At 43.1% G+C, this 121,896-nt stretch overlaps 2 protein-coding genes across 4 annotated transcripts; one reads left to right on the top strand and one right to left on the bottom strand.

Moving 5' to 3' along the window:
- Positions 1-871: 871 nt before the first annotated feature.
- XRN2 (5'-3' exoribonuclease 2) lies at positions 872-104,360 on the top strand. 3 transcript variants are annotated; one of them, XM_006277350.4, is made up of 30 exons: positions 873-1,040; positions 17,469-17,596; positions 17,675-17,786; positions 23,074-23,185; positions 25,838-25,896; positions 25,978-26,067; positions 27,252-27,324; positions 27,440-27,490; positions 27,893-28,050; positions 28,579-28,653; positions 28,747-28,880; positions 29,005-29,062; positions 29,175-29,282; positions 30,230-30,274; positions 33,251-33,379; positions 37,214-37,332; positions 41,671-41,806; positions 57,693-57,800; positions 57,879-57,968; positions 58,518-58,590; positions 65,961-66,044; positions 68,877-68,974; positions 69,074-69,153; positions 72,113-72,169; positions 80,251-80,319; positions 80,405-80,539; positions 81,995-82,128; positions 90,346-90,415; positions 96,832-96,976; positions 103,778-104,360. In XM_006277350.4, exons 1-30 carry the CDS (start codon positions 966-968, stop codon positions 103,838-103,840), a joined length of 2,868 nt encoding a protein of 955 aa, XP_006277412.1. In that variant the 5' UTR covers positions 873-965; the 3' UTR covers positions 103,841-104,360. The 3 variants fall into 3 exon arrangements, with proteins under 3 accessions (XP_019346563.1, XP_059576229.1, XP_006277412.1); XM_019491018.2 differs by lacking the exon at positions 80,251-80,319 and having other exon boundaries at positions 872-1,040; positions 80,384-80,539; XM_059720246.1 differs by lacking the exons at positions 57,693-57,800; positions 57,879-57,968 and having other exon boundaries at positions 872-1,040.
- Positions 104,361-109,635: 5,275 nt separating this feature from the next.
- NKX2-4 (NK2 homeobox 4) lies at positions 109,636-111,340 on the bottom strand. Its single transcript, XM_059726260.1, has 2 exons — positions 110,989-111,340; positions 109,636-110,370 (listed from the first exon to the last, which is right to left on the bottom strand). Exons 1-2 carry the CDS (start codon positions 111,338-111,340, stop codon positions 109,679-109,681), a joined length of 1,044 nt encoding a protein of 347 aa, XP_059582243.1. The 3' UTR covers positions 109,636-109,678.
- Between the last annotated feature and the right edge of the window lie 10,556 nt (positions 111,341-121,896).

Genomic DNA, 121,896 nt, shown 5'->3' with positions numbered 1-121,896 from the left:
TTGCCGGCTGGAGCCATGACAGCCTGCGACAGCATTTTGCAAAAGCAGAGAATCCGCAGATTTCTCTGCTTAAAGGGGAAACCTGCGTCTTCTCCGATAAAAATAGGGAACCCGTGGTTTTCTCCATTTTTCTGTGGGAAACAGAAAACCCGGGTCCCTGGTCATGAGTCAGCCGCCTCAAAAAAATAATGAGATCAGCTTAACATTGATGAGATTTTAAAAATAAGAAATAACATTTGTATAGGAAATGACTTGTGTATAAGAATTAATTGCAAAAAGGAGTCACAGGGGCCTTGCACGTGAAAGAAAATGACAGACCATCTGCCATTATTTTTTCCATCTTCAGACAACCTTGAAGTCCCTGCGTGGCATGTCACGTGTGTGGACGTGTGTGTTGCACCAACGACTATGTGGAATTGGCTTGGAGGATTCAAATTTTCAGAGGTGAGGGGCAGGGAGCTGGTCCAAAACTTGGCTCTATACCTCGCCCTATCCAATCGTTTATGTTACAAAGAGCGAAAAAGGGATCTCTCTGCATCTCCTGGACTGTCTGCAAAGTGCAAGCAAATTGTTGCATAAATACTATGTTTGCGGAGGCCCCCAAAGGGTATTTCTACTTAACAAACCTCACAGCTGTGCCACCTCCCAGCCAGGGGCAAGGCGAGCGGGTCACCCTGTGGGAGCAACCCAAGCTTTCAGAGTCCCGCAGCCGGCACCCACGTGACCTTCGTCCACAAGCTTGGGCAGGACTAGCCCCGCCCCCGCTGGCCCGGGCAAGGGCACTGCGCATGCGTGTGCCCGGCACAAAAATGGCAGCGTGGAACGTGTCACGTGCTTTCCCCCGCATGCCCTCACTTCCTTTCCCAGCTGTCCCCGCGCCGCTCGTTGCCCCGGAAGTCTGGTTTGCCGCCGCTGCCTTCTTTGGACTTCCCTGTTTCCAGCTGCGCGGTCGCTGTTGCTGGACCATGGGAGTCCCGGCCTTCTTCCGCTGGCTCAGCCGCAAGTACCCCTCCATCATCGTCAACTGCGTGGAGGAAAGGGTGAGGCCAGCGCCGCCCCTCCCCCAGTCGGGCCCGTGAGCCCCTTACGTAACCCTCCGCCCCCGCGCAACTCCGTGGCCGGGGGGGGTCTCGCGTGACGGTGCCTCCGTTGCTGGGGCAACGGGGGAACTGACTACCTCGGCTCCCCTCCCCGTCCCACCCCACCCCGTCCTGGCGTGCGGGCCCGGCTTGTGCCGCGGCTCTCCTCGCCCCGGGTTGGCTGCGGCCGGTTGACGCTGCCTCCGTCACAGTGGAGGCGGTTGGAATGCAACCCCCACCAGCTGTTTACTCCTTTGTTGGGGTATAAGCACCCGCCCCTCTCTGAGCAATAAAAGGCAAACGTGTTTGAGGCCACTGCTTTGGGCAGCAGTGAAGCTGACCAGCACTTGCCTTAAATGAAGGGCATCAGCATAGTTTAAAAAAATGTATAAATAATTAATATAAAACCAAATTATTATTCAAACAAAGTAAGGGAGTTTGTGCCCTGAAAACTTGCAAATAACTTTTTCCAGCTATCTAGTTGGTCTGATAAAAGAGATCCTGTCTACCCAAAGAAGCTTCCCTGTCTCAAATAAGCTAACAGACTTCCTAGTAAGCTATAAGGTGGCTTCGTAGCTCTCAAATATGAAAAAACAATGGTGGAGAACTGGGGGAAAATATTCCTGTTGCTTTGAAGGCTGCAATTCATCTTAAAAAGTTGCAGTTAAGTTTGTAAATGTGGCTTGTTAAGGGGAACCTATCCTTTTGTTGCAGTTGAAGAGTGGAAGTTATTCAGCCTTTCTCTCAAAGAAGGCTGCCTGCTTTTTCTCTTAAAAGATCTTCCCTTTCCTTGCTGTCTCCAGAAGGCTCTGGAGAAGGAGTGAGTTTGGAAGCAGAGATTTAAAACTAGTGTGCTTGAGAGGGTAAAAGGTTCATTTTAAATGTTCTTGTTCTTCTCACATTCTTGTTCTTCTTGGTTCTTGTTTGAAACTTTTTAAAAATTTTTTGTTTGTGTGTATTTACATCAAATTGGCAAAGGACACTTCACAAGGAAAGCTGCCTTTGTTTTGGCTGGGCTCTTAAAAGGTTCCTACTTTAGGTTCAAGGAGTGCTTCACCACACACAGGCATTTTAGTCTTCCCCGCCCCTCCAAAAACAGAAATATTGAACAACCAGCTTCCATTTTTGTTGGCACTGTTTACAGATTGTCAGTGTCAAGTCCTGCCTTTTTATTTGAAGGCAGATGCTGTGGGTGATGCTTTTAACATCCTGGTATGTGTATTGGATTACTGACCACTGAACATGTATATGCTTAATCTACGTGTTGGGTAGGGACTCTTTCTCCTATTGGAAACTGGTTCCCTTCCTGCAGGAGCTTTTGAGGGTAAGGAAGGGACGCAGTTGCTGGAGTTGGAGAAATCAGTTGAGTGCTGAGAGAGAAGGGCAGTAGCAGTAAAGAGAGTTTTACACCTAAAAGTACTGTGGGAGAAGTGTTTCACTGAACTGACTCGTACTGCCACATGTAGCCACTTTCCTCATGTTCGGTTTCTGGAATTCATAGAAATGATTGCCAAAAAAAAAGGGACTGGTAGAAATAAGTACTAAGAGCTAAAAAAGAAAGTGTGCACGACCATTTGGAGATTATGGTAATGGGAGCTGAGGAAGTGGTGTGAGGCTTGTCTGCACAGCAAAGTTATGGAGTGAGGTAAGGTGTGAATTAACAGTGTCGTAGTGTCCATACATTTGGTGTTGCAGTGAGCACAAGCTTCCTTGTGTGGACCAAAACCCTAAAATGTGGGAGAGTGGAGAGTTAACTGAAAAGCTGAGAAAGAGAAGGGGTTGCTTGGTTGTCATTATTTATATTTACTTACTGTACCTTTTGGTTTCTCACTATCAGCTATCATATTTAAGTTGGAATTTGAAGGATAACTTTCCTATATATTAAAACGTGTCCCTAGTTTGGATTAGCCTCAATCACTTAATTTTTTTCTGATACTTTAACACAAACTGCTAAAGACTAGGTTGTCTAATGCAATGATTTTGCCAGTCAAAGCAATATTAGGGACCTGCTTTTTATGGGTACACCAATAGAGATTTTTGCGGATGATATTGATAGCCGATTTTTAAGGAGGCATACTGGCCAATGCTGATCCTATTTCCGATACCAACCCTGCAGCATGGAGAGCTGCCTCCAGCTGGTAAGTCTTGTGTGGGGGGGAGGGAAGGGGCTAGGGGGCAGATCAAGGCACCCAGGGGGCTGGGACTGGGACAGGCCATCCAGCCGGGATGGGCATGGGACGGTGCCACGGCTCATCTGTGGGGGTGGAGAGGATGGCTCCTGCTGCTTGTGTGGGACCTGCTGGTCTGGTGACTCCCGCTGCTGCTTCCGCTGCTCGTCTGGGAGGGCAGCAGGGGGGGTAGTGCCCCCAGGTCTGTGCGGGGTGAGCTGGGGCCAGGGCTGCGCCAAGCTCTGCCTGGCTGCAGCCTCCCCCGTAGCCCCATTCCCAGTGCAGCCCTGCCCAGCCCTGCCAGGAAGAGCTTGGCGCAGATCCGGGGACACATGCCTACCCCCTACCCTCCCAGATGAGCAGTGGGAGATGCCAGATGAGCAGGCGAGGGCTGGACGAAGTCGTCAGACTAGAGGCTCCCACAGGAGCGGCACATGATGGCGACCCTCCCCCCAACCAGCTGCTGCTCCGTTCCGTGCCTTCCCTGCCCTGGCTGGGTAGCACCTGCCCCAGCCCCATGCCTTCCTCCCCATGGGGGCCTTGATCTGCCCCACAGTCCCTTCCCACTCCCTCCATACCAGTCTTACCAGCTGGAGGCAGCTCTCCACACTGCGGGACTATGCTCCTCACTCCTGTGCTGCATTGTGGCTGCGCGCATGCACGGGCCATTTGTCAGCCAAATTATCGGGCTGATATGGCCGATTTCTGATATATTAAATTTTCGTTATATAGGCACTTCTACAGCTTTTGGTTGATAAACACTTTTGCCTTACTTTTACAAACCAGAAAATGGTGAGGTTTAATTCACTATTGGCATCTAATTCTTGTTCCAGAAATAAGGAGTAGAAATTCCAGGCTTTATTGCTCTTAAGATTTATGTAGTAAAAATCATGTGATGGATTTAGATCAGTGGTTTTCAGCCTGTGGTCCTTGGACCGTCTATGAACCCCCAGGGGTCCAAGGGGTCCGTTGAAGGTGATATGATTAACCAAAAGTATGTGAATACCCACACTTAGAGTTTAAAGGGGTCTGCACCTCTGTTCACATTTTTTTAGAGGCCCGCAAATGAAAAAAGGTTGAAAACCACGGGTTTAGATTAAGCCAATATTGTATGTTTTTATTCAAACATGGTGGTTTATAGCTTCTGTTTGAGTTCTACTGTGTGATGGGTGAACTTCTGTACTGTACCTGTAAGCACTGAAGTGCAATTTGGAGCCTAACCATTTAGATAGGGGCTGACCCCCTTATCTATATGGGAAAGCTATTCAAGAATAAGATTGTGAAGCTGAAGCCCATTAGTGGTTTTGGAATAATTCCCTACATGAAGATTTATTCTGGAGTAACTGTTTTCATGAGGAGCTATTGCAAATAATAGTAGGTGTTTTGGTTAGTTTTCCCCAAATAGACAAGCTCTAGAAATAGCTTTAGTGCACTTGTATCTTGTTAATTGTGGGCTCTTCCAGGAACCCCATGGCAATCAGCATAGATTATCCCTGGGAAGGTTGTAGAATGATGAGTCTGTGGTAGGAGTACTTCACTTGTAAAGCAGTATTGATTTACTATAACATAAAGGTATTTCTGGGGTAGATTCAGCCAAAGGAATTGCCCTTTGGCTCCATCTGCAGTATTTCAAGGTTCCCATAAGCCAAAGGTGCCAAATTTATGTTGTGCCCTGAACCAGATTCAAACCTTGTGGGTTGGTTCCAGCCTGGAGTATGTGGTGTCAGTAGCTCCAGCATGGAGGCTTATAGCACAGCTCAAGCCCCCACCACATGCAGTGGGCTGGGGCTGCTGTTGCATGCCCATACAGCAGCTGTAGCTCTAGGACAGGGTATGCATTGGCAGTGAGGGCAGCAGCCAAGGAATTAGGTCTAACACAGCAGCGACAGATGAAGTGACTAGAAGGCAACCTGGGATGTATCAGCCCTTTCTTGTCATCTTGCCACTGGTAGCTGTATGCACTAGGGCCCATGGGCCCCAGATTCTGCAGCAGGTCACCTGCCACATACGCCCAAGTTCTGGGGCTCTAGCTGTAATCCATTGGGCCAGATAAAGCAACTCTGTTGGTCGGATCTTGCCCAGGGGCCATATGTTTGACCTCTCTGCTTTAGACCATTCCAACCCTAATGTGTTATGAAGGGACAAGAGAGGTGTGGGTGAATGTGCCCATTATCTATGAATGCCTGCCTGCTGTCCAATTTCCAAATGCTTTAAAAATCATCCAGAAGTTGATTATTAGACATTTCCTAAAAATGTTCATGTAAATAAATTTGAGACATGCTTCCCCCATACCCCCGGAAGGTTACTTTATTCCAATGGGAAGAAGCAAATAGACTTGACAAAATATGAACTATTTGCCTTATAGTTACTAAAAATCTAGCCTTTAATTTTGCTTTCTAAACTGTAGCTTGAGTTTTGGGGAAAGGTCAGTGCAGTTAAAAACATTCACAACTTTAGCAGTAACTACATTGACTGTTCATAACAATGTCTAACTAGAATTATAATGAAATCTTGTAGAGTATTTGCTTTTAAATATAAAAGTCTAGTTTAGAATCATAGAAATTAGGGTGGGAGGGAGCTCAGAAGGTCATCTAGTCCAACCCCCTACTCAAAGCAGGACCATCCCCCACTATATCACCCCAGCCAAGGCTTTGTTTAGCAGGGTCTTAAAAAACCTCCAAGGATGGAGATTCCACAGCCTCTCTGGGTAACCTATTCCAGTGTTTTATTACCCTCCTAGTAAGAGAGATTTTCCTAATATCTAACTTAAACTTTCCTTGCTGCAACTTGAGACCATTGCTCTGTGTTCTGTCATCTGCCACCGCTGAGAACAGTCTAGCTCCGTCCTCTTTGGACCCACCCTTTAGGTAGTTGAAGGCTGTTATTAAATCCCCCCTCGGTCTTCTCTTCTGCAGACTAAATAAGCCCGGTTCACTCAGCCTGTCCTCATCTTTCATGTGTCCCAGCCCCCTCACCATTTTCACTGCCCTCTGGTGGACTCTCCAATTTGTCCACATCCTTTCTGTAGTGGGGGGTCCAAAACTGAATACAGTACTCCAGATTTAGCCTCAACAGTGCCAAATGGAGAGGAAGAATCACTTCCCTTGATCTGCTGGCAGTGCTCTTACTAGTGCAGCCCAGTAGGCTGTTAGCTGCCTTCACACCAAGGGCACACTGTTGGCTCATATTCAGCTTCTTGTCTACTGTAACCCCCAGGTCCTTTTACGCAGAGCTGCTGCTTAGCCAATCAGCCCCCAGCTTGTACTGGTGCATGGGATTGTTTGGCCTAAGTGCAGGACTTTGTACTTCTCCTTACTGAACCTTATAAGAGGTTTCCTGTGGTCCAGTCCTCCAGTTTGTCTAGTTCTCCCTGTACCCTAGCCCTACACACCAGCGTATCTACTCTTCCAGCTTGATGTCATCTGCAAACTTGCTGAGGGTGCACTCTATGCCATCTTCCAGGTAACTGAACATATTGAACAAAACCAGCCCTGGGACCGACCCTTGGGTAACTCCACTTGATACCAGCTGCCATCTAGACATTGATTACTAACCTTTGAGCCTGATGATCCAGCCAATTTTCTATCCACCTTACAGTCCATTCATCCAACCCGTACTTCCTTAGCTTGCTTATGAGAATGTTGTGGTAGGCTAACAGGGTCCTGCTCCAGGAGTGGCCCCTGGAGCCCCCTCAGCCCTTATCACCTTTGCTGACTCTGTGGGCAATCTTGTCTCCTTGCCTGCTATTCCTTGATGAAATTATACTTTTAGAAAAGGGAGGCTTCCCAAGTCAGATCTCCTCATGAGTGCTTATGTCACTGTTCATCGCATTACGGGCTAATTTCATAGGCTCTGTCTTCTCCAGCATCCACTCCCATGCCTTGCAGATGTTAGTTCCCCCTCCCCCTCCCCTTCCCCCTCTCTTCTCTCCTCTCTCTCTCTCTGTCTCCTCCCCCACTCTGGGCTTCAGTCCCCATCCCTCCTGGGCTATAGACCATATCAAAAGCCTTGCTATAGCACGTCCACTGTTCTCCCCGTGTCCACAGAGCCAGTCATCTCATAGAAGGCAGTCAGTTTGGTCAGGCATGACTTGCCCTTGGTGAATCCATGCTGACTGTGCCTGATTGCTTTTTTCTCGCAGTGTATTGCTTGAGGACGTGCTCCATGATTTTTCCATGGACTCGAGTGAGACTGACCAGTCCATAGTTATCCAGATCCTCCTTCTCCCTTTCTTAAAGATGCTCACTATGTTTGCCCTTTCTCAGTCATCCAAGACCTCTCCCAGCCACCATGAGTTTTCAGAGGTAATGGCCAGCATCTCTGGAGTCACACATTTGTCTAAATAGTCCCTGCTCCAGCAGTGGGCCGTTATTTTGGCTGCAGGGCCACTTAACGAGTTTGGATGAGCTGTTGAGAGTCACATGGGTAGCCCTGCTCTCTGACAGGTGCCCTGCTCCCTGGTTGCCATCTTGGGACTGGAAGTCCCGCCCCCAAGCCCCTTGACCTTTGCCACCAGAAGTCCCTCCCCTTGCCCCTGGAAGTACTCCTTTTGACAAGGGTGTTGCTGTCTTGGAACCAGAAAAAAGCCAAAATTATATTCTAAAAATCAAACATCTACTACAATGTACATTAATTTGTTTTCAAAAAATATTTTTGTTCTGATTTGCATGTGTTTGTATAGCGTACATAGAGGTGATTGTATGATAGCTTAAAATGAAGTCTTACTTTTGTATATTGTGGGGGAGGAGTGTGAGGGATGCGGGTGGGTACAGAGCTTGTGTGGGGACTGTGGGTATGTGTGAGGGGATGTGTGTGTGGGGGGTATGGGGAAAGGTTGGGGTTTTGTGGAGGGTGGATAGGTGTGGGGGGCTTGGGGTGGGTGTGTGTGTATGTGGGGTGGGGGTGGGTATGGGGTTTGTGGGGGGTTGTGACTCAGGGGGATGGGCTATGGGGGTGTCAGGTGCAGGATGGTTTTGTGGGGTGTACAGTGTGAAAGGATGGTAGTTGCAGTGTAGTGCTGAGCGTGTTGGGCCCCAGGACCATAGTGTTGGCCTTCTTGAAGATGATGCAAACTACCACTGCTGCTTCCCCCTTACCCGCACACCCGCTGCTCTGGCATGACCTAGTTCCCAGCTGGGTCCTGCTGCACTGTGCAGTCCTGGCCAAGCAGCTGGGAACTGTATGGTACTGGAGCCAGCCTGGCCTGGCCGGCACTGTACAGAGCCAGCTTGGAATTGCAGGGGTGGGCTGGCTCCTGCTGCGTTGGCGGGGAGGGGAGGTAGCTGGCCTGGCTCCATAGAGCCCCTGCCAGCCTGGGCTCAGTGCTCCTGCTGCCCCACCCTGGGCCCCCACCAGCACGGGCCCCATGCTCCAGCCCAACTGTTGCTGTGCTCCTGCCTGCTGCTCACTATTACTCCCCACCCCCTCACCTGCTGCCGTTGCCATTTCCCCACCTTCTGCCTCTGCTTCTTCTCTCCCCCCCTCAGCCTGCCTGCCTGCCGCTCCAGCAGCGTGTGGTTCCTGGCTGTGTGATCGGGACTTCAGAACGCAGCAGGAGCCAGCCCAGCCCCTGTGGACTAGGGCCATCACCAGTGGTCCTCCCCTCCCCCTTTTTTTATCTGACTGCAATTTCAGCAGAGGGAGGTGGGGAACAACCCCAGGGTTGCCAGGCCAGAAGCCTCTGCTAGCTTACTGTCCACTGTAACCCTCAGGTCCTTTTCTGCAGAGCTACTGCCCAGCCAGTCAGTCCCCAGCCTATTCCGGCGCATGGGATTGTTCTGTCCTAAGTGCAGAGCTTTGCACTTGTCCTTGTTTTGTTGAACCTCGTGAGACTTGTTTTGGCCCAATCTTCCAACTTGTCTAGGTCACTCTGAAGCCTAGCCATACCCTGGAGCTTATCTATTACTCCCCCCAGCTTGGTGTCATGTGCAAAATTGAGACTTAAGATCACTTGCCCACACCCAGACTTGAACTGCCAACATTTTGGTTCCCAGCTTACTACTCAGGCCCTTCAGCCACAAAAGAGGGCTGCGTTTTGGCAATTGGATCGTTATTGGCTGATATGGCTAGTTAATAATAGGCCATGGGTATTGGCTAAAAAAATCTTTATCAGTGCATCCCTAATGAGAAGGCCTTCCCTGTTGCTCCTTCCTGCTTGTGCTTCCTTCAGATCACCTGCTTCCCCACTTACCTCAGGACTTTGTTCTCCATCCCCTGGTGAACCTAGTTTAAAGCCCTTCTCACTAGGTTAGTGTGCTTGTCTGCAAAGAACCTGTTCTGTCTGTCTGGTGGATCCCATCTCTTCCTAGCAGTCCTTGGAACAGCATCCCATGGTCAAAGAAGCCAGAGCTTCTTAATGTATCTTTTGATCACACATGATCTCTGCCCTTTTTAAGAGTAAAATTATTAATGCATAAAGTCTCTGATCCCATTTCTATCCTTATTATATAACATCTTCATATCCTGGCATAAAGCTGACTCATTCTTTTGAGGTTAAATATAACCTTAAGTGACTAACATGTAGGACCATGCTTTTCCATTTTCAAAGAGGATTTGCTGTTAGGGGAATAAATAAAACTTCTTAGAGAAACAGGTTAGATTTACTATAAATTCAGGTTTGATTCTTTTCCAACATGAATAAGGATTCATATTGAATGACACTATGTTTCATAAATAAATAATGATTACAGTGGGACTGCTTGGGAATAACTTGCATTCATTATGACTGTTGATATTCAAATCTGGCCATTAAATCTGAAAGTGAATAGGATAGTAGTAAGAAGCTTACTGATGCAAAGAAATTCAAAGTTTCTTCACAATGTAATCAATTCTGTATGTATTTTGGGATTGCTTATAAATCTTCCTAATCAGAAATGTTATATCCCCTGATAATGTATCTCCTTGAAATATTAACAAATTGATCCTTCTTCTCTTATCTTGCAAGATTATTTCTTTTTTTTTAATCTGATTAATCTTTTTCTCAAACCAAGCTGAAAGAATGAGAGAGAGATCTTGAAGATAATAAAAAATCTTGGGGAGAATATTCTTAATCAAATTCACATGAACTAATAAAGTGACAGCTAAAGTATTCTATTTGAAGATTTATTTTCAATGGTTTCAAAAGAGGTTGTAGATTAAAAGTGAACAGTTTAGTTATATCGCAAGAGATATCACTTCCAGATACTTAAACCCATTATAGGACTGTTTTTACATTGAAAATGTGATGGAGGTACTTTGGGGGTATGAGCATGTAAGGGTAAAGTTGCTGACTTAGTGCTCTGCAGTTTGGAACTGAACAGCTTCCCCAAGTCTTTTAAAAGAGATTGAAAATAAGTATAATCTTGGAGGTAAAGCGAAGAGGGCAATTTTCTTTTCTGTATCACATAGTTATAAGCCTTTGATATTCTCTGAATCACAGTCAGCTATAGCAAGAGGTTTGATTGAAAGATCAAATAAAATACAAGACAATTTTGTCTTGTCCTGTTATCTAATAGAAGCCAGAATGAATACATTTTTTTTAAAGAGTAGCTCTTAGCTGACTTAGAATAATTTTATAAGAATATTAAGCTTTGGTCCAAAGTATAGAAGGTAGTTGCAGCTAGTAGGCTTTGTCATTGTATCTGCTGTTAAAATAAAAATATTTTTTATTTCAGTCTCTGTATATTGCATAACATTTAATGTTCTTATTATATAATTAGTCAGATAATGAGAGATTGATTTTTGGCTGTTTGGGATGCATTGTAGAAAGGAGCACCTACAGGAGAACAGAGTGATCGAGAATAGCTTGTATGAATTCATCAAGAGCAAATCATGCCTGTCCAACTTGATTTCCTTTTAGCATATGTTGACAGGCTCTATAAATAGAGGTGCACCAGTACATTGGTCCAATATCGGATTGGTACCAATATAAAGAAAATTTGCTGTATTTGGCTCATAAATGCTTGTGTTGCACGCAGTACAGCACTCGGGCAGCCAGAAGCAGAGCCAGCTGCATGGAGAGCTGCCTCCAGCTGCCTTGGTTGTGGTGAAAGGGGAGGAGGGAGGGAGAGGGGTGGGGGGCAGATCAACCCTCCCTGCAGTGAGGGAAGGGGCAGGCACTGTTTGGGCAGGGTGGGCATGGAGGGGGGGGTGCGGCTCCTGCCCTTGCATCGGGGTGGGGGGGGTGTTAGTGTACCCTCAGATCTGCGTAGGGAAGGGCGGGCTGCAGATGGGGCTGCGTGGGGCTCTTCTCAGCAGGGGCTGGGCTCAGAGCGGGTGCTGGGAGGATTTTGCATCCACCCCAAATTTCGCTGCAGCTCAGCTCCCACTGTTGCTGCTGCCAGCCACCCAGCACAGCCCCGGCTCTTCCCGGCATGTGGGTGGAGGTGGGGTGTTAAGCCAGAGCAGCACCAGGTGGCTGGCAGTGGCAGCCCTGGGAGCTGAGCTCTAGCGAAATTTGTAGTGGATGCAGCATCCTCCCGGTGACTCTGAGCCCAGCCCACACCGAGAAGAGCCTCGGCTGCAGCCTAGCCGGCCTTGCCCTTCTCCACGCAGATCCAGGGGCACACACCTCCACCCTCCCAGGGTGAAACCAGCAGCAGGAGCTGCCTCCTGCCCCCACTCCATGGCTCCACCCTCCCCCGCTGGGCCTGGGCAGTGCCTGCACTTGCCCCCTCTCTCACCCCAGGGGGTGTTGATCTGCCCGCCCCAGGCCCTTTCCCTCCCTCCTCCCCTTCCACCACAATGGACTGACTAGCTGGAGGCAGGTGTATTGGAAATTGGATCAGTATTGACCGATAGGCCTCCTTAAATGTCAACTATTGGTATTGGCCCCCAGCATCTCTATCAGTGCACTCCATATATAAATGCAGAGAGCAGTGGATATGATGGATTGTATTTTCACACGTACCAGATGTCCCCAGATGAGACACGCACTTTGTTTTTTGGGAAAGCAGAATGAAGGAAAAGATTTTTCTGTAGTTCGGCCGCATAGAGCAGGGACAGAGCCTGGCCTCAGCTTACTCACCCTCCTTTTTCTGTCATGCAAGTTAGTTGTATAACCCTTTCATAGCTGACTTGTCAGCAGCTCTGCCAAAAGCTGAAATTGTAGCTGCTAATAAAGACTGGGCAGATCTAGGACTTTGAAATAGCTAAAATAGTTTTCAGATCTGTGAAATGGGGGAAGAAATAGCAAGAGCAACTAAATTGCAAATGCTTCATCAGCACTGTACAGAAAGGAATAGCTTGAGCAGTGGAGCATCAAGACAATTAAAAAGGAGCATAGGTCATTAACAGCTGTTGAGTAAAGAGCAATTAGCAGGAATCTGGTAGAATCTAATGAACCATGAAGTCAATTGGCTCCCTCAGCTGCCTGATTAGAAATGCCACTGCTGGTACTCTGAGCCCAAAATTAGCTTCCCTGCTTAAGACATGAATCCCAATTTTAGAAAACTAATTTTGGGAGAAAGGGTAGGTGTGCTATCTGAGTAAATGTGGTACCTTGATTTTTAACAAAGCTTTTGATCTTGTGTCAATGACACTTTCATTAATCAGTTAAGGAAATACAGACTAGGCAAAAGTACTTTAATAGGGATGCATAACTTGTTGGATCATTCTGCTCAATGAATAGTCATCAGTGATTCAATGTCTAGTTAAGAGGGCACGAAGGAGGACCTGGATAACTAGGCCAATCAACCTAACTTCCATCCTAGGGAAAATCATAGAAAAGTTCATCAAGGAGTCTATCTGTGATAAGCTTGCAGAAGGTAAGATTCTGAATGACAGCCAGCATGGCTTTGTTGCCAGCATGTCTTTCCTTATCAACCTCATCTACTTCTATGACCAGGTAACTCGCCACCTGGACATGAGAGAGTAGGTTGACATTATATACCTAGACTTACAAAAGGCCTTTGATCTAGTATCCCATAATGTCCTCATGAGAAAATTGGAGGATTGTGAGCTGAATTCCGAGACAGTCGGGGGTGAGAAACTGGCTGCAGGATAGGACCCAGAGAGTCATAGTGAATGGATGTGTCATCCTAGCGAGAAGTGGGTGGCAGTGTCCTGCAGGGGTCAGTGCTTGGTCCAGTACTTTTCAACATCTTTATTAATGATTTGGCTGTGGAGGTGAAGAGCTTACTGGCCAAGTTTGCAGACAACGCCAAGTTATGGGGAAATGTGGTCACGCTTGAAGACAGGCTACAGTTACAGGTGGACTGAGACAGACTAGCAAATTGGGTGGATTGGAACCAGATGAAGTTCAATATTGAGAAATGTAAAGTGTTCCACCTGGGGATGAGTGACCTCCAACACATCTACAGGCTTGGTGGCACCAAACTGACTAGCAACACAAATGAAAGGGACCTGAGGGTAATAATAGACGACAATATGAATATGAACCGGCAGCGTGATGCTGTAGCCAGTAGGGCAAATAATACTCTGGCATGCATCAATTGATGCATCTCCAGTAAAGTCAAGGAGGTGATTCTTCCGCTCTACTCAGTGCTGGTGAGACCGCAGCTGGAGTACTGCGTCCAGTTCTGGACGCCACACTTTAACAAGAACGTGGACAAGCTTGAGAGAGTCCAAAGAAGAACCACCCGTATGATCAGAGTTTTAAAAGGCAAGCCATACAAAGGAAGGCTGATGTATCTGAGACTCTTCAGTCTGAGGAAAAGAAGGCTGAGAGGGGACCTGGTAGCTATACTAGGGGAGTACATGAAGAGCTTGGTGAGCAGCTGTTCACCAGAGCACCCAAGGGGAAAACCAGGAGTAATAGACAGAAACTCCTGGAAGATCAATTCAGGCTCAACATTAGGAAAAACTTCTTCACAGTCAGGGTGTTCAGACTGTGGCATAAGCTCCTTCTAGAGATGGTGAATTCACCTACCCTGGAAATCTTCAAGAGGAGACTGGACAGTTACCTTGCTGGGGTCACCTGACCCCAGTTATCTTGCCTGCTTGGTGCAGGGGGCTGGCCCCAATGATCTTCTGAGGTCCCTTCCAGCCTTACTTTCCTGTAATCTTATATATCAGACAGAGACCATTAGCTAAAACTGTATAATTTGATCAGATGGCAAAAATCAAATGGCAAAATTTACAATTTTCAGTATTTTATTTTTAAAAATCATATTTGCTTAACAAGAGAACATGGGCAGATAACTTTGTGTTCATAAACATTAGAATCTCTGTAGCACCTTCTGAACATGGTACTTGACCTGTTGGATGATCTTTTGTAATACCTCCACAGTTGTTTTCTTCTTTAATCTGACCATTTGAGGACTGTCAAATCTTACCTAAAATCTTTGAAGTCTGGGCTGGGGTAGGCACTGCACAGTTTGGCAGAGTGCAGTACAGAGCCGCAAGCAGCTCATCTGGGGTGGAGTCGGGAAGTGGCTCCTTCTGTTGCATTTATGGGTGTGGGGGGACATGTGCCCCCGAATCTGTGTATGGAGCAAGGGAGGGCTGCAGGCTGCTGTGGGCTGGGGTCAAGGCAGCACTGGGCTGTTCCTGGCGGGGGTGTTGTGCTAGGCTGGGCAAAGGGAGAGGAGCACAGTGGGGGGGGACTATAGCAAATTCTGGAGTGGCTGCAGCCCCTCCCATAGCCCCACTCCCAGCCCTGCCACCAGCTGCCCCTCCTGTAGCCCAGCCCAGGCCCTGCAGGAAAGAGCCCAGCGCAGCCCCGGCGCCAGACTGCCCCATGTGCAGAACTGGGAGCACATGCCCCTCATGCCCTCCCAGGGTGCATGTGGTAGCAGAAGCCTCCCCCATGCCCCCCAGGTGAGCTGCTCTGTCTGGCTGTGCAGCCCCTGCCCCAGACCCACTCCCTACCTCACTGTGGGGGTCTATGGGAGCAGGGCTCTGGGAGGGGCTGCAGCCACTCCAGAATTCGTCGTAGCCCCCTTCTCCCAGCACCACTACCACCCGCCCTGAGCACAGCCTGGTCCAGCCCCTGCTGGGAAGAGCCCAGTACTGCCCCATCCCTAGCCCACAGCCACAGCCTGCCCTGCGTCGCATGCAGATCCAGGGGCGCGTGCGCTCATGCCTTCCTGGGGCCATGCATAGTGATGGAAGCTGCCCCCCACCCCCTCTACACACAGCTCAGTCCCCTGCCCCAGCTGTGTGGCCCCTGCCTTAGCCCCAGCCCCACTCCCTCCCCTGCCGCTGGGGCAGCCCACCCTGCCCCATGCAGATCCGGGAGCACACAGCCCCCATGCTCCTGGGGTACATGTAGTGGCAGGAGTCACCCCCACTCCCCACCCTTCCCTAACGAGCCACTTCTGGCTCCATCCCATGCCCTGCTCTGTCTGTGCAGTGCCTGCCCCAGCGCTAGCCCCACTCCCTTACCACAGGGGCCTCAATCTGCTCCTCCCCCTCCCCCCCCCGTGCTTAAAAACAAGAAAAAAATATGAAGGGGTATAGGAGCTGAAACAGAGTCAGAAGGGGTACGCTTATTTTAAAAAGTTGAAAACCCCCTGGGCCAAATCATTGGCCGTGTTGGGCCAATTTCTAATGCAGTCAATTTTTTTATATCGGTGCCAATCCGATATTGGACCGATGTATTGGTGCACCTCTATAGGTAACCGTAGTAGGATTACTGCCTCTTCTCCTACACGCATTAGAGAATTAAGACCAAAGGATGAGTGAGAGTGAGGCATGTAAATTATTATTTTCTGCGTGTTCCAGTGATGGCAAAATCCCGAAGCAAAGACAGCAGGGTAGAGAGCCCCAACCCACAGCAGGCAGCCTTCATCTGCCCTCCCTCCACTTGGCTCTGCTCTAGTTCAAAGTGTCCCTGCACTTAAAAATGGTGGTTGCAGTACTTGAACTAAAGCTCACTTGACAAGCTTTAGTTCAAGCACCCCTACCGCCATTTTTAAGTGCTGGGACACGGATCCCCTGGACAAGCGTCCCATGGCTCTGTCTCACTCCCAGCCTTGGCCCTGGGGTCCCATTCACCATCCTGGCTGGGCAGTGTCCCAGCCCCTGTCCTACTCCCTCCCTCACTGCTGGGGCCTCGATCTAACCCCACCCTCCCCACCCCTTCCCTCCTCTTCCCACTGCTTTCCATCCACAGACTTACCTACAGGATACTGCTCTCCAAGGTTATCAGATCAGTATTGGCTGATACGCCTGGAGAATAATCGGCTATCAGTATCAGTAGAGAAAATCTAGCACCAGGATGAAATTAACAAGTTTAGTTATAGAAGCTAGAAACTACTCTGTAATGAATAATGGAATTTGAGTACTAGAGTTCATCTACAAGGCACTGTGACTAATAATTAAAGTCTAGAGTGGTGGATACTTGTGGATGGACTCCTCAGCTGAGGTGGTTGTATTCAAAGGTTGTATGGTATCCATAAAGCATAATGCCACACATCTCTCCTCCTTTTCCCTAGAAAGGGGTAAGTTGGAGGGTGGAGGATGCTATCTGTCTCTGTTCAAGAACAAGATAAAGCTTGCTTCTTAAGGCTGTTCCTGGTCTCTTTTCACTACCTGGACTACTATTTTATTTTCTCTGCTTTGGGAACCTAGTCTTCTGTTGTCCCTTCTGAGTTACTGGATATTTAGCATTATGAATATAAGTGATCTACTGTGCCCCAGAATCTAATAAGATAAAGCAAAATATGGCACTTTTTTACTTTGACTACTATAAAGAATGAGGGTGAGCAAAAATGTGCTGCAAGTCAAATATTTAACATCAGTAAGTAGATATTACATCGATTTGTTTAAATGTGGTGGTTCATCCCTAGCATAAAAAAATAGAACAAAAATCACAAAATCTGGTGATTGTAAGCAGCTTGTAGTGTGTTTATAAGAAGCAGCAGTTGATAAGCTTTAAGATCTTATAGTTAATTAAATTTAGAGGGCTTATATAAAGTCTTGCCATCACTACAAAATTTCCTTTTGCTTTTGTAGACAGGAGAAATAAGACTGTTTTAGAGAGCAGTGTTTTAATTCTGGCGAACTATGGTAAAGCTTTTATTTCTTATCTGGGGGAACATATAACCACACAGAGTAGTGCTTGCTGGAAACCATTTTTAAATAATGCTATTTTTATAATGTAGGCATGGTTTGTATATAATTAAATTGTAAGGGGACTTTAACAATTGCACCTTATTTTGCTCTCTACCCTTAAAAACCCTCACATCCTCTGGGTCACATGCATGTCTCAAAGCCTTGTTGTCTTATTTGTACCATTTATATTTGAATAATGAAAGCTTAATTTTTTCTGTGTTCACAGCCTAAAGAATGCAATGGAGTCAAAATTCCAGTTGATACTAGTAAACCTAATCCCAATGAGGTGGAGTTTGATAACCTGTATTTGGATATGAATGGCATTATTCACCCTTGTACACATCCTGAAGATAAGTAAGTGACTTTCATATTTCAAAAACCATTTGTATTTTTCATGACTTGGGACACTAACCAAGGTGCCTTAAATTATAGACCAGCACCCAAAAATGAAGATGAAATGATGGTTGCAATTTTTGAGTACATCGACAGACTTTTTAACATCATAAGACCAAGACGACTTCTCTATATGGCAATAGATGGGGTGGTAAGTACTGACTTATTTATTTTCTTCTAGTAGATGACTGAAAGCTAAGGTTGATTTTTTCCTGGTTTCATAAACTTTGTTGGGTAAATTGTTCAAGTATATATAGTTCAGTTTATCGTTTAATGATATACTCATCATCAAACATTGGGTTTAGCAGTCGACACAGTTCATCTTGGAGAATGGCAAAGAAACGTTAGCAAAGGTGGCTTTATTCCCCAGTGTGTTTATATCAGGACTTTCTATTTTAGCCTCAACAGCTATTAAATTAGTTTACACAATGTACTACTAGGAAAAAAATCAGAAAACTACAGAAATGCATTCATTTACACCTTAGCAACTAACTTAATAGTTTAGTGAAAGATTTCAAGTACTCATACATGAGTGTTACTTGATAGCTTCATCCCAAATTGGCTGTACTTTAAAGGAGATTGTTGTGCCTGAATGCTTAAAACAGAAGCATTGAAACAGTGCAACAGGAAATCGGCCTGGGTGGACACCAGTCTCTTCAATGAGTTGGGAACTCAGAAAATCCTACAAAAAGTGCAAACTTGGTCATATTTCTAGGGAAGAGTATGAGATTGCATGGATGTGCAGAAAGAAAATTAGAAAGGCTGAGACATGATTTGAGAGGCAACTGGCAAGTGATGTAAGGCAATAGGAAGGGATTTTACAAGTATGTAAAAAGGAAGATCAAAGAAACCATAGCTCCCTTACAGAATGTGGAAGGCAATCTAGTCATGGACGATGCAGAGAAGGCTGAAGTATTTAATTCCTTTTTTTTACTTCAGCCTTCACAAATAGGGATAGCATCCAGATGATGAGTGCATTTGGCTGCAAAGATGGAGAAGGAGACAAAAAGCCTACAATAGTAGAAGAACTGGTTGGGGACTGCTTAAAAAAGCTAGATGTTTTCAGATCAGCGGGACTGAGTGGGATGCACCTTAGCATGCAAAAGGAGTGACTGAAGTAATTTCAGAACTGTTGGCTATAGAGGTGCTCCGATACATCGATCCAATATCAGATTGGCACCAATATAAAGAAAATCAATTGGATCGGAAATCGGCCTGATGTGGCTGATAATTTGGCCGATAAATGCCCATGCATACATGCAGCTGCAGTGCAGCACGCAGGCAGCAAGGAGCACAGCTCAGCAGCTTGGAGAGCTGCGTGCAACTGGTATGTCTGTTGTGGTGGAAGGGAAGGGGTGTAGGGGGGCATATCAGCGTCCCCTGCAGTAAGGGAGGAACTAGGGCTGGGTCAGGTGCTGCCTGGGCGGGGTGCAGGATGGAGCTGTGGCTCATCTGGGGGACGGCTCTCACCGCTGTGCATACTCCAGGAGGGCATGGAGGGGGTGCACATGGATTTGCATGGGGGGGCGGAGGGGGCTGGGGCTGTGCCAGGCTCTTCCCGCCAAGTTGCGGGGTGGGGGAGGATTGGGCCGGGGCTATACTTGGGGCAGGCAGCAGGGTGGCTGCAGGGGGCCTACAGCAAAATTTGGGGTGGCTACAGCCCCCCCCCATAGCCCTCCTCACAGCACTACTGCCTCCTGCCCCAAGCACAGTCCAGCTCCTGCCGGGAAGAGCCCAGCACAGCCTCAACCCATAGTTGCAACCTGCTCTACCCCATCCCGTGCAGATCTGTGAGGCACGCAGCCCCCCCGGATGAGTCGTGGCTCCGTCCCATGCCCCGCCCCGGCTGGGCAGTGCCTACCCTAGCCCCACTCCCTCCCTCACCACAGAGACCTTGATTACCCCCCAACACCGCTTCCCTTCCCCTTCCACCACAACAGACTTACTAGCTGCATGCAGCTGTATCAGAAATCGCATTGGTATTAGCCAGTATGCCTCCTCAAAAATCAGCTATCGGTATCAGCCCCCAAAATCTCTATCAGTGCTCCCCTAGTTGGCTATCTTTGAGAACTTGTGGAGGTTGGGTGAGGTCCTAGATCATTGGAAAAGGGCAAACATAGGGCTCCTAGACACGTTACATTTGCAGAGCCTGCTCTAATGTGCTGGAAATCAAGTAATTTAATAAAAAATAAAACACATTCAATGAGCTTTAGGTCAGAGTGCCCTGCTGCCATTTTTCAGAGCAGGACACTGATATACGTGATACATGAATGCTTTTAATTAGCATGGCTTGCTAATTAAAGTGCCCAGCATGGCGTCCCACCGCACATGTAAAAATGCTCATAATGTCCATCTTCAAGAAGTGGGGAAAAGGAGGATCCAGGAAATTATAGACTAGTCAGGCTTACCTTGATACCTGGAAGGATCATGGAACAGGTTCTGAAGTAATCCATTGTGAAGCACCTACAAGGGAAAACAAGAGGAACAGCCAGCTTGGATTTACTGGAAGCAAGTCATGTCTGACCAACTTGATTTACTTCTATGATGAGGTGACAGGCTTTGTGGCTGGGTAGAGAACAGTGTGTGTGATATACCTTGCCTTTAGCAAAACTTTGGCATTGTCTTCTATGACACTATCATTAGCTGCCTAAGGAAATGCAGGAAGAAATACAGACAAGATGAATATATAATTGGTTGGATCATCATGCTCAATGAGCATTCATCAATTGCTCAATATCCAGTTGGGAAGAGGTATCAAGTGGGTTTCCCTCAAGGTTTGCCCTCGGTTCCGAAACCATGTTGCTCCAAATCTTCATTAATGATTTGCAAGATGGGATTGAGTGCATGTTTAGCAAATCTGCAGATGACACCAAGTTGAGTGGAGTTGCTGGCATTCTGGAGGGCAGAGCTAGGATCCAGAAGGACCTGGATAGACTGGAGAAATGGTCCACATTCAACCAGATGAGGTTCACCAAGGATAAATGCAAAGTCCTGTAGTTGGGACAGAATAACTGCATGTACAAATACAGACTGAGCAATGACTGGCTAGGCTACAGTAGTGCAGAGGAGGAGCTGGCGCTTACTGCTGAATATGAGCCAGCATTGTGTTCTTGTTAAACACGCATGCACGCCAACAGCATATTATGAAGTTGTATTAACAGCATTGTCACTTGCAAATCAGGGGAAGTGATTCTTCTGTTCTGTTCAGCTCGGGTGAGGCCTCACCTGGAGCACTGCATTCAGTTTTGAGCCCTGCACTTTGGGAAGGATGTGGACAATTTGGAAAGAGTCTGGTGGAGAGTGAAAAAGTTATTAGAAGCCTGGGAGGCATGATTTATGAGAAAAGGCTGAAAACACCAGTAGTATTTAGTCTGGAGAAGAGACGACTGAGGGGGATTTCATAATAGTGTTCAGATACCTTAAAGGTAATTACAGAGAGGATGGAGATGGTCATAGGGCACAGGACAAGAGCAGTGGCCTCAAGCGGCAGGAGAGGAAATTAGGTTGGAGATAAGGAAATTACGGACTATGAAGGAGGTGAAGGATTGGACCAGGTTACCTACACAGTTGTGGAATCTCTGTGACAGGAAATTTTCCAGGATAAACTAGACAGTCACTTTGTCCTTTCCAGCCTTACTCTTGCATACACGACTCTGACTCCCCTGCCCAAATGACCACGTACCATTTACTTCTGGATCAGTTGGGGCCTGTCTCCTCGTACCAGTCCAGAGCAAGGCTTAAGCTCCTACCTCTGGAGCCATAGTCAGATGCCTTCACTGCTCTGTCTCCATGTCCCAAGAGTTGGTAGAAAGGCATGAAGTTTGGTTTTTGGTTTGGAACATGCTCAAAGTGGACATTTTCCATGTTTACCTCACACCTTGAAGATCTTGAATTGGGGTGTTTCTCTGACTAGAAGGTGATGAGCTACTGCTGCCTCTAGACTATTGGTTCCCAACCTTGGGGTGTGATGCAAATCAGGGTCACGGGGGGTGGTGCTTAGTAGGGTCGCAAAGGGCCCACACGTACACTCAGGTATGTGCCCTGGGAGCAGTGTGTGGGCAGGGCTGTTGTGTACACGGGGGAATGGCAGCTCCCCTGCCTCCGGGCCGCCACTGCCGCCGCACTCCGTTCCCAGTAGCCCCTGCGGCGCCATGTTGGGAGGTCCTGTTGGTGGCCAATTTAGGGCCACAGCAAAAGAAAAAAGGTTGGGAAACACTGCTCTAGACAGTTGGCAAAGACTGAGTGGGACTGAAACAAGGATTAGTGGGGATGAATGGAGTCTGCTTGATGCAAGGCTATCCATTGTTTCTAGGTCATTTCAGACTGTAAAATTCTCATTCTAACAGCAAGACCTCAGTGTTCAGAATCTGTAAGTTTACTGGATGTAGATTTGAATATATGTGCCTAAAAGACAAACATAGACTAACCCTGTGATTCTGTGGTTCTAGTCAGTGCAACAGGTAGATGCACTATGTTTCTGACATTTTAGTAAGAGGCATAATTATTTTCTTTAAAATGTTGAACGAAACACCTCCATGAATGTGTTCATGCTTTTCTCGGGAATTAAAAAAGGATTCCTTTCTTAGTTGCTTTGTCATCATGACAGATGCTCCTAAAAAGATGGAGGAAACTGAAAGATAAAAATTATGGTTTTCATTGGAAAAGGAGAGTAAGTCTCTTCAGTTTTGTAGATTGTGTAAAAATACCTTCTTTGTCAAAAGGAGAAGGGGACAGAGGTCCAGAAAAGGGTGGAAATGCAGTTCTGAGTGTTTAAGGTAATATTGGATAGGAGCTTCCTGATTGTTAAGTGCTGTTTGAGAATAAGTGGAAAAAATGAACATATTGGGGAGTACATGGGAGGGAATGTTGGCTTTACTAGTTTCTCTTCTTGGCACTTCATGACCTGAAACCAGTGCAAATAAGAATTCTAGGACTGGTATCAATATCAGCATTCTTCTGTGGGTAGATGTTTTAGAGTTGGCTTTTCCTTTCTTGAAGAAATGGTGACATCTCTCATTTATTTAAGTCCAAGATGAGAATTATTCCTTATTTATCATGGTGCGGGTGGAAAACCCCTTGGATATGAATACAAGGCTGGGGGGCAGGCAGCAGCTGTACCTCTGGCCCTGATCCCAACCCAGGCCTGAGGTTGGAGTTGGAGTCACAGCCACTGTCCCTTCTCCCCCACCTTGCTGCCTTTGACCTAGTGTAGGCTTTCAAGGGTTGTACAACTATAGGAACTCATTTTGGAGGAGAATACATGTGAAAGAAAAAGAATAACTAAGGAGGTGAAACTAAGAAGGTGAAACTTTTTACATCGTTGCCGCTAGCCTGATGCACTTCCTTGACTAGAGAACCCTTTAAGCTTATTGGGTGTTAGTGGCACAAAACTGTATTTTAATGCAAAGTTGAATAAAATCCTGTAATGTGTATTTTAGGCTCCCCGTGCAAAAATGAATCAACAGAGATCCAGAAGATTCAGAGCATCAAAGGAGGGAGTGGAAGCTACAGAAGAGAAGCAAAGAGTAAGACAAGAGATACTGGCAAAAGGTAGAGATATGTTCATCACATTAGGCACTGTTGGTAACTGATGCTTTTAACAGTGATAGCTATATTGTGTTTATTCTAGATCATAGTTTTATTTATACAATGCCAGACGAGTGGATCGTATAATCTATAATAATTATAAAAATAAAGATCTTTGTTTTCAATCCAAAGCAGATGATCATGGCTGTGTTTTTCTCCCCTCTGTCTCTGTCCAAAGCCTACGGAAGACTGATATCATTCTGAGCAATTTTTTTAAAAGAAGTTTGGATATTAGAGCAGGAATAATGGAAAGCTAATCAAAAGTATTGTGATGGTTGCATGCATGAGGCACAACAGTGCAAGTGAGGGGGAAGAGAGAGCGAGAGCAACAAAATGAGAGATGGGACTGCTGGGTAGGAGTAAAAAACAGTAGATATAAGTAGTACCTTGAAAATGAAGGTTGATTTGAGCTTGAACTCATGACTATGACATGTCTTGAATGTAAGGAACACTGCTTTAGCTGAAGCATACAAGTCGAGTTGAAGAAATGAGTTAGGAAAGCTGGGTAAAGGGAAGTTTTACGACTTGATTGCCTTTTATGATCAAGTAACTAAATCCTTGGATGATGGTGTTGCCGTGAACGTAGTCTTTCTAGACTTTAAGAAGGCCTTTGACACTGTCTCTCACCCCATCCTCATCAATAAATTAGGCGACTGTGGCATTGATGCCTACACAGTTGGATGGGTAAAAAATTGGCTGATGGGGCGCACCCAGAGAGTAGTGGTGGACAGGTTGTACTCAACCTGGCAAGATGTAAGCAGTGGGGTACCCCAGGACTCGGTCTGCAGGCCCGCACTGTATAACATCTTCATCAGCGACTTGGACAAGGGGATTGAAAGCATCTTGTCCAAGTTTGCTGATGACACTAAGATGTGGGGTGAGGTGGACACACTTGAAGGGAGAGAGAAGCTGCAACTAGATTTAGACAGACTACAAAAGTGGGCAGACAAGAATAGAATGGGGTTCAATGTAGACAAATGCAGGGTGCTGCACCTTGGGAGAAGGAATCCACAGCATACATACAGGCTGGGGAGTTCCCCTCTTGAAAGCACAGAGGCGGAAAGGGATTTTGGAGTCATTATTGACTCCAAGATGAACATGAGCCGCCAATGCCAGACTGCAGCCAGCAAGGCCAGCCATACCTTTTCATGCATCCAAAGGTGCATCTCAAGCTGGTCCAGAGCGGTGATACTTCCCCTCTATGCGACATTGGTCAGGCCACAGTCGGAGTACTGCGTCCAGTACTGGGCGCCTCACTTTAAAAAGGATGTGGCCAGCCTGGAGAGGGTTCAGAGGAGGGCCACCCTCTTGGTGAGAGGGCAGCAGGACAGGCCCTATGAGGAGAGACTGAGGGACCTGAACCTATTCAGCCTCGGCAAGGGGAGGCTGAGGGGGGACCTGGTGACTGCCTACAAACTCATCAGGGAAGATCATCAGCAAATAGGAAGAGCCCTTTTCTCCCCAGCACCACCTGGAGTGATGAGGAACAATGGTAATAAGTTGATGGATAATAGGTTTAGGTTAGAGATCAGAAGGCAGTATTTTACAGTTAGGGTGGCCAGACTCTGGAACCAACTTCCTAGGGAAGTGGTCCTCACCCCTACCTTGGGCAAATTCAAGAGGAGATTGGATGATCACCTGTCTGGGGTCTTGTGAACCCAGCATTCATTCCTGCCTGTGGCAGGGGGTCAGGCTAGATGATCTGATCAAGTCCCTCCTTACCCTAGCTACTATGAAACTATGAAGTTGCAGCAGTTCAGGTGAGAGCATCAAGGTGCAAGCTGTTGTCAAATGGAAGGGGAAGACTAGAAGTGTCAGAGGGAGAAATAATAAAACTTCCATGAGAACCTGTATTATGAGACTGGAGAAAGGGAGAGGTCAAATAGCTTTGCCGACTCAGGATCCTGAATGACCAAATGAGTAGCAGTGTGTGAACAATGAAAGTGTAAGGGAGATTGTATAGGATGTAAGTTATTTCTTAATGTTTGACCTATTTTAGGGTATGGATGGATGAACAAACTATGCTGAGTTAAAGGAGAGGGGGGGATGGAGAAGAACTAACCATGTGTTAGCTGCTCCACTGAATCTGTAGTTGTTTGGCAGCAAGTTAAAGTAAACTGCAGTTACTTAGCCTTGTCACTTACCCCTGTAAGCTGCCCTTTTAAACTAGTTATAATTTGTTTGTTTCTGCATATGCTTAGAGTTCAAATGTTGGTGTAGCTATGATGGTCCAGGAAATATGCAATTTGCTTTTTCTCCACACCTGAATAATGGCACATGGTGTCTGAAAGCTTGTTTTAACATCTTTTCCAACTATACAGCTAGTCCAGTAAGTTTCCACCAGAAAAACATTGCTTCATTACACTTCAAGGAAGGCTCTTCCTGATAATCTAGTTCATGAATATTATTTAATTATAGTATCTTGCTAATTATCTTGTTCAGGTATAACATAATGGTAAGAGCAGCTTGCTGTTGAAAAAAGTCAAAAGTAGCCCTTAATAAAAGAGTACTGAGCAACCCATATTTTGTTTCTTAATTATCCATGCAAAAATATTGCTATTTTCCCATATTAGTTTATTTTAATGTGGGTTTTTAAAATTATTTTTGTTTCTGTAGGTGGCATTCTTCCTGCAGAGGAAGTGAAAGAGAGATTTGATAGCAATTGTATTACCCCAGTAAGTAGTCTTTTACTTTACCCAGCTATTGCTAGCACCAGAATGATGGGCTAATTTATTTTTTTTTCTATCACTTTTTAGGGAACTGAGTTTATGGACAATCTAGCTAAATGCCTTCGCTATTACATTGCTGATCGTTTAAACAATGACCCAGGATGGAAAAATTTGACAGTAAGTTTCACGCTTTGATACTTCAAGAAAATTAGTGTGATTCTATTAGTCTGGACTGTGGTGTGATTGAACAGTGTAAATTTTAACAGCAGATTAGACTTGCCATCTGGCACTTTGATGTTTCTGGAGATGGACTGGCTTGCACATCTGATCTGAGCATCCCTTGTCACAACTTAAGGCTTTTCACTGAAGAGATACATTTCATTCTAATAACACTATCCAGCAGAGCTATTTGTTTTGAATTTATATAACACTTTTTTTAAAAGGCAATAATGGTTTTTTATATTGGGGTGAAGTAGGACACCCTAGAATCCTTCCTTCTTTGAGAAATCCTTCTTTTAAGATACAGAATTGCTTGGCACATTTTATCCCCTTGTTTGTGACGTGTATTTTAAAACTTGTGTTTTCATTTAAGTGACAAGCATTAGGCCTGGGTTCTTTATCTTATTTATTGGAAGTGATGGTGAGACCCATAGTGACACACAAGAAAATGACTTGTATCACTTGTTTTCTTGACTTTCTGGACTTGCTTTTTCTGTTAAGTTTCTTCCTGTTAACTGATAACCTTGTATTTACCCTGTGTTAAAAGCTGAATTATTCGACTTCAGATGCTGCGGCCTGTTTTGTTTTCCATAGATTGTCGTTTTAATTATGTTCTAATTAAGCAGGGTCAACTGCCCTATAGTTCCCTTTCTGGAAAAAAGTGAATTTATAAACTCCAGTGTTGAAGTACTTTATGGCTCCATTGCTGTGGTATTTGTGTCTGGGGTTTCAAATTTTTAAGGGGTCTAAGTGATTACTCCAATACATCCTTACATTGCTGGTTGACTTAACCATTTACTTGGAAACTTCAGTTATATTAGCAAGATCTTGATAACTTTTCTGAGTATTCTAATCGGATTAACATTTTAACTTCAACATAAAATTGTTTGAAATCTGTTTGAATACAGTTATTTGTGAGATCCTAAATAGGAAATGACTCATGTTATACTGAAATTACACACGTGTACTGCATTCTGAGTTAAAATAGATTAGATGAAGTTACTAAATAGGATTTTGAGTGGTCAGAAATCAGATAGTTAGGAACACAAATGCATTAAACATTTGTTTGTTTGTTTGTTTGTATGTTTTTATTGTTTCCTGTTGCCATTACATGATTTGACATTGCTGTAAATATTTTATAGGTTATTTTATCAGATGCTAGTGCTCCTGGTGAAGGTGAACACAAAATAATGGATTACATTAGAAGGCAAAGAGGTAAAAGCTACCTAAAATGTGTGCATTTTTATTGCACTTCTTTAGGTATGTTCAGAAATATCAGTTCAATTGCACACACAAGTATGATTTGAATGATGGTATTTTTTTTGTTTAGCTCAACCAAACCATGATCCAAACACTCATCATTGTTTATGTGGGGCTGATGGTAAGTCCTTTACTAAGATTATATTGGTAATTAAGCTTTCTAACATTGGTAGTTTCTAGATTGTTAGCTGAATGCTCAGCATGATGCATACATTGGAAATGTCCAGGCATTTGGTTAAAATACCTATTTTCAGAAGCACAGTTTATTTTACTGGCGGTGGGGGAGGGAAGAGGATTGAATGTTATCCATATTCAGTATTTTTCATAGTTGAAGGAATATATTTAATTTACACCTGTAGTATCAAATGCCAATTTTCTTAAGATCATTCAAAATGTACTTTAAAGCACACCTGCCTCTTAGTTAACACTTATTTAAAATTGAGTGATTTGGTTCTTTGACTCTTAAAGCAGCTTTAATAATTTCTTCCTTTTGTTACCTCTTCTTTCTCTCTTCTGCTGGTAGCTGATTTGATTATGCTTGGGCTAGCCACGCATGAGCCAAACTTCACTATAATCAGAGAAGAGTTTAAACCAAATAAACCCAGACCCTGTGCTCTTTGTAACCAGTTGGGACATGAAGTTAAAGATTGCCAAGGTTTGCCAAGAGAAAAACAAGGCGAGGTAAGAGCTTAAACAGCTTGTAGAAATCTTTTTCTATGTCAGCTTAGTTGTTGTCTGTTTAATGTCCACAGAGATTATTTGTGTTAAGGTTCAGTAGTATCAGTGCAAGTAGCTGGCTCTTCTTAGATAAAAGGAAAATATGGATGTCACTGTTCTGACATCCTAAAATCATGGTGCAAATCTGAAATCCTCACTAAACCTCTGTGGTTTAGTAGGGTAAAGCTACTAATAAAGTCTATATGTATTTTGATTTTTTTCCCCTCCGTAACCATAAGGGTTTGAGAATCTGTACATGTAACAATTGTATGGGTATTGAATGATACTGGTATAAGCTATTGCTGTATAACTCTTATATCTGCACCTTAGTGTAACAGCTGATTTTTTTTCCTGCTCCCACCCCCACTTCCCAAAGCTGTCCTCTTCCATTTTAAAAACTGTACGTAGGCTAGATCTAACTCTAAAACTGAGCTAGAATATTTTTAAGATGGACCAACATATCAATAGTACCTTCTTTGTTTTACATTTTAGCATGACCAGTTTGCTGATTGTCCTCTTACCTCTGAACAAGAGTTCATCTTTATCCGATTAAATGTTCTCCGAGAGGTATGCCAAAGTAATTATCCAGGCTGTTTTATGTAAGGAACATTTTGGGTAACATCTGTAAGTGTTTCCAATATCTGCTTTCTTGTACTGTAGTATTTGGAAAAAGAACTCACCATGGCCAGTTTGCCTTTTACTTTTGATTTTGAGAGAAGCATTGATGACTGGGTCTTCATGTGTTTCTTCGTTGGAAATGACTTTCTTCCTCATCTGCCATCACTGGAGATCAGGTACAGCTGCTGTACATTCAGGAATATATTAGCTTACAGTTTTCCCACCTATAAATAAGATTATTTTAGTTAAGTGGTGCATGGCATAGAATTTAACTTTTTTTGTTTTTGGTTTTATTCACAGGGAGGGAGCAATCGATCGCCTGGTTAACATATACAAAAATGTGGTGCACAAAACTGGGGTAAAAACATATTAAACTTTTTGCCGCGGTTTAAAAAAAAAAGTGTGTGTTTATGTATATAAAATAAATAAATAAATATGATTCAGAACTTTCTCTTCTGTTTTTCTTACAGGGGTACCTCACAGAGAGTGGCTTTGTCAACCTACAGCGAGTACAGATGATTATGTTAGCAGTTGGAGAAGTTGAAGATAACATTTTTAAAAAAAGGAAAGATGATGAGGTAATGTGTTTGCAGTATTTTGGGAGTTCACCCTAAATGGCTGATAGTGTTTAGAAGAATGTAGCTTTCTTTTCAGACTTTATCTTACATTATGATCATAATCTTTATAAAGAACTCAGAGGAGCCTGAAAATAAGACTTAATTTTTTTGCCCATGCCTGCTTCCCACCTCCTCATTACATTAGGTTATCCTTCATAGCAATGAACTGTATAACCTGTCTTTTGAGCTGCTAATAGCTCTCCCAAGCAGGGATAAAGTGAAAATGATATGATTTTTGTTAATTTCCGTGATGCCCACAGCATAATAAAAGGCTGCTAGAAAACTGATGAGGCTGATTTTTTTTTTTTTCCTTACCCTCCTGCAACCTGGGAAAGTTGTGAATTCCAGTGGGGGCCCTGGACTGGTTTGAGAGAAGACTGAAGAAGACTAGTTTTATTTTTGGTTTGTTGTCAGTTGCCTTTTCAGCTCTTACAAATATAATCCATGTAATATTAAATTCAAACTCTGCAGTAGCCAGTAGTATTGTTCCCTTACTTTGCCAGGGAAAACTTCCTACTTGCCAGTAGCAAGTAGGTGAGTGCAGTTTTAAAACCTTGCATATTTAATTCTCTGCTGCAGTACAGGCAATATGCTAGGCGCACCATACATAATAGTCACACAGCAGTAAGTGCTCTGAGACAAGGACTGAAAGTCAGCTGAGTGACCTTTTATTTTTCTGCTCTTCTCAAACCTATTCTGACTTTGATCTATTTTTATACTTTTAAAAGCTCACTTGCTCAGCCCTTTTGGCTGTGCAACTTGTCTAAAATGCTTTTAAAAGCTAGTTTTATCTTGGGACAGGGGACAAGTAATCTACTAGGTGAAAATCTTCCCTTTCCGGTTGATTTGTGAAGAGAGTAATTTTTTCATTGTAAAGTTTAACTTAATCATCTTTATTTTTGATTCAGGAGAACTTCAAAAGACGACAAAAAGAAAAGAGAAAAAGGATGAAGGTAAATTTAAGTGTTCAGTTGTTTGTCATGATGTAACAAACCCCAGTGTTACCAACAAAAGTGTTAGTTCATTTTCAGTAAGTGGTTTAATCAAAGCTGCAGCAATAAAAGTAAGAAATAATAATTTGCTTTGTGTCCATCCTGTGAATATAAAGTTACTGTTGATGTGTTAAAAGAATTGAAGATTCCAAATGATAAGCACACTTTCTCCATGAGTCCCATGGAAAGGAGACTAAGTGATTTGCTTAAGTTCACACAAGAAGCTAGTGACAGGGCAGGGAGTTGAACCTGAGTTTCTGGGCCCATGCTTTTAGTTTAGCTGTCTGTCCATGCTCTCCCATAAAACAGTAATTGCTCAGCCTTTTGTCATACTCCAAGCTGTTTTTAAAAAGTTTTTTTCTACTACTTTTGGGAACTGCAGCTTTGAATAAAGAATTTACACTGATGAATCCTAAGTGAATCGACATTTTTTTTTTTTTTTTTTTACACCATTCTGAACTTTTAAGTGTTAAAGGATAATTATAAATTGGGCCTTCCTTGGCATTGGCGATGCGTAGGGGGTGCACTTGCACACCCTGAGGTCGGCCATGCACCCCTTAGAAGGACCAGCTGTGAAACTGGAAGTGCCAGCAGAAGTGCACTTCTGGTTTGGCTGCTGGCTCAGCAATTGGCCACGGGGGGACCCGACAACCCCCCCACGCCCTCCTTCATCACCCCCACATCAGTGATCTGGTGCCCTCCCCCCAGATTTGGGAGGCACCAGTCGCCCATGCTTCTTGGCATGCAAGTACATTTGCATCATATAACCAATGTATCAACTGTACCAGTTCTAGGGGGGGGGGCTGTGCAGTTGGGTCAGCAGTATACAGAAGTCAGATGATGTGAAAGTTTCTTTCCTGTTCTCTAGCCCAGGACCACAGCAATTAGCCATCCAGGTCCAGGGAAGTGATCCTCCCCCTCTATGCAGCAATGGTCAGACTGCAGCTGGAGTACTATGTCCAGCTCTGGATGCTGCAGTTCAAGCAGGATGCAGACAACCTGGAGAGGGTCCAAAGAAGAGCCACTTGCCTGATTAGAGGCCTGCAGGGAAGGCCCCATGGGGAAAGGCTAAGGGACCTTAACCTCTTCAGCCTCTCCAAGAGAAGGCTGAGGGGGGACCTTGTGGCGGTGTACAAATTCATAAGGGGAGAGCAACATATGAAGTAGGCAATGATCTGTTTACCAGGGTACCCCCTAGAATGACAAGGAACAATGACCATAAGCTACTACAGAGAAGGTTTAGGCTGGACATTAGGAAAAAGTTCTTCACAGTCAGGGTTGCCAGAATCTGGAATGGGCTCCCAAGGGGGAGGTGGTGCTCACCCCATCCTTGAGGGTCTTCAAGAAGAGATTGGATGGCACCTGGCTGGGATCACATGACCCCAGGGTTGGTGACTCTTTTCTTGCCTGGCAGAGGGTCGGACTAGATGGCCCACTGAGGTCCCTTCCAACTGTATGAATCCTCTTATCCTATCCACAGCTCCACAAGTGTCCTATGTCACACACTGTGTTCAAGATGTCCTCTGCATCGTGAAGATGCTACTTCTGCTTGCGTCTACCATGCTCTGCAACCTCTCTGGCATCTGTATTTATCTGCTGGGAGCTGTCCAGCACAACAACTCTTTGGCTGGAAGCTCTATTTTTCTGGGTGCTTTGTCCTCTTTGGCCAGATGGTAGCTGCTTCTTTTGGCTTGCCAGCAGTTATATTCCCTGATATGAACAAAGCTGGAAGTGGGCTGGCCTTAAAGCACTAAAGCCCAGCACTAATCTAGCACCTTAGCAGTGGGGAAGAGAGAGAGGCATGATATAACATGCCTCTTAACCAAACACTAAGTGCAGTGAAATATTATATTAGACTAATTAAAAAGAAAGCAAGCTGTTATACATGCATTTTGCCCATAAACTTGTGAATTCATAGCAACATAAAATAACCCAGGCTGAAAGGAGAAGCAGTGATTGTTGTGGGAACCTTAACTTGCCTTTTTCCCTCTGTATGTTGAATTCTTATCCTTAAACTTATATTAACTTAAAGATACTTGGAGCAAAAAACTTAACTTGGCTTTAAAAAAAGAGTGGTTGTGTGGGGTTTTTTGTTTGTTTTTGTTTTTTTCTTTCCTGGCTTGTTCATTTGATAACTGCAAAGCTTTCCAGGTTCAAACAAACATGTTACAGGATAACAAATAATTGTAACTTTTTGAGAGTGAGTAATCTGATTACTAATTATGTCAGGTTCCCAAAGCACTTGGAAACTTAGCTTCAAGTGCCCTAGTCTATTCAGTATATCATTAAAAAAAAAAAAAAAAGTCTAGAGGGAACCTCATGAGGTCAGCTGGTCCAGTCCCTTGCTTAGGGCAGGATCATCCTTGATTAAACTATGCTGTAGGATATCCCAGTGTTTTCCCAATTTTTTTTTTTTTCTTCCCCATGTATCTGTGTACTTCCCTGAAACCTGGGGACTATAGATAGAGTGGAAGTGTCATAGGATCATCATTCATTGCTTAGCTGGCTTTGCAAACATGATGGAACATGTTTTCACTAAGTCCTCTGCGCATGTAAGATTTAAGACTTGCCTGACATGCTATGCCTGTATGTAAATAAGATTTTGTAAGTCCCATGTTTCATGGTAATAGCTATGGAGTTTCTGTCCCTCCAAAAGATGTTGTCTCCTTTCTGTGAAAGAGGATTTAATACATTTTATGAATGTAGGGGGTCTCAATTGCCATTTTATCTATGTGTAATAAACCCTTAGGGAAGATCTTATTAAACATGCCCATTAGATGAACTAAGTGAATAATTGATTAAGTTAAGCTTGTTTTATAATAATTGGAAAAGTATAAAGTAATATCAAATATATGAATTTTATTTTTGTGATTTCTGATATTAGACTCATTTTAGCATATGTATAATTGTTTTTTCTCTCTTTTTTTTTTTTTTAAGAGGGATCAGCCTTCTTTTATCCCTGGTGGACAGTTTTCCCCTCAAGCATTGGGCAGTGGAAATAGGTCTAATCCTCAGACAATCAGTAACCCCAGACAAGCAGCCTTCGAAATGAGAATGCAGAACTCAGTAAGTGAATGATTCAATTTATTATAAACTTAAGGAAAAAGTAATAAATATACAAGAAACTGAAGTGTTGCAATTTACTTTTAGGTACTTAATAGCTCCACTTCCATTCTTTTATGAAGAACCACTCAGCTAGTTAGGTTTTTAATAATGACTTTTACAAAGCTCCTGAAATCAAGTTTTATTCCTTATTTTAATATTTCAAATCACTTTGCTGATTAGAGATATCTGAAAATGTAAATATAAAATAAAGCATGATTTCCTAATTAAATGCTTTTAAACAAGCTTTTTTCTGTTATCAATATTTATGGTGTTGATTTGCTGTGAGTGGGGGGGGTTAAGAATTTGTTTCAAAAGCAATGCAGGAAAAATAAAATTAACCACCTGAAATGGGTTTTTTACATGTTGTCACCCACATTAGTTTTACATTTGGTCTGCAATTTATCTATCCACTTCATAAACCAATTCAAATTCCAAACTCACTAGGTACTTCCTGTCTCTAATTTGGTGCTTCTCAACCTTTTATGACTTGAGGCACCAGAATAGACCAGAGGAACCCTGGATGGACTCAAAGCACCAATTGGAAAATGCCTGCACTTAGTTTTCAGTCTTTTATTTTTTGACTATAGGAAAAATAATAGAGCAATTTTTGTCGTAAAAAAACTCAGGAAGGCCATAACTTGGTATTTCTATTTGCAATCTCTGGGTTTATCTTGTGAATGTTTATATACCTAACAATGTTAACATTATGTGGTACCTTGCTGCACCCTTGAAAATGTCTGATGGTATCCTGGATGAGAATCACTGCTTTAGACGGTACTATAGTATTGTGAGTTTGTAGAATATCCCTACCACAATCTTTCAAGCTACTGTGATTGTATTGATCATAGAACTGCAAAAGCCCAGTTTTCTGGGAAGGCCAAGTGATATGTGTTGTGTCCCTTTTTTAAACAAACTCTTTTCCATCTAAAATTTTTCAGTCAGTAAGCTGGCAGCTAGTGCTTCTAAAATGGATCAAAAAAGTGGGGTTTTGGTAAGATTGTACTGACTTGTTGGTACTTTTTCCTTGTAATTCCAAAGTTGCTGGCATCTCTTAAAAGAAAGTAAGTTACACCCTAAATTGTTGCACTGACTAAACCTCTGCTTTTGTGGAAGTCCTAAGCTCTGCAGGAAGGCTTGTTTCCTTTTCTGCAGCTGGCTTCTACAGAGCTGAAAAGCTTCTTGTTGATCCTCTCTCCCTCTGCCTCTCTTGATCTGGTGCAGCTTTCAAAAAGCCACAGTGTTTTGTTTTGTTTTTTTATAAGGGGAGAGAGAGAGGTCATTACATGTACTGTCAGTTTTCTAATGATATCTGGTATCTTCCAAGATGTAAGCAAACTTGGGCTCCCAGTGTAACAATTTTGTTTTGTGTTTTTGTTCCAAATGCATTTTTTCACCTGGTTTTGGAGTAGCCTTCATTTTTACTTGGCATTAGTTTTCTTTATTTCTAAAGGAGAGGGAGACAGAGAAATAACATTTTTTTTTGTAGTTAGCCCAAGATAGGACTTCCCCTAATTTAGCTCTTCCCTTCATTTAATTAGGGGAGACAGGAGAAGCCCCTTGTCTTGGGTTTGAGTATAGGGTAGTGCAGCTCTGGCTCGACTCCAGTCCTGAACTGGGTTGGAGCTGCTGCCCTCCTTTTGTGTTTTGCCCCCACATGCTGCCCCTTCCTTCTGCTTATCTTCCCACTTCTGCCCAGACCATAGAGCATGTGGTTGCTCTGGCCCCTGCCTGCCCTGGTAGCAGGGGCCATGTGCTGGGAGAGGTAAAGGGGAGGGACAAGTAGTAGGAGGTCTGGTAGTATAGGGGGAAAATGTGCTAGGGCGCACAGGCACGGGAGGGGGGGGGGGGGGTAGTGTTGGGGAAAGGTAGTCGGCTGCTTGACTTACCTGTTACTTGCCCTACCACCTGTCTCCTACCACTACTTTCCCTGCTGCAGTCGTGGGGAGATGAATATAACATAACCCAGCAATAATTAGATTCTATGTATGGAAAGTTATTACAAATGTATAGATTCTAATTATTAGGCAGTTGTCTTAAATTGAAAGTCATCTTGGATTTGAGTAAATACAGCATATCCAGGTTTCAATACAGTACAGGCAGGAAGAATAAAGAAAATCCTTAACCTCCTACCTCTATGAAATGTCTATCAAAGCTGAATGTATTCAAGTCTTTTCCTGTCTCTACCATATGAAGATCACATTCAGGGTAGCTGACAAATAGCATTTAGTGTTTCTTAGAACAGATCTGCTAACTATCTGGTAGGATTACTTGTTTTTAGAGTGGTGTGTTCCTCAACAGAGAGCGTTTTACTATATTCCTTATGTTCTTTATAATAGTTCAAAAATCCACAATTTAAACAGGAAAGTGGTACACAATTCAGTCATAGTAGTTCAAAGTGTATTTAAACAGTACAATCTTTTTAACTGTTTTTGCTAGGATGTGGTGTTACTCATTGAATGAATCTTGCATATGCATAAGCTGCTTTAGCTCTGCTTTATTCAGTGCCTCTTAAAAGAAGTCGATGTTTACTAAGTAGCCAAATGAAGCTGCACTGTGCTATGTGCAGTGATCTTCTTCCTTAGAGCACTGGTAGTGAGTGAGTGGGGGGGTTTTTTGTGTTTTTTTTGGGAGGGGGGTTGTTCTATTTTTTCCAGTGCTTGTAACTCAGCTGAGTTCCAACCTATTTAATGCTAAAAATATATTTTTGTTTGTGGTAAGGTAGGGAAGTATCTTTCCCATTACATCAAATATGTGTGAAGTGACTAAATAGTTCTTAGTTCCTTTCCAAAAATTTTCAGCCATGGGAGACTCTTCAACATCTGAACACCTGAAAAGTAGAGGGTGTCATGGGAATGCTTAACTACATTTGATCACATAACTGTCACCAATGCAATCTATGATAAGGTTTTCTTGGGGATCATATGTACCTATCCAGCAATGGATGTATGTTAAAATAAGAGCGTCTTCACTAAAAAGTACCTTTTTTTCCCTCTAAGCCAGGGTAAATACCAATTTCTATCTTTAACTTGTATCATTTCTGTTCACTTTAATTCTGAAATGTACTTGAACTGAAGAAAACTGACTCGCGTAGTATTTTTGTATAGAAACATAACAATCCATATGTTTTGAGGCTCTTTCTTTGAAGTTTTACCCTCCCAGATCTTAGCTTATTACAGCCTTTAATGTTTTAACAGTTTTATCTCAATTTTTTTTTTTAAACTCTACTCTGCAGAAATGACATTTCCTACAACTACTGTACTTGATTCTTCTATGGTTAAATACTTAAATTTAAAGAGGTTTCACTTTTAATTTGCAGTAATATTCTAAATTTGGTGACCACTTCTGAATTCTAAATAGTCTGTAAGCAGTAGCGTACGTGTGGCACATTTTGCTGCCGTCATAAGGAGAAATCATAAAATAAACTGTAGGAATAAAAAGACCATAACTGTACACACAGGCTTATATTAAACTGTGGAATATACCAAACATTCTGTATTTTATCAAAAATAATTTTATACTTCCTCATTCATATTTATTTTACCATGATCTTTCTCAAATTTCATTGACTTCTGTTTTATGTTACATTTCAGTGCCTGGTTCCTTGCATAAAAACAACCCAGTTTTATTCTGGTGGATTCACTAACAATTTTAGATGTTGTAGCATGTGGCTTGAATTTTTGGAGCGAAGAATATCATAGATTTTTCATTACCACAAAACTATGAATTTTAACTTGAATTTGAAATGTATAGTAAATCCCTTTTTCCTGTGTTTATGTATAATAATTATATCCCTAGACTCCTTCAGCATCTCCTAATACTAGTTTCACTTCTGATGGCACCCCATCCCCAGCAGGAGGAATTAAACGAAAAGCTGAAGACAGTGACAGTGAACCTGAGCCAGAGGATAATATCAGGTGAAGCCATTTTTTGTAGCACTTTGTTAGCAAATTGCTGAAATAGATGCAGTCTAATTAATGCCATTTAGCTTAGAGCAGCAGTGCCTTCGGATGCTTTTCTATGATCTTTTTATCCACCAGTAATTAATGTGGAGGGTTAGAATATTCAGTAAATTCCAGTGAGATGCGTAAGCTATAACTGTTAAATCTAAGTATCTAGATTAGTATGCGTGCAGGTTTTCATCCTCCAAGCCACTACTCCCTTTGAGACCAAGCACTAGATTGGCTAGACATTCAGTGTTTAGCTTTGATTATGTGAGCTGAATGCCACTGTTTTGCAATCTAATTTTTGAGCTGTTTAACCCATAAAGTTCAGTTACACTAGGCTGTGTAGTATTATTTATATTGATTAACAAAATAAGTCTTTTTTCAATATTGGTTTATACTGGTTAAATTTATAACTATTAGGGAAATTCCCTTTTGCTGACAGTTTTTTTAGAACAGCTGCCACTTCTAAAACATCAGGGTAGGAGTAGGATAAATTATCTTTTGCTTATAACCCAGAATTTGAACCAATGACCTGGGAAAGTGAGAGGCCAAGTTAGTTCACTGTCATCTCCTCATAGATTTACATGTTGACTGTATGAAATGTAGGTAGATATATGGGAAACAAAATGTTAAATATTAGTTGCAAAGTCTTGGTGGCATTCATAATTATCATGCATTTCATGTTTGATCTGTGTCATTTGATCTTCTCATGTCAAAGTATTCTAGCTCCCATTTTCTTTTTCCTATGCATACATACCAGAATGAATTGATTTAAATCAAAGTGATGTAAAGCACAGATTTTAATCATGATGTAAATCAGCAAGCAGGAAACTGATTTAAATCAAACAGTTTAAATCTTTTTTGCATTTGGATTTTAGTTACCTGCCTAAAGAGAGGTTTTAATAGCAATACAAAGGAGTGAGAATGAACATGTTGGTTTGAAATTGAATTCAGTTTTTACATAAATGTATCACTGTTCCTCACCAAGAGGAAATGGTATATTTGTGTACAATTATTTAAACAATTGTATACCTCAGCATGTATTTCTAGAAGTTCCTATTTTTTTTACTTCTTGTTGAGTGAAAAAACAGTGATTAATTGAGCTGTTTCTTGGTTTTTATTTTTTTTTATTTTTTTTTTTAAATTCATGATTTGTCAAACTGCATTTGGAATGAACTGGAATTATGTAAAGTGAAACAGCATTTCAAAATGAGTCTTATTTAACTAATAAATAATTTTAAATTTGTTGCATACATATGTTTATCAAAATAAATTTTGCTGTTAAACCTGATTATGAAACAAAGAAAATACTAACTGTAATTAGTGAATTGACTGATCAATCTGGGCCAGATTTTTTCAGATTTGTAGGTGCCTATTACCAGTTGAAATCAGAGAAAGTGAGGCACTTACCTAGTTTTAAGGATTCTAAAAACCTTACGTAGTATTCATCTGCATCTTGAGACACCTAAATGTTTTGGAAAATCTAACCCCTTTTGAATTAGTATATTTCATCTTCACCGTACTTATTTCATAGGGTGAAAGAGAAATTCACATTCCTGTATTTTTCTGTGCCTGTTTTAGTTCTTGCAATTATTCCAAATTGAAAATCTAAATTCTGTATTATATCTACTTGCTAAGCCTAAATCAAAAGAAGGCAAAAGTTTTTTTTTTGGGGGGGGGGGGGGGGAACGTCAAAAACAACCAAACGCACGGATTTTTGTTAATGTACATATCATTTACTACTTTTTGAAGACTGAAAAGAGTAAAGACTAAAAAAGGCATGTAATGTAGGGCATAAGGTTTGCAACATTTATAAAGCTTGACTTATCATCAAAAGCTAGGTATTTTCTACCTTCTCACCCTCCCCTTTGGTCCCCCAGGTATAATTAAAAAAGAGCCCCTTTTACTGCAATTTCAGGGGAACCCAGTTACCTATAGTATCTTATTTATTTAAATAGTTACATTAAAACAAACTTCCTATATTAAAAGTTGAGATAGTTGCAAATTAATTGTAAATAGATTTTTAAAAAGAAATATATGTAATTGAATTAAAATTCATTTAAAATGGAATTAAATCAATTCTTAATTTTTTTCTTTAATCTGCTTGTGCTCACCTTAACAAATGCATTCATACAAGTGTGTGTGTGTGTGTGCACTCCCACACAGTGCGCTTAAGATTCTTTTTTTCTTTCTTTCTTTCTTTCTTTTTAAAGGCTGATTGGGTTTTGGGTGGAGCAACCAAAAATCTTGAGGTATTCTAGCATTTTTTAACCCATCTTGAAGAGAGTTTAATTAATAGTGACAATTGCTTCACTTTCAATAACAATTACTTAAAGTATTTTAATATTTTTTGGGGGACTTACAAGCCTGGGCAAATACGTATTTATGTGTACGGAGTGTAGGTAACAACTTGAAATTTGTGCACACACTGCCAGATAGCCCTGTTTCTTTGCCATACTTATTGCTTAAGGTCGGCATATCATTACATATGGCATGATTGGTAATGGAGACGTGTTATGATAAGAAAATACTTACAAAAAGAGATATCTGTTTAACCTAAAGAGTGAATCGTGTCACTGCCCCCCTCGTGCCCAAGATGGCTTTCTGTTTTTTGTTTTTTGTTTTAAATTAAAAACACAAAAACATGCCCCATGACCACTTACTACATAACCATATTGTATTGATTATAAGCTGACCCCACCTATAAGGCAGTCCCACATTTTCAGGTTCAATTTTAGGGGAAAAAAACACTTTACCCCTAATAAAAATTGGTAGCTTCAGATAAAGCCAATGCACTGCTCTTGTTTTTACAAAATCCTATAAAAGAATCAAGTAATGAAGGAAAAGACCCAAAGCAATGAATACACTAAAAATACTAAAACAAAACTTGAGTGAAGAATATCTGATTTAGTAGTTTTAAGAGGCAAGGATTTTGGGGAGGTGATTTCCATTGGACCAATTGTATAGTTGGGATAAAGTTAGGCAGGCTTTCTGATGCAAATCATTCTTCTGTTTTTTTTTTTGTTTTTTGCATGCAATAAAAAAGCTGCAGGTAAACTCAGTATTGTCAGGAAATTGGTTATAGGTAGGGGTCTACCTAAACCTCAGGGGGACTTACCAATTTTTGTGAGTTGATTGCAGCATAAAGTTATCATTCCGCGGTCATCTTGCCATGGCCCTGCCCATCAGTTCCTAATGTCCAGTTTTAGACTGGACATTAGGAAGAACTTCTTCACAGTTTTAGACTGGACATTAGGAAGAACTTCTTCACAGTTCGAGTGGCCAAGGTCTGGAACGGGCTCCCAAGGGAGGTGGTGCTCTCCCCTACCCTGGGGGTCTTCAAGAGGAGGTTAGGCGAGTATCTAGCTGGGGTCATTTAGACCCAGCACTCTTTCCTGCTTATGCAGGGGGTCGGACTTGATGATCTATTGAGGTCCCTTCCGACCCTAACATCTATGAATCTATGAATCAGCACTGATTAGTGGAGAGGTCCTGGCAGGGGAGGAAGGATGAGGGGGCAGCAGCCATCTAGTCTTCTGTCCTTCATGCCACCCTGCCAGCTGGTGCCTTTCCTTTCTGGTAGTAAGGACCAGTGGCTCAAACTGGGGAGCCAGCATTTTATTTTTATTAGGGTTTTTTGTTGATTTTTTTCAGACAATCCCAGATTTTATGATTTCCGTGAAACAGGAACTTAAGTAGGTCCCTAGTTATAGAGGGTCCCCACGCATAAATTGAGTGAGTTGTTAATGCCTCTTCTGGCGGGAAAAAAAGATTGATATAGTTGGTATGATGCAGTAATTAGAGTTGCTTAGTTTTTAACTGGCTGGTTTAACTGAGGACAAACTTCAGATCTACCAGAAACCAGCTAATAGAGCTGATATAATATGTCCATTCCCAGGGTTCAAATAAAGCACTCGGAAATCACAGAAATATCCCTGTTTCGACAAGCAAGAGAATGAGGAAGATTGCTTGTCAGGGTGCCTGTCCCTGGACCTTTAGTTTGTTTTTTCTCCTCGTTAATTTCTGCTTGCCCACTGAGTTTTGTCTTTGTCCTATTTAGCATCAATTTTGTCTTTTCAGACCCTGGTTTAGATTACTGAAAGATGCATTTCTGTTTGATTTCCCCCCCCCCCCCCCCTTTTTAACATTATAATAAAGATAACTTTAAATTTGCTTTTGAGATGAGGTGTTTGTCTTGCCATTATCCTATGCTGTGAAACAACATTTGCTTCGTCTTTAATTGCAAACATGTGACTTCATACATTTGAAATGATTATAGGGTAAAATCTAACTGTGCTTATTCTGTAGGTTATGGGAAGCTGGTTGGAAACAGCGTTACTATAAGAACAAATTTGATGTTGATGCATCTGATGAGAAATTTCGTCGTAAGGTTGTACGGTCTTATGTTGAAGGGCTTTGCTGGGTTCTCAGATACTATTATCAGGTACTTACATTTGTATTTCTTGAAATGTCATTTTGCTCGATCAAAGTAGGCCATGTGTTTTTAGTGTTGGTGTGTCAGTAAGTCACTTTTAAGAATGTCTTGTTATCTAATCAAAATAGTTGAAAAAGCAGAGCATTGTTCATGAGCATATAAAATAGAGCATCAGTGCCCTTGACACTAAATATTTGAAGGCTTTTTTTCTGCTTGCAACATATAGTAACACTCGTTACTTTATTAAAGCCTGATGCATAGTTTTTCTTTGAACTGAAAAGCATAGTTGTAAAGGGGGGAAAAATACAGTAAAAGCTGTGTTAACCGGTATTCTATTCGGAATACGTTAACTGGGATTTCCAGCCAGAGACGGGGGTGGAGCTTACATGTGGCAGTGGCCGCCACCAGCACCCTGTGCTGCTGCTGCTCTGCATACTTTGCACCCCCCCCCTCTGTTTTTCACCAAAAAAGATTGAAAACCCCTGCCTCAAGTAATCGGAATTTTTAGATACCCAGCACACCCCCCCTTATCTCACTCATGCCGGTTAACACAGGTTTTACTGTAGGTTTCCCTCACCAACCACGGTTTTGGGTATCCACGCTTAATAGTCTGTAACCATTTTGGTTACCATGGTATACAGTTTTGAGTAACCAGAGTTTTCCGTGGCTGCACATCAACCCGCCACCTGCCATTTTTCCCATAAGCCTTTTGTCTTGGCAACCACAGGAACTTTCAGGAACACTGATCCCAACGGTTGGCAAGGGAAACCTGTAATTGTAAACAACTGAGTGAGTGGCAAAGCCTGCAAAATATTAGTAACAATTTGAGAGGAACAGAGAATTCTCTCTCTTCTGCAGATTGTAATGATGTTACATGAAGTGCATTGTAATTGAAGTAATCTAGCCATTTTAAATCTTTTGATAATTGAGATGTCAGATTGGCAAAAGATTAGTTAGACATATTGGTGTTTGCAGCAGTGAAAGTTAATAACTAGTTTCATGCTCTGAGAATAAAGCAAGTTAAATTTTGTGTGACCTGGGAATAGATTGACTTTATCTACCATCAGGTAGCAAAAATTGCATGCAAGTAATATTTATATTTTTTGTAACTTGTGACTTTATCTACCATCAGGTAGCAAAAATTGCATGCAAGTAATATTTATATTTTTTGTAACTTGTGCTCCTATGCAAAAAAATCAGATGCAAGTGCTATTTCAGTATCTAACACCATATTTAATTGGAGTTTAATTGAGTAGATGAAAAATTTAGTGCTAGTTTTTTTTTCCTCACATTCATATTGTACTAAATTATTTTTAAAACGTGTTTTTTAAAAAGTGCATTATTTAGTGATTGGGGGAGCTGGGGTGTAAAAGTGTTTGTTTTAAAGTCTTGGTGACACATTTTGATAATGTTGATAAGTTGGTACTTTGCATACTTTTTTAATTTCATATATATATATCACTAGGTAGAGTTTTGCTATTTTATATTTAATGCATTTACATTCAGTGGAGAAGTGGTTATAAAATCAAATTCATGCCCAGAATTTTCTGTTCCCTGGAAGATTTGGTCTATATAAATTCTGTTCACTCTTCCAATAAACAAAGAAGCGACAAAAAAAAAAAAGTCTTTTTTTTTATCTAAGGAAATGGACAGAGGGGAGCACAATTCCTACTTCTCGTTTTAAAGAATCAAGCAGAGAAGAAAACATGTTGAAGTTGTTTATTGATACTCTTAATTGGGCTGGGGCAGCAAAATGAGAGACTAGATTACAGGTGGCTACGTTACTCTTTGGAAGAGAGAACACTCAAGGTGCCCGTTTAAATTTCAGCATAGTCACTGTCTTTTTTCCCCTCCCACTAATTAACTCTATCAAATGAAGAATGAGGGTAGAAGACTAGAAACTCAGTAATTCAAAGCCACCCGTTTGGTAGTTCCACAGGGAAAAAATGTCTTGCAACTTTCACCTCACCTCCAAAGGAGGCCAAAAGAACCACTCCCTCCACTATTATGTAATTTTCAAATCTATGAAGGTAGAATCATTTTAAGCAGTGAACAAGGTAATGAACCCCACAGACCTAGTCTCATTCATTTCGAAGTGCTCTCATCCACTGTTTTGTGATGATCATTCGAGTCTCACCAGATCTGTGAAAGACCACTGAAGCAGAAATTAGCTGAGTTAAGCCCATTAGCACTATGATGCACAATCTGGCCACCCACATATAGGTTTCCTTTTCCTAAAAAAACAAAATCCTGGTAAAAGTGAATGGAGAAAAATAATAGAGAACTTGTGTTTGCTAACTAGAATGAATGGAAATGTTAAAAACCCTGCAGGGTTTTTACACATCACAGTTTACAAGGTACATTCAGTTTTTAAGGGTCCTAATGCACTGGGACTCTAGGATGAGGAAACCCCTCCCTGATCCCAGGGATGCAGTGCATCAAGGTTGTAAAAAAAAACATGTGTAGCTGGTCTGTACAGGTTTTTTTAAAGGTCTGGGGTGCAGTGAGCCCAAGAAGGGAAAAGCTTCCTGATTTGGGACTCAGGTCCACCCTCTGCCTCTGCGAATCAATTGGCAACACAGGGTCCAGAAACTGGTTCTGCTCCCAGCCTGACTGGGTAAGGGAGAGCTGTGTCCTGGACCCTTGGGTTGCCCCATGTTGGATCCCAACACTCAGCTGAGTGTCGCACTGTCCTGGGCCAGCCCCAACCTGCAACACATTCAGTTTTAAGACATGATGCAAAGAAGCCATGAATGTGTTATGTGGAATAGCTGTGTGGCTCACTTACTGCATTATCAGGGCATCAATTGACACGAGCCTTTGGCTGGGTTACTATTTAAAGTGTCATTAAGCAAGTAATCACATTGTGAATGTAACATGCGTCAGGCACCTCAGTTTTAAGATTTAACTAGGCAGAACTGCTTAAGTGACAAATTAGTCAAATTGATTTCAGACTCATTGTGAACCTTTTTCCCAATAAAGAAACAAAGGTCTATGTGTAGTTATGGCAGATTGAGGTACAATGCTCTGATCAAAAATTGAAGTGGGGAAACTTGCTAAATTTCGAGAAATGCTCATCATAAAACAGCTATCCAGAATTATAGAATATAGTTGATATTTGTGCCAACCTCTTGTGGAAGTACTAAAGGAAAGTAGGATTGAAAGGGACCACAAGATGTTATCTAGTCCAGCCCCATGCTCAACACAGCATCCTCTCTGAGTAAACCATAGCAGTCAAGTTTCTGTCTAACCTGCTCTTAAAAACACCCAGGGATGGAGCTTTCACAGCCTCTCTAGGTAGCTTCTCCCAATGCTTAATCACCTTCGTAGTGGGGAAGTTTTTCCTAATCTAGAACTTAAGTGGCCTCTGCTGAAGTTTGATATGCAGTTTGGTGTTGCAGGGTAGTAGGGCTCAGTGGAGAATATGTAAAGTCCAACTCCATTTGATTTTGGAGATACCTAAATAAGACACTAAGTGGATTTTAGGTGCCCATGTTCAAAAGAGCAGTAGAGTTTCATTTGCTTCAAGCCATGACATATAGTAGCTGCCAGCACTTCCATTTTGACTGTAAAGTTCACTAGGTGCCTACACTTACACTCCAACTAGCAGGATAGCAGGGCCATCATCCTTGCCTTTTCTGTAGCCTGATGGGGCGCACACTAATTAAGTGCAAGATGTAAGTTCAGGGAAAGTTTGCATCACTTACCGAATGAGGAAGATTTCCTAGCGACAGATAGTGCAGAAAAGGCTGAAGTACTTTCTTTACCTCAGTCTTCACAGGAAAAGTCAGCTTCCAGACTACTGCATCTGGCAGCACAGTTTGGGGAGGAGGTGAGCAGCTGACAGTAGCAAAAAAACAGGTTAGGGACTATTTAGAAAAGCTGGACTTGCACAAATCCATGGGGCCAGATACAATGCACTTAAGGGTGCTGAGGGAGTTGGCTGATGTGATTGCAGAGCTGCTGGCCTTTATCTTTGAAAAGTAATGGTGGTTGGGAGAGGTCTTGGAAAATTTAGGAAAGGGCAAATATAGTGTCCAGCTTTAAGGAAGGGAAGAAGGGAGGATCCAGGGAACTGAAGACTGGTCAGTCTCACCTCAGTCCTTAGAAGGATCATGGAGCAGATCCTCAAAGCATCCATTTCTAAACACTTGAAGGAGAAGGTAATTAGGACCAGTCAGCATGGATTTACCAAGGGCAAGTCATGATAGATCAACCTGATTGCCTCCTGTGACAAAATTACTGGCTCTGGATGTGGTGATGTGCCATGGATGTGATGTACTTTGACTTTAGCAAGGCTTTTGGTATGATCTCCCAGAACGTTCCCTTAAGCAAGGTAAGGAAGTATAGGTTGAACTGTAAGGTGGGTAGAAAACTAACTGGATTGTTGGGCTCAAAGGACAGGTCTACACACGCCAATTTTGAAGGCGCTTTAGCCCAATTTAAGGCACAGTAAGACTACATGTCTACATGTGCATACCCTTAACAAGCCTTAAAAAGGCTGATTTTAGGCTATCCTTGCCTAAATTTGATACCTACAAAAGCAGGTATTAAATTTAGGCACAAATAGCTAAAGTGCATTATTAATGCATGTGTAGACACATTAAGGCACATTAATGCTGTGTATGGACTGACTTGGCACTAACTTTCGTCCCACATCAGTCTGTGCACACAGCATTAATGCATTTTAACACGTGCACATGTAGATGCAAGCCTAAATCACCATAAAAGTAGTAATCACCCAAAGAGTAGTAATCAATGGCTCAGGATCCGGTTGGGAGCTGGTGTCTAGTTGGGAGCCAATATCAAGTGGACTGCCCCAGATGCAGGTCTTGGGGCAGGTTTTGTTCAGTATTTCCATCAACATCTTGGAAGATGGAATGGAGTGCACCCTCAGCAAGTTTTCAGATGACTCCAAGCTGGGGCAAGTAGTATATACTTCAGAGTAGAAGATTCAGAGACATCTCGACCAATTGCAGGATTGGACCAAAAGAAATGTCATGAGGTTCAATAAAGACAAGTGCGAAGTCCTGAACTTAAAACAGAACAGTCCCATTTACTGGGATTTAACTGGCAAAGCAGCAACTCCACAGAAAAGGACCTGGGGTTTATAGTGGACCATAAGCTAAATATGAGTCAACAGTGTGCCCTCGTTTTGAAGAAGGATAAAAGCATTAATAGGAACACTGCCAACAGAATGAGGGAAGTGATTATTCCCCTCTTCAGCACTGGTGAGGCCACATCTGGAGTACTGTGTCCAGTTTTGGGCCCCCCACTACAGAAAGGATGTGGACAAATTGGAGAGAGTCCTGCAGAGGGCAACAAAAATGGCTAGAGGGCTGAGGTAACTGGGTTTATTTGGTTTGGAGAAGACCAAACAGGGATTTAACAGCCTTCAACAACCTGGAGGGTGGTTCCAAAGAGGATGGACTGTTCTAAGTGGCAGCAGATGACAGAACAAGGAGCAGTGATCTCAAGCTGAAGCAAGGGAAGTGTATATTCAATATAAGGTAAAGCACTGGTACAGACTAACATAGAGGTGGTGGAATCTCCATCCTTAGAGGCTTTTAAGACCCAGGTAGACAAAGCCTTGGCTGTGATGTTATAGTTGGGGGTGGTCCTTCTCTGAGCAGGGATCTGACATAAATGACCTCCTGAGGTCCCTTCCAACCATAGTTTTCTTTGATTCTATGGACTTCTTAGTGTGAGGAGAAAGGTGAAGAACTTGGGTCTTCTACTTTGTAGGCAGGTATTCTGACTACTAGACAATTTTGGGAAGAAGTAGGCACCATCACTACCACCATCAGGTGTCTCTGCTCTCAGGTACTGTGAAATGCAAGTAACTGGAGGGGTTTAATTTTCAGCCTGAGTCAAGGACCTAAGCTTTTGTAGGGGAGGAAGGAGTTTAGACTCATGTCTATATTGAGTAAGTCCTGTTGGCAACTTCTGGGCATCTCCCAGGCTTTCAAAAAGTGCCTTCCTCACTTCATTCCTCACATAGAGCAACTGTGCAACTAACCCTTGTCTATTGGATCACTTTCCCTGGTTGAAATGCCTACACTTAAGGTGCTAGAATACCAAAATGTAGGCACCTTTTGATACTAAACCATATCTGGCCCTTAGTCCCTACAAAGCTTAGTCTCTGGTCTGTAAACTCTAGTTTATACATATCTTCCTGGACAAAAAAAGGGTGTGTTTTTCCAACCATGTTAACTTGGTGGTGCTTTAGCAAGGCTTTTGATATGCTGACCAGATTGACCATGCAAGGCCATATAGTCAACTTGTGGATCTCCGCTGGGAATTTGATGGTGAGGGTGTGGTGTGGCGTTAATTGCTGCTTCCCTGCTGCTAGATTTCCAAACCCCCAGAAAGCCAAATAGCGTGGCCCCATGCACTAACTTGTGCCAGTATGTATGTCAATTCATGGCTTGATCTGGTGCGTGGGGTTGGGCTGGCACTTGGCTAGATTGTACCCATGGACCAGCCCTATATAGGATCTGGCCTGCAGACTGGCCCCACACTGCTCATCTCCAGCTTGTGGGGCCAGAAGGTTGAAACCGTTAACTCATTGAATTAGCTTTAGAATCAAGGTTAGCTTACATCTTGGCTTCAACAATCTACACTGTTTTGGACACATCATCTCATATTTTAACATGCTAAGAGAACTTTTTTGTCCTGTTCTGCTAACATGAGTGAGGGTACAGCACTCTTGCCAATAAAGAAAGCCTGGAGTAGAGAGATTAGGCAAGAGGGTAAATCATGGTTCCTGTGAAGAGTTGGAACAAGAGTGGCTGAAGGCCTGTATGTGAGTTACAGCTATATGGCGGTTGTTTGCAGGAGAGCTTAGTCAGAAAGTTGTAGGTCTACACACATTTGAGTGACCTCTTGAAAAATTGCCTAGGATCAAAACACTGCAGTCAGGGTTGTCTTTAAGTGTAGACAGTCCTGCAAGACTTGAAGCCTTTCTCCAAACTGCCTTTCTGTGTTGAGTACTGCAGAGTATATTCTTAGAGCTCTATACATGTCCATTTATTTCTTAAATATGTAAATGAATATGCAGATTAGATGGGAGAGTCTGCTTGCTGGAAAGGTGCCAGTGTATCTTTTAGTGCTGCAATGCTGTGCATCACTGGAGAAAAGCACCATGGATGATAAATGCAATGAAAGGTTTTGCAGGAGGAGACTACAGCAAATTTGGGATCGTATCATCTTGAGGAAAGATTTAAGAGGTGATGGAAGTGTTCATCTAACTTAAGGGTTATAAAATTCAGCTTGCTTTTTTTTTCCACTGGGGAAGAGTAGAATATAGTTTAATTCTCTATTAAGGCAGTTTTTAAATCTAGAGTAGCTTAATCTTGGCCTATACCCATGCACTGATTTTATACCAGTTTACACTAGTGTAGCTTTAATTTGTGGATCTTCATGTCTATTAGATGTGTGTCCATTAATTTACAGCCACAGGTTTAACTAACAACCAGTTGTAAACTGATTAGGAGTCTCCCCAACACATACATATAAATTCTCTCAGTTTAACCAAATCAGTTTTAAGTTGAACCAGTTGGCAGGGGTGAAGCAGAGGGAAGGGGCTGGACTGGTGGACAGGATCTTAGGAACAAATCATTAGTCCTCCCTATTTGTAGGTAGGTGCTTCTGCTTTCCAGGTGAGAGGCAGAGAAGAGCATATATCACTTGTCTTTGGTTATAGATTCTTATCAGTCAGGCTTCGAAGAACTCTGATCAGACTACATAAATCTCTATAAAATTGAAGAAATGCTTGTACAAATGTAAGCACCCATCATAGAGAACAATGAAACATTTCCAGTGCAATAACAGACTAAAAGGGAAACTGTTAAGTACTTTTTATCCTTTGTAGTACAGTTCTGAGATAATAGCAGTTTTTTTGCTTCCCCTGTTCTTTCTTCTCCCTCACCCCTGATTGAGCTAAAGGAAGGCAGGGGGTAGCGGGGATGAATGGGGGCGGGGGGGGGGGGGGGGGTCAGTTTGTTGTGTGGCCTGGCCCAGCCCCATCAGAGCAGCCCTGCCTCCTCAGGCTCTTGGCGGCAGCCAGCAGGCTGGGTAGGGAAAGTGGATGACAACTTGAAAAGGAAAAGGTAATACCCAAGAAAGCCACTTGGACCGTGCACCTAGGGCATAAACCTCAGGTGCCTGCAAATGGATTTCTAACAGGAACCAAGTACTGTATAACCCCACTGGTCAGCTGGGGTGCAGTCTATGTGTGCACAAGCTAGAAAGGATGAATCTGTTCCAGCCTGGCTTTTTACCCCAATCTCTGGAGACTCATGGGCTCAGTTTGAGAGCCCTAATCCCATTCCTGGTGCTGGCCAAGGTGCTAGGCATCACAGCTGCACACTCCCCCCGCCCTTGCCTTTAATGCTGGGGCATGCCTTATTTGCCTTTAAGGATGTGGGGAGCAGAACCTCTGACCTTTCGCTTGTTTGCAGACTTGGGGCCAAATTCTTAGTTGCTCTGTGGCCCTTTTGCATACCCTGTAGCAGCATAAACATGCTGCAGGAGAGATGTAAGGGATTCCCAAGGTATTCAGCCTGCTCAGTAAGCATGACAGCTTCTTCTACAGGCACCTCCAGCAAAGAGACATGCCATGGGGAATCCACAGTGTGCCAGGATGGAAGAAGACATATATATGGTATCCCCCAGGGCCATGCTATTCCCCATGAGTGAAAATCCCAGAGAAGTTATGCCAACAGAGGCATATGTGTGGCATGTATGAGCTTGCAGCAGAGGCTGAACTAGCTTCAGCAGCTGTTGAATCGGGTAGGTACAATGTGATACCTCTCTTTTTACCGTGAGCTGGTTATAGCACATCAGAACAAAATCAATTAATCGAGTCTGCTGGAGCTTGCTAACTTGCATGCTCCAGCAGCTCCTGTGTCTCGTGTATTCAGCTTCCCTGTGCTTCAAAATGGCTTGAATTTGATTCAGTTATAATCTCCTTATTGTTTTGTACCAAAAATATCAATAGAAAGCTCATTGACATTTACTTATGCAGAGTTGGAAGTTAAAATAGTAGGCTTTTGCTTCAAGTATGGTACTTCTAAGAAAAATAACTGAGAAAAGGGGGGAAATAACTCTGCTAAGACCTTTAAGCTACATTTCCTTTGTCAGTTCACCATAATTCTACATGTTTGAGTTGAGTTGCTCTTGTTATTCTCTTTCTAGAAGGCTTTGTTTTTCTTTAGAGTGAATCCACTTTACATTTTCTGATTATTCTTGTATCTTCAATGGAAGGAAAAATGAAATATAATTTGAAGGGGTTTAGGTTGTAGCTGTGTTGGTCTAAGGATATAGGCAGACAAGGTTTCTTGGGTGAATTTGATATCTTTTATTAGACCAATCCAAATGGTTGGAGAATAGTTATTAAGCAAGCTTTCGGGTTCAAAAACGCAGCGTCCTTAGCCTGATGAAGGGTTTTTGAACCTGAAAGCTTGCTTAATAACTATTCTCCAACCATTTGGGTTGGTCTAATAAAAGATATCAAATTCACCCAAGAAACCTTGTCTGCCTATATAATTTGAAGTACATTTTAACTTCTCCTGTGAATAAAAAAGTAATCTTTTGTTTCTTTTTTTTTTTTTTTTGGAAAAAAACCCAGGTACTTCTTAATGTATAGCAAAGGTAGTTCAAGTTTTCACGTGTAGCCTAAAGCAAGTGTTATATCTAACTTCTGTAGACATGCCAGCCCAGTATTATCAAATTTGATGAACTACATAAAACAGAAACAAGAAACATAATTAAGAATTTGATGTTGTGTTTTTATGTGTTTCAGTTTGGGGGATATGCTTTTAATGCTGTGGACGTCCAAAATTCACTCAAATGTTATAAGGCCACCCAAATGCAGTCCAAAATGTTCAATAATTCAAGTTACAAGGGGGTGTGTGGCCCCTAATTGCTTCATCTCTTTCTGTGATGGCCTCTAGTGTGTTGAGGAATCTTTCTATGCCTGGTTTTATCAAACTGATTGTGTGTTTTTTGGCAGGGGGAAAAGAATCTATCTAGGTATTTTGTAGCATTCTTAAAGTAATTTTAGGATTTTACTGTTTAGTGCGTTGTTTTTTTATATATAGTCTCTGACCTAAAACCAACTTGAGTTAAGACATGTATTATCTGTCTTTCCTGAGTCTGGTGTTCTTACCAGGTCTTATTGGTCTGCAGAAGAGTCATTCTTTAGATTGTGCCTTGTGTGTAGGCAGTTTTGTTATTGTTGTGGTTTGGTCTGGGTGTTTTGTTTTTTAGCCCCCGAGTCTGGAGAGATGAACAAGGTATTGGGTGCTTGGGAAGATTAGTCTTCATCTCCTGTAAGCCTTCAGGTTTGACAAGTTAGCAGAGAATAAGTCAGTCTTCCTTGCTGCTAACTCCCATCCCTTTTTCTTCTCTTTGGAGACTGCTTAATGATCCCTTTTGTGACAGCTTGGCATGGAATTGTATAAGATCACTGGATCTTTGTGCAATTAAATGGATTGCATTCCATATTTTGCTGCTTCTACCTTGCTGTGTTCTTCTCATGAGGGATTGTTCATAGAATAGATAGACTTCTCTTCAGGAAGCTGGCCACAGAAGTGTTAAATCTGTTAAATGTCAAGAGATTATTTGAGGTACTTGATTTTTTTTCTGAAGGAAAAAAACTTTTAGCCCTTATTCAGTTTTCTTCAATTCATGATTACCTTTAGATGTTCACATACTGTATGCAGACTTTGAGCTCTTATCCATGCCTTTTTTGCATGATTGCCTTGGGGCTCTTTGATTTAAATGGTTCCAGCTTCTGTATTGTGATAGCAACAACCTGTGCTCTTCCATAAGAAGTCATCATTTTCGATGTAAAGTGGTGCCCTTCAACTTCTCTATGAATAAGGATACCCCTCCTGGCCAAATGCCAGTGAGGGGGTAGCATATTTGAGTCATCAAGAGTTATGCTACCTCAGCCTACTAATTCAACCTCATACAAGTTAACCCTTGAGACTCTTAAGAGACTCTGCTTTGTTTCACATTCTTGGATTACAGACAGATTGAGAGGGAGCTCTAATGCCATTGTATTACGATGATCTCCTAGAATTCTTTCCAGATAAGAGGTTATTGCATACCTCTCAAACCATAAGTTGTCATGAACAAAAACCTGCAAAGGAACTTTTTTTTTCCTCTGACTATAATGAGTCTGCATATTTGGCTTTTTATTTCTTCTCTACAAATGAGGTCTTTTCAATATAAAAGTCAAAACTGCATCCCAACTCAGGCAATAGCAGGTCATTCCTCCCAAAATATTCTCAATGTACTGCATTTCTGGGAATCTATATAATATGCTAACAGAGACCTTTTTGTTCTCCTTCAGGTAATTATCCTAGATTTCTCTAGTGTAGACTGTGATGCATAATTGAAATCAGGGTGCAGAAGGAGTAGCAAACCAATAATATATATCAGCCAAGAGCTATTAGACAAGCTTGGAAACCCTTTTTACCATTCTTTGCTGGTCAAGTAGTTCAGGTTCTTAAAGGTACAACCCAATGATCATCTTAAATAGGCAAAACAGAGTCCTTTCTTTACTGCTCTGTGGAGAGGCAGTGGCTCCATAAAATCCATGTCTGTCTGTCATCCTGGGTCCAATGATCTTCCATTAGCCAATGAGAAGAATATTTTTGGCAAACAAATTGAGCTACAACATGCAGGTTCCCGCTGGGTGTTTCATGAAACAGTTTGTGGTTTTCTAATGTCTTTGTCTTCGAAAATTAGGCCATCCCTCCTTAGAACTTTTTGCCACTTTTCAAAACAAAATTTATTTAACTCTACCTGGAACAAGAATGGGCAAGGGCTGTGTATGTGTACAAGTCCACTGGGCTGGACACATCGCAGCTGAGGGAGTTGGCCAATGGGATTGCAGAGCCACTGGCCATCATCTTTCAAAACTCAGGGCCATCAGGAGATGTCCCAGATGATTGGAAAAAATGCAAATATAGTACACATCTTAAAGAAAGAGAAGAAGGAGAATCCAGGGAACTACAGACTGGCCCTTGGATCCTCAGCCCCTGGAAAAATCATGGAGTGGTTCCTCAAGGAATCCACTGCTAAGCACTTCAGAGAAGGTGATTAGGAACTGTCAGTATGGATTCACCAAGGCCAAGTCATGCCTGATGAACCCTATTGCCTTCTACGATAAGAAAACTGGCTTTGTGAATGCAGGAAGAGCAGTGGATGTGATGATATACCTTGACTTCAGCAAGACTTTTGATACGGTCTCCCACAACATTCTCACAAGCAAGCTAAGGATATATGGGTTGGATGAATGGACTGGAAGGTGGATAGAAAACTGGATGGACCGCCAGGCTTAAAGAGTACTAACCAATGGTTTGATGTCTAGTTGGGAGCCGATATGAAGTGGAGTGCCCCAGGGGTTGGACCTGGGGCTAGTTTTGTTCAATGTGAATGCCCTGCAAGATGGGATGAAGTATACCCTCAGCAAGTTTTCAGATGATACCAAGCTGGAGAGAGTAGTAGATAGATGATGGAGGGTAGGGCTAGGATTCAGAGTGACCTCAGCAAATTGGAGGATTGGACCAAAAGAAATGTCATGGGGTAGAATAAGGACAAGTGCAAAGTCTTTTGCTTATGATGGAACAGTCCCATGCACCGGTACCCGCTGGGGACTAACTGGCTAAGAAGGTCTCTGCAAAAAGGACCTGGGGGTTACAGTGGACAACAAGCAGAATAGGAGCAGACAGTGTGCCTTTGGTGCCAAGAAGGCTAACAGCATACTAGACTTTATTAATAGGAGTGTTGTCAGCAGATTGAGGGAAGTGATTATGCCCCTGTATTTGGCACTAGTGAGGCCACATCTAGAGTACTGTGCCCACTACAGAAAGGATGTGGACAAATTGGAGAGTGTCCATCGGAGGGCAGCAAAAATGGTTAGGGGACTGGGGTATGTGACTTGTGAGGAAGGGCTAAGGGAAGTGGGCTTATTTTAGTCTCAAGAAGAGAAGACTGAGGGGGGATTTAATAGCAGCCTTCAACTACCTGAAGGGGAGTTTCAAAGAGGATGGAGCTAAACTGTTCTCAGTGGTGGCAGGTGACAGAACAAGGAGCTATGGTCTCAAGTTGCAGCATGGGAAGTTAGGTTACATATTAGAAGAAACTTTATCATGAGAAGGCTAGTAAAGCACCAGAACAGGTTACCCACAGAGGTTGTGGAATCTCCATCCTTGGAGGTTTCTAAGGCCTGGCTTGACAAAACCCTGGCTGGAAGGATCCTACTTTGAGCAGGGGGTTGGTCTTGACCTCTTGAGGTTCCTTCCAACCCTAACTTTCTATGATTCTATATATTGGTTGGGTTTTTTTCCTATGCTGGACTGAAGTGTTCCTCTCTTCAGATTTCTTTGGTTGTCTATAATCACTGTAGTCTCTCGGGATATATAGCATGGCTGTATAAATGATTATTTTGGAGTTTGGCAACTAAATAAAAAACCTTTAGGTCCCCCCAAACTAAACTGCCTCCATCCCCTCATACTCAAATCGCAGTTGAGGGCTTATATCCCTGGAAACTCTTATTTGATACAGTGATGCTCAAACCACTGCTCAGTTCTGTCTTCCCTGCAGTCATGAATAGTGCAACATAGACATCATCTTTCTCTGTCAGTTGTACATGAACTGCATTTTCCAATAAATGTTAACGTTTGCACAGTTAGTTAACTGACATTCACCACAATTCACCTATGCTGGTGGTGCTCAAAGTGCAACAGTTAACTGCAGCAATTAACTCTGTCACTTCTCCCCCACCACTAAATTTTTGGACCTGTGGGGAGCCCCATGGGCTAGATGATATGACCTTGCATGCTGGACCAGACCACCACACAAGGCCAGTCCAGTGACTGGCTGCATCCTACTTATCAGGCCCACACCCCAGAAAGATTGAGCACTGTTGGCTTATGGGGGTATCTAGTCTATGGTTCTTGCTTAACGCTAACTGCTTGTGTGGCTCCTGAGTCCATCAGGAATTTGTCACTGACTCAACAGATGATCCATTTGTTGCCCCCTCCCTCCCCTCAGTGACCTTTGTTCAGGTCTCTGTACAGGATTGGACAGGAGTGTATTTAAGCTTAAATTTCTGAACTGTTTTATGTCACTGGACTAACCATGAGGCAGTAGCATATTCTTGAATTGGTTTCCCTTAGTCCCCCATGCTGGACCTGTTCACTGAGTATGAAATAACTAAATATTTGTTGAGCCCCAAGGTGACCCACTAGCCTTGGGTCTAAGACGCTCACCTTGAAAGTGGGACATTGGAGTTGTAGTTCTTGCTCCTATGAATATCTAATTATTTAAGTAACGTGGAATAGCATCAACTGAAGAAATCAGTTCCCCTACCTTGAAAGATCTACTACCCTGGTGGTTAGGGAAAACACCTCCTTAAGAAGTGGACGATGTGGATTCAGTTCTTGGGGGAGGGAGAGGGCTTTGAACCCAGGTCTCCCATCTCCTGAGTGAGGTAGTCTAACCCCTGAGTGTCTGGATAAAAAGGGAACTCCTTCCTCCTTTTTGTGAATCTAGCCTGAACTGGTCTTTCACAGCTGAAACTATTTGGTGAATTCACAAATAAATTTCGCCCAACTAAACTTTTTTTTTTTTTGACAAATTTAGTATTTGCTGAAAATTACTTTGCTGTAGTGTACAGTACCAGCACATTGGAGTTCTTGTCTTTAATTGTGGCCTCTAGATGATATCGAATGCAAATAATGATCATGAAGATTTAATGTGACAGATTATGGATTATTGCCCTGCCTTTGGCCAGATAACACTAGTAAATGGAAGGGTTAACTGATACAAAACCACGTACAGTGTCAGTGTTGCAAGCTGCAAATAAGAAATGCTGATCTAATATAGTGGCGCTCAAGGTTTTGGCCCAGCAGGCTAGGTGAATAGCACAAGGCCAGTCCATGGGCTGGATCGAGCCTCGCACCAGCCTTGTACACTAGGGTCAGGCTCCGGGGCCTCGTGGCATTCCCATTGGGCCTCAGGCACCAGGATTGGTCTCTGGGGCCCTGTGCCACTTGAGCCTTGCCTCATGTGCAGAACTCACAAGGATGTCATGGTGCTAGGGGCTCAACATGGCCCATATCTAGTAAAAGAGTAGTATAATCTTCCCATCATGTCTCTGTTCTGTGTTCACCCTGATAGCTTAGGTGGTAGGATGCTATTTTCTAATATCTTCACATGCTCAACTAGCCCTGGAAAGTGCTGTGTATTAAAATACTAATCTCAAAAGAGGTTTTGAGTTCCGTTGTGCAAATCAGACCAGAGGCTATCATACATTCTTCCCTGACTACTTCTATTTTGGACTGTTGGCCATATTTCATCTCTAGACCTTTAGAATATCTTTAGTCATGCTCTCAGTATGGTATACCTGGATCTTATTTCATTTTACAGCTCTCTCACTGTCAGTGGCTAACAAATACATGTCTTTTTGTTGCAAGGTGCCCAAAGGCCAAGTCAGTACTTTTTTCCATTGGTCAGGCGTCCTTTCCAACGCTTTTGTCAAGTGTCACAGAGGCATCTTTTGAGTCTTTTGATGATGATTTTTGTTCCCCATTTTTCTTAAGACAAGGATGTCAAACTCACCTGCCTCAGGCCAGATCTTGACTGTGGGACTTCTTACAGGCTGGATCCAGCCCAAGGCACAGAGTGGCAATGGCTCCAACTTCCACCTGGTGCACGCAGCAGTGGCAACTTCAGCTATAGCTGTCACTCTAACAATAGCTGTCAACTCATCCAGGATTAAGTCGAATCATTATTAGTTGCACACTGTTAGTGGCTGTATGAATATTTTCACTTCCTGATATGTATGCTATTTATTCTCTTGTTTCTGCTATACTAGGGCTGTGCTTCTTGGAAGTGGTTTTACCCATTCCATTATGCACCATTTGCTTCCGACTTCGAAGGCATTGCAGACCTGCCCTCAGACTTTGAGAAGGGCACAAAACCGGTAAGATGCATACGATCTAGTTATTCATCTTCGATATTGATTAGAAATTACCCATATTTTTTTCTTTATTTTTGACAGTTCAGACCTCTTGAACAACTTATGGGTGTATTTCCAGCTGCTAGTGGTAACTTTTTGCCACCAACATGGCAGAAGCTCATGACTGATCCAGTAAGAATTCTCTTTGTTCTTGTCTTCTTGTGAAGCTTTGGTTTCTTGCATTGCAAGTTCACTGCTGTTTATTATCTTTGATAAGGAAATAATAGTGAAGGGAAAGCAACACTTTCACTTGTCTACTTGTGCAGCAGCTTTGTGAAGCGTGAATCTTCTTTCAAATGTTTCTACACAGTAAACTGCCTTTCCATCCCCATTTCCTGCCTTTCCGCCGGTCTAAGAACTCTTTAATTTTTGAAGGATTAGAGGTCTTCAGTCCTTCTGAAGCCCCCACAGCAGTCTATCCTGATTAGTTTGCTGGTCCTTGACTCTGAGTTGGTGCCATTCCCCTGGAAATATTCAGTTTGGAGGGTGTTTGGTAGAACAGGTTTTTATTATTATTATTATTATTATTATTATTATTATTATTATTATTATTATTATTATTATTTAAACTTAATTGCCTTAAAAAATGCAGGCAGAGGGGGGGGAAAGAAGAGGTTGATATTGCTCTATATAGAAATCTGTAATTGATTTTAATGGTCCTTTGATTTTTCTCAATTACAGGAATCAAGTATAATTGACTTCTACCCTGAAGATTTTGCTATCGATTTGAACGGGAAGAAATTTGCTTGGCAAGGTAAAACTTAAGCCCTTCCTCAATTTCAACTGAAAATCCAAGTCTTAATTTTCAGGCTTTCTGTGAAAAATATGAACAGAGTGAGATACTGTTTTGATTACATACTGATTAATGAGGTTTGTCAGATTTTTGTTTGCTTTAGCTGAGAAAGGAAATAGTACCTTACAACAGATGGATTTTTTTAAGTAAAAAAAAAAAAAATTATGTGAAGAGGAAATTATGATTCAGTGTCTGACATCAGATTGTTTCCCATGAGATTCTTTCAGTTAAGCTGGAGACTTACTGGCCTAGACCAGTCTACAGTGAGGTGGGTTGGCAGTTGGTTCAGAGGCAGATCCCAGAGAGTTGTAATTGATGGGATGGCCTCATTCTGGAGGGTCTTCTCCAGTGGTGTCCCCCATGGATCAGTGCTTGGGCCCATGCTTTTTTTAACATCCTTTCCATAAGGGTCTCTAGAATCTGGAATACACTCCCAGCAGAGGTGGTGCAGTCGCCATTCCTGGCAGCGTTCAAGAGGAGGCTGGACAAGCACCTTGTTGAGCTTGTTTGAGCCCAATAACCTCCTGCCAGGGACCGGACTCGATCTTACAGGTCTCTTCCGGTCCTATGATTCTGTGTTTAGCAATGATTTATAGTAATTTTAATAGGCATTCTAAAACTGTTAATTTGGTCTGGAATAGATGATTGTTTTTTCTCAGTGTTACTATATAATTGTCTTTTTTGTCTTTTAATTAGTGGATCTTATTCGTTTCAGTCAGTGATTCATTAGTATCTTGTGAATAAGGGAATATTGAAATGTTTAGATGCAAAAAAAGCTAAGAGCAAAGTGAAAAAATAATGTATTATCTTCCATCACAAGAGTATTGATCTATATTGCTCTAAATTTAGTATTTATCCAGGAGTGAAATGCAGCATTACCTCTACAATATGTCTAAGTAATTATGTGTCCCTCTCAGTCCTCTAGCAGTATGAATCTAAAAATAGGAATAAAAAAGTTTTGTTTTGTTTTTTTCTTTCTGATGGTAGTCAGATGCCAAAGTCTGTATGGGACTTAAGTCTGTATGGGGGAAACAACATTACTTGATGCCAACATATAAAATAAAATAAAATAAAATAAAAAATAGAGTAGAATAGGAAATTAGTTTATTTTAGGATTATAGGAAAATAGGGCTGGAAGGGACCTTGCAAGGTTATTTAGTCTCGCCACTTGCTCAAAGCAGCCTCATCCTTGTCTAAACTATCTCAGCTAAGTATTGGTCCAGCCTGCTCTTGAAAATTTCCAAGGATAGAGATTCCACAGTTTCTCTAGGTAGCCTGTACCAATGCTTGGCCACTCTCATAGTCTGAAAGTTCCTCCTAATCTCCAACCTAAATCTCTGCTGCAGCTCAGGTCATTGCTCCAAGTCCTGTCCCCTGTGATCACAGAAGAAAAGCCTATCTTCATCCTCTCTGTAATTGTCCTTCAGGTATTTAAACACGGTTATCAAATCCCTCCCTCAGTTGTCTTTTCTCCAAACGAAACAACCCTAGTCCTTTTCAGCCTTTCTGTATAGGTCTTACTTCCCAGGCCCCTAATCATTCTTGTTGCTGGACTTATTCCAATCTCTTGACATCCTTCTTGAAGTGTGGGCCTCAAAATTGGGCACAGTACTCCAGGCAAGGCCTTGCCAATGCTGATTAGAGCAGAAGAATCTATTCACTTGTCTTGATTTGTGAATGACCCTCCTGCTAATACACCTCTGTATGCCAGAGGCTGGCAACGTTTTTGGCCGGGGTGCCGAAAATATCCCAACCTCCATCCATGCCTTGACTTGGTGTGCCAGAGGCAGATGGTGGGGGACCCAGTCCTTGTTGCTGGTGGCAGGTGCATGCACACTTCTAGATGAATAGCATGGGAGGGGTCAGGGTTGTACTGCCCCAGCAACAAGCCCCTTCCCGGCCATGCGCCCTAAGGTCCACGTGCAACTGCCACAGAACCAGTGCCAAGGCTCTGGACCCCAGTACAACTGTTTGCAGCCTGCCTGCTGCAGCTGCCCAGACCCCAGACCAGCTATGGTAAGCATCTGGGAAGTTGCGAACAGCTGCACTGGGGTGTGGAGCACTGCAACCCAGCCCCTTGCCCGCCATACACTCCACATTGTTTGTGCAACAGCCACTGCCACGGAGCCCAGTACAGCTGTAGGTGGCCTCCCAGCTACCAGCTATGAGCAGCCCAAGCTCTGTGGCTAGCAGCAGCTGCCCAGGATCTGGGCCAGCTGTGGCATGCCAAGCAAAATGGCCTCCCATGCCATGCTCTGGAAATGTGTGCTGGGAGTTGCCAACTCCTGTTGTATACTATTGGCTCTCCCCCTCCCCCACCTGCAACAAGAGCACATTGTTGGCTCATTCGGCTTAGGTTTTACTGCAACTTCTAGGTCCTTCTCTGCAATACTGCAACCTAGCCAGTCATTCCCCAGTCTGTATTTGTATATGTGCTTATTCCATCCCTTTGCACTTATCCTTGCTGAGTCTTATCTGGTTGACTACAGACCATTTTTGCAGTCTGTCCAGGTCATTTTGGATCCTTACCTTGTCCTTCATAGTGCTGGCAGCTCCATCCAACTTGGTATCATCTGTAGATTTGCTAAACGTGCACTCAGTCCCATCCTCCAAATCATAAATGAAGATGTTGAACAATACTGGACCGAGGGCAGACCTGGGGGAATCCCACTTGATACTTCCATCTAGATTTTGACCCACTGATGGCTTCTCACTGAGCACAATGGTCCAACCAGTTATGCATCCCTCTTAAAGTACTTTAGTCTATTTCCTTAGGCAGTCAGTGAAAATGTGGGAGACCAGTGTCAAAAGCCTTGCTAAATTCAAGGTACATTACATCCACTGCTCTCCCCACAATCTGCACAGCCTGTCCTCTTATAGATTCATAGATGTTGGGGTCGGAAGGGACCTCAATAGGTCATTGAGTCCGACCCCCTGCATAGGCAGGAAGGAGTGCTGGGTTTAGATGACCCCAGCTAGATGCCTATCTAACCTCCTCTTGAAAACCCCCAGGGTAGGGGAGAGCACCACCTCCCTTGGGAGCCCAATCCAGACTTTGACCACTCCAACTGTGAAGAAGTTCTTCCTAATGTCTAGTCTAAATCTGCTCTCTGCTAGCTTATGGCCATTATTTCTTGTAACCCCCAGGGGCGCCTTGGTGAGTAGAGCCTCACGAATTCCCTTCTGTGCCCCCATGATGAACTTGGGGGCACAGAACTTCCCTTCTTGTCATAGAAGGAAATCAGGTTCGTCAGGCATGATTTGCTCTTGGTGAATCTATGCTGGCTGTTCCTGGTCACCTTGTTCTCCTCTAGATGCTTCACAGTAGATTCCATGAGGACCTGCTTCATCATTTTTCCAGGTATTGAAGTCAGGCTGACTGGTCTGTAATTCCCCGACTCCTCCTTCCCTTCCTGAATGATAGGCATTATGTGTACCCAGTTGTTTAGGACCTCAACCAACCTCCACAAGTTCTCAAAGAGGATAGCTAACAGCTCTGAAATTGCCTCAGCCAACTCCTTCAGTATCTGAAGGTGCATCCCATCCATCTCTGGTGACTTGAAAGCATCTAGTTTCTCTAAGTAATCCTTAATCTGTTCCTCCACTACACTAGGCTATTCATTTCCTTTCCCATCTTTGCTGCCAATTGCACTCATTATCTGGTAGCTATCCCAATTTGTGAAGACTGAAGTAAAAAAAGGCATTAAATACTTCAGCTTTCTCTGCATCATCCCTACCTAGATTGCCATCCACACTCCATAAGGGACCTATATTTTCTCTGGTTTTCCTTCTGACATTCTCGTAGAATCCATTCTTATTGCCTGTTATGCCCCTTAGCCTTCCTAACTTGCTCCCTGCACACCCGTGTAATACTTTTATACTCTTTTCTAGTACTATAACCAAGTTTCATTCTTTGTAGCATTACTTTTTGAGTTTTAACTCATTGAAGAGATTGGTGTCTAGCCAGGCTGGCCACCTGTTGCGCTTCCCATTCTTCTGCTGCGTTGGGATAGCTTGCTCCTGTGCCCTTAAAAGGGCCTTCTGAAACTGCAGTCAGTTTTCTTGGATTCCTTTTCCCTCAAACTTGCCTCCCAGAGGATCATCATGCTCACCAATATTGAGTTTGTTAAAGTCCTCTTTTCTAAAGTCCCATGTCCTTATTCCGCTGCTCTTTTTCCTTCCTCCCCTTAGGATCTTGAACTCCATCATTTCATGGTCACTGTTGCTCAAGTTTCCTTCCACCTTCCCATTCTCAGCCATTTCCTCCCTGTTTGTGAGCAGAGCTTCCTCCCTGGTTGACCTGTCTACCACCCATATGAGACAGTTATCCCCAACACAATCCAGAAACTTGCTGGATTGCTGCTGTGCTGCTGTTTCCCTACTGTTCTAAGTAAGGTTCTCCCTGAGAGCCAAGTCCTGCAATTTGGAAACCTCCATCAATTGGTTAAAGAAAACCTTGTTCATCACCACCTTATAGTTTGGTGGCCTGTAGGAGATGTCCACCATGACATCACATCTGCTGCTCTCCCCTCTGACTTTTACCCAGAGGCTTTCAATAGGCCAACCTTCCACTTTGTACGTCAGAGCATAGCCTTTATATATAGGGCAGTACCTCTTCCATTTCTCTTCTGCCTGTCTTCCCTGAATAGTTTTAATATTTCTTGTATATATTTGTATTTATAATGTTACTTTTATGTTTGTTTTAATATTGATATAGTTTTAATAGGCTGAAGATAAATGTTATGTAAAAGCTTCTAATTATTCCATGCCATGGAAATATGCCAAAGTATTGTTAGTTGTGATACGTGGTATTTTTATGGCCTACTTCCTCGCTTAATTACCATAATTACTTGTATAAAAGATGACCCTGATTATATTCTATATATGCACAATTTATAAATTGGATATAATTTTTCAAGTATAGAATCTAATTGGTGGTTTGTCTTGAAATTGCCCCCCTCCCACTGGTACAGCAGGGAAAATAAATCTAGGGAGTCTGGTAGGCCCTTTGCCCTCTGCTTTCCCCCTCCATACTGATTCCTTCTTCAGCTTCTTTCCTCCTTCTTACTGTCAGACCCTGCTCTCCTTGAGCACATGAAAGTAAGGAACAAATCTGAAAAAACTGACCTTGAAATAAAGATATTTGTAGCAATTTATGTATAGCACCCATAAACCTAGTTCATCCAGCCTTGATACATTTTACCTTTTTTTTTTTAAACTGCTGCAAGTTTAAGCACAGGTAATCCATAAATGCACATTTAAGTAGTAGTTTGGCACCTAATTAGAGAGAGTACAAACTTAAAAAATAAATACATTTTTCATGTTCCAAGCCAAATCAAGTCCAAATCCATGAGTCAGTCCAGAACCATAAGTGGCCCTACAACCAGCAAACATCCTCCATCCCCACCAGGGGCTTCAGATATTTCCAATGTCTTTTGGCAGGCATCCTACATGAAGGCCCAAGCCTGGAGGCTTGGGGTTTAGATCCCCCCAAGTTTCATTTGCCCTCAGCCATATGGCTGCAGGAGCAAGCTAGGGAGGAGCCTTCCACTTCCATAAAATTGGCGTTAAGCCCGAACAACTTGGCAGGTACTAAACCACACCAGAAGAACAGTTATGCCCTGCCCCTGGGGCCTTACAGCTGAGGACATGCGAAACTCGGGGGCATCTGAATCCCAGGCTTCCGGGCTTAGGCCTGTATGTAGAACGCCTGCCAAAGGATTTGGAAACATCTGAAACCCCAGGTGGGGCGGAGGACGTTTGCTGGTAGTAGGACCACTTATGGTTCTTGACTGGCTCGCAGATTTGGAATTGATTTTAATTGGAACACCAAAAATTCTCTTTAAAAAAATTGTCCCTTGTAGGTCATGTCCAGTATAGACCATGTACTTTATAGTCATGGTTAGTGTTGGCTGCATAAATCAACTTTATAGTTGGTTTCCATTGCTGAGCACATGTTGCTTTTAGCAGCAATTAAAAGATAAACAATGTATTTAATGTAGTTCTGTATATGTAAATGTAAGATGAGGGACTTCTGTCTTGCGGTGAGTGACTGTTGCTTCAATTTAGAAGTGGATGCATTTGAGGGGTGCTTTTAACTTGGATGTGCATGGGGTTTGGTTTTGTTTTTTTGAATGATCTGTAATAAAGCAATAGTCATCTGGGTTACATGGTGACTTCTCTCATTCTTGCACTACTTCATAAGCAAATGAGGTGGAACTGTCCTTGTTTTATTTCCTTTGGCAAAAAGAATATACAGCGTTAGCCTAACTTGCTTTTTATCATAAGGCTTCAAGATTTTTTGTTTTTAATTTAAACTTCTGACCTATTAAACTTCAGTGTTTTAGTCTAACATGTCTGACTATCTCTAATATTTATTTAGCTAATTAAAGACATCTGTTCAAGAAGGAAAACTAAGTTAAACTAGAAGGAATCGACATATAAAAATCTATCTTAACTGTAGGTCTTTAGAGCCTAATGAAGTAGGAACATTTCTATGGAGACCCATACCGTAGAACTAGTACAGAAACAAATGAAGACCTATAAGTACCAGTGTACTAGTAAGCTTGTATTATTGCCTGTCAGTAAAGGAAAACGTTTAGTGCATAATGATGAGGGAGCTAAGAGGTAACCAAGTATAATAAATGTGTTCAAGCAGGTTGTGTTGCATTATTTTGATAGAAGTTACAAAATCAGTACCTAAGTAAGGATGCATTTGTGATACCATGCTGCACCACACCCTAAATATCCAATTTTTAAGTCTTATTTCAGAAACTGTCCAGATTAGTTTTATTTACATATTGTATTTATGGTTATACATAAATTATAAGTAAAATATTTATATATTTTTAAAGAACCTTGAAACTAAAGATTTCAAATGAAATAACAGTTTAAAGTTAACATTCCCGTCCAACATTTTTACCATTTCATGGAGAATGGCTGTAATCAGAAGTGACTTTTTAATATTAAGGTTATTTGATTGATTTTTCTGACTTCTCTGTCTATTTTCGTTTTTAAAAAAATCCTAATTAAAAATGCAGCATGGATTTTGAAAATCAAGCTGTTTGTTTCCTTGTAGCATGTATAGTGTTTGTGTAAGTTGCCCTACAGTTGCTAGTTCGTAGTGTAAAGAAGAAAATTCAAGGAAAACTGGAATTAACTTTTTTGTGGACATCAGTAAAATGTGTGTCAACTGAACCTTTTGATTATTTTCAGTTGTTCCATTCAGTATGTGAGAAAACACTTTCTTTTTCTTTTAGGTAAGCCAGATAGTTTGATTTATTTCAATGAATGCAGAAGTTTTGTATAACTAACTAGCTTGTTTTAACTAGGTGTTGCTCTGTTGCCATTTGTTGATGAACGCCGCCTGAGAGCTGCTTTGGAAGAGGTTTACCCTGATCTCACTTCTGAAGAAAGTAAGAATTATATTTCATTATGATTTATGTGATTATTTGGGATCCTGGCTTTCTCTGATTTACAGAATCGCAAATTCTCTGATTTTAAAAAAAGCAACAAACAAAATCCATGAGGAAAATGAAAGGCTGGGCAGAGGGTGCCTCACCAGGGTAGTGCAGAGCTTGCCAGCAGCTTTCCTGCATGGCCCTGCTGTGCCTGGCAGTGTCAGGTCGCACCCGCTGGGCTTCAGAGGCCCCAGGGGAGAGCAGCAGGGCAGGGAGCCTGAGCCCGCAGCGGGCATCCCACACCTGCCTCTGCCCTGTGCACAGATCTGGGGGGCATGGGTCCTTCCTGGCCCCCCAGGAGTGCATGCAGTGGCGGGGAGCCAGTCCCACCCCCTGGACAAGCAGTCCATGGCCCTGTCCTGCTCCCTGCCAGGGCCTTGCAGCTGCACATTCCAGCTCCAAGCCCCGTGCACCGTCCAACCTAGGCAACAACAGCAGCCCCAGCCTGCCCAACTCTCTTCCTCTCTCTGGGAACCTCAGTTCCCCACCCCACTCCCCACCCACTTTACCAGCAGGAGCTGCTCTCCAGGCTGCCTGGTGGTCATGTGCACATATACATGAGCATGGTGGCCTCTGCCCAACCACCCTCCTCCCGCTCCCTCCCAGCCCCTTGCAGGCTGTAACTCTGCCAGCCTGCAGAGAGCTCTTTGCAAAACTATGAAATCTGCAGGTTTCTCTTTTAAAATGAGAAATCCACATTTTCCTTGGATAAAGGGGGAAATCTGTATTTTTCTACATTTTTTCCCTGTGGGAAACAGAAAACCTAGATCCCTGGTGATTATTAAGGCTTCCATTATTGATGTACTTGTCTTGTATACAGTATTAAACCTCAAATGAGCAAGATGTAATAATAGATTGTTGCTATTGATTTCCTTATGCCAGGCTGCAGCCTTTGTTCAGGTATGATTCAGTGACTGTAAATCTTTGATGTAAAAACAGAATCTCCAGCTTTCGTTAGCACTTACTTTAAATTAAATAGACCCAAACAAGATTTTGAAGCTGAAGACTAATTTTCAGGTTATCGTGTTGAATGATCCAGTTGTTGCACCCTGCCTAAATGAGTAATTGTTAGATGAACACATTTCAGTAAAGATATATTCGGCTATTTTCCTGTGACAAGATAGATTCTGGTAAAAACTGAATGGCCTTGTGCCAATCCTTTCCATCAAGCAAACTGTATCTAAACAAAATATAGAAAATCTTCTAGCCTAGCTTCTGAGCTCTGTATAGGCTGATGCATCAGTTACTTTTTTTGACTTTGCATCTTTAGTTGAAGTACTATGTTGGGAACCTTTTCAGCCATGTCATGAGGTGGATCAGGATTCTCTCCAGGTTCAGACTTTTTTATCTGGGTTACATCCAGCTGAGGCATTGTGATAGTGGTCCTTTTCTTTCTTTGCAAGAAAATTTAGATTTTCAATATTAGGCCTATAGCACAAATACGCTTTGTGGTTTTGTCTTTGTGATTTCTTAAATGGACCACTGACTCATCTGAGTTAAATCTGGCAGCTATTTCTATTGCTTCTTTAAAAGGTCTCCAAAACAGTTCTAGCCTCTGGGGCACACTGAACAGACATGGTAGCAGAGACTTGTCTGCCTGAATAATTATCATGGAAAGAAAAATGCTTCCATCCCTAGAAAAAATCCTAAAATTTGAGTTGGCTCTCAAAGCAGTTTAAGGCAGTCTCCAAGCATCAGTTTGATCCTGCATGGCCACTCGTGCCACCTTGGGCCTTCTAGCCTTCCAGCTGTCATGGACTGTTGTCTCACCCATTGATGCTGTAGGACAATGAGCAACATGTTCTCCCGGGGCTTGAAGGGCCCAGTCTTGAGTACCCTAAATTCCTGTGCAGGATTAGCCTCCTCCAAGTACTGGAAATGCCTGCCTGGCTTTCTGTTTTCCCCAGTTGGGCCCCTCAAGCTCTGGGAGCACCTACCCATCTTTCCCCACTTACGCAGACATGCTCTGGAGATCCTGGGGGCACTTCTCAGTGGGCACGTCTACACATTCATTAATGCACCATAATCATGGCATGTTAAGTTTAGTACTGTTCTTACAGGTACTAACTTAATGTGCTGTAATCGGTGCTACTGCACAGTAGCTACGGCGCATGCTTTTTTGTGACACTGATGTGCAGTAGATTAATTCTACTGTGCATTAGCTCATTAGCACAGTTTTTTGCCTGCTGCTGTAATGCTCAGTAGAATTAGTCTGCTGTGATTCTGGTGCCTTGGTGTAGAAGTACCCAGTAAACGCTGAAAGCCAGGCAGGCTCTCGCAGGACTTGAGGGGTTTGATCCTGCCTAAAAATTCCCAAGGTGTGCAGGGTTGGGACCCTTAAGGCTCTGAGTCTCCCTGCCAAGGGGGGCTGGAGACCATGGATAGCTTCTGGCTGCCTGTGCTCTCCCACCATAAAGCAAATAGATGTCCCCTGCTGTAGAGTGGCAGACGTTATTACTACTATCGGATGTGGTGACAGATTTGGGCGTTCTTGTTGCAACAGCAGGTATGTTGCTTTTGCTTTTTGCTTCCATAATTTTATGGCAGCACAAAGATGAAGAAAGGTGACATCTGTTTCCACCCTTATTTCCCTCTGAACAGTACCATAGAAGAATGCGGGCATAGGTCAAATGTAGTTTGTACATTCCTCTCCTCTCAGTGGAAGGGAAACTTTCTTCTGCAGAAGTTAGTCGTCTGCTGAAAATGGATATCATCATGGTGTACTCTTTCTGGCACTTTTTTGCTAGTGTTCTTCTATTGAATTTCTGACTTTTTTTTCTTTTCTAGACCGAAGAAATAGTCTGGGTGGTGACCTTCTCTTTGTTGGAAAAAATCACAGCCTTTGTGACTTCATTGCAGAGCTCTATAAATCCAGTACTACAGAGGTAGGTTCAATTTGTTCTAAAGATACTGCATTTGTGGTGGTGGTGGTGGTAATAGTGGTCTGGTTGTCTGCCTCAGCTGAACAATTATTTTTTCCGTAGCCAGTTGATATGCCCCCAGAACTGTGCCATGGAATCCAGGGAAAACTTTCACTGAATGAAAATCCAGTTCTTCCAGATCAGTAAGTATAGCCTTCAGTATGAGTTGTTGCTTGCTGAAAAATAATTCCTTCAGTTTTGTCTAAACTGAAACAAGGATCTCCCCTGGCCCCCAACCCCGCCCCCTCCCCCCCCCCCAAAAAAAAAACAACCCTTAATGTCTTAACTTTCATTTAAAAAAATATTTTTAACTTTAATTTCACTTCAGTTAATCTTTTAAAAATTTACATTGGTATTCAGACTAGGCTGTATAATAATTGTCCATATTAAAATTTGAGCTAGTCTTGATGGGTTGCCACTTGCATTGTTTTGTTCTACTTCATATGGTTTGGGTTTCAATTAACACTGGAAATATTTAGTGTTCTACAAATTGGATTTAATTGTTTACGGAACTAAGAGGTTCGTGTTTGTCATTGTCTCCTTTGAAAGACTGTTTTTATTTATTTGGTGTAAAGAGAATTTTATGCACCATGAACTAAGAAAAAGATTTATAACACATGAATACATGTTAAATTCATTGATGAGCTTGATGTTCTTCGATAATCTCATGTTGTCTCGGTTTCTGATCTCCTTTTGTATTTGAGGAATTTCGCTCATTGACGATGTGGAGTTTGCAGCACTGCATGCTTTGTTGGATTATGTTCGTTGGCATTTAGTATCGGCTGTCCTCAGTGTTGAATGCATTAGAGAACAATTCAGAGAAAACCATGCTCTGGTGTTTTCTATCTGGACCCTCACCGAAATGTTCCGAAACAATTGTAATTAATAAAAAAAACAAAAAAAACCCAAAAAACAAGCAAGCTTTCATTTAACTCTTTGATTTCTAAATGAAGGATAAGTGTCCTTTGTGAATTTATTGGAAATTAGGTATAAGGCTTTGCTATGCAAGTAAGCAAAATATAGTGACCATATTGATATAAAAAAAGTAGAAACTCCTCCAAGAATGATTTCTTCTCAACCACCTGATTGTATTCATCAAGTAACATAGCTTGGTCTGTTTTGTCCAACATTGATAGGCATGATTCTGGATTAGGTATGAGAGGGAGTTTGTGTTTGCGGTTTGTTTGTTTTTTAGCAGTTCTGAACTGTACTGGATGGTAATTCAGAGAAATCTCAGAAAGGTTGGATGATAATGATATGTGGCACTTACAATGAAGACAAGGCTCTGAGTCATTAAAGCCCAGTCTGCGTTAGTAACTAGACAATTCATTGATGTAGCAATAAACACACGGCAAGTTTTTTGCTAAAATTCTCTAGAATAGATGCAGCTGAGGAGATTGAAGCTCCTCTTACATGAAGAACAGTTGTTTTTTCTGGAATGTATATTATCAGGTTCAGAGATGTAGGTTTTCTGGAAAATTTGAATTGGAACATTTTCTAATGCCCTAAATAGAACGTGATCAGGTTTAGCATGTTTATTTGACTTATATTTAGCAAACAAAACTAAAAAAGTACCTCCATGTTAATTTTATGTCCTAATAGCCACAAGTATTTGAACTGAAATGTTTGATTAGGAAAATAATTTAAATACAGCACACTTAATATGATTTAAATGTTATATTGAAACAAATTGAAAGCTTCACGTGGAAAGAAATTATTTTTATTTCAATACTTGTAAAAATGTAAAGACAATACACAATAGCACGTACTTCCCTTACATTGTTTGTCTAAATTTAAGAAAAACAATGAAAGCACTAAACACTGTTGACATACTAATTTTAGCACACCCAAAGAACTGTGCATGATATGCCATGGTTGCCCACTCATCTACTTCAGCAGAATTTAACTCTCGTCCGCTGAGGCCGTTGCAGCACCTCCAGTTTCACCATCACTATCTGTAGAATTGCATGCACTGCTTTTTAGTTACGTTTCAGAATCGGATTGAGGCAAACCTGATTCAGAACTCCTTGAACCACATTCTCTTTCGCTAAAGGATGGTTTTACCAGTGAGCCTATGGGCAAGGGCAACTTATCATGACACTGCAGCTTCTTCACTAATTGTGCTTCTGCCTGATTCTCCAGAAGCAAGAGATTTTGAGAAATAGAAACAAGCTTAGCAGTGCCTTCATTTGGTTTTGATTTGACCTGCACAGCCAATTAGGTGAATTCATAACTTGATTTTGGTTTGGATTGTTATATGAGTGTATTTACCCTTCTGTTTACAAATCAATAAAACATACATATGTACTTTCTCACACACTTCCTAGGGATAATCGCCTGAAAAACACTAATTACAACTTTGAAACTGCCAAGCTTGCCTAATATTGTATTGGCATCCATTCATTGTTACTAATGAATTTTATGAAACAATGAATTTTTAGAAATGGAAAATTTCCCACGCAAAAATAAAGCACTGGAAAATTTTCTGCCCCACATCTCTGATTGGGTGTTAGGCAGGCGTGTGTTGCTATCTTCAAAATAAGTCATGGCTTACAAAAAACATTTTAATTTGGTCACAAATGTTATGCCTTGTAGTTGAATCCACAGCATTGCCTAATGGCATGGCTTTCTGGGATAACTTAAGCTATGTGATATTTTGAAATTGTTTATGGGCCAGAGTATGAACCAAGGAAAGTAAATCCCAATTACTAACAATGGCAGTTTCTTTCGGTGTCAACTGTTAATTCACTTCTTGGATAAAAGGGGTTTAGTTTATCCAGGTTATTAAGGAAAAAGGACGATAAAATAGCATGCTATACTTTAGTTAGAAAAGGAACTTTTATGCCATTTGGAAACAGCTAAACAGCTGTTAAAATGTTTTAAAAAACCCAAAACATAAAAACAGAACATTTGTCGTTCTTTTAAATTGCAAAGGAGCACATTTTTAAAATGTAGCTTTATGGAGTGTGGACTGCTTGAGTGATATGAATTATTGCAACAGTCTCAAAGTACAGGAGATTCAAATAATACAGAATTAGTGTGAAACCTTTAAACAAAGTTTTTTTTTTTTCTCTCTCTCTCTCTCTACCTTGTTTTTTTTAGAGTAGTGCAGTCTCCTGTTCCAACCTTGCGTGACCTGGCACAGAATTCTGCAGTCAGGTAAACTAATGTTGTGTAAAATGTACTTGTTGCATATTTTGCTTGTTGAAATGAGTCTATCAAGGCCTAATGTGATTGAGGGTTCTCAGTTATTGGATTTGTCATGGAATTCTTCTCTCTTTCAAAAAAAATTGCTTTGGAAGCTAAGTTTGTATTTAAAATTAAGTCTCTGTCATATGCTTACAAAGAAATATTTGATATTTACTAAACCTTCACTGAAATACAAAATGTCATTATTAGAACACAGCAGGATCCAGCTAATTGACATGAAGATGACAGCAATTTTGTCATGGTTAAAACATGTATTAATTTTATTTTAAAAGCATAAGTTAGTCTGCCCCAAATATTTTCTTAATGATTTTCTTGATATTTATGACAGCTCCATATTATAAAAGGGATGTTGAGAAGGTCCAGAAGCAGGGAACAAAAATGATTAGTAGCTTGGAAGGCAGGGTACGTGAGAGGAGGCTGAAAGAAACTGGCAGATTCAGCTTGTGGAAAACGCAATTAAGAGGGATATAGTAAGTCTTCAAATACCTGAAGGGCTGCCATAAAAAAAGAGGGAAGACACTTTTTTTTTTTCTCTTTTTCTGGAGAGAGCAGGACACGTACTACTGGCTTGAAGTTGTAGCGAAGTAGGTTTGGATTGGATATCAGGAAAAAACGTCACTGTTAGAAACAGTAGAATAGACTCCTTGGAGAAGGGCGTGGAATCTCCCTCGCTGAAGGTTTTTAAGAGGTTGGATACGCATTGTCCAGGGCTGATCTTAGAGTAGCTATGCTTGGAGTGCTCTTGAAAGACAACGGTTAGAAGTCCAGGAGTTGTCCCCCCACCTCCCTCCCCCAGCCCCCATTCTCATTGCTTGTGCTCACTTGCTGCTGGGAGGTCACAAGGAGAACTCTGCAGCCTAAAGAAGGTTGATATTGGAGAGGACCACACTCAGCAGAAAGAGAACAAAAAAGAGCTCCACAGCTGGCTTAGTTATGCAACAAGGTTAAAGGAGTTGGGATAATTTTTATGCAGGGGGATGCAGAAAAGGGAGTTCCGCCTCTCCCAAAAGAGGCATTGTATGGGGAGTTATGTTTGCTGCCCCAGGTTCAGAGCAGAATATAGATTGTATGGTTAATTCCATGTTTCTAGGCTTTGCTGATTGCTACAAAGGGTCAGGAAGGAACTTTTTGCCCTTCGTTGCTATAGGCATCAGCAGGGTTTGGGGGTTTTTTTCCTCCACCTTTCTTCCAACATTTGGTGTTGGCTGCAGCCAAGGCCCTTGGCAGGCATTACACTTAAGATGTGATTAACCAGTTAATCACATCTTCCATAGTTACCTGGCTACATGTTCATGCAGTTAATGATGTGATAAAACAGGGAATCAGCTATAAAAGCATTACACAAAATATGTGTAATAATTTTATGGTTGGCTTCCATCATGCCTTAAATTGAATGTGTGACCAATACGTTTCTGGGGTTGGAAGTGCCAATCAGCTGATTGGGTTTCCAGCCTTGGGAGTACCAGTCACCTGATTGGTGTTCCTAGCTTTCAGAATTACCCTTTAGCGCAGATGTAGTCTGGCAGGGAAGGGGGAAATGAAAGCTGTGGGGTGCCCTAGCAGGAACTGGAAGGTGGCAGGGCAAGCAGGGAGGGAGGGAGGAGGAGGGGCGAGGGAGACTAGTACTCATAGCCTGTGAGGTTAAAGAAGAAAACAGTGGGCAGCCTAAATGACTCATGAAGCAATTAGCTGCTCATGATAAGGTGCACCCTCCCGCTCAGGGCTTTACCTGAGCTGTGCTGTCTGACAGGGCTTGCCACTGCACCTCCTCCCCCTGGCAAAGGGTCCGGGGAATGGCTTCCAAGAGAACTGCTCCCAGCAGTAGCTGTCTGAACTGCTGGGTTATCAGTTGATCAGTATAATTAGAGGAGGTTAAACAGATAATTTGTGAACAATATTTACATACCTAGTTGAGAGGGATTATCTTGCCTTGAACAGGGGTTTGGGCTAGATGACCTCCAGAGGTGCTTTCCAGCCCTGCTTTTCTGTGATTCTATGACCAATTAAAATTGATAGTGTTCCTTTAAAGGAGAACTGCAGTATGTTGTATGGAGCTCATTTCTGTGGGGAGGTTACATAAACTTGTGGGGGCCGAGGGGGGACCGAGGATCGGGAATCCTCGGAAACGCTAGCTGGGGTTGCGGCTGCGATCCCGTGACGGGCAGATGGGTACTCTCTATCACCGGAGCGGAATTAGGCACAGATGGGACACGTATCAGTTGGAAAACAGAGATAGCTTTGCTTACACTGTAGAGTCATATACAGCGCAGGCAATCGTAGTTGCAACAATTCTAATCTCTAGTCGCTAATCGAGGAGCTCTTGTAGACCAGGTAGCTCGGGTCTAACTCGGGCATGCAACACGGAGGATATGTCGTAAGGCTTCAACGACGGGGAGTTGTTGGCAGGTGATCAAGCTGCTGGAGTTCCACTCCAGGGGGAATCACGGAGTTCTCCAACTAGGGCGGAAACGCCCCTAACCTATGGCTAGCGAGCCAATTGCCAGCCGCCACGTGGGAATAATTTAACATTGGCCAATCATATTATGCAAATCTGCATTTCCTCGGCAGGAACTCTATCCCCGCCGGAACTCTTCACCATGCCGAGAATTCCCCTGCCTTACCGTGCCTTGTGCTGGAAAGTTCCACTGTGTTGAGGCACTGATCCAAATCAGCTCTGACAAAACTGTCTTGTAAAACCCTCTTTACTGTATTTCCAAGTCATGAGTATTAAACTTGTGAGTAGTCTACAGGTTTGTTCTCCTTTAACCTTAAACATCCATCCTTTGCACAAGAATGATTAACCACTGGAACAGATAACATAGGGAAGTTATGGGATTTGCATCATCGGAAGTTTTTATTGCAGGTTAGACAAACAGTGGTCTGGCATCATTTTGACAGGAATGGTTCTACCCTCACATGGGGATCAGACTCTTTTCAGCCTTGTTTATTTGTGTTTTGACAGACCTTTGATAGACCTAAGTATAGATTTTGAGAGCCTGGCTGGCACTGCTTGACCCTTTCTTTGTTACCACGTGCTATAGGTCACTATTTTTCAGTGTCAGATCTGATCTGTCTTGCATTGATAATGCCTCTACTTGTTCTCTTTGGTTGCTTTTAGGGGGCCTGAGCCAGCAAAAGAGAATCATAGAATCATAAAAAAAATTAGGGTTGGAAGGGACCGCAGGAGGTTATCTAGTCCAACTCCCTGTTCAAGTAGGACCAGCCCCAATTAGTTCATCCCAACCAAAGCTTTGTCTAGCCAGATTTTGAAAACCCCCAAGAACGCAGCTTCCACCACCTCTCTTGGTAACCTGTTCCAGTGTTTACTACCCTCCTAGTGAGAAAATTATTCCTAATATCTAACCTAAACTTCCCTTGCTGCAATTTGAGACCATTGCTCCTTGTTCTCTCACCACTGATAATAGCCTAGTTCCATCCCCTTTCAAACCTCCCTTCAGGTAGTTGAAGATTGCTATTAAGTAGGGGTGTGCGAAACAGGCCATATTTGATTTTGATTTGGCCTGAATTGGGGACAATGATTCAATTCATTGATTCGGATCGCTGTCCCCGATTCGATTTGGCCGAATCTGAAGATTTGATGCTGATTCAGAGAATCAGTGATTCAGCCATAGACACAACTTTAAATGTTTTTCCTACATACCTTGAGGTACCAGGCATGGGTGGGGAACACTGCAATGGTGGGGTGGATGGAGCGTCCCACAGGAGCATGGGGCAGCCCCCTGCGTGCTCGGCAGCAAACCCGGAAGTGAACTGGCTTGGCGATTGGCTCTATGGTGACCCAAGGTGCCCGCCCCCCCCAGACCCAGGAGGCACCAGTTGCCAAGCTGGGGGGGGCCCAGCACGCTGCCTGGCGGACCCAGAAGCGGACCGGAAGTGTTTCTGGTTCACTTCCGGGTCTGCTGCTGAGCATGCTGGGATGCTTCCATGGGATGCTCCATCTGCTCCAGCATCGCAATGCGCAAGCCACCTGGTACCTTGAGGTATGTAGAAAAAACATTTAAAGTTGTCTCTGTCCGAATCATTGAATCTTCCCGAAATATCTCCGAATAGATCTGTAGGGTTCCGATTCGATTCAGAGAGATGAAAGGGTCTCCTGATTTGATTTGGAGATTTAGCCACTGAATCAGGCCAAATCTCCGCCGAATTGAACCAGCGATGGAAGCTTCACACAACCCTACTATTAAGTCTCCTCTCAGTCTCTTCTCTTCTAGACTAAATAAGCCCAGTTCCCTCAGTCTTTCCTCATAAGTAATATCCCGCAGCTCCCTTATCATTTTTGTTGCCCTCCAGCGTACTCTCTTCAATTGGTCCATATCCTTTTTGTAGTGGGGGGCCCAAAACTGAACACAGTACTCCAGATGTGGCCTCACCAATGGTGAATAGAGGGGAATAATTACTTTCCTTGACCTTCTGGCAACACACTTATCAGTGCAGAGCCTGCAACTGTGGCATAGCTACTTCCTCAGCTGCTCTGCTTTTTTTTTAAGCTTTTCACCAAATCTTATTTTAAGGAGTCTACTGCCAAAGTTGCTTTTTTATTTTAAGGCAGGCAACAATTTCATTGGATGATATCTTTTATTGGACCAGCTGCGTAGTTGGGATGAATTGGACAAGGTTTGAATGCAGGGCATTCTTCGTCAGGACACATGCATGCACTACCCTCCCCTCAGTATACATGCATACACCTCTGAGAAACCAATGCACAAAAAGACAGAATTCACTAACTGATCTTGGCAAAGGGTCTCCACAGGTCTTCTGGCTCCTTGATTCTGTATTTGTCACCTTTTTAAGCAATCCAGGTTACGCTTCAGTTTCCAGCAGTCTAAAAGTATTGAGGGAAGCTCCCATCCAGCCTGCTTTGGGAATACCAGGTTCAGGTCTTTCTAGTAGATGGCAGTCAGGTACTGCTTCCTAGTTTCTTTCTTATCACTTCCAAGTCTCTTTGTCCTGTAATTAGGTTCTTTGCAGAATTTCTGGGACCCAAGACTTCCCTAACAATTTTTTAAAGATCTGTTACACTATGACAGACTTCTGGTCATTGAATCCTGCAAGTTATTTTCCCTTAAAAAAAAAAAAAAGTATCTATTGATCATTGCTGGGAGTTAATTCTCTTTCTTATTTCTCCTCCTCTTTCTGTCTTAACTCCTTGATGTGGTGATAAAAGGAAATCTTTCTTCTCTTCATAGTCTTTCATCCCTTTTTGGCATGCCGTGACCCAGTAGTAGATGCATAGATGGACTCTCCCTTGATGTGGGGACCATTTTCCATCTGTAAAATGCAACTTTTCTGTAGAGAATTCAGCTGCTGTAACATTTTGAAACTCTTGGTTTTTACTTTTGAACACCTTCTCTCACTGCTACCTTGAAAACTTCTCTGAAGTGGCTAGAGTCTGTTGGCCTTTTTAAAGACCTAACATGAATAAATATGGTTACATCATTTGTGTGTGGGCAGGGCCTGCCCAGGATTTGGTATGGATTGACAGGTATTTTTCCTGAGAAGATTAGTTTCCAGGGGGGAAAAAATGCCCCAGTCAAAATGCTTACCTGTGTTAGTGGTGGTTCTTTTTAATTTGGCCCACTGTTTTATTTCAGCTTATGTAGGAGTAAATGTTGACTTTCCTACATGCAGTGTTCTGGGAGGATAATAGCGTACTTCATGATGAATGAAGAACAATGCAAAATTTCCAAGGATAAATCTCTGGTCACAGAAGAATTGAATTACTCATGCACTTGACAGTAAATTGATTTTTATATCCAGTGTGTTGTGTGTCATTCTCATTTTCTTTAAGTCGGTACATTATAATAGTGGGTGTCTAACGCTTGTACCCATAACCTTTCACTTCTGGAGATGTGTAAAATACTTGAGACAGTAAAAATCACTTTTGTGGTCTGTCTGCTCTTTATGCCCTATTTGAAATTAGGTTCAGTTAGTTTTTTCTGTTTACAAGCAGTTCAAGCCTGAAATACTAAGAATGTTGCTTGTCACAATATTATTTAAAAAAATGCTGTGAAATGGGAATTAAGTCACTTTTCCAATGACAAGTTAGAAGTAGCTTCAGATGGCATACCTGCCTTGCATCTCCCCCATACCAGCTATTGTAGTAGTTACAGTAGAAAAACGTGATTCATCTTTTTCTTCTTTGTTGCTGTGCCCTTAAGGAAGATGGCCTTGGGTCTTAGCACTAAATGAGAACTCATGGTACCAACCATTTTTCTAGTCATTGAAGAAATAAACCATACTCCCTCCAGCTTCCATTTGTTTTTCAGTCTGGCTGGTTTTCTTAGATGAAAAGAAAAGTTTGGCATCGTTCAGTGGTGCTCAACCTATCCAGCTCCATGGCCTAAATGGGTGGTATAAGGTTTGTGTTTGGGGTTGATCCATGGGTGCAATCCTATATGCAGCCAGATCCAGTCACATACCAGCGTGATCTAATGCACATGGCTATATCATCCAGCCTGCAGGGCTCCCCGTGGGTCTCCACTAAATTTCTGGACCCATAAAAAGACCAGGGGACTAAATGATATTGTTGGCCTGCAGGCCAGAGCTTAAGCACTACTAGTATAGTTGGAATTGAAGTAATTGAGGTGCATGGTCTCTCTACCTCTGCATTTTCTTTATTTCTCTCAAGTTTGCGGATACTCTTTTTCTGTGCCACTTGGGAGCCATGAAATAGCCATGGTTTAGTCAGGGATGATCCTACCTTAAGCAGGAGGTTGGACTGTGAGGTCCTTTCTAGCTCTACTTTCTTATGATCTCTTTTTGAAGGGCTTGAAAGCACTGGGAATATATAAGTTCTGGCTGCTTCTTGTCTTTTAATGCAAGATTGTCCCTTTTATTTTTTGAGTTTTGTCTTTGTTACTGTGGCACCAAGTCAGGGACCAGACTTCCAATTTTCTAAGCATTGTACCAACACAGAACAAAGTCCCTGCCCCAAAGAGCCCAGAGTTATGCTTGCCAGCCAAACCGTTATAACCTCTAGGTGTCTGTGGATGTGCTTTTGGGCATGACCATTTTAGAGATCTGCCTTAAATATGATCCCAAATGAATAATCCTATCTAGTACTTTGTCTTGGGAATTTGTTCACAACATATGTAAGAGTTAATATGTCCTTCCTGACCTCACATGGCACTAATTACTACCTAGAGCAGTGGTTTTCAGCCTGTGGTATACAAACCCCTAAGAGTCTGCAGACCATGTCTAAGGGGTCCATGAAAGATGACTATGATCAATTAAAAGTATGTGAATACCCACACTTATAATTCAAAGGCATCCCCACCTCCATTTAAAATTTCCAAAGGGGTCTGTCCCTCCATTTTACATTTTTCTGGGGTCTGCAAATGAAAAAAGGTTGAAAACAGCAACTGACCTAGAGAATATACCTGCTTCTGGATTGGCTCCTGATGCAGGAAGATAGGTCTACTTTGTGCAGGGGGCTGTCTGGGACAGTAGAACTGCACAGCTCCTTCAATAAAAAGTGCTAGTGATATATGCCAGCTATGTCTGTTCAGTTCAAGTTATGGATTGGGTGGTTAAATAGAAATTTTAACCACAGCCTGTGTAGACAAACATTGTAGCTGTTTTAAAAGTAGAAGGGGAACTACTGTTTGGAAGTGTGGAACAGCTGTTAAGCTGTTATCTCCATGAACCTGCATTGATAAAAGTAAGCTAAATCACCCTAACTGACCCTAAATGAAGCAGGATTAAGGTTGGAGTGGGTTTGCTTGTCTTGTATTGTTACAGAATCATGAAGATGTGATTGCATCATAATAGTTTGTATCTGTATCCTTTGATAGCGATACAGTTGTTACATCTGTCTGCGCTATAGTTAGACTTTGGAAAGAAGATTCCATTTCTGTGATGTACGTCACTTCTGATAACAGTATAATAATCTTTCAATATGATGCTTCTGTTTTACTTGAGAGAAGTAGTTAGCTATGGTAGTTGGAATTGCAACTGACTTGTGAGATTAAATATTTATCTGATGTAACTGTCTGTGAAATTTCTTGTAGTATCAATTTCAAAGATCCGCAGTTTAACGAAGACTTTGTTTTCAAGGCTGTGGTGCTACCTGGGGCAAAGTAAGTCAGAGCTATCAGCACTTCTTTCATTGTTCAATAATTTGTTTGGGTTCTTATTATTTAGGGTGTCATTTGTAATACACAGAAAACCTCTACCTGTTTTGAAGCCGGGTGACTGGGAAAAAACCAACAACAATGGGAGGCCATGGAGGCCACAGCTTGGTTTTAATAGAGACAGGCAGCCTGTTCACTTGGACCAGTCAGCATTCAGAACGTTAGGGTAAGTAGCATTAAAAATAGCACTCTTAAATGGTTTGCTGGGAGGCTTTTTTATCTTCCCTTTTTCTAACAGTAATGAAACATAGTCATCTGTGATTAGAAGTTTGGCATTTGTATGTTAGAAACTTAGGCAATTATATATTTAAATTTGGTACGTTTTCAGAATGTTCTTAAATACTTGAATTTTATAGTAGTATCTTACATTCCGCTGTTTGATATTTGTCTGCTAAGTATTCTAATTGGCTTTCCTTTTGTGCTTTTTCAACTTTTTTCTTGGGTACTTCTTTGAAGTGTGGGAGATTATATTGAGAATATTAGAAGTGGTACTTAAGATTGTGTTACTAGAACTGGAAAGTCTTCTGTGTTTTAATAAGGTTTTCGTAGATTACTTTTGTTCAAAGCTCATGTGCTGTACTGTAGAAATCCATTTGATTATTTTAGTACCTTGAACAAAGATAACATTAGTTCATTACATGTAACTGCAGCTCAAATTCCAGATAATTTTTCTGATTATTGAGGGCTCTGGCATAGTTTTGCTATGAGAAAAGAGAACGAGTTGAGCTTACACACTGGAGAAAATTAGTTATAAGCCTAGATGTGCAGGTAGCTATTTATATCATTTTTTTTCTCCTCCTTAAGAGAGTACAGCCAACAAGCCACTGTGGGGATGACTATCCATGTAGGAATACAGAAAATATTTTTAAAGGATTTTAAAGGAATTCCCCAGGTCTCATGTCATCCTGTGCCTTCTTGCTGGGACCCGCATTGACCTGTGCCGCTCCAATGAAGGGCAGCTTCCAGTGTGGAGGAGTAGGCTGCATGGATCCTGACATGGAGGCACAGAGTGCCAGGAGTTCCCTGGGTCCTGTGCCTCTGCACCAGGACCTGCACAAGTTTTCCCTGCTTACAGAGACATGCCCCTGGTGGTCCTAGGGTGGGGCTCTGTGGAGAATCCCAAGTTTCCCTGCTTACAGAGAGGTACCCTGAGATCCTCTGGGGTTGTGTCTCCATAAGCAGGGAAAGGTGGGCAGGTGGTCTCAGGGCTTGAGGGGCCCAGTCCTGCATGGGAATTCTTCACTGTGCAGGATCAGGCTCCTGAAGCACCTTTCCTGGGGCAGTTCCCACCACAGAGCAAATAGACATCTGCCACAACAAAGCAGCACTATGTAACGCTACCTCACAAAGGGTAGGAATGTATGTTTGCTTGCCACTTGTGCCACCATAAACATTTTTATAGCGGCACAAATACAACATCAGGCTATGTCTGTTTCTACTCTTTGTTTGCAATTGTATGGGACCCTTGTTGGAAGTGAATAACTGCATTGTTCATGAACATCTTCACTGATATACCAGAGAGGACACTGGTGTTTGATGGACTGGGTAGCAGCTGTTCTAGTAAGATGACATTCAGAAAAAGATCACATTATTTCTATCTTCCATTTCTTACGTATAACAGCCATGCAATGTCAAGGGAAAGAGGGCAGCCAGGAAGTGGAATGTACAGCAATGCAGCCCCTCTTGGAGCTTATCAGGGAAACCCATACAGACCGCTCTTTTCTGGACAACCACAGATTCCTAAATTGTTGTCAAGTAAGTTTGGGTTTTTTGTTTTTTTTAATTTTCTCGCATTTTCAAGTTTGATGGGTTTAATTTGATTTGTTGTCTTTGGTTGTTACAAATCCATGTTATATATTTTGGTAAAGTTTAAAGGATTATTTAATGTAGAAGTTAAGAGTTGGGGGTTTTTGCCAAGCTTCTGTTACTAATTACCTTTTCAGTAATGGCTAGATATTGCCAAACCTGCATTATTTTTCTGCTTTTCCAGGTTTTTTAGTCTAGCTTCCTACTCTCCTGTTGTGTAGTGGGTACAACTTAAAAAAAAAAAAAAGAAGAAGAAGAAATAGCTATTCCTGCTACTGTGATGTTCAGACTAGCATGTAGTGTTACAGCACTGGTACTACAAGGTGTTGAAGCTAGCATTGACCCTGTGATTGGTGCAGAGAGAAGCTTTTTGCATTTTCCTGTTGTTGTCCTCTATCCTTCCTCCACATTGGCTCCCAAAATAGTGGTATTAACTATGTTAGGGTTACCATACATCTGGATTTTCCCAAACATGTCCTCTTTTTTGGCCTCTTTTTTTTAAATGGGAGCAAGTGCCCGGGTTTTTGCTCTGCCTCTGCTTTTCCAGGCTGGCTGGCTGCTTGCGGCTGAGAGCAGCAAGCAAGGTGATTGTCTGTTGGGGGGCCCATGAGCTGCTCAGAGAGAGCGAGAGAGCGCGCGCGCGCGCACGTGCAGGAGCTGCTTGGGCAGCAGGGCTGGGGGGGCTAGAGGGCTCTGCGGGTCAGGAGTGAGGGGCACTGGCAGGGCTGGAGGTGGCAGGGGTCTTCAGGTCCAGAGTGTGGGGCACCAGCAGGGCTGGTGGGGGGCAGGGGGCTGTAGGTTGGGAATGAGGGGGGGCTGCAGGGGCAGGGACTTAGGAGCAAGGGGCAGAGGCAGGGCATGAGCATATCACTGCCCCCAAAATCATATGTCCCTTTCCCCTCTCCTCCCTCCCTCCTGCTCCCCTCCCCCTCGCAGGTGTCCTCTTTTTTGATACTGGAAATATGGTAACCCTAAACTATGTAACACTGTAACTTGGCCTGTTTCAGGATTCAGTCTCTTTGAATCTCTGCTGAAGAAAATCATTTGATGGCTTATTTTCTTTAAATTGTAGGAGGCAAAATAGAAAGATAGTTTCTACCAGTGTAGCTTGAAAAAGGAAGACATTCCCTCCATTAATCAGGAGTGGCTGGCTTCTGATGTAAATGTTGCATGGTGCTACTATCTAGCACCAGTGTTACCTAAAATTTGCTCTTTGGTGAGATTTAATAAAGAGGACAGAATACACTACTTGGGACAGAACAGTAAGTTTCATTTGGAATAGATACCAAGCTTATTATGCTGTTCACATCCTAACTTCATCTGCTGAAACACTTTTGACATGGCTTCACCTGTAACTAATCAATAAACCAGCTTAGTCGTTCAACCCAATGCACTTGACCTGATGGTACCTTTTTGCATTGGGTTGAGCGACTAAGCTGGTTGCATGTGGAGAGGCTAGGACTAACTACTTGGGACAAGTTAAATGCTTGCAGGAATAGAAATGAAACGCAGAGACAGCAAGAATGAGACGAGAAGAATGGGAATGCATGATTGTCCTATACCTATCATCTAGATGAAACTTAAACTTCATATATTTGTATTCCTCCAATAAGAAAAGGGAAAAAAAACTTGGAGTAATTAGTCCATTAAGAATACTACAAGTCCAAGTCTCTAAAGAAAGTGTCAGTACTCTGAAGCAAGTCTTTCAAAATAGTCACCTCAGCCTTTTCTGAGCTTTTTGAGCTGATCACTCAGTGTTTTTACTTGTGTAGCTCACATCCTCGTAACATCTGAGCACCTGTCTGTGTAGGAAACACTCCATATGCAGATGTCATCACTTCAAAATGCGGATGTTTGAATCCACTGATTGATGTTAAATCTCAGTTCATCTCTTTTTCTCAGGAGTCATCTTGGAACTTTCCTCTGTGTTTTCCCTCAAACAGTCCCATTCTACCACTTCAAAATTTCAGTAACAATAGAGGACGGTTTCTTGAGCTCTTGGATTTGGGTAGCTGGCAAGTGCAACACTTTCCAAGAAAGGAATTGTCCAGGACATCTGATTCCAAAAGTCATGGTGCAGCCTTAGTGTGTTCTGCAGGTGTGGTCTTGCAGATAGTTTTGAGCAGATTGCTGGCTACTCCTTTCCTCAGGATGTCCCCCTCTTTGATTCTGGTTTCCCAGTATCTTCTCTTGGACAATGATTGGTTTCTGCTTCCCTGCAATTTACTAACCATGTGGGGAAAGGGAATGTCAAGTAGATACCTTAGCTCCGTTCATCTCCCTTGTGGCATGCAGTGGCAGTTATGAACTTTAAACTTTAAATAAAGGAATCTTTCAAAAAGTGAGGGAGGGTAAGAATGTTGCTGAGTGCTCACGCTCTGCATTTCCAAAGTATTCATAGACTTGAGACAGCCTATTGCTGACATTCTCCATGGTAATGGAAAACTTCTTTCTTATTCTTCATTACATAATTCCCATCTTGCGTTTCTCTCCTCTTCATCTGATGATACCAAGGCCTTCAAGGTGATGTCATTAACTTAAGCCTTAGAAGTCCTTCTCAGACCTTTCTACTGCACTTGAGTGATTTATGAACTACTGGACTAGGGTAGCAAATTACTGAAGACTTCAGGACTGCTTTGGTAATGAGGGATATACCAACCTTGCCTTAGATGTATGGAGAGTAAAATTAAACCAAGAAAAGATTGTTTTTACTTATGTTAATAAGATCACATTTGGAATGAGCATGGCTTCCAAGGGTTCTGTGCAAAGTAGCAAGGTTTATCTGCTGCTAAAAAGATCTCCAGAAAAGCTTGGTGCTGTCTATTCAATACTTAGTTCATGTGGTCCTGCTATAACTAGAATTAATGGCAATGGGTATCTTGATTCCTGTTTGTCTGCATGTGAGTGAGATCTCTTCAACCAGGTTTGAAAGATCTGTTTAAACCCTCAGTCCTTCTTTTGATCCTAGCCCCAGTTTAGGCCAGACAGGATTTTCTTGTTATCACTCAACCTAACAGTTCAGTTAGCATTGCCTTTCTGTGACCTGTCAGGGAACAGGCAGATAGATGCCTCTCACAAATTGAGAGGTTCTTCACCTGGTGTCTCAAATAAGCTATAACAATAAAATCATCTGTTCAGAGTTTCATAGTTTTTAGGGGCTGGAAGGGACCTTATAGATCATCAGGTCTAGCCCCCCTGCCCTTGGGCAGGAAAGACTGCTGGGGTCAGATGACCCCTACAAGATAGGGTTTTTAAAGACTTCTTCTGACTCTAACAGTATCTTCAACTAGGAAGTTCTAGACAGCCATATACAAGGGAGGGAAAGGAAACAGTTTTAAATGGGGCATCTTGTAACTTATACAAGACCGCATTCAAGAAGCTCCTCTTGTGTACAAGAGAGAACACAGATGATACAAGAAGATTGCCCTTGAAACGTGAAAATAGTTGCATGTGACGTTAGCAATTCAATTGCTAAGTGCCCTGAAAATGCAAACTTACTTTCAATTTTTGAGTAGTTAAGCAGTTAAGGCTTAGACATTTTGTGGAATAGATTGAGCAAGATTTTCATTTTACAGCCTTGTATTCAGTGTGCATATGTATAATACAGTTGTGGATGTGTATTAATGTATATATGTGCACACATATACACAGCCATATATACTTATAATGAAGTGAAATTGGACTCTAGAAGGGCATTGCGGTCACTCAAACTGTCACCTCCTTTTCAAGAGCCTGTTCTGGGTGTTTCTTACTGTTGTTCTCTGATTTGACTTTGATGTGCCAATTTTCAGTTGATGAATAATTGTCTGTGTGCTGATAACTTGGAGGAGTCAAGTGCAGTTTGGTAGCACTCTGCGTGAATGACACATTTGGTTTCTGCAATCCAGAGTATCTGATTTATGACTTCCATTCCAGTCAGTAAACTTGTCAATTAGCTGCATTGGAAAAGTGATTTTGATTAGTGCAATCAGTAAACATGAAATCTTGTCTTTGATTGCCACACTGATTAGATAAATTGTCACTTGAGGAGCTGTAGAAAAGGCAGTTTATATGGCCTTATAGTGCTAGGAGATGCCTAAATTTTACAGACCAAAGAAAATAATAACTGTCATGTTTCCTCTCCTATTTGTACTTTTTTGGAGAGCAATTCACTGTTTCAGGCTTTTTCCCTTAAATTGATCATCTATCAGAGCCATATGGTAATAAGTTGTTTTAAACACTTAATGCTTATGAATGCTTAAACTACATGCATTCCTCAAGGCTGTACAAAGACCTGATTAGAATTAGATGGATGAAGGGGTTGCTTTGTCATTTTTCCATTGGAGATGAAGGTGACAATTTTCAATATGCCAAACCTAGTACTATTCAGGGTCCATATGATAGATGCTCATTGTATCTGGTAGTGACCAAACTCCTTTGGTTTTCACTGGAGAATGTCTCCTTGGACTTGTTTTTATGTACAAAAGACTTCTTTAAATAAATAAATAAATGCTGACTTAGATGTAGGCCTTTAACTTGCTGGGAAGGAGAACTTATTTCATCTACACAACTTCCTGACTAATTGGAGACCTTGCCTAGTTCCTAGCTGCTCAAAAAAGGGTAACTTCCCCATCTCCTTGAAGAGTGGGAATGTATAAATCTTATCCCTGCTCTCCATATTCTAAGAATGGGGGAGTCTGAATGTCCTCCTCTTCATTCTCCTCTTAACTCCCACTGTTACTCTCTACTGTTAGTCTTGGTTTTGTCATCAGTATTACCCAAAAATCCTGTCTGTCAGAGTTCTTAAAGAACCTACTATAATTGTGTCTGAGTGGCATCTAACATTATAAAGGGTGCACGTAAAGAGATCTCTTCAATATCATCATCAAAGACTGAAGACAGCATTTAATTTTTGTACATTGCTTTGTTCTTGTGGGATGGCTATGGGACAGCTGTGTCAAAATGGGTTTTGCATTTTGCCTTGAAAGTGCTGGTGTACCAGCACTTTCTTCCATTTGTTTTACCTGTTAATTTTGAGGTAAAAATAAAAATTAAGAACTTGAGAGACTGTTAAAACATACTGAGACCGAATGTCATGGTGCAGTGCCAGCTATTTTCTGTTTTCAAACTTTGTTTTGGATGAGAACGTTTTAGGATAATTTAAAATACGAACAAATGAATTTCATGTTGGTATAGTTTCACATATAGTTCCTTATCCTGTGGGCCTCCAGCTGTTTAACATCAAGAATACCTTGTAAACATGGTTTCTTGGAGCTTGTCATATGCTTAATTATGTATTCCACAAAAATAATTTGAAACAAAGTGTTTTGTTGTACCTCTTGGGCTTTTAAATCGATGCTACTACCTCAGTTTTGTATTCAGTGCAAGCCCAACTTCACTAATGAGCAGGTTTAATACAACTTCTGGCTTAATCACATCTTTTTATGCAACTGGAACTCCTTGATACTTCAGCTGGTCATGTGGTAAATGTTCTTTTCTTTTTTTTTAACTGGTTCTTCAGTTATAAAATGATTGCATGGTTAAGTGTTCAGCAAAAAAACAGGTTTTTCTCAGCCACCTTGTGTTCTTCTACCTTTAATGCCTGTCATACTTAAGCTTTGTAACCAAAATAGAATAAAACTGTTGTTCTTGATTGTGATGACCATGTTTTTTGAGACATGGCATGAACACAAGTCTTTTTCTTTAGGCCTTAAAAAAGTAAAAATTGTCAGGACTGTCCAAATGATTTAGATGCTTTTGAAAATAAAGCTTTGTTCCTTAATGATTTAGGGACCTCCTCAAAATGTTATCTTAAATGAAGGGTAGATTAGTTATATTCTAGCAGTACTCTGTTCCAAAAGGATTTCAAAACGTAACTGCTTCTTTCAGTAGGACAGTGTTTTTCACTGATGATGAGAACCCCCTGGGGAACAGCCTTAACTAAGAGAAATAAGAATCATATGCTTTGGTTTAGCTCTGTATTTTAGGATTAAATATTTCATTTTCAGCCCAGTTTTTAAAATGAGCAGGTCTGCATCTATGAATTGTGAAAAATAAGGATGGACAGTATAATGAAGACTGTTCCCTGCAATCCATACTTGAATGCTTTTTTACAAACCTAACTTAAATGCTTCAAATGATGGGACCACATCTGCTTTCCTTATCCTCTTCAGTCTAATATACCATGCTCTTTGAACTTGGAGCCTGATATTTTTCTTTTCCTACTTCAGTGGGAGCCAGCCTTCTTGGCAGGTGTGCCACAGATTTGGCGCTTTGCCCTCCTAGAGTGCCACTCCAGTCCCCTTTCTCTAACTGATCTACTGCTCTGCTTTCTGCCCCCTGCCCTAGTCTCTCTGCTGATCTGCTGCTCTCTACCCTGTGCTCCCTGCCAGAGCCACTGCTCTGTTTTCTGTTCCCTGCCTTATCTGCTGCTGTGCTGCCTGCCCCCTCCCCGGTCTGCCACATGTCACACATGGAAGCTACTCATGCCACTTGTGGCACCTGTGCTGCAGATTAGTCTGTCACCAGTGCCTTAACTGATGCCATAAGCTCCCCACCCCCTCAATGGGGCCTCAAAAAAATGTTCTTATCTATAAAATGGATTATCTTCGAGTTAGCAGTTGATTACCATGAGTTTATGGGATCCTAATCTAGGCCTCCATGGATATTTTATCCATACTGCAAGCCACTTTGTATTTTTTGTTTTTTCTGTGTGCATGATTCGTTCTGATCAAAGGAAACCCAACCAGGAATAGCATAACCATTGGAGATCAGAATGGATTTCCACTGGCAGAGCCATGTTATCTTCAATAGGACCTGCCTGTGCTATACACTGTTCTCTCAAGTGCTGCCATAAAAGGTTTCTGTTCAGGTCAGACCATTAAAATGTGCAAGCAATCCAGCTGAGTTAGGAGGAGAAAGGCACAGGGAAATCTGAGCCTGTGTTTGGCTTATTTTATGTGCAGTTGAAAAAGGAAATGTAATATTCTAGCAAATTTTTGAGAAATCTTGAATATTGACAGTTTAACAAGGTATTGGTGTCCTATCACAGTATATCCATTAGACAACTTCTGGAAACAGCTGTTAAAATTAGGTCACACTTAAACACCATTGAAGATAATCAAAGATGTCACTGAAACTGAAGCTTTTGATTGATACACAATTTAAGTGTTTTGAACTGACCATGGAGCTATTGATTAGATGTTTCTTTTATCCTGTTTACTGGTCAATTTATTTAGAAGAACAGCAGCTCTTTAATTGCATGTCTTGTTAGAGCAATGTTGTTGCTGCTACATCTTTGCCCAGAGTTAGTTTGACTAGGAGAAAACAATTGAAAAGTGGGTGGTCTGTTTCATTACTCTCTTACTGCTGTAGTGCTGTGTGTCCTCAGCCATATTTACCTATTTTTCCCTTCTGTATGTTAACTTTGCATACAGAGTGACCGCTAGTAAATTATAGTATTTTGCTAGCCAGATAAACTTGAAAATACATTATTCTTCAAATCTTGTTTTACTCTTCCCATCCTGTTGACTTTGCCATGCCAAGTTCTTTTGAAGCTTGTACATCAAATAGTTCAGCCTAATTAATACATTTCTCAGTAGATAATGAGTTACTATATTTTTTTCAGTAATAAAGGAAAGAAATCACATCAATGTTACACACTGTGTGCATGTACTCTGTTATTGACAGATGTAATAATTCTAAACATTATCACAACTTTGAAAATCTTTCAGCCAGTGATCACATGGCTTTGAGAGGAGGGAAGGGGAGGGGGGGTGGTTGGTGTTTTTTTGTTTTAAAAATCCAAGAAAGTTCATCTTTCTAGGGCTTAAAATCTTAACCCACATACTAGCCTCTGCAGTTGTAATTTTTCCACCTTGTTCCTGAAATGTAACTTTCTCCTAGGCATATTAATACAAAGTGCTGAATTCTGTATTTTCACCTGCATCAAGCCAGTGTCACATCAGTGTAATTAGTCTACAGTTGCATCAGTTTAATTCAATAGAATTTGACCTGACAATAATCGTAGGCAGCAAGCCCAGCTTGGGTTTTTTCTTTATTCTCATGAACCTTTCAAAACCTAAGATAACCTGAGCACAACTTTTAAGTATCATCTTCTTCTTGTATTGAAAACAAGTCTTCTTAATTTGATCAGAAAGAAACAATATTTTTTGTTTTACTGTGCAGATCTCAGGCCTCCAGAATCATGGCGAGGGCCTACACCTTTGTTTCAGCAGCCACCGCAGAGATATGACAGGTATGGCAATTTAAATTTTATAAAAAGGGGCAGTGTGGAGCTTCCTCAGAGCTTGTAATATTGTGTGTTTTTATTTGTTTTGAATTGGGCTTTTAATTTTCTGTTTTAAATTAACTATGGATGTAAGGTTGATGTACAGTCCATGATTTATTTATTTAAAAGGGATGAGTGCTTTGTGTAGGAAAAAAAGGGAATAAAACCACTTTCCATTAAAAATCAGAAACTTCAAAATTAACTTTACCGTTGATGCTTTGGTACCGTTCTTGGTTCTTTGGCCTTTATCTTATTGAAGCTTTTGAGATACCATGAAATTCAACACAGAGAGCTTAAAACTGCATTAGATTTTTGGACAGGCTAAACAAATTTCTTTTTAGGAGGGTTGTGGAGCTTAATGAGGCATAACTAATGGTGTTCCACTTTTATCATTTCTGTGCTGGAACCACAGCATTAGTACAGACCAGCCATTGATTCTTGCTACAAACCTCTTGAAGTCCTAATCAGCTTCTTTGGTGCAACTTTTTCAGGCCTGACAAGCCTATTGTAGGGCAGTGTCACTGTAGGTCAGTAGTTATTAGTTGCCACTGAAAACAGTTTCTTTAACTACTTAAGACTGAACTAAATTAAATGCAGAAGGGACTCAGAGGAGGATTATGGAATCTGCAGTCCAATAAGTACCATGGAATAGAAAGAATGTGACATGGTTTGGTAATAAGGGATGTTTTACGTGTGTTCCTTCATTGATAAGTTGTGCGCCCTTAAGTCAGATAGACTTTATAAACTCCAAGATATCTGTGAACCCTATGAAAAATTAGATTTTGTGACTTCTTATTTAGAAGTACAAATTTAAGAGGAGCACTAACTTTTGCACATGCTGTTTTTGCTTACAGCAGTAATGCTGAAAAAAATCAGATTAGGGAGAGGTTATTGGGCTCTTTACAATTACGCCTTCCATGGCAACCATTTTTATCCCTGTTGAAATCAGTCCAGTTCCCTCTTACATGCCATGTAATGTGAGACACCACATTAACATTCTTTCTTTATTTTCAGCATTGTGCTCAGCAATGTATTTTTAATTTCTAATCCTGATCTCAATAACTGTAAATTCAGAAAATGTTGCTTTTGTTGCTGCTGTTTTAGTTTTTAAGAAAATATGACGTTGGCTTACTACTTTTTACCATATTAGAACCCTATGATTCTGTCATTCTTTGGGTTTGCTTTTTTTGGTAAAGTGTAGTGGTTCAGTGATTCAAATATAAATTGGATAATTAAGCTGAAATGCTCTTTTCCCAACATTATACTATGTTCCGCTTCACTTCTTCAAATACTGTGCCATATGTGCATACTGTAGTCGCAAGGTTATTCAATGGCTTGCTTTTACAATAGTGGAGAAAGAGGGCATGATTTTCTTTAAGTAGTTAAAAATGTACTACCTTTTTGTAGTACAGTTGTAGAGTGTAGTGTACTATTGTGTCATTCTCCCGTTAACTTATCCAAGGTACTGTAACTACTGCAGTGTTGCTTGTGATGTTACTGGAGATCACCATCCAGTCCTTCACATACATATTTTAATCTTTCTTTTATTCCTTTATGGGACCAAAGTTCTTCCTGTTACGGCTTATCCTAGAAAGGAACATTTCTGAGAACCGTGAAGGAATGTGCTTCCAACTTTTTGAATGAAAATAAGATCTTATTGTTCACAATTCAACAATTTTTCAGACGATAATTTGTATACCTCTCATTTGGCTTATGCAAATCATCAGCTTCCCAGTTTTAGCTTTCAGTGAGAATAAATAATTTGACCATATTTTTGAAGATAGTGTTTAACACATGCTGAGCATTGTCGTGGAATTACTTGTCACTGATTTCTATTTGCATATTGAAATATAAACTCATCTGCCAGTTCTTATAATCTTGGGATTGGGTGGAGTTGATTGAATTAGATGTTGTTTTAATACAGTCTGTGTATATATTCCATCATAAGATGTTTTCAACCTGTGGGTAGTTACCTGGCAGGACAGAAGCAACACCTTCCTGTAATGTTAGAAGGCTGCTGGTCACAATCTACTTCTGTTTAGCACAGGGTTTCTTGCTGGCCCTGCTTGGTGCAAATGAGGAAGTGATTAGCCTCTTAATCTGAAGTAGTCAGGAGGAGATTGGAACCTCTCTAGTTTGGAGCAGCCAGAGGAATGCAAGTAGAGCCCCATCCCTGTCAGGAAGATTTTTGAAATGTCAAGGAAGCTGGCTGAAAGTTTCCTCGGGTACTTGTTGCATTTGGGGTAAATGTGGATGGAGCTGGAACACGGGCGGGAAAAATAAGTACTGGAAACAGCTTGTACATCACAATCGAAATAAGTTGTCACCTGAGTTAACATTTTTTTTTCAAGCTTGGGACATGATGGATGGAGAGTAAATTAACTTCCTGTGATTTTTATAATCCTGAACAAAACAGCTGCTTCATGCTTACAAATGGTTTGGCTGATCTGTTCTCTTCTGGTACTAAGTTATTTTATAGCCTATGCTAATACTTAGTGTGCACCTGAGAAGACTTTCTGTTAGTTTTCAAAGTTTTTTTTTTTACATCTGTTACCTGCTGCCCTTGGTGGTCAAGTTTCCTAGGTTTGAGGGAGATCTAGGTTTAACCCTCACTTCCTTATGCTTGAGGGAAGAAAATGCTGTCATTGCTCTGTGAATGAATGTTGATAACATAATTTGCATACATCTCAACCTGAATTTAAGGTAGTTCTATGCACAAATAGCATAATGTGCATGCATCTCAACCTGAATTTAAGGTAGTTCTACTGTGTGTGCTTGGATAAGACTTCCACTGAAAATTGAAACTGGAATATATGCATATGTCTTTATACTATAACGCTTGCTCTAAGGTAAGCTTGCTAACTGCACCCTGTACATATATACTAGTTTGATTCCTTTTATTTTTATTATATGCAGCAGTGGGTAGTGTATTTGAATAAGCTAGTCACTAGAACCAGACATAATTCCACAGAGAACCATGCATTGGTGTGACAATGTTATATAGCCTTGCTAAGATGCAGCCTAGGTCCTGTAGTGATACATAGGTACAAGGCACCAAATTTGGTTCCTGAGGGAACTGAAACTTAATTTCCTGACTTTGTTTGTCAGATTAAAATCTCAACTTTAATTTTGCATTAATACCATTTTAGGATACAAGTTCAATACATAATTTCGTGAATTAAGGACCAGATGGAGAGAGAGCTGGAGGCTCAGTTTTCTTGCTCTTAGTATTAGAGTACCTCTACAATATGGTACGTAATTTAGTGAATTAAGGGCAGAAAGGAAGACTGTTTTTTTTTTTTGCTTTTAGTATTAGGGTACTTATACAGCATTATGAAGATACTAAATGCCCTGTAAGTGTTTAACTTACTGAATTTAACTGAGGCTTAATAGCTAAGTGTACATTTTATTTCTACAGTAGCTTGAAAACAGCAGAAATCAGAAATCAACTGACTTCTGAAACATGGAATAGTAACAGTAGGTTGTCACTGTATCCTAACACATAGATTAAGAAAAGTGATACTACTGAAATGGGTGTACCTTTGCATAATATAAAAATATTTTTAACTCTTATCCTGTGTGCAGTCATGGTGAATCGCAAAAATCCTTGTGAATAGTTACTGCACGGTTATAATGGCTGCTTTTAAAAACCAACATGTTGACTGTTTAATTGGGAAAGCAGCCTGAGGGCATAAATGCCTAAAGTGGTGATTATTATTGTACTCCTTCCTGAACAACTTCACTTCACTTCACTTCACTTTTCATTCTGGGCCACCTTTAGTTACAAAGTAGTAACTTAACCCTCATCCCTTTGTATTTGCATAGAATTGCAGCAGTGATCTTGAATGAAAATTTTGCTTTTAAAACTTTGATTGATGATAGAAACCTTGCAGAATTTTCAGCCCATATCATCTTTATATGCAAAGGGGCTTCATATTAATTCACAGAAATGAAATTGTTCGTTCTGCTTGGTAATGAAAGTCCAGAATTGATGTTACACTGATGTTCTGAATAATTTAATGCAGTTTACCCTGTCCATCACAATGGTGGATCTGTGACAGAAAAGGATATACTTTAAGTCTACCTAAAGATAAAAGTAGGTTCCCAGAAAAATGAAATAAAAATGTTAGAGCGCATGTATTCAGGCAAGATAAATGAGTGTCTTGTTTGCATTGCTGTGTGATCTTGAATTTTCCAGGTTTAAGCACACAAACATCCATTGATTTTTTTGTTCAAGTAGTTACAGTTTTGCTCTAATACATAATTCAGATAACATTTTGTGTATTCATAGTCAGCTGCATGAGATGGAAAATCAGCAAAAAGAATACAATTCAGCAGTAATTAATGTTTTCTTTTGTGCAATGTTTGGTTTGGTTTCAGTAAGTACATTTTGCATATTGTAAGTGCCAACTGTGCACCAGCATGAAAGACTCTTGCTTTCCAATAGGAACCTAGTTCTTTCATCTCAGTGGATGGCAAGAGTTCTTATTGCTTTTGTTTTGAACATTACGGCTGTCCTTAAAATCTGACAAGACAAAGCAGTCATAATGCTTTGCTTTTACAGTGGAAACCTGAAATGAATGGGAATAGGAATTTAAACATGAAAGCAGTCTTTAAATATGTACTTTTTCCCATTTTGTTATATTTGCCAATTGGGCTTTCTGAAACAGCTTGCCAAATCCAGTACACTATCATTATGCAGACCTTCTCTCCATTCCTGTCAGGGACATTCTCATTAAAACATTTCCTCTCCTCTTCCCTCCCACCCCACACCCTCCCAGCCCACCCCTCAGTAACTCCCAGTCTTGCTTGCCAGCTTTTGTACAGGTGGCTACATGTAGGGTGCTTGGTATGAACTTCAAGAAAGAGAAAGTGATCGCCTTTTTAAAACCTTGAGTGCTCGTTTTGGGGGGGGAAAGAAGACTCAAATTTAGCCTCGCAACAACTTCATCAACCTCAGTAGAACTCCCATCACTCTGTCTCCTTAATCAAATGAAACCTGTCTCTAAAGACGAGGGAAGTGGTATTGAAGTCAGTCTCTCTGTAAGTAATGTAAAATTAAAAGGGTGCAGTGACTGTTTATTAAATAACGTACAAACACACCTATTGTCCAAATAATATTTAGGTATTTTAAAATTTTCCTTGGATGTTACATTTCAAGAAAACGAATTTCAGCTATTTAAGCTAACTAATACACATCTTCCGAACCAGATTTAAGGAGGTAGGTTTCTTTATATGAAACTTGTTCAGTAATATCTAATTCTGTAATTAATATTTTTTCCCTTTCCTTCCCATGACACTGTGACAAATTTTCTGCAGAAAATAGGTGGATTTTGAGTAGTCCCAGAGAATGGAGAATTTATATCCTGAGCAGTGCTTAGCTTTGGGGAACTATATCATGGCTGTATCATTTTTCTAAATATTTTTAATCAAACAATGATTTTATGTATTATACCTGTTGCTTTATAATTGTAATGGTAGAATGGGTACTTGAAGGCAATTAAAACATTTCTTCCTGCTAGTAATCTAGGATGACAAACTAGGTTATAATAGATGTTGAATTTGTGTTCCCATATAAACTGTACACCAAATGTCAGTCAGTCCAAGCCAATTAGTGGTTATGTTGCTAGGTCACCATGGTCAATTGAAAACTGCATCAATAGAACTTGAAAAGGTTTCTTCCCGATCAGACCTTCTGACATATTGAGCAGAATAATGGATGGGAAAAAACAGCGAAGGCCCCTACCCTAGATTCAAAATACTCCACAGTAAGAATTCATTTGCAACCTGCAATTAACTAGAAAGAATGGACTCACAGAAAGAGTCCGGACATTTAGAAAATAAAGCCTCATTCTCCCGTGCTGCACATGTTTACTCTTTGGATAGTGTATTACATTTAGCTAAGTTGGTAATACTGTGTTTTAAATATACATTTGAGGTCACTGCAAACAAGCTGGCAAACCTGCCTTAAATTCAAGTTGAAAAAAATCCTTTCGGGGCTTCTGAAAAAATCTCTTACTAGTAGAATTGAATTTGAAACTCATTTTTAGAAGAATGTTTCTTTTCACTCTGGCACAAACTACAGAGAAGGAACCAGGGCATAAATACCTTCTAAAAGTTAGAAAAACTGCAAACCTTTTCTTTCCTTGTCCAGTGTGAAACAAATTTATATCTGAGAGGCACTGAACTCTTGCATATTTAATATGGCTGTGCAGAAAATACAGTGGGATTGTGCAGTAAATCTGAAGCCAATCAAATAGCTTTACTGGCATCTAAAAGCTTAGGCTATGCAATAGGAAACCCTGTACATAATATGAATATGATAATATACTATGTTATATGTATGTGAATAACATGCTGTAATCCATCTGTTCTTTGCACAGGAGTTCTGGGGCTGCTCCTCTTCTAGCGTGGAACCGCATGGTACAATCCCAAAATGCAGCATTCCAACAAAATCAGTATCAAGGAGTAGGTGGACCAATGAATTACCCACAGAGACCTGAGGATCGGATGGATAGGGGAAGACAGGTAAAGATTTGTATACTCTTTTCTCCCAAATCATTTATGTTTTTAAAAGATGAAGCATAAACCTGCCTGCACTGCATTGAGGAGGTGTGAAGTACAGCCCAGCTAGCCATACCCAAATTAGCTTGGGTTCCAGTACCAGAGAGGTACAGGGGTGTGGAGTTCAGCACAGACTCACCAGATACCCTTGCTTTGACTCACTCTGGTGACTGAAGCCCATTCCACCATCTCTTTACTGCCCTTGTTTTTAAAGCTAGTTTGTATGTGCCTGACACATACTGTCATAGTATTTAGTATTGCAGTGTAGCTCTAGCTTTAGCATGAATATTTCTTCCAGGTAGAAAGTCTTATTTTTAAATACAATAAAAGTGAGACATTTGAGGGAGTTGAATCTAACATGTCGTTATGAGTGAATTAAAAACATTATACAAATTCCACGTTTAAAGTTTCCACAGTCAGACTTTGTGTGTCTTTTCTCAGACATGAAATACTAATTTGACTTAGATCAGGGATGGCCAACCAGCAGCCTGGGTGCAACAAGTGGAATGGACAGCCTCTGTGTGGCAGGCATCAGATCAAGGAGGGGACAGGCAGCACAAGGGCAGATAGAGCAGCGGATCAGTCGGGGAGCACAGGGTAGGGAGCAGCAGGCAAAGCAGGCAGTACAAGAGGATTGGTATGGCACTCAGGGAGGGTACAGAGCTAATTTATGGTATCCCTGCCAATATGGTTGGTTCCCACTGTCTTGGATGGAAGGCAATTTACATGTTAGCCTATATAAAAGCCAAAAATGATTATAAATATACAGGTGCATATACCATTTATTTACTTGTTTGGTTTAAATAAGCAAGTAGCCCCTTTCTAAGCTATATATGGCCTTGCCATCACTGTTTAAAAAAAAATGAAATAAACCCCACAATCAGCAATCACTGCAGACCTAAAACATCAATTGCAATCCTTCTTAAGCCCTCCTGTACTCCTCCACCCTTCCAATAAATAACACATCAAGGTGTGCATAGCAGTACTGAAAAGTTTGGGTACAGAAATGGTGATGATAAATATTACACTGCTTGTAGTGCATTCCTGATGCTCATAGACTTGAGGCAAGAAGATTCCCAGCCAGCAGCTAGAGTAACAGGGAAGGGAAAGTCTAAGCCCGTGGACACCAGAGCTGTGTCGTAAGACTTCACATGGAAACCAAGTTGTGCTCTGTTAAAAATAAAAAGGCTTGCCTCTGCCTCATTTCCATGGAGTTTGGCTTTGCTTGCAGCTAGCACCCAAGAATGAGAATTACTGATAGTAGTCTAACATACTTTCTTGCATTCAGCATGCCCTGGAATAAAATATGCACCTTTGTTTTTGAAAGGCAGAACAAGGGAAAAAAATCTTGCCTTGTAGTAACTAACCAAGTAGCAGCAGCTAGGAAGCTGAGCCTGCTCATTGTTTTGCTCTTATCATGTCTCATATAGAATCCACACTGCATATTCCAGCAGCTGTTTTTGCCCCACATAAGGTGCATGTTGTATACTTGAAAATATAGTAATACGTGGGTTAATTTTCTAATCTTTATATGATTTCCTTCTTTAGAAATGTGTGTTTTTAAATTTAATTTTTTTTAAAAGCAGACAAACAATTGTGATCCTGATAATGTTCTGGAGCTGATTATCCAGTATGGCATCTAAAATACCTTTCAGTGTCTAATGACGAAACTCATGCATTGGTTCTGAAAACTTATTTTTAAATATAGTTTATCTTGTGTTAATCCACAAGCCTACATAGAACACTTTACAGTTATGACATGGTGTTTTCTACTATAAATGTCCCACTGTGGCTTCCAATCCACTTCTTTTCATGTTTCTTTTGTGACAGCTCATTCTTGCCTGTATGTTCTGGGTATAACTACAGTTGAATTTATAAGTGACTGTTTAAAGCAGTTCATATATCAAATGCCATGTACCAGCACAATGTATTTTTGAGAGCCTCTGCTAGCCATATGCAAGTTACTTATTTTTCCATCTGGATGTCTCCGTTTTAAAATGTCACTCTTTTAAAAAAAAAAAAAAAAAAGCCGTTTCATACGCAATGTCAGCCCATTTGTGATCATGATAAAGAAGCCTTGTCTCCTTTAGGGGAATTTTTCTGAAAAAATTTCCACCATTGCTAAGGCTGGTTCGGCTGAATTAAATGTACATGATGTTAAGAGCCCAGGAGGGAGAGCCTGCCAGCTGCCAACTCCAATAGATTTTCATCTATTGGAGCTGCAAGGTTACAGGATGATGCAGGAAACATCTGTAGCCAGTTACTCTTCAGCTCCTGTTCATTTAGCCCATTTTAGCAATGGGGAATTTGTTAAAATATCTTCAGTTCAGAGAAAGCTTGTAAAGACTCGGTTGGTTAAGACTTTAGCTCAGGCTGCTTCTATGGTTTGGAGGCAATAAAAGAGAGAAGGAACATCATGGTTGGTCCCTTAATAGTGTAACAAGCATGCCTACAGCAGTTGAAACTCAGCTGTAGTCAAACCAAATTGTACTTACCTGTGACTGAACCAAGTTGAGTAGTTTTATTTGAAGAAAGAGTTCTAGCTTAGGGTTAGAATTCTAGCCAAGTAATTAAACTGCTTAACCCATATTTGAAATATGGTGGTGTTTGAAACCTCTTAAACAACACCACAGTCCTTAAACATAGTGGCTAAATTTGACTAAGAGGTGTGTATTAGCAGATTAAGGACAGAATGAAGTTTGCAAAATCTCTCATGGGATTATATAAAATGTGTTCACCAGAGTTGTGAAACTAAAGAATAGATGCAAATGGATTTAAATTCATAATGGCTGCCTACAGACTTGGGGGGAAAAAAAAGGGGCGCTTTACTTTAAGCTTGGCGCATCCCCACACCAAGCACAGTGCATGCCCAGAAGAATCATCACATTAGTTACACCTGACTCACCCAAAGTCTGTATAGATTGGGCATTTCGGCAGGGCTTTTTGGCTTTTTTATCTAATAGCTGATTGAATCAACTTCAGATAAAAAAAGCCAAAGCCCCCTGCTGAAATGCCCAATCTATACAGACACTGGGGAGCTTGGTCAAACTAATGGGTTTCCTCTTCTGATAAAGCACTGTTTTGTGTTTTGTTTGTGTTTCTTTTAAGGTCTGTCAGCAGCTAATGAGCTGTTGTGATGATGAGGATAAATTAATTAGATGTTTTCATGCAGTCAGGGCTCAGGGAGGGACATTCAAATAGGTCTCCCAAACTGGAGCTTGCATGCAGAGTATCTTCAATGCAAACTGCTCCCTTGTCCCAGAGCAATTGGATCTCTTTGCAAAAGGGAAAATCGCAGTGGGATCATAGGAAAGTAGGGCTGGAAGGGACCTCATAAGGTCATCTAGTCCAGCTCCCTGCTCAAGGCCCCAGCCAAGTATCTTGTCTAATATGCTCATGAAAACTTCCAAGTATGGAAAATCTACAGTTTCTGTAAGTCGCCTGTTCCAGTGCTTGACCACCGTCATAGAAAGTTCCTTTTGATCCCCAACTTAAATTTCCTCTGCTGCAGTTTGAGGCCATTGCTTCTAGTCCTGTCCCCTACAGCCACAGACAAAAACCCATCTCCACCCTCTCTTTAATCAAACTTCAGGTACTTGAACACTGTTATCAAATCCCCCCCTCAGTCTTCAATTTCTCAGGCTGAAAAACTAGGGTTATATAGACTTTCCTCATATAAATCTTGCCTCTTGGTTCCCTAATCATTATTGTTGTTCTGTGTTGGACTCTTTCTAAATTGTGCACATCCTTCTTGAAGTGTGGGAACACTATTCCATGTGTGGGCCCCATGAGTGCTGAATAGAGTGGAAGAATCACTTCCCTTGATTCATAAGTGACGTTCATGTTAATACAACCCAGTATGCTGTTAGCTTATTCAGCAAAAAGAGCACTGTTGGCTCCTGTTCATCTTATGGTCCACTGTAATCCCAAGGTCTTTCTCTGCAGTACTGCCGCCTGGGCAGTCATTCCCAAATCTGTATCTGTGCATTCAATTATTCCATCCCTAGTGCAGACCTTTTGTGCTCGTCCTTGTTGAATCTCATTGGATTGGTTGTGGAATATTTGCACAGTCTATCCATGTAATTCTGGATCCTAGCCCTGCCTTCTGGAGTGCTGCAGTTTCACCCTACTTGGTGTCATCAGCACATTTGCTACTCAATCCCATATCATTTAGTGGCCACATCTAATGAGATGCTGACTCTGCAGTTGTTACTGGGCAGTCATTTAGTACTTAGTTATGCAGATACTAAATGACTGCGCAGTGATCGGTGTTAATGTGCAGTAGCATCCTGGCACAGTTGCCTAGTGACACTTACTGCACAGTAGTAACGGGCTGCTGCATAGTAAGCATCTTGTGTAGATGCAGCCAGTGTTGACTATGTATTTAATGTCAAGGTGCACAAAATATTAAAGGTACGCAGGAGTGAATGAAGATGGTGCATCTCATAAAACTATTTGTGTACTCAGGGACAAACTTCTACATTTCTTCATATATGGAGGGGGGCTGGGGGGTGTTGATTATAACATTTCAAAAATCAGTAGGATGGATTGAACTAGTCCAGGACTTAACTTTACTTTCCAACCTGGTATAAGATAAATCTTAGGGGTGACAGAATTCCTGTTAAGGTTTGAATGTGAAATATGTGAGGGGGGGACTGATTTCTAGCCATGAAAACAACCTGCTTTCTTAAAAATACAGGAGGGAAATTGACATAAAGATTTGGGGGGGGGGCAGGGGGATTAAGCTGCTTTTTAAAAAGGTTTGTATTTCCAATTTTAATGATTTACGTAGTGAACGTCTAGTTAAGATTATTGCCTTCAGACTGCTAAATACTTTTGTAAGACTAAGACACCCTAGAGTTGTAGAAGTGCAAAACAGTACCTGAAATTTGGTAACACTAAGCTATGAAGACTTGAGAGGATTAAAATGGAAATGGTGCAGGTACTCATGCTGAACTTCTTACTTGTAAGCAGGGCATAGCCTGAAGGGGTTAATAAACACACTGTTGAACCCCTTATAGTAACAGAGGAAATGCATTAAAGCTGTTCTAAACCTCTGTTGTAGCAGAGATTTATCACTGTGTCTTACAAGTGTACCAGAATTCTGAATAAAAAGAGTGTTGGACTGTTCATCTACTGAGCTTTTAGCGTCTAGCTTATAATAATGCAAGAATTAAACATTATGATGCCTGTGCAACTGCATCAGCTTCCTAGATTGATATATTTCAGAAAAGCAAGAGAAGCCATGCTATACTGCTTTTGAAAGGAATGTGGCAACTTGTATTTTTTTTTAATTAACTTTAAAAAAAACAACCAAAAAACACTTTAAATCAGCATGTCCTGAACTTTTTTCTGTGTTACTTCAAAAGCATAGGGAGTGATGTTAGAAAAAGTTCTTTGGCTGCTTGGGGCAGAAGGATATGTTCAAGCCAACCCATTCCTTTTTCATCTGTTTGCCTGCTGCCTCTTCTAGCTCAGCTTAGTTTTGCTTGTTCCTAAGGTCTCATGGAAGAGTCTGGAGAAAACCTTGCACTAGGACAGGAATGTCAGACTCATCCTGTTCCCCACACTGCAAAGCTTGTCACAGGCTGGATTGGGCACAGAGCAGCTACAGCAAGGCCAATGGTCGTAAGGCAAGCAGGGCTGTATTAGCACAGCCCTTGCTTACCCGTTTGCTGCGGAGGGCCCAGGATTCTGCAGCAGACCTCATCCCCTTCTAACCATTGCCAACTTGTATAGCCTGGTGGGCTGGATAGAGCAGCTGCATCCAGCCTTGAGGGCTGAATGTTTAACACCTCTGCTCTAAAGGAAAAGACTGGCTGGCTATACAGTTTCTCAAACAACACAAAAATGAAATTGTAGAGGCAAATCACTAATCCTGAGAGAGACCCCAAAGAAAAGTTGCTTGGAATCATTTGAAATTAGTTTAAAGTTGACTGTCCCATTAAAGTACCCATACAGCCAGTCATTTGACATAGAGGGTATCACAACTGTGCCCAGTGCAAATTTGTATCCAAATGGTAAGCACTTCCAGGAAGAGAACTTTTCTCTCAATACTCAGCCTGTTGACATGCACTTTTATCATGCAGCCTAGAATCTGAAATTGCACTAATGAGCAAAACCAGCCAACGCTATTACAAAAGTACATCTTCACGAGAAAATTCCTTCCATTTGTATCAGTAATAGTTCCTATTTTGTTGTAGCAGAAGATCATCTTACAATTTATAATATACAAAAAGTTGCACTTAAATCAAGTGGAAAAAATGGATAAATTGATAATGCAACTAAGGTAAAAACTTAACTCTTAAAGTGTAATACAGAACCTAGGGTTTTTTTGTTTTTACATGCAAAATTTGCTTTTCAAACCCTGTTGGTAGCCCCCTCCCCCCCCCACCCCTTTTTAAGCTTCTAACTTCCAGCACTATTGACAAGAGAATACCAAGCCATTATATTTCCAGCTCAAATAAATTACTTAGAGCTGTCTTTTAACTTACTGGCTTCTTATTTAGGATTATTCCATCTTTTTCAGCACATGTTTAAAATGGTGAGACCAGTGTTGTATCCAGCTCACTCTCTTTCTATAAACTGAAGTGTGTCTATCCAGGAGAGCATCTGCAAACACCATTTGAAGACGTTTAGCTCTTTCTGTGGTACCTTTCTGCGTAAAGGATGCATTGTTCCATTTTTGCTTGGAGCTTGAAGCTAGGCTAACTTATTTAGTGTCACTAATCCAGCAAATAAATGCTTGCTTTTGTTTGTTTACAGGGATATGGCCCCGGGAGGCCCTACCCATTACCACCTCCCGCTGGAAGATACAACTGGAATTAGTCTTGAAGTTTTCCATCATAAAAATCTGTTTTTACAGTAGCTGTGGAAATGAGACACGTTTAAGAAACGTCTGAGTAGTTTTTAAACTACAATATTTGTTTTAATTGTGTACATTTCTTACTGAAAAGAGTGACGGGGGGTTATGTTGCTTCAAAACACTGTACTTTAGAATACAAGTAAACTAGATTTGCTAATTTGCCTGTGAGACATTTTGATGAAGTAAGAGTATTGCTGTTTTATGACGTGATTATATGCTTAATTATGTCTGTGAATTTTAAATCCAGATATTCTTTAGTTCACAGCATAAGTCTGAAAATAGAAACTGATTTTTTTAAAGAATAAGAAAAGCTGGATGTTGTTAACTCTGAGGATAGGTACAACAGGCAGTCTAGGAAATGAAATGTTTTAATGATATGCTTTTGTTGGTATTCCTTTTAAGAACACTTCATTGATGTACTTGTTTCACAACAGTTTGATTTCTGGATTTCAAAGTAAAAATATTTCAACTTTTATAACCTTTTGTGCTTTGTTCTTGCCTCTTTTTGGTGCCTTTTATATTATTCATGCCATAACAGGTATAACTTACAGAAAAACACTTTTTGTGCTTTGGGTTATTTAAAACAAAAGTTCACTTAAATAGTTGAAGGTCAACTACATATCATTAGTAGTAGTAGTAGTATGTTTTCAAAGGGTTTTATATTTAGTGTGCTGAAATGCTAAATATTTGACTGCCCTAAAAGTGTTTTTTATTAAAACATGGGCTGTATTTAACTTGTTTATCATTTTCTTCTCCAGAATATGTATGTTATGTAAATAAATTATGCACACATGGTCATTGTTAATTAGTTGGAAATTAATTCCATATAAGCTTTCATATTTTTCTAAGAGACTTAAAAAAAAATCTTAACCTTTTCAGGGTTTAACCAGGAAAGATTTCAGCTCCCACTACAGAAAGTCTGGTTAAATAAACAATATTTTAACTTTGATAGTGTTCTTCATTTAAGTATCCCATTTTAATTTTTTTCTTAAATACACGTGCGCGTGTGCGCGCACACACACACAGCCTTTTTCCCTTTATAAATAGTTTTATTAAGTCTTACACAAGATTACCAGAAATAGTTTCTCCTGGACCATCTGGTAGAGGCAATTTAGCAGTGTCCTCCTTCAAGGGCACAGATGTTAATCCTCAAGAACAAGGAAAAAGACCAGATCAACATAACCTTGAGAGGAAGGAATCGTGAAAATAGATCTATTATTTGCAAGTCATTAAGGGTGGAGCAGAATATTTCTTTGTGATGCAAAGAGTTGTCTTGCTGGTAAAGGCCATCAGATTGCACCTGTGACGAGTAAGAAATTACATTCAACTGTTGGCTGGTTTTAAAATTAATTTTGCTATCAAGCAGGATAAGAGCAGCAGTAAGCGTGTTCTCTCTCACATACACGTTGTAAATTTATTCTCAAGACAGTTCTTTCCCATTTGGGTGCTTTTAACATAAGATCTAAAAATAAAAATGCAGGATGCTTTGATTTAATGCTTGTGAACACAAACCTCAAGTTTTAGAGTAAATCTACAAAGGGAAAGTTGACTTCATACATGATTTGCCTTCCTTTAACTAATGTAATGGTCAGGACTTGCACTTGCTTGTGCGGGGTGGGGGACAACACAATTGGCTGTGTGTTTATTAATACATCTGGTTTATCCTGTGTATTGTCTCACGCACAATCCATGGCTATTACAGCTCCTCCATTCCCTCTAGAAGATTGCAATCGCTTTCTGTGAAGCAAACCTATCAGATAAGTAATTTGAGATGAAAGCCTGCCGTACATGAGAAGGTAAAATGGTCCAATTATTAGGTGGACAAGACTTTCCTGAGTGTGCATATATAGTCTGTCCTTACAATGACACTAACACAGGGGTCAGGGTGTGTGGTAAGCCAATAACGGTGCCCAAGTACCAAAGCTGCAGGGGCAGTACATTTCCTGCACTAAACTTCCTGGCAGCAGCTCTAAACTATAGCTGTTTAAACAAGGATTTGGGAGAGGTGTTTGGCTGCATGGGTCAGTGATCCGAGCAAGCTGTCACGGCCCCCTGGCCTGCCTTGAGACCCTTTCGACCTGGCCAGGCAGTGCTAGCAGCCCTGGTTCGTGTGCAAGCAGGATTTACCAGGTAAATCCAGAGCCTCCGTGTAGGAATCCGTGGTGTCAAACAAAGTGTGGTCTTTCCCATGGAAAATTTGCTGGGATTTTTTTTTCCTGCTGGCAAAATACCGGGGGAAACTAAGCTGGCGTCTCCGGAGCGCTGCCTTCAACCTAATAAGGATGAGAGCTTTGACACGAGTAGTAGGGCAGACTTTTTCTCCCCGCTCATGGGAGCTGGGCGCTGTGAGACTTCGGGGCTGGGTCATGCCAGAGGTGGATCCTAGCTCCTTTGCCTGTGAGCTTGCTCAAGCTCCCCAGGAGCCGCTCCAGCCTCAAGTGGAGCCTGGCCCGGAGCGGGGCCGGCCGAGCCAAGGCGGGGGCTGGAGCCGCCCGGGCACTTCTTAGCCCAGCCCAGCCCAGCCCCTCTCCCTGGCCTCGTCCCCGTCCCGCCCCGGCCGGGGCGCTTGTCCCGCCGCTCTCAGCCCAAGCGCCCGGAGCGAGGGGCCCGCGGGTCAAGGAGCGGGGAGCCGGCCGGGCTCGGAGGAGCGCGCGCGAGCTCCCACCTGCCCCGTACGACCCTTGCAGCAGGATTAGCTCCCGGCTCCGGCCCTGCGTCCCACCCCGCCGCATGCAGGTCCCCCTTTGCGCACCAGCCCCTGGGGACGCAGCTTTTCCTCACGCCGTAGAGCTGCGGGCGGGGCCGCCTTCATGCCCCCGGCCCCCGGGTTTGGGAACAGCCCGCCACCGCCTCCGCTCCAGGGATGGCCTGACACTTCCCGCGGCAATGTGCCAGCCGGCCTTTACATCTGCTCTATGGCCCGCGGCGACTCGCGGGGAGCAGCGCTCTCAGGTCGGGGTAAGACAGAGTGGGGAAAGAAAACAAGAAACCCCGATAAGGCTGCGAAATGTATCGGTGTCCATGTGCGCGTGCGTGTGCATGTGGGTGCATCGCGCACACCTGCCTATTTCTCGGTTTAGAAATGCACCAAGAGTTGGAGCTACAAATGCTGTTTTAGGAGCCCGGCCATTTTAATCAGGAGACCCTCCGTAGCAGAAAGGATCCCCAACAGCATCTTGAACGCGCCTAATGTCCGGGCCGATCGGACCTGGGGCACTAAGCTCAGATCCAGGTCGTGTCCCGCCGTGTTTCGTGGTAAGCAGGAAGAAGCCTGTCGTCTTGAAATCTATTTACACACATTCACCGCTTTTATTTTTTGAAAAGTTTTCCTTGGACTCCAGTTATCGTTCTACTCCTTTCCCGAGACCGTTCTTGTAATGCTGGCCTACCATTTAAATGTTCCTTAGAAAGTTTGATTCCCCCCCTTTGTTTGACCGTCAAAGGAATAATAGTAATAATGATCATGATAACAATAATAATATTAATGATCGTAATAATAACAAGCATCATCTCATTGCAATGATCGCTATTGAGCCACAAAGTGAATTCCTCTCTGTTTCAAATCTCTTCCAGAAAAAAAAGTATCCGATCTTTTCAGGTGTAAAATCATTTGAGAAGGAAATTAAGATCAGGACATCTCTGAATTGGAAAATGAGATGCAAATGGCGCGGAGGGTGAAGGAAGCAGGGGATAAAAAAAAAAAAATCCCACTTCAAATGTTAAACTAAAATTATTTCTGCAAAAGAAATAAAAAAGTTAAGCAGGTTTTAGGACCTTCCCGTTCAGATAGGGGAGACATTTCAACTCGGTTATAAAACCGCTGGGGCTGTGGCTCTTGAGAGCTTTGTGTTTGTTTGTTCTCAACATGTATTACGCAAAATATTCCACTTTTTCTTTAGATTCATAAAACAGCACGCTTTCATCGGGTTTCTCTGAATACCTCTCACTCCGCTCACGATTTGTTGGATTAAATCGTTCTGCCATGTGAGACTAAAGTCTTCAGCGCCCAAGAAATGTTTCCAATTAGGAAAAAAAAAAATTTTTTTTACAACCCCAAAATAGAGCAGCGCAACTTTCAGAAGCCGAATTCCCCTCAGGTCTCCGGGAGACCAAATATATTTGCTGATCGCTGAATTGATAGTTAAAGACCGATTAGGACGAAAAATAGGGGCAGATCAAGTGGCAAAACGCCTCTTTCACACAGAGTCTCAATGAAGCAGCACAACTTTGTGAGTCACAGCGACTTGCTTTTCTGGCAAACGACCGTGGGGAACCGCTCGGAGGTATTTCTTTGCAAATGGCACAGGAGGTAAATGCGATCTCTTTTATTAGCTCAACTAAATAGTTGGGGGGGAAATAGTTCCTTGCAAGCTTTGGGGCACTATCACCCTTCTTCGGGCAGAGGTGGAGTCTGCTGGGGGTTGTGTTCTTTGTTCCTTGCAAATATATTTTTTTCTAGATGCGGGAGAGGGGCAGGAGGAAGCAGCACCACTGGCTTTCATCTGCTCTTTTGGTTTTGAATCAGCCCAAAACTCTTTCGCCTAGCTGGGTTGTAATGGGGTTGGGCTCCTGGCAGTTTCTCCTTGCGGGGTTTTCCCCCGCTGACTTCCCCTCGCTCTTGGCTGGGCAGGGGGTGACCCGCTAAGCTACCACCCTCTCGCGCTTCGGGCAGGAGCCGGGACGAGGGAAAAAGCACTGGCTGGGAATTGTTCTCATCTCCTTTTATTTCTCAGCTCGGTTCAACTGCAGTCGAGTCGAAACCAAGCAGCTCGCTCTCTGTAGCAGGATGTGATGGGTCACACTTGTTACACGGGTGGTTTGTCCACTGACATACAAGCATTGACTAAACCATAATCAGAATAATTCATAACAACAATAAAAACCAAACCAAACCGTGGGTTTGTTTGTTTTTTTTTCTCATCTGCAATCCAAGCATCAAAGTTCAAAAGCTCTTCTGTAAAAATCTCCTCCACTGGTATGAGCCCGGTCTTCTCCTCCATCTAATTGTGCCTCTGCCGCCACCCAAATGGCAAGAGCTGTTCTCAGCCAGCCGGGCTCTGTCTTCGCCGCGCTCCTCGACCTTGAGTTACAATTCAATTTACTTTCAATCAACTAATGATGAAATTGCACTTAAGGGGCACCCTTCTAAAATTAATTCTGCCGAGATAAGTTGCACTTCAAAAGATTTATTGTTCGCCTTCAATTGGTTTATAAGATATATGTACAGCGACCAAGTAGCGCTTTTTTTCCTCTCTCTCTCTCACTTTCTTTTCTTTAACTAACCTAAAAAAAATCATCATCTTCTTCTCTTCATGGGAGCGTGCGGAGCCTGTCCCTTTCGTTTCATTTTGGTTAAGCGGATGGTCTAGGAGGGGGGAAGGAGCAGGCTTGAGTTCAAAGCAGGTCCTGGGGGAGCTCCTTTCCAAGCCCACCTTGCAGAGACTGGGCTGTCGCCTCCGCAGCCATGGATCTTGTTGGTCTTGTTTGTTTGTGTGTTTGTTTAGGTGGGGGCCGGGGACCATGCGAGGCTTGTGATCGGGTGTTCAACTCCCCCGACGTGTCCGGAGAAGGGCGCGCACACACACACACATACACAGAGCCACGCAGGCGCTCACACCCGCACCGAGTCCAGGCCAGTGGCAGGGGAAGGCGGGTGCACTTCAAGTCGGCAGAGGAGCCAAAGAGCAAAACCAAAGAGGAGGAGTTGGAGCGCGCCAGATGCCAGGGGCACGGGGGCAGGAGCGCTGTCCGAGGCGGGGCCGGGGGGCGCAGGGGGCAGCCCGGCCCCTCTCCCCCGCGGGTTACCACGTCCTGCCATAGAGCAGGTTGGCGCTGACCATGCTGCTGCCGTAGTCTACGCTGGCCGTGTCCATGGGCGCCAGGCCGCCCACCTGGCCGTGCAGGGCGGGTGGGCTGGGCGACATCTCCTCCAGCTCCGGGGCTTGGCTCAGGGCGCCCACGGGCTGGCCCGGGTGCGGCGGGTGCGCCACGCTGCCGGCGGCGGGCAGGGCGGCGCTGGAGCCCCCCTGGCTGGGCGGCGCGGGCTGCGACGGGGCAGGCGTGCCGCCCGCGGGTGCCTGGCACGGCTTGCCGTCCTTCACCAGCACGGGCACGGCCACGCGGCGCGGCGACTGCTGCTGGCACAGCCCGCCGTCCTGCTGCTGCTGCTGTTGCTGCTGCAGCTGCTGCTGCGTGACCTTGTCCTTGGCCTGCCGCTTCATCTTGTAGCGGTGGTTCTGGAACCAGATCTTCACCTGCGTGGGCGTGAGGTGGATGAGCGAGGCCAGGTGCTCCCGCTCGGGCGCCGACAGGTACTTCTGCTGCTTGAAGCGCCGCTCCAGCTCGTAGACCTGCGCCTGCGAGAACAGCACCCGCCGCTTGCGCCGCGGCGCCGCGTGCAGCGGGGCCATGGACTTGGCCGCCTCGGCGATGCCCGTCAGCGCGCCCATGCCGGCCACGTTCATCCCGCCCGACGGGGCCATGAACCTGGAGACTGAGCACAGCGCGGGGCGGGGGCAGGGGGCGCTCAGGGGGCGCGGCCTCCCGCACCGGGCAGCCCCCTCCCCGGCCCGGCCCGGCCCGGCCCGGCTCGGCCGCCCCCACCCGCTCCTTGCAGCCGGGCCGGCTGCAGCAGCCCTGGCCAGCGCGCTCGGCCGCCCTGTCCGCGGCCGTCCCGGGGGCAGCTGCGCTCATGCCCCCCATCCAGCTGGGCCGCTGCCCCTCCCTCCATGCCCGCACCCAGCCACCCCGGGAGCAGGTGCCCTGCACGATCGCACGCTCATCCCCGCCGTCCGTCCACCCAGGGGGCAGCTGTGCTGGACAATGGCGCGCTCACCTCCTCCATCCGTCCCTCTGTCCAGCCAGCCCTCCCCCCGCCGCTCCCTCTCTGTCCCTCCATCCCTTTGCCTACCCCTCCGTCCACCCTTCCCTCCATCCCTCTGTCCCTCCATCCCTTGGCTTATCCCTCCATCCATCCACCCCTCCCTCTCTCTGTCCATCCACCCATCCGTCCCTCCATCCCTCTGCCTACCCCTGCATCCACCCTTCCCTCCACCCCCCACCCCTTCCCCGTGTCTCCCCGCACCCCCTGCCCCCGCGGCCCGGGACTCACTGGTGGAGTAGCGCGGGTCGGGGTTGGCCCCGTACCAGCCGGCGGCGGCCGCGCTGCTGCGCACGCTGTCGGGGTAGGCGGGCAGGTCGCTCATGTTGCCCAGGCTGCCGTTGCAGTAGCCGCCCATGGCTCCGGGGGGGAACTGCGAGACGCCGGGGGGGGCCATGTGGTAGGCGGCGGGGTTGTGGCCGTGCTGGGGCATGCCCCCCTGAGCGCCCTGCGGCGGGCGGTAGGCGCCCAGCGGCGAGCCCACGGCGCCCTCCATGGGGCCGAACTTCTTGTAGGTCTCCTCCATGGGGCTCAGGATGTCGGAGACGGAGAAGGGCGTCGTGTGCTTGGGGCTGAGGGACATGGCTCTCCCGGCCGCCCAGCCCAGCCCAGCCCAGCCCAGCCCAGCCCCGCGCCCGCCCGTCCGCACTGCCCGAGCGGCGGCGGCGGCGGCGGGAGGAGGAGGAGGAGGAGGAAGGAGGCGAGCCCCGGAGCTCTCTTACCTCGGGTTTATTTTAGTCCGGCGCCAGGTTTACGACAGACAGCGGGGGGCGGAGCGACAGCCCCCAGGAGCCAACAATAGTCCTTGACCAGGCGCTGCCGCGCCGGGAGCTTCCCCCATTGAACCTCCCCGCCGCCCCGGCCCTGGCGTGTGCCACCCAGCCCCGCTGGGCAGCGCCTCCCCCGCGCCCCGCCCGCCTGCTGCGGCCGCGGCCCCGGAGCGGGGCAGGAGGCAGGTCGCGCCGCCCGGCCGCGGCGGCTGCCGAGCGCCTCTAAAGCATCAGGTGGGTGGCGCCCGGGCGGGGGGGATCCACCTTGGCTCCCGGTGCCCCAGCCCAGAGAGCGCCCACCCGGGCACCCCGGCCTGTAAGTACCGCCGTGTGCTCCGGGCAAGGAGGGCCGGAGGGAGGGAGCTGCTCTCTCCCACGCGCGCCCGGGATCTGGGGGGACCCCCGGGCTCGCTCTCTATCGCCGAGGCGCGGCCCGGCCTCGAGCCGAGCCTGCACTCGATGTGACGGAGGCCCCCGCCGGCCCCGCGTCCCTCCGAGCCTCTTGAGCAGCCGCGGGGGCAGCGGGGCTCGGGGGCTGCCTCCCACACGAGACGAGCCCGAGCGAGGGGGCTCTCCAGCCGGCGGAGGGAGGGCAGGAGAGGGGAGTGGGGAAGGAGGGAGAGCTCGGCTGGGGCCGGGAGAGGCGGGAGGGACCCTTTGCCCTCCCTCCCCTCGCGCGAACAAACGCACCCGACCCGACCCGGCCCGACCCGACGTGACCGGGCGGCATGGGAGCCGTCTGGAACGGGGGCAGCGCCCTCAGCGGGGCTTGGAGCTCCGAGGCGCCGCGGGCTCCGGCCGCAGCCAGCTGTGAGGGCTCGCCGGGCTCGGGCCCGAGGTGAGGGCCGCTGTGGAGTTGTAAGGGCTGCCTGCAAAGATATGCAGGCATATATATACCTATAGGTACAGACATACGGGTACATACAGATAGGCATCTATCTATCTATCTATCTATCTATCTATCTATCTATCTATCTATCTATCTATCTATCTATCTGTACATGCCTATATAGCTATACATATATATGTGTGTGTATCTAGATATGCACGTGTGTGTATACATACATACATACATATATATATACATACATACACACACAGAGGCATATACAGGTAGGTTTATACATATACATACATATATATACATATACAGTATACATATACATACATATATATACATATACACACACATATACAGTATGTGTGTGTGTGGATTTATAGATAGATCTGTACAGTTGTATATGCAGATAGATTATCTATCTATCTATCTATCTATCTATCTATCTATCTATCTATCTGCACATACATGTGTGCATACAGGGTACCGCTCAAGAGACCTATACATAGACACCCAGCCCGCACTCGCATTTAGGCTGAAGGAGAAGCCGCAGCCCCGGCCCAGCCCTGACTGACAGGGCCCTGCAGGACAGAGATTTCGGCGCCAATTAAAATCCCCGCAGTGGTGACTGCCATTGAAAACGGCGGCTCTCTCCTAGCCTCCTTGAGCGCGCGGGGCTTTCCTCGCTCGCTCCTGCCGGCTGTTTGGGTGCCGGGAATTTTTATTTGCTCTGGACACGAGTTTTTTTGTTTTGTCTGGAAAATAAGAAGTGAACCTGCCCCCCCACCCCCACTTCCGCCCCCACCGCCAAGGCAAAAAAACCCCAAACACATGCCCCAGGTGTAATTCAGGCAGGAGACTTTAACCAAAGCCTCCCCCGTCCGGGTCCGGCCCCGGCCAGTGTGCACGTCTATAACGATCCCGGCGGCGGCTCGGCCTGGCTGGCAAGGTGCGCCCGCGCTGCTGGGGCCCTGCGGGCTGGCACGGGCTCTGATTCTCTGCCCGGCACAGGGCCAGCTAGTCAGTCGTGGCCCTTGCAGCCCGCTACCAGGTCCCCATGCACGTGTGTCTTTTCCCCGCGGGCTCTGCTTGCTGAGAAGCGCTTCTCTGAGCTGCCCCCACGCGCGCCTTCCCCGATGCTCCCCGCCTCGGGCGCTGCTCCCCTTCACACTGCGCTCTGGCCCAAGCTTGAGACTCCCGCCCCACACAACACCCTCACCAGCCAGCGCTTTCCCAGCCCCACCCCTGCTGGTGCCCAGGGCCCTCTGGCTGTGCCGGGGAGGCTCCAGGGGGACATCTAGACCGCCCCCCCAGCACCAAGACAAGCAGCGATCCTCCCAAACCACCTCCTCTTGCAAGTGATAAGCGCGTCTCAACTTCTCCTCCGAGCCCGGCTGGACCCCTTCCCGCGTGGGATCGCAGTGCAGCTGCCCCCGGCCACGGGCGCGGGGCAATCGCCCGCCCAGTGCCACTGCCTGGTTTCCCCCCTCTGCTAAGGCAAGAGCGGAGGTCTCCTTTCCGGCGAGGGAATCATCAGCGGAGCTGCCCTCTAACAGGGACACGCGTGCAGAGCACCCCTGTCTCTCCAGGCCGGAGATCGCAGCCCCTCGGAGCGGTTTGCTAATGGCTTAACTCTGCCCGGGGTGATCCCCACCCCACCCACCGCCACCCATAAACGGGCAGGCGTCCCGCTGCGCGCAAAGTGAGACAGAAGGGCAACGATTTGCTCCTGATGAGCTGCCCCCGCTCCACCCCCGCTGGAGGTGTCAAAGAGGTAGAGCCCGGGTTTTGCCTCCCCTGGGTTTGGATTAACACCCAGTATTCAGCACATGCCTTTTGGTATCAATCAACAGCCGGTGACGGGCACGTGTCTGTACAGTTTCGGGCTAGGCGATCGTTAGAGAGTGCCGGTGTTTGTGCATCCCCACGGCAGGCATGTAGCCCCCGGCTCTCATTTAGACGAAGCGACCCTTCTCATACACGCAGCGGTACACCCGCGTATGTGTGCGGATTTAAGCAGTAGGTGTACTCCAACACACATGAAAGCAGCATCCATGTACACACACGCGCGCACACGCATCTCTCTCTATATGTATATACGTATTTATTTATACATACATACGCGTGTGTGCGTATACAAAATCTCTCTCACACACACATATATGTACATATTTATATATACTCACGTGCGTGTGTATATACAAAATATCTCACGCGCACACATGTATGTATATATATATACATATACATATATGTTTATTTATTTTTTATATATACCATACATATATGTATGTATATATATACATATACACATACACGCGAGTGTGTATATACACAATACATCTCTCTCACATACGTATATATGTATATATTTATATATACACACATACGCGCGTGAGTGCATATACAAAATATATCGCACACGCACGCACGAATGTGTGTGTGTGCACAGTAGTCAATGCATACGGTTCCCACGGGGCACATTTCAGCACTGTCTACGTGCATAGGGATTGGCAGGAGATCTACTACCTTGGCACACCTAGGCAGGCAGTTGGGTGGCACACGTGGCGGCGGGGTGGGCTGGGCGTCTCTGTGAGTGGTTTGGGGCAAAGGGCGTCCCCAGCCCCATGCAATCACTTGCCCCCGCCAGGATGTGTCTAGAAAAGCCGGCAGCCCGGTCCCCGCCACCCTTCCCACCCCCTGAATCTTCCCGGCGGCTTCGCCGCCTGCTCCGAGACCCGCGGGAGCTGTGTGCAGAGGTGCAAAGCGTCTCTCTCCCCGTCTTGCTTTTAGGGACATCCGCAGAGCGAAAACGCCAAGACACACGTGCGTGAGTGTGTGCCCAGCTAGGAGAATCGGGGTTTGCATTTCATGACCCCTGGGAGGAAACCCGCAGAGGAATAATAGTAATCAATATCATGATTATTACAGTATTTAATGACAGCATTATTATTATTACGACTACTAATTCTAACTACTAATAGCAATAATTTATTATTACTATTAATAATAATGCCAACAACAGTAATAATAGTAGTAATGATAACGGCGAGAGAAAGAGCCCCGGGAAATGGGCTTCGTCCTACAGCTGCGGCTCCCTCGGGTGCCTTCTGCGGTCCAGGTCCCCCAGCAAGGCTGGAGTTTTCCCAGAGCTCCGCAGGCGCTGCGGGTCTGCCCCCGCACTGCATGGATCTGCTGAAGTGGGACACGGAGGACGCCGCGGTGCCCCGGCCGCGGGGTCTGCGCTCGCGGGAGCGGGCGGGGGTCTCGATACTGTTATTAGAATAAGCTCTTGCTCTTTCCCACTTTTCTGCCCCTTTAAATCTGCTCCCCCCCGCCCCCGCACTCTTCCAGAGCTCGCATTCGGGCACGCACCCCATCCCAATGAGTTGCTCCGTGTTAGATCTGCCCAGACAGTCAAGACCGCGCAATAAATGGCCCCGCTTGTTTCGAGCGCTCTAAGGATTTCCCTGCTCTTTCTGATCGCAGACGCGGGTGTGGGGGGTGATCTGGCTGGAGGCAGAGGTCAGTGCCGGGCTGCAGTGGCAGCTCATGCACTCCTGGGCGGGGGGACGTGCCCATGCCAGTCTGGAGGGGCAGATCCTCGCCCCCGCCAGCCGCATGGGCGGACGTCTGGGGCTGGGGAGGGTGGGAGCCTCCAGGGGAAGGGGGGCCGCTCCGTGTGCCCGGCCAGCCCGGCGGGGGCTCAGCCTCGGCTCAGCCGCTCAGGGGCGGTGGGATGGCCAGAGGCTGTAGGGCTGGACCTGCCCCTCCTGCCGGCAGCGGCGGGAAAAGGAGATGGCTGCAGGGAAACCACCGCGGACCTCAGAGCAGCAGGAAGAGGGGCTGGGAACTCCACTTCCACCACGTGCTTGGGGTCTGTGGGTGTAGCTTTGAGAGCTTCTCCCGAGGCTTCTTCAGAGGCAAAACAATAACCCAGCCTTCCTTCCCCCTTTGCACCTTGGAGGAATCAAATCCCAGGGGTGTCACCCCACCTGAAAAGCAGGGCCTCCCCATACCCTCTCCTGAGGTTTGCATCTCATATCCAGCTTGCTCCCTGGAGAAAAACCTGGCACAGGACCAGCCTGATCTGCAAAGCAGGGTGTGGTTTTAGGCAGGCAGAGTCCTGCATTGCCTCAAAGGGAGCTACTGGCCTGAGCAAGGGTATTTCAGGGTATAAAAGTGTTGGCAGTATCAGGAGAAAGACATCAGTCACTTTACTCACCTGTAATATTACTCTCCCTCTCCCAAGGAATCCTGCTGACTTCATGGCCAGTAAGGCAGAGGTGAAATCTGGTTCAATTCCACTGCTCTCCTGGTCTAACCCAGAAAATCCCATCAGCTTTAAGAGGGATTCAGTGTGCCCCCAAAAACCAGGAATGGTGTATGCATATGGGTGACAAATGGCTGGCATATAAAGAGTATAGAGGTGTCACTGTGACCTACCTTTTGCCTATAGCAGATACGTTAAGTGAGCCGAAGGAGTGAGCATTTGTAGGATCAGGCCTTAAGGCATTTTGCAAATCAGTGTCTTTAATGCCCTTCATTTGCCACCAGGTCACACTGGGCATGTCTACATATGCATTCATGCACCTTTTCTAATGCAGATTAAATTTAGTACCTTCCAGCATTTATATACATGCGTTGGGGGCAGGGGGAGGCACTTTCATTAGAGGGCTGCTCTGAGAGCCACTCTAATTAAAGTGCCCAGAGAGTCTTGTATATCAGTGTCCCCACGCTTCAAAATGGCAGCAGGAGCGCTTTATCTAAAGCTCATCAAATGAGCTTTAGATAAAGCGCTCCTGCTGCCATTTTGAAGTGTGGGGATGCTGATACATGAGACGCGGGAGGCTGCTGGAGCATGGTAACTGCCACTCTCCAACAGACTCGATCAAGTCTGCTCTGACACACTGGAATACCAGTGCATTGGTGCAGCCTCTCTTGTGTATAGGCACCCTCCAATGTGAGGTACTAAATCAAAGAACATTAGGCTGCGCTAATGTGCAGTAGCACATTTGCATGCTTTTTAGTGACGCTTAATGCACAGTAGATTATTTTACTGTGCATTAGTGTAATGTCATGGTTTTTATGTAAAATAGTCTACTGTGCATTAAAGAGCATGTGTAGATGCACCCACTTGGCTTCACTGGTGGGTAAGTGATTATCTTTATCCAAAGTTGAGATTTAATCTCTGTGGGGTGTAACAGATCAATTCTTAAGTACTCACTATAGAAAGCAATTTATGTGGTAATGGAAAAACACCTGTATTATTAAGATGATATCGATGCATGATCTATCTGTGAAGCAAGGCTGGAAGATTTGGGATTAGTTAGTTTGGAGGAGAGAAGGCTGAGTGGGGATTTGGTGGCAAGCTTCATATTCAGAAGTTGTTGGACAGTGGATGGTGATCAACTGTTTTCTATATCCATAGTGGACAGGATAAAAAAATAATTGGCTTATATTTCAAGAACAGAGATTTAGGTTGGATATTAGGAAGAACTTTCTAACTATAAGGGAAGCTTTGCACTGGAACAAATTAGCTAGAGAGGTTGTGAAATCTCTGTTATTCAAAGTCTTTCAGCACAGGTTAGACAAACATCTGTCTGTGATGGTTAAGGCAAGGATGTTCCTGCTTTAGGCCTGGGAGATGGGGATGGGGACTAGATGATTTTTCATGGTTCCTTTCAGCCTAGTTTATCTATGCTTCTGTGATTAGCATTTCAAATATGTCTATACATTATGCAGATGTAACAATTTCTTTATTGCAAGTTGTCTTGACACAATAGTGTATTGGACCAGATCTGCCCTCAAGCAAAGCTCCTGCTGATTTCAGGAAGGTCTCTGAATGAGGTATTCAGGATCAGGCCTCCTGTTATGGATCAATATGATACTTTTGCTTTAGATCATGGTGACAGTCAGTGGTTTCCTAACTTTTGGCTCAACACATCACTGTCAACCTTCACAATTTTTCACCAACCACTATGCATCCTTATTATCAAAGTTTGAAATGAAACGATTACAAGGGTGCATGAGGCTCGTTATGAACTCATGGTCTGTGGCTGCAATTTGGAAACTGCTATCATGGGGGATTCTGAGTTTATTCAGAATAATCAGTTCAACAATGTACCCTCCACTATCAGTGTTCTAGCATTTCTTCTCCTTTATTGTTTGTATTACAAGAGCACCTAGATATTGTGGCCAACAGCAGGGCCCCTTTGTGCTGGGCATTATATAAACTCACAGAGGGATATATTCCCTGCTCTAAAAAGCTACCAGTCCAAAGAGACCACAGTTGAGAAGGGCAGTTATGCAGGGCCAGCAGCAGATCTGTAACAGAAATGGCAAGAAGTCGCAGCTTTCTTCCTCTCAGGCTAGGCTTCTGTTTATTCACACACACTCCTTCTTGGTGTGGAAGATGTGCTTAAGACAGGAAAAGGCTATCAGTGAAGGGTTTTGATTGTCCTGAGTTGCTAAATTAATCGTGATGACCTCAGTTCAATATGATATGGGACAGTTTCTTACAAAACCTTCTTTTCCATTAAAAATAGATTTTTAATGTTTAATGCACCATCCATTTCTCATCTTGTGACCATTTTTTAACCCCTGGTGATGATTTTTTCAGGGGATTTTTTCTTTCTTTTTTAATAAGTGATAAAAATGGATGCTAGCTACACTGGAATCACAAAACAGAAGGCATCCTGAACTGTTAAGAATATATGAGATGCGATGATTGCTGGCTGAGAGCTACCTGTGCACTTTTGGCCTGAGTCAACACTCACTGAAGTAAATGGAAGACTCCTATTGACATCACTGAGCTGTGATTCAAGTTCCAGAAGCTCACTAAAACACACCTGTTCACTTCAGCCTCAGAACCCATACATAACAAGCAGGGTTTGACTTAATGTTTAGATGGGGTGAGCTCTCATATTGCCTCTAGAGGTGAATATTTGATCCAGCTGCAGGCTCTGAGAACAGTGGTCACTGTTGAGGACCCACTGGCAGCGTTGCTTCAGGAGAGGGTGGAACTGAGGCACCCAGAAGCCCGGCCTCAAAGAGAAGTCTCTTCTCTCCCTTAGCTCTTTAGAAGAGGTGTTCTCAAAAGATGGCAAAACTTGAGGGCTATGGAATAAAATGGTTTGGAATTGGCAGTTTGCAATGAGAATGTTTCTGTAGTGCAGTAAGCAAGGCTATATATATATTTGTATCTATAGCTACAAGCAGAGAGACAAAGCCATGTTAAAGTCAAATAGAAGGCAGGATAGATTTGCACCTTATAAACTAACCAGAGCAGATACAGATACATAGATATATACATATAGATATATCTCTATATATATAGCCAATCAAGGCATATATATATATATATATATATATATATATCTGCTTTGGTTAGATGGTACTACTTTGGTTAGTCTATAAGGTGCAAATCTATCCTGCCTTCTATATCTACATACTGGGTATAATAAGGTAGTAAGGTAAGGTAGTAAGGTAATAAGGTAGTAAGATACCTTATTGCACTTTAGACTAATATACTGTGTGGTAAAGCATCACCTTCTACATGTGTACAGCAATTACTTCACAGTAGAATAGTCTAATGCACTGTTTTCTAGTACCTATAGATATGGGTATTCAAAATCAGCACATTAAACTAATGTGCCAAAGTGCATGTGTAGATGCTGACTGGGAGCAAATTGATCCCAGTCAGCCTAGGCTGCAGGGGACTACAGGGGAAGGGCAGAGCTGTTCTGGCTCAGTGGGAGGCTGCCTGTCAGCCACATGAAGATAAGGACTCATCCTGATCTTCACATGGCTGGCAGGCAGGTGTCCCACAGCTGGGACAGCTCTCTCATGCCCTGTGAAGATCCCCCTGGCTGCTGAAGCAGGGCAAAGCAGGGCAGGAGCGGCCTTAGATTGAACTGTTCCCATTGTAAGCAATTTTGATACAGGTTCAGATGTGTAAGGAGGTACAGTTTAATGCACCTGAATTTTCAGCACAGAGAATTCAGGCGTATTAATTGCTGGTACAGATGTGCCCACGGAATAGTTGTCTAAAAGTCTGCATGATATGAAATTAAGTTTAACGCAAGCCACCTTTTAAATCGTTTATAACACAAATATTTATTTTTTGTTCCTTTTGACTACAAAGACCCCACACATTTCATCCAGTACAGTATTGTACAAGTACAGTGGTATAAATATATGTTTGTGTGCATATGTGTTATGATACAGAAACACACACACTCATAGTTACAGAGTTCTGAACCTCTTTGAAAAAAATTGTTCTTGACAAAACTCCATTTAAGTTAATAGAGTTGTACAAGGGAGAAAATGGACTCATTATGATTATTCATTAGTTGTGTTACAGTTCAGTTGCCTTCTTAGACCATTTATAGTTCACTGCAATGAAAAGGAGAACCATTGTAGTGGTCTAAACTTAGTGCAGATAAAATGAAGGTAAAAGGAACAGAATGAAATCTCCCAAGTGACATAGCGGGTGTTATTTTTGTTTGTATCACCGTTGGGTCTGTATTTGCTATTTGTTACCAGAATTCACAGCCTGGGGTTGCTGCTGCTCACAGAACATTAAATATTAAGCTCTTTGTGGCAGAAACCATCTTTTTTGTTCTCTGCTTGTACAGTGCATAAGACAATACGGCCCTGGGTATTGACTGGTGCTTATTGGTTCTCCTCATAAAATGAATACATGAGAGCAATTCTTCAGTGTTCAGGTGGCTTTCCTTTCATTTTGACCACCTCTTTCACACAAAGGACTTGCTATCTCACCTCAAATCTTGATTATCTTAATGCACTCTACGTGGGATATCTTTTCAGGTAAACTGGAAAAGATTAGGATAGTCCAGGAAGCAGCAAAACCCTTACAAAGCAGCATATTTTGGTAGAAGAATGTTACTTCAGTATTCTAGGATCTGCACTGGTTGCAAAATGGGGTGGATTTTTTGGGTGTGTTAGATAAAGTGCTCTTCAGTCTAGCAGACTGGAGCATCACAAGAAACTGGAAGCTAGACCCATTCAGACTAGAAATAAGGCTTTATGAGCAGCAAAGAAGCAATCTACCAAGAGCTGTGGTGGATTCCCCATCTCTGAAAATGCCTGAATCTGGTTTGAATGGGTTTTATTGGAGACATAGTGGGCGTATCTACATGTGCATATTAATGTGCTGCAATAAACTCCAGTGTTTATCGCACCAGAGTTTATTGCTCCTGGGCGCTACTTACACATGCAACTGGGATTGCAGCACATTGAGCAGCCCCAGCTAGCAGGGGCCCTACCGGCTGCTCCTCCCAGCTCAACGTGCTGCAGAGGGGCTGGCTAGGGTACAAAGGTGTTTCAGTGTGCGACTAGCTAGCAGGCAGCCTCCACACTGAAGCATCCTCCTGCCCCAGACATCTGGGCAGCATGTATATGTGCACTGCTACAGAGTTTTTTACTCCATTGCAGGATAGTACTTGTATTTCCAAATACTATCCTGCTGCAGAGTGAATTAGTTTATTCCAGGCTAATAGGGACACA

Source organism: Alligator mississippiensis, chromosome 1 (assembly GCF_030867095.1).
Source record: "Alligator mississippiensis isolate rAllMis1 chromosome 1, rAllMis1, whole genome shotgun sequence".
In the NCBI taxonomy this organism is placed as follows: Eukaryota; Metazoa; Chordata; order Crocodylia; family Alligatoridae; genus Alligator; species Alligator mississippiensis.
Note: the sequence above shows the minus strand (reverse complement) of the source record. Positions and strands in the feature narration are given on the sequence as shown.

Bases quoted from the DNA above. Each gene is read 5' to 3' on its own strand.
- XRN2 (XM_006277350.4), top strand. From the start codon at position 966: ATGGGAGTCCCGGCCTTCTTCCGCTGGCTCAGCCGCAAGTACCCCTCC. The intron at 69,154-72,112 runs GTAAGTATAGCC...TGTTTTTTTTAG, and splicing joins AATCCAGTTCTTCCAGATCA to AGTAGTGCAGTCTCCTGTTC. The intron at 80,540-81,994 runs GTAAGTAGCATT...TACGTATAACAG, and splicing joins TCAGCATTCAGAACGTTAGG to CCATGCAATGTCAAGGGAAA.
- NKX2-4 (XM_059726260.1), bottom strand. From the start codon at position 111,340: ATGTCCCTCAGCCCCAAGCACACGACGCCCTTCTCCGTCTCCGACATC. The intron at 110,371-110,988 runs GTGAGTCCCGGG...CGCTGTGCTCAG, and splicing joins CGACCCGCGCTACTCCACCA to TCTCCAGGTTCATGGCCCCG.